Source organism: Barbus barbus (genome assembly GCF_936440315.1).
Source record: "Barbus barbus genome assembly, chromosome: 36".
Lineage (NCBI taxonomy): Eukaryota > Metazoa > Chordata > Actinopteri > Cypriniformes > Cyprinidae > Barbus > Barbus barbus.
The window spans coordinates 17,930,178-18,065,662 of record NC_136714.1 but is presented as its reverse complement, the minus strand read 5'-3'; the positions used below and the strand labels follow the sequence as shown (position 1 = coordinate 18,065,662).

The 135,485-nt window shown below is 38.9% G+C and overlaps 1 protein-coding gene across 1 annotated transcript; it reads right to left on the bottom strand.

Moving 5' to 3' along the window:
- Positions 1 to 34,932: 34,932 nt before the first annotated feature.
- Positions 34,933 to 76,899, bottom strand: LOC306856109 (transmembrane protein 132D-like). The gene is made up of 7 exons (XM_079395134.1): positions 76,855 to 76,899; positions 70,955 to 71,141; positions 56,110 to 56,253; positions 44,897 to 45,105; positions 40,610 to 40,877; positions 38,806 to 38,997; positions 34,933 to 37,820 (listed from the first exon to the last, which is right to left on the bottom strand). The coding sequence occupies exons 2-7, from the start codon at positions 70,955 to 70,957 to the stop codon at positions 36,702 to 36,704; spliced, it is 1,935 nt and encodes a 644-aa protein (XP_079251260.1). The 5' UTR covers positions 70,958 to 71,141; positions 76,855 to 76,899; the 3' UTR covers positions 34,933 to 36,701.
- Between the last annotated feature and the right edge of the window lie 58,586 nt (positions 76,900 to 135,485).

The following is a 135,485-nucleotide window of genomic DNA, read 5'->3' as shown; positions in this document are numbered from 1 at the left end:
GGAAAACCATATAGTTGTATTTCTAAGTTAGGATGCTTGTAGTTAATGACATCTTTAACTAAAACATTTTTTATTCAAACTCTCTCATGCGCGCACACACACACACACACACACACACACACACACACACACACACACACACAGTATAATAAAACATAAACACTCACATATGTTAAGTATGTGTAACACATATGTAAAGTTCAATATTACTGTTAAAAATAGTATAATAAAACACAAACACTCACATAAAAACAAACACACACAGACTAAAACAATCCCTATACAGTTAAACATTTAGACTATTATGATGTGTATTTATGTTTTCATCTCTACAAGATGATGAAAAGCAGCATGATTAAACAATGATATAACTTTTGTTTTAACAAATAAGTTTTTAGATCTTTCAAACCTAAAACCATGATGCTCTAGAGCAAGGATTAGAAGCAGTCAAACGATCCTCTGATTAATTGCACTTACAGAGATTTTTGTCCTCATCTGCAGTATACCGACGCGTTTTAACACGTCATAAATTCCAATAGTTAGTTAGCAAATGCGACTCTTTATTACTGAGATAAGTCACATCAGAGCTGCATTCTAGTTTATAGTTAACATTTTTCATCTACCTAAGTTCTTCATAGCGTTAAGCTTTGAAACCAGAACAATTTTTAAGTTTCCATGACTTTGTGCGCTCTTTCTGTTTGAATTTGTTTAGCGCAGTTTCACCATCCTTATCTTATTTTCCCCCGCCTAATTGTAATTGTTAGGCCTTACACTTGCTAGTTTTTTGCTGTTCATATAATTCGATATTTCTGTTCATATAATTCGATATTATATGTTTCTTATATCAGTTATTTGATAAAATCTTAGTCAGATAAACCTATATAGACCAGTTGTTTTTATTTTAATAAAACATTATACTCTGAAAAAATGCTACATTTATACTCTGCGGTTAATAATACCATTTTTAAAGTGAGAAAGAAAGTCTAAGTTGTAAAGATTCTGAGAAACATTTGTGGCACCTTATAGAATTACGTTTGTTGCAAAGAACCTTATGACAAGTAATTTTCAGTCTAATATATAGGTCAAATTCATAAAGAAAAACTGTTTACCACACGTTTTCAAAAAAAGAAGAACAAAATATTGAGACATCTGTTTTCTGGGGTCAGGCTTAAAAGACAGACGTCGAAAAGGTGAGTATCAAAGCATTAGAGTGGACGAAATAAAAAAGATTTACCGCCGTATGAATCATCCCACTTTTCACTTAAAATGACGTATCAACTGTAAGTCATTTACCTAACTATTGTTTAGAGACATAAGCAAAAGAAAGTTTGAAGTGAAATAGTCGTATGTAGGTAACAGAAAGACACAAACGCCCGTTTTTCATGCTCGGTTTGTCTTGTGAACGCACACATTGTAGACAGACCAGAAAGATGTCCTAAAAGAAATATCATTTGTTTAGTCTTAAGCAGTGTCATGTAGAAGGACTGTCATTTAATTGTTGTTGTATTTCTTTTGAGAATTTAACCCTGTTAACCCTAATTACAGAATAATGCAATATCGGAAAACGATCAGACAAATCTGAACGTAAAACACAGGATTTCATTTTTTCACTTAGAGAATTTGTTAAAATGTTATCACTTAAGGAATTTTCTTTAACTCTTGCAGGTTTATGATTGAATAAGAAGAAAATAACAACTAGAATAAAGAATATCGCAAAAATCTGAAGTAAGGGTATCAAATTTCTCAGACCCGGTATGTTATTGTGGCGAAGAATAATAATAATTTTGTCCTCCCTCCCGATCCATCTCAGCTATCGTTAAGGTTTTGTCTGTCTGTCGGTCGTGTTTTTGATTGAATGTACATAATGCGTTAGATCGACGCACAAATATATGCGTGATGGATATTTATGTGTTTTGAATATTTTCAAGCTCAGTATAAGTATGTTTCTCTTTGAGAACTTGGTAATTTACACGTTGGGAACTTGCAGACAACGTTCTGTTTGACAGTATTCGATTTTAACCGTTTTCATAAGAGGAATGTATTGAAGCTGTTGTTTAACAAGTTTGAAATGTTTTAATGTTTCTGTTTAACTGTATTACATACAGCATGCTGTAAATAAAGTGGTTAAATAAGCTCGTAGTAGGCTATTATTTCAATTAATTCCGTGTTAACAAAAGTAACAATTACTTTTAAAAAGTTTGTTCTTTGTGCGATTTCATAATAAAAGCGTCTAAATTGTTAGCAGACTATTACCTTTTAAATTAAAACTTAATAAAAATGTTAAGTAACGTGCAGTTGTGTAAGACACGTACCAAAACATCACGTTAATATGTTATCCGACCTTTCACACACATTTTGATCACAGCGAGATGACTTAATGAGACAATGAATCGGTTCTTTGAACCGAACTGTGGGAAAGAATCATTTCGCAGAAATGAATCGGGCTTTGCATCGCTAACAGAGATCACAAAAAGGGTTTGTATCATCACAACACGGAAGGTGCGTATACTTCACAAAAATTGTGGAAATGCATGTCTTTTTATATAGGACATCTGACCACCATATAATCAGAAGTCCAACGATTTAGAGCGCTGTCACGCACGAGCATTTTGGGATATGGATCCCCGACGGCCATGTTTGTAGTCTGAGGTGTATGCTGGGTATTGTAGTTCGCTGACCTGAAAGGCCGCAACGTTTGAATGAGGTATTAGTTACACGCGTTCAGTTTAACAGCTTTGTAAAAACAAAAACAAAAAGAATGGTTAAAATGTATTTAGCCTAAACACAAATATATATATATAAGATGAATACGATATACCTAGGGTAAAACAGACTTGACGTGCATATGTTGAAATGGAGCACTCGTTGTTGTGTTATTTCGTGAAATAGCATTAGGATTTGGTTGTGTTCTTATATTTTTCTAGTTTCATCATAAACTATAAGCAAGGCCTTGTAATAATATGTTGAACATCTGATAAGTCGGTCGTTATCACATCTGGAGTTTACTGCGGTGCTATAATACGTTTTCTGCAGCGGTTGTACTTGTTGTTAGAATGCTTCAAATCGGTTCCAGACTTGTTTTATGAGCGTACCCTTGTTTGTTAAACTATTCGTAATCGATATTGTTCACATTTTTAGAGTTAAACAGGTTAATGAGCTCTTTTAGCATAGTTGCACTAATGCGTAAAATAACACCGTTATAGGGTTTTAGCTACAGCTGAATGATAAACCAAAGTTAAGAATTTTGTTGGCAATTTGCGGCTGTCCGGGAAAGCTGTGAATTTATGAGGTTATGTATTAATACTAGTTCATGTACTCATCGGTTACTGTATACATATACAAGAGAAATGCATACACAATTGTTTTATAAAGCTTTTAGTCTGTCATTACAAATATCTTAAAGAGAAAATACTGTTACTTAATTTCTTTATTTTCATTTATTCCTATTATGATGACAGCTCACAAAGGTGGATGAAACAGATGGACACTTAGATGGGTGGGTGTGTACAAACAGGTGTCCAGCTATGGGAGGGGGGTGGTATTTTTATGATGGGGCAATAAATAAATTTTTAGAGACAAGGTGCCCTTCTACCTCTCTGACGTGTATCTATATCGTCCTAATGCACGGTGAGAAGGAGAGTTTTTCCCCCATTTTAAATTTTTATTATCCAATGAAAGGTTAGATTTTTGTGAATTTTTAAAATAAAAGATCAAAAGGATTAACAATGCAGCCTTCTATGATCATATTTACCAAGGGTGTTTTATTATATATATATATATATATATAATAAAAAATTAAAATAAAACAATTTGTGTAGTGAATCAGAAGGTTGCTGATTTGATTGTGACTTGAGCAACACACTTAAACCCAGGTTGATCCTCCTCACTTTTTAAAAATAAAACTTCAGGGCTTTACAACCTAATGGCATAACAGAACATTTAAAGTTCCTGTGATATCATAGTAAGACATTTTAAATTTTAAGAACTAGAGATGCACCAATGTATCGGCCAACAATCGGTATTGGCCGATAAAAGAAATTTATTTCGATCGGCATGATCAGAGCCGATTATATCCTGTCAATCAAAAGGCGGTGGAAAAATGTGTCAGACTACAACTCATACTGTGAGTGAAGAAAATCTCTGTTGAATTTAGGGCTGTCAAAATTAACTTGACAATAAGGCATTAACAGTTAAAAAAGCGACATAAAAGCAGGCTCTATTTGACCAGATGAATCACCCGTAGTTCAAGCCAGCATTGTCAGATCCGCAGTTTGTCTCTACACCAAGCATTTGTAGCACGCCTTGATCCATCCAATAATCACAAAGAGCTCTGTGCTTTCTTACTTCTGATAAGAAACAAACTCTCAGCTTTCAAATCTTGTACATTCTATCACGAAATACAAACAATGAATGCCGTTTTGACACTTTTAAATGTGGCCTGACAGATCGCTATTGCACCTCAGTTCAAGTTCAAGTCTCTTCCAGTTTAATAAGTTATAGTGCAAAATACACATGAATGTACAAAAGATGTTGCAGTATGGCTTACCAAAATGTATCATGTCTGTCTAAATGTAATCGCTCAATCAGTGTTTCAACCCCGGAAAGATGCCAATAAAACAGATTGTGAACAGTAGCCTGTCACTTAACGTGACATTTACCTCAGCAAAGTTATTCTGCTGTTCACAGTTCATTAGTTAGCTATAAAACAACACTGAAGAGGAGCTTTTTTACTTATAATTATATATGTATGTTTGAATAAATCTGGTATTATTAAGGTATTTATGAAGAAAAAAGGAAAGTTTATGTTTAAGTTTATGGTAACAAAAGTGGTTAACATTCAACCTGTTCTTTTTCATCAGTATTATTTGTGATTTGAATTTTGTGAACGGGAGTTCCTCTTTTGCTATGCTATAAGCCGGGCTTCTGACGCTTTCACTTTTGAATTCGAATTCATGACCGTCACTTTTTACAAGAAAAGATAGTTGTCTGTTTTGCTTACATCTATTCACTGTTTAAAACTAAAACAAATTGTTGAAATATGGATTCATTATTATTCTTATTACAAACTTACTTATATAATGTAATTAACATAAAGTAATTAGACGAGGCATGGAATAGGCTACACCAGCAAACACTGAGGAATCAAATAAATAAAGAACATTTAAAGAAAGCATCCATAGTGTAATGTGAGATAAAAAGCAAAGACAAAACCAACATGTTCACCTTCTCTGGTTTAAGAAGCAGTCTTTTATTTTACTTTTGCTGGAAAACCAAATAATCTGTCCCATCCGCCATCGTTTTCTCAGTATTCGGATCATTCGTGCTGACGCTGCGAGTATAAACCAGGCTCTGCTCCTAAAGAACTCACATTGAAAGCGCCTCTCTCACTCTCTTCACTTGATCAGAAATCTTAAGACCAAAGTATACCTTGGCCGTCCGTGTCCGCACACCGTCCGCTACATCATTTTCATCATCAGGAGGGCTCCTGTACAACAAAGTAGGTGGTACTGCGCTTGTCTGTCTGCACTAAGAATACTGTCTGAGTATACTTCAAAGGTGTGCGGACGCGGCTCTGCAGCGCACGCTTTATGCATGGAGCAGAGCAGACGTTTTGGAGCAGCTCATGCACTGGCACAAATGCAACCACGTCAAATTTTAACTCATAACGGTATCGGCACCGCTATCGGCCGATATGTAGAATACTTAATTCTGATTGGTTAATTGCAGCATCCAGCCATATAATATCAGATTGCAGACTTGCTCTCATTTCATACAAACACAGCTAGCACCATCTTGCGTCTCAATTTTCGGCCTTGGAAGACTTAAGCATTATTATTACTTTAACATTGTTTCAGAATTCAGGCTGATTGTTTTTGTACATTGTATTTATTTCAGTAAGTGGGATAGAATAATTGTATATAATAATCAATTTCTAGAGCCAGCTGACTTTGCTCAAAGAAGCCTGTTGATTTTTTAGAAGCTTTAGACTGAGAAAAAGATCTGGAAGTGGTCATATCAGTATTGGCTGTACGATTTATCAGATTTGTCTGAAGTATTAGACTATTTGAAGAGAAGTCTGCTCTCTGCCCCAGTTTAAGCTATTTAGAGGCTGTTGAACTGGTTTGGCATGTAAGATTTTTTATTTTTGTATGAAATGCATTCCCCAGAGCTACTGACAAACTCTGAGAAGAGCATTTAAAGTTCAACAAATCTCACTTGAAAGTACAGATGAAGCATTTCTGTGCTCTTTGAAAAGAATATGAAGTCAGCCTGTACTCACTTAGTCCCACACATATTTAATCTAATTCTGTTTGCCGAGTCATCGGGTTGTGGTTTTTGAGATTATACTTAGTGTTTTTAGGAGGCTTTTAGAAAGAGCTGCAAATTTAAGCAAAAGCAATTTCAACACACAATTTGCAAATCTTTAAAAGATTAAAAGCAAAGGGCTGGATATCTACAGTAAAGCTTTTACAGTAACACCACAGGAGGTCTGATGGTGCCCAATCCTCTGTAATTGCCAGAATGCGCTTTCAGCTCTTTGAGCAGCTCTGCAAAATTGTATCTAATTTGTCGAGGAACACATTACTGTTTTGCTCTAGTAGTCAAACATAATGCTGAGGTGGATCAATAAAAGGTAGAACTAGTAACATGTCAAACCAGCATGAAAAACTGCACTTTTAGATAGAACTGAAAAAATAAGGCTTGTCTGAAGTGTCAGTCATGGATTCATTAAAGCACTTCCTTAATATTCTGACTTGGTTGAACTCATTTCTGCAATTGTTTGATTTGAGGAAATCTCGGAAACGTGGAATTAGCTTGTGTCTTGGGCTGTTTTCATTTGATTTGACATAAGAGAGGCGGGTGGGGGTCTAAGGGAATAAGGCAGAGTGGCTCAGGGGTCTGTGAAAAGAAGTAGACCGTAAAAGAATGAATGAACAAGGTGAAAGACTATCAAAAGCCTGGAAATTGTTGCTTTTTGTTCAGGAAGGGAATATATTTGGACATATTTTCTGTAGCAGCTTGTGCAATTTGTTTGAAGCCCGTCTCTTGTTTTATGTCTGCCAAGTGCTGCTGCTTATCACTTTGATCTGTGACAGCCAGTTATTTCTCTTCTGTTTCTGAGCACTGTCACCCGGAGTCAGACTGTGGACCTACACATTGCTTTCTCAAACAAGCATTAGGCCAGTTGTAAACACACGGCTCCCTCTCCTTGCCGCTCTCTTTTAATCTCTGACAACTTCACACTTTTTGCATTACCCTTTTTTCCCCTCACTCTAACTTCCATGTGTCCCAAGTGAAAGCAGGGATAATTGAAACACTTCGGTTTTTGGTCATTTATAAAGAAATTGTTTAGACTAGCTTTGAAATTGTGCCTTAAACTCTCAGCAACCATTACCCATGTCAATTCAATTTTACTTAATCAAAAAAAGCATACATTAAGACCAGCTCTCTTAAATGCAATATAGAATAATGTTCTCAGCCCATTTTACTTCTGTAATGTGATGTGTTTTTAAGTTTGATCTTATGTTAATATATACAAAAAAAGCCTTTATGTAAAGAGGTTTTAATGCAATAATTATGCCTTGTAATGCACCTGCATTGTACAATCTCATGAATAATTGTAACCACAGTTAATGCATTATAACACTTATCAATTCATTGACACACTATGCATTTTAAATTTGGTTATGATTATTTACGACAAGATATAATGTATTACAATATACACTCACCTAAAGGATTATTAGGAACACCATACTAATACTGTGTTTGACCCCCTTTCGCCTTCAGAACTGCCTTAATTCTACGTGGCATTGATTCAACAAGGTGCTGAAAGCATTCTTTAGAAATGTTGGCCCATATCGATAGGATAGCATCTTGCAGTTGATGGAGATTTGTGGGATGCACATCCAGGGCACGAAGCTCCCGTTCCACCACATCCCAAAGATGCTCTATTGGGTTGAGATCTGGTGACTGTGGGGGCCATTTTAGTACAGTGCACTCATTGTCATGTTCAAGAAACCAATTTGAAATGATTCGAGCTTTGTGACATGGTGCATTATCCTGCTGGAAGTAGCCATCAGAGGATGGGTACATGGTGGTCATAAAGGGATGGACATGGTCAGAAACAATGCTCAGGTAGGCCGTGGCATTTAAACGATGCCCAATTGGCACTAAGGGGCCTAAAGTGTGCCAAGAAAACATCCCCCACACCATTACACCACCACCGCCAGCCTGCACAGTGGTAACAAGGCATGATGGATCCATGTTCTCATTCTGTTTACGCCAAATTCTGACTCTACCATCTGAATGTCTCAACAGAAATCGAGACTCATCAGACCAGGCAACATTTTTCCAGTCTTCAACCGTCCAATTTTGGTGAGCTCGTGCAAATTGTAGCCTCTTTTTCCTATTTGTAGTGGAGATGAGTGGTACCCGGTGGGGTCTTCTGCTGTTGTAGCCCATCCGCCTCAAGGTTGTGCGTGTTGTGGCTTCACAAATGCTTTGCTGCATACCTCGGTTGTAACGAGTGGTTATTTCAGTCAAAGTTGCTCTTCTATCAGCTTGAATCAGTCGGCCCATTCTCCTCTGACCTCTAGCATCAACAAGGCATTTTCGCCCACAGGACTGCCGCATACTGGATGTTTTTCCCTTTTCACACCATTCTTTGTAAACCCTAGAAATGGTTGTGCGTGAAAATCCCAGTAACTGAGCAGATTGTGAAATACTCAGACCGGCCCGTCTGGCACCAACAACCATGCCACGCTCAAAATTGCTTAAATCACCTTTCTTTCCCATTCTGACATTCAGTTTGGAGTTCAGGAGATTGTCTTGACCAGGACCACACCCCTAAATGCATTGAAGCAACTGCCATGTGATTGGTTGATTAGATAATTGCATTAATGAGAAATTGAACAGGTGTTCCTAATAATCCTTTAGGTGAGTGTATAGTATTACAACATTTGTTATTATTACCAATGTTGAAAACTGCTTAATACTTTTGTGGAACTGTGACACAATCCTGAATAGTCCTAAAAATGTATAATAGTTTCCACGAAAATTTTAAGCAGCAAAAACTATTTTCAACATTGATGACTGGAGTAATGCCTGCTGAAAATTTTGCTGTCACAGGAATAAATTACATTTTAAAATATATTATAATAGGCAAAAGTTATTTTAAACAGTAATATTTCTGAATACAGGTTTACTCTATTTTTTATCAAATAAAGTCACGGTGAGCATAGGAGATTTCTTTCAAAAACATAAAAAAAATCTTAACTTTTGACCAGTAGTGTATATTGATAATAAATCTATCGTGAATGGCACAAAAAGAATGCAAATTGGTTAAAACAACGTCTGAATAGATATTGGCTGCCATTATTCAGTAGCCTGCATGGCCTAACTGACAGAAAGGGGACATCAGTTGAGAAAAAGAGCAAAGTACATTTTGATTAAAGATTATGAAGTCAACAGTTTGTTTTTTCAAAATAACATGCCCAGATGAATTGTTTGCAAAAAGCCCAGGAACATGCATTAATAAAGTAAATAAGGTCATGTTGACTGAAAGGTGCTTAGCAACAATACATTCAGTATGAATTTGTTATTTCAAAAGGATTTTACATTCAAGATGTTAAAATGAAATGGTTTCAAATTATAAATCGCAGGAATATTCCCTCTCTTCATCAGTCTTCATATACCTCGCTTTTGTTAATGATTATTAAATATACTGCGTGTGTGTATAATTCATCTGGCTGCAGAAGTGAGTAGTTTGGAGCGTGCAGGGAGAAGAAATAATGATAGGACTACACAGATCAAACCAGGTATTAAAGAGCTGTCACATGAAACTGGAGCACCTACTGCGAGAGGATGTTTGTGACAACAGGAGGCCCACAGAAAAGGGACAGGGGGGGTTTAGGTGTTGACAGGATCCAGTGTTGACACAAACACTTATAAAGAACTCAACTCTTTCAACTCGTGTTGTGCTATCATTCTGTGCCGGTTGCAAAATATCTCCTGTCTCATGCTAAATGTGCAGTGGCGGCAAATCTATCACAAAAAAGGCAATGATTTCACTTTCTATGGTGAAAGGTACTGTACCTCAGAGTTAAAAATGAGGGGGATTCTTGTGGGAGCCCCTTCTGTCTCTTTCTTGCAAAGTTCTTAATCGTACAACAGCATTTAAAATAAAAAAGTTGAAGATTTCAAGAACAAACACAACATGCTATGAGAATAATCTTATAATATGCCTTCATTTTATGAAAATAAAATCAATTGTAACATATTGTAGCATCAGCTGTAACATAAATTTAATATATCTCTGTCATGACAACTCTCAGAGAGTTCAGCATGGTAATGTACATGACAATGTTAATGTGTTTGGTCTTGGCGGAATAGATACAGAGACTTGCTACTGCCAATACATCCACAACATGCTGCTGTGAGCATATAGTAATTATTGCTGCTGCACATATAGCATATATGACAAAATCCCCATATATAACATGCATGTATCACCCCGTAGCAGATCTATACAGGTGGAGCTAGGGAAGGAGAAGGGTTTTCTGAAGTGCGCTGCAACTGCTACAGCAAGCACTAGCCGAGTATTTGAATGTTGAGCAGCAAGCTAATTGGCTGCTGATACAAAAAGAACCAATCACCTGCACCATGTGAATAATGATGTCATTTTGTCAGATTATCGGACGGCGCCATCTAGAGTTTCATGACAGAACTATATATAATATATAAATGTTGCTATGTGTGCATTATTTCATTAAAATACAAGCATAACAAATTGGAGAGACACATCTAATTGCAATTTTATTATTATTATTTAATCAAATAAAAAAAATTAATACAAATTAATAAAGAAAAATCACTATAATCCTACTGAAATGTAAAGTATTTCATAATTTTAAGTTACAGTATATAATAATAATAATAATAAATAATCTATAAAATTATTATTATAACAACAGTACAATTACAATACTAATATTAATAGTTTTTTTTGTTTTGTTTCAACCATAAGGTTGTACTCTGGCAGAAAACCACAGGGAACGCTTTTTTGAAATGTTTCTGTTTTGTCGATAGTTACAAACTTGAGAAGATGTTTGGACCGTGTTGCATTTTCAAATGCATGTTACAAGTGACTCAGACTCACACTGCTTGCAGAGATGGAGTTAGTGTGGAGCAGCATTTACTGTGAATCACTTCAAGACACTAAAACACTGTTATCACAAGCGGCTCATCACAGCGCTTCACTGAAACTGTGTTTAATCAAATCAGTGAAATCACCAAAATGAGGCTCCTGTTCTAAATCCAATTTTATAAGAATTGTACCTTTGGGCCACCTAAAGCCCGGCTCACACTGGCCACGATTTGGTCGTCTGAGACAAATTTTGAAAATCCTAAAAGATTCCTATAATCCTAGGCTAAAATCTGTAGTCTTTGATCGCTGGTTTGACATGTTCACCGACAGCCGATTAATGGCTGTTGCGATCAAATTTCACCTCTGACGAAATTCTGGCAGTGTCAGAAGATTTTTTGCACAGTCCTGCTCCCATCCTCTGCTCACGGAATTCATCTGATATGTTGCCTTTTCTATATAAATACTGCTTGCGCCACTGTTTTCATGTGGGTGTGTCGAGCTGCAAACACTATTCTTCTTAAATACGCCGGTAATTTGCTGCCATTCATATACTTTTCATGATAGCCAACATTTCGGTCCCGCGTGCAATGCAGTTCGCAGTCACTGGATGTGTATGGGTTGATAATGTAAAACTCCAGACAAGTTTTCTTGCACACACCCGTTTTTAACTCGTCTTGACTGTCATACAATCTGACATTAATGACAACTGAGATCCCACAGTGTGACATGATCATCATGTTCGTACAGTCTGACAAGTACAATCCTAAAGGACTTTTAAAAATTGCACAGCGTGAGCCCGGCTTAAGCTGGTTATTCCTTACAGTGCACAACAAAATTTAGGAAGTGTGAGTTATTGTTTTAGGCTCAGTGTGGATGACCTCTTCTCTCCTGCCTTAAACTTCTAGACAGCATGACACAAGCGTTCTCTGTCAATGCTATTGCTGCCCCTTACGGCCGAGGCCACTATCTGTCTGTGAAGCTGAGCAGATGATTTATGCCCCATCTATTGCAATGCATCCGTTCACTGATTTTCCCATTAGACCTATTTCCAGCACCACATGAAAAACGCATCTCCTCTCAGGTCTGTTTTTAGTGCTTAATGCTTGAGATTCCCTCATTTTCACAACATTAGAAATGGCCCAATCCCATAATGGCTAAATCGATGGCTGTCACTTCCTTTGTCTTTGAAATCCTGTCGTCATCTCTCCCCATGTAAAAGGTTTGGTGGGTTTGGCCTCGAGCGCGGTGCTCGATCACTGACTGTCTTTCAGTTATCATTCCTCCCGGCTACTCCACTGAGAGCACATTGGTTCTGCTGCACTGCCGGTCTGGTGTCAGCTGCTGATCAATGAACTGCCAGTTAAATGCTGGTGACACAGTTGGCACGACCCTGGTCTTTCCAATGATATTCATCGTCTGTGTTTTACAGCATTGGAAGGGGATGATTACTTGCACATTCTGACTAGCATGTAATTCACTTGTGTCATTTTGTGCAGATGCAAGTCGTAATATGCGTACATGTCTATCATATGTTCAGTATATTATTGCATTTGAGTTAATTAACCTCCTAGTAAAGATCATTGACTGTTCAGCTTCAGCTCACTCGGTTCTATTGTGGGTTATTCCTAGAAATTATTCACTATGATTAGATTATTGGAAGCAATCATTTTCTTATTCAAAAAACATTGTTAGTGCATTGGTTATAGCTTGATGTGTTCTTTTTTTGTCATAATTACTCGCCTCCTCTTTGTGATGTCTGACCCAGAAACACATTTTGAGTATGCACTGAATGAAAAATGATATAATTATTGTTTCTACTCCAAACAGTTTTCAAGACAATGATTAAATGGCGGCAAAATGACCTCAAAAGATTCCAAACAATTATTATGAGAGAATTTGTAGATGTTTTCAAAGATTCAATAGAACATTTTACATTTTATGTAAGAGTATAATGCACTTGTAATATTTCATGTCTGGTAATGTTGTGCACAAGCTGTTTAATTGACATGTTTATTGAAACAGATTTAATGAGAGTGGTTTTGGTAAGGTCTACCATTTCTTTCAATATCTGTTCTATAATGTGTTTTTGTGCTATAAGAAGTAATAAAGAAGTTTCTGTTTGAACAGGACAGCATCAGACAACATAAGAGCATGAAAAGGGCATTTATTGTATGACATTTATTGTAAGAAAATTTACTTAATTTGAGGCTTTTTATCAAAAATAACAAAACATTCCATTTTTTTTTCTTCTTATAAACGTACTTCTCCACAAACGGCTCATTGTGACTTCTGACTCAAAATGAGAGTGTGCTTGGCTTATTTTCATCAATTAATCATTATCATAATGCACAACTGAAAACCCATTAGTATATAAATGCTTTTATCAGTAATTTTGTTGACGAGATTATCTATTGTTGGTACATCACTGTCCAATTTAGGACTCTCACACTTCCACAAGACACAATCGTTTGACCTTGATGCTCTTTTCACCTTTTTGAGGCAATTGTAGTGCTGATTGGGAGGGTGTTCAAAAAGTGTACTCAAGAAAACTGCCTGTTTTGCATATTTGATCAATGCATTAAGATATATTAGCATGCCATATGTGTGTATGTGTAATGGGTTGAGAAAATGCCATTTATGAGTTCAACAGTGACCCCCCCCCCCATATATGTGTATTATGTGCATACCTGTTTTTTTTTATTATTTTTGCAAGGTGACAGCTTTTCTAGTTGAGGTAGAGCAGTGTATCTTTGTGGCATTATACCGCCATGCCAATAGATGGCGCATCAGGCGCTCGTGGAAGACGTGAGAGGTTTATTTCCCCCCTGGTCGGCGGGCTCAGTAATAAACTGACTGCCGCTGTGGAAAGACGTAACTTCTGTCCTCTTGTGTTTTTCACAGGTATGAATATATTCCATTAAAATGTTCATTTCATTGTATTTGTGCAAATCGAAATGTGTAATACAAAGAGTTTGAGTGAGTTTTGAAGTGTATCTAATCTAAAAAAAGTGTTTTAATTCACTGAGGATTATAAAAAAAGGGCTGAAGAGTGAGTTAAATCGTGTTTCAGGCCTGATTTATGTTGACTGAGATTAGAAAAATGTTATCAGACTGAAATATTGAGTTTATGCCATGTTACATTGGTTCAGAGTGTTTTAAGAATTACGTTTCTTCGTGTATGTTGTATCCTCGGTTCAGTCGCCATTTTGACTGTTCAGCACGTGCGTTGTTTCAGTGTGCGCGTGTATGAGTAAAATGTAATCCAAGAAAAGAATTATACCGAATTAATATTTCAAGTGCAATGAAATCTAAAGTATTTTTCTTGTGAAATCTGGTCTTTAAGACTTTCTGGTATCTTGATAATTGGTGTTTGCATTTTGATACTCTTTTTGCACTGTCAGTGTAAACTATGATTATTATTAGAAATGTATCTCAAATTCTCAGTATATATCTATGTATCTTTATATCAACTTATATGTATATATATATTTTCTTACACAAGTGTATACTATATTATGATCAAATGTATATTTTGCAGACTTATCAAGTGTACTAATGGATTTGCTGTTTAAATTGTATTTCACAAAATGCACTTTGAGAGTGTTGAATTCTTTTTGGAATTTAAAGAGAAATTATTGCAGTAATAAACTGACTGCCGCTGTGGAAAGACGTAACTTCTGTCCTCTTGTGTTTTTCACAGTTTATTCACCGATCCACAGTGCATAACGCCTGTGTATCCTTTGCTACTGGCCCAGATATCCCCTAGGTCTGAGGCGGTAACAATTGGGGGCTCGTCCGGGATCCAGCACATCTCGCCTGGGGAGAGTGTCATTTCAACGGTGGGAGCCTGTGCCCAGTGTTTCAGGGAAGACTGCTGTGTCAAGTGTCATCCAGAGAACAACTGCCACAGGTGATGCATCAAGATGACTACCTTAAGCCAACGCCGGGTACTGGTCTTCAAGATCCAAAAGAAACTTTCAGATTTGAGTCTTGTTTAGCTGCAGACTGTCGCAAGTTCGATAGATGATGGCCGTGAAACTTACCATGCTGCAGATCTAAGTGAACCTGAACTGTATGACCTGATTGTCGACTACATCAGAAGTGAGAAACTAAAAGCTGCGGAAGATGAGGGCATGAGTCAACTTCTTCTCCTTTTTGATCTACTCAAGGATGTGCTATCAGCTTCAGGCACCAGAGCCGCTGAACCTGGTAATGTTGCACCGGTGTTGATGGGAGATTCACCAACACATGGTCACACTCCAACCGATGATGATGAAGTTCATACACAACCATTACATATGGACAGAGACACTCACACCCAACCATTACATATGGACAGAGACACTCACACCCAACCATTACATATGGACAGAGACACTCACACCCAACCATTACATATGCACAGAGACACTCGCATGCGGTCGTTTCAGGGACGAGACACCCCATCAATGGCTGGTATGCCCAGCCACATCGGTGCTGCTGCTTTGGGTAGGATGAACTCATCCTCTAACATTTCTGATCATGTTGTAAGATTGTCTGATGTTTCAGCTTTGTTACCACGCAGAGAATTTAAGTTACATGGTGGTCAAATCTCTGATGCAGGTTCTGATATCTCTTACAACAGTTTGAGTAAACAAATGGATGAGGGGTTGCAGGAAGGTTTTAGCGAGTCAGAAATAATCAGAACTGTCCTGAAGATAACCAAACCAGGTACTTTCAGGGAGATGCTGAGTAATAAGGAAGACCTTACTGTAGAAGGTTTAAAGAGATTTCTGCGGTCACATATCAGGGACAAAAACGTAACTGAGCTTTTCCAAGAACTGAGTAATGCTAGGCAGCAAGACAGAGAAAGTCCACAACAGTTTCTGTACAGGGTTATGGGGCTAAAGCAACGAGTTCTTTTTGAGTCCCAGCAACCAGGTGTTGATTTCAGCTATGACAAAAAATTGGTTCAGGGCACTTTCCTTCATACCATTTACCAGGGTTTGAATGAGAAAAACAGCTATGTACGACATGATCTTAAACCTTTCCTTTCAGACATACAAGTTAGTGACGACTTTCTATTGGAACAGGTGACTAAGTCTACATCAGAGGAAGAGGGACGTTTAAAACGACTGATCACAGTAGCTAAAACAAGATCAGTGACTCTGAATTCAGCTCAACATGACTCAGGTGAGCCAACTGACCAAAAGAGACAAACAAAAGTTGACTCCGAATTACAGGCTAATCGTGATGCTATCAAGGAACTGACAGCCCAAGTGTCCTCATTAACTAAGCATCTAGTCCATCTGACAACATCTGCTGAGGCTATGAAATCACTAGACAACAGTACATCTATTACTCGTTCTCAACCAGCAGCTGAGGCAAAAGGGAAGTGTCACGATTGTGTCCAGAAAGGCAATATGAACTGTTCACACTGTTTTATTTGTGGACAAGCTGGTCATAGGGCTATTGGCTGTCTTCAACGTAAGCTGTCGGGAAACGGGAAGAGGTCGCTGGAGAGGGGCAGCCTGTGACCTCAATCAGTTCTGGGCCCCAGATAAAAGCCAAAATCTCAAGACATCCACAATCAAAACTACGATGTCAGGTGGACCCAAATCAACGAGTAGCTCAGCTTATTGGCAGGCGGTGTATGATTTTGACTTCGATTAATGGTGTACCTCTTCAAATGTTGCTGGATTCCGGGGCTCAGGTGACAATGGTAGGGAAGTCGTGGATGGAGAGAGAATTGCCTACTGTCAAAATACAGCCTCTTGAATCTCTCTTCACTAGTCAGTCACTGGAGATAACTGCAGTTAATGGCACTGAGGTACCTCTTGAAGGTTGGGCTGAAGTTTACCTCCAGATCGGTAGCCAGAATCATGGACACATGTCTATCAGAGTCCCACTTTTAATCAGTCGAAACTGTAGCTGTCCTGTTTTAGGTAGCAATGTCATAGCAGAGATCATAAAAAAAAATACCTGTCAGGACGAACAAATTGATGTTTCTACTATTCTGGAAGAAGCTTTAGGCATCAGTGCATCTACTGTAGAAGCATTAGTGTTGGCTCTCCAGCAGATAACTCTGGCTGAGACGTCACAGCACAATGTCCGCACTGGTAAGAAAGGTGAAACAATACCCGCTGGACAGATTCGGGAAGTTAAGTGTCGGATTCGAGGGTGGTCAAGTGGTGGGACAATGCTGTTTCAGCCTATTGTGGAGAATGATTGCATTGATGGTTTAGAGCTGTTCCCAGCGTTAGTGGATGTTCCTGGGGGATTGTCAAAATGTGTCAAAGTTCCAGTCCAGAACTCCACTAAACATGCTGTCCACCTGCCACAGAGGACAGTTCTGGGCACACTCGAAGATGTCGTTGATCTTAAACCCATCCAACAATCCACTGACATTCCTGAGTTCAAAAGCCATGATACTCCCCAATCATGCTCAGTTCAGTTAAGGACTGATTATCTGCAAAACCTAAAAAAAAATAGGAATCCTTCTGTGCAGACAAATAAAGATAAATGGCACCCTCCAGTTGACTTGTCACATCTGGCTGAGGATGAACAGAAAATAGTCAAAGAGATGCTTTTTGAGCAGTCTGATGTATTTGCTAGGGATGACACGGATATTGGTTGCATCCCTGACCTGCAACTCAAAATTTGCTTAAGAGATGATACACCAGTCCAAAAGTCCTACAATGCGGTTCCAAAGCCCTTGTATCGAGAGGTAAAGGAATATGTACAAAAGCTGCTTGATCACGGGTGGATTCAGAAGTCCATGTCACCTTACTCCTCTCCCGTGGTTTGCGTAAGAAAAAAAGATATGAGCCTACGTCTTTGTGTGGACTTCCGTGGACTAAATAGTAAAACGATCCCAGATCGCCACCCCCTTCCACGTATTCAGGATCTATTGGATAATCTGGGAGGTTACCCCTGGTTTTCCATATTGGACCAAGGCAGTGCATATCACCAGGGTTTTGTTGAGGAGAACTCTAGGCAGTTGACGGCTTTTAGCACGCCTTGGGGATTGTATGAGTGGATCCGCCTTCCCTTTGGCCTAACCAATGCACCGGCAGCTTTCCAAAGGTGCATGGAAGGTGTGCTGAATGGCCTGAGGGATGAGTGCTGTTGCCCATATTTAGACGATGTTCTCTGTTTTTCCAAAACCTTTCCAGACCACGTCAAAGACTTAGAGAGAGTTTTCTGCCGCTTACGGGAACATGGTGTGAAATTACGCCCAAAGAAGTGTGAATTATTTAAGCATCAGGTGAGATACGTGGGGCGTTTAGTTACAAGTGAGGGCATTCAAGTTGATCCTAAGGACCTGGAAGCAGTGCTGCAATGGAAAGAGCGAGAACCAAAGAATGTCGGAGAAGTTAGAGCTCTATTGGGCTTTTTGGGCTACTATCGATCATTCATTCAGGATTTTTCCAGAATAGCCCGCCCACTGTTCAAGCTTCAAGAGAGTCCTGGCGAGAACGGGGAGAATTCTGTCAAAACTAGGCCAACTCAACTGGGGTTAAAAAAAGGTCAGTTACCATCCAAGACACCAGTTAAGTGGACCTCTGAACACAGCGCTGTGGTTGCCCGCCTTGTTGACATGTTGACTTCCTCTCCTATCTTGGCATACCCAGACTATAATTTACCTTTTGTCCTTCACACTGACGCATCTAATGAGGGTCTGGGGGCTGTACTCTATCAGGAACAGGGGGGTAAACTGCGCGCAATTGCCTATGGCTCAAGGTCGCTCTCGCCTGCAGAGAAGAATTATCACCTCCATTCCAACAAGCTTGAGTTCCTCGCCCTAAAATGGGCCGTCTGCGATAAATTTCGCGATTACCTCTACTATGCCCCCACGTTCACAGTATTCACGGATAATAATCCCCTTACCTATATCCTGAGCACCGCCAAGTTGAGTGCTGTTGGGCATCGGTGGGTGGGGGAATTGGCTGACTTCCACTTCACCATAAAATACAGACCAGGCAAGTCTAACACCGATGCCGACACCCTATCACGGTTCCCGTTGAAGCTTCAGGACCACATCCGAGAATACTCCGAGGCTTTACCTCCGGATGTTATTTCTGCCGTATGGCAGGGAGATAAGGCAAAGAAAGAGAAAGAAGTACCATGGGTTGCGGCCCTTCAGCTGGGTTACAGTGATGATGATCTTCTTACTGCCAGTACACCCATGTTTCCTTCTGAAGACATTCAATCGGCCCAAAAGGAAGATACTTCCATCGGTGAGGTAATTACTTGGAAAGAGAGAGGATGGAACCCCAGTGACAGAGACAAGAGACACATGGGATCAACCACACGACGACTGATACACGAATGGAACAAACTTAGACTTGATAAGGGAATCTTATACAGACAGACAGGACAATATAGACAACTGGTTCTCCCTAACTCTCTTAAATCTCTTGCACTTAAACACCTTCATGATGACATGGGGCATGTCGGGGCTGACAAAGTCATCCACCTGGCAAGGCAAAGATTTTATTGGCCTTTCATGCAGCGTGACATAGAAGATTATGTCATCCGCCAATGCCCATGCATCAAGAAAAAGCGACCCACTGTTCCTGAAAAGGCACCAATGGGCTCAATCACAACTAGTGTCCCATTTGAGCTACTGTCAGTTGACTATCTCCATCTTGAACCAAGTAAGGGAGGTTACGAATATATCTTAGTTCTCATAGATCACTTCACCCGCTTTGCCCAGGCCTACCCAACACGGAACAAATCGGGCAAAACAGCCGCAGAAAAGATTTTCTACGACTTTATACCACGCTTCGGGTATCCACAAAAGCTTCATCATGATCAGGGCCGGGAGTTCGAGAATAACTTGTTCCAACGACTTCAGCAACTGGCTGGTATTACTCATTCTCGAACGACCCCCTATCACCCGCAGGGGAACCCCGTTGAGCGTCTGAATAGAACACTGCTTCAAATGCTCCGAACGCTATCAGAGGAAAAGAAATCTGAATGGAAAGACCACTTACCACACATAGTCCATGCATATAATTGTTCGAGGCATGAAGCCACGGGCTACTCACCATTTTTTCTCCTCTTTGGAAGAGCCCCACGTTTACCCGTTGATTTGCTTTTTAACCTCGAACCTGAGTCACAGACTGAGACCCATCAGGAATATGTGCAGAAGTGGGCTTCCCGGATGCAGGAGGCATATAAGATCGCCTCTGAAAACAGTAAGAGTTGCTCTACAAAAGGAAAAAAATACTACGACCGTGGTGTCAGAGGAATTGTGCTTCAGCCAGGTGATCGCGTGCTTGTCCGCAACCTATCAGAGAGAGGCGGGCCCGGTAAACTCCGTCCTTACTGGGAGAACAAAGTTCACCGTGTGGTTGAGAGGATGGGAGACAGTCCTGTATATCAAATTCAAGCTGAAAATGGTGACCGCACCCTCCGTGTTCTGCACCGCAATCTCCTTTTGCCTGTGAACGATCTGCCACTTGAACATGATGGTCAAGACAATCAGACACGGAAACAGCAAAGACAGAAACGACACCATATGAACAGCAGGTCTCAAATGTCTGATACCTTGGAGAATGAAGCCAGTGATTCCGGGGATGAAGAAGGATATGCCTGTAACCCCAGACCAGTACCTGTATATGAAAGAAAAAAAGTCATTCTCAAACAGTCTCACGATGAACCACACCGTCACCTCCGAGTAGCGGCACCAGAGTTTCACCCAGTATGCCACAGGGTAGAGCCTGATAACCTTGAGATACATGCACAGCACCCCCAGTTGGTGATGCCAGAACCAGCACAAGCGCCGGCTAACCCGTTGCCATCTGTGGAACCTCAAGAACAATTGGATGACTGCATAGCTAGGAGAAGAGATGAGGAAGATGTCATCCTGCGCAGGTCTACACGTGCAGTAAAGCCAAAGGAGGTGTTTACATACAATCAGATGGGCCAACCTACATACCAAGCTTGGAGACCAGGAGCTAATGCGATGCATGCTTGTGTACTTTATCCAGTCCAGACTTACCCTGTATTACCTGACATACACCACTACCCACTGCCAGCAGTATGGGCATTCTAAGAAAGAAAGAAAAAAGTCACGAAAGAATAGAAGTCACTTGACATTCCAAAATATGCACCTTCATAGCAGGAACAGCAACCTAGTAGTTCACCTTTTGTGACAACTGTAATTATCTAACTAGTTAGTTTTAGATGTACGGAGACATCTCTTAAAGCAGGGGAGAGTGTAATGGGTTGAGAAAATGCCATTTATGAGTTCAACAGTGACCCCCCCCCCCCCCCCCCCCCCCATATATGTGTATTATGTGCATACCTGTTTTTTTTATTATTTTTGCAAGGTGACAGCTTTTCTAGTTGAGGTAGAGCAGTGTATCTTTGTGGCATTATACCGCCATGCCAATAGATGGCGCATCAGGCGCTCGTGGAAGACGTGAGAGGTTTATTTCCCCCCTGGTCGGCGGGCTCAGTAATAAACTGACTGCCGCTGTGGAAAGACGTAACTTCTGTCCTCTTGTGTTTTTCACAGGTATGAATATATTCCATTAAAATGTTCATTTCATTGTATTTGTGCAAATCGAAATGTGTAATACAAAGAGTTTGAGTGAGTTTTGAAGTGTATCTAATCTAAAAAAAGTGTTTTAATTCACTGAGGATTATAAAAAAAGGGCTGAAGAGTGAGTTAAATCGTGTTTCAGGCCTGATTTATGTTGACTGAGATTAGAAAAATGTTATCAGACTGAAATATTGAGTTTATGCCATGTTACATTGGTTCAGAGTGTTTTAAGAATTACGTTTCTTCGTGTATGTTGTATCCTCGGTTCAGTCGCCATTTTGACTGTTCAGCACGTGCGTTGTTTCAGTGTGCGCGTGTATGAGTAAAATGTAATCCAAGAAAAGAATTATACCGAATTAATATTTCAAGTGCAATGAAATCTAAAGTATTTTTCTTGTGAAATCTGGTCTTTAAGACTTTCTGGTATCTTGATAATTGGTGTTTGCATTTTGATACTCTTTTTGCACTGTCAGTGTAAACTATGATTATTATTAGAAATGTATCTCAAATTCTCAGTATATATCTATGTATCTTTATATCAACTTATATGTATATATATATTTTCTTACACAAGTGTATACTATATTATGATCAAATGTATATTTTGCAGACTTATCAAGTGTACTAATGGATTTGCTGTTTAAATTGTATTTCACAAAATGCACTTTGAGAGTGTTGAATTCTTTTTGGAATTTAAAGAGAAATTATTGCAGTAATAAACTGACTGCCGCTGTGGAAAGACGTAACTTCTGTCCTCTTGTGTTTTTCACAGTTTATTCACCGATCCACAGTGCATAACGCCTGTGTATCCTTTGCTACTGGCCCAGATATCCCCTAGGTCTGAGGCCGGTAACATATGCCATATGTTTGCTGCACATCCATTTTTGTACAGTGCCTTGAAAATCCTCCATTTCATTCCCAGCTATTCTCTTGGTAGCACTCCAAGCGAAGAAGTTTGGTGGTCTTCTTTGGCAGGCATATGGGAAATGTGAAAATGAGACAGCTTGATGGCAATCAGTCTGAAGTGTTTGGTAGAAAATAAGCCGGACAGCGGGGTTGACGAGATGGATGTGGCATGTATAGGCATCGGTAGAAAGGCAATGAGAATCAATGAGGCACCAAGGCTGGAGTCTCACACACTTGGCTCTCATTACAGACTGCAGTGCGGCAGAGCCAGGAGCCGTCAGGAATCATACAGGATTGTGCTGGCTGATCAAGGGGGCCGTGCACTGGGTTGGCCGCAGCGGGGGGTCTGCTGACTTGAGGCGTCTGAAGTTATAACACCCGGTGGGGACACACAGACAGGTATCTAACTGTCGCAGGAAGTTTGTGCGACTGCAGTGATAAATGGGGATGGCTTTGCGCTTGAGGAACCAGCGACCGAGTGTGAATAATGAAAGCGTTACATTGCCGTGGGTAAAATCTGTTTGTCTTAAAGACACTTTAGGCCTTTTGAAGAAGTTTGAATGACATTATGTAATAAGCATAATTTAAATGTAAAAATTTCAAGGTGACTGAATGCATCAAGCCGAATGGAGGCCTTTGCATCTTTATTAAGACTCATGCACGTCACTAACGTGATCCACTTAAGATTCCTAAAAGGTTATGCAGAAACCATTTAAATGCATTGAATACGATAGCTGCAAGATGAAATGACTCAGCTCTCAATGTGTCACATGATGGTCAATCAAATGTCACAGCAATCCTAATGGTGCTTCTTCTGAGAACCAGCATATGTTTTTACTAATGACACAAGATGTGCTTTTCACCTGCATTTGGGCCCATACATCACTGGATTCTTCATGCAAATGGGCTAATTTCTGAATTTCAAAAGCATTCTAGCTTTTGAAAAAGGGTCTCACGCTGTCTTTTTCCATTTATTTCTTCCTTTTTATCTTTTTGAATCCTTTTCACCATCTTGCATGTCTCTGTGCCTCCCTCTCTCTTTATGGGTGTCCAATCGTGATTTGTTCAGAAGTAGTTCAGACCATTATCTCATTTGAAATTCATCCTCTTTCCTTTTCACACTAACAAATTACCATGAATGCAAAATTATACACCCAAATGCAAAAGGCAAAATAGCATGGCTTCAACAATCAGCCTGCTGCTCAGTTATTTTGGTGGAGTCTGGAGAGTTTGTCTAGAGAGCGTCATGAAATATTGTGGAAAGGCATTTAAAAGAATGCAGCCACAAAGAGTATTTAAAATATCAGTGATGCTTTGTTTCAGTTTTATAGTGGTCATATTTACAAGACAAAGCCTGTTTTTGAAATGATTATAGTTTTATGCTAGTAATAACATGGAGAAGTTTAATTATTTTTAGCCTAAATAAACATGCACATCTGACAGCTTTAGCCATTCTGACACATCTTGGAGTTCTTATGCCTTAAGACACTATGTCAAGTAAACAAGACGAAACTTTTGACAGTACAGCAGATTAATTGGGTTTTAAAGCATTGGTCTAGTCAGCAGAATCTGGGGGCAGGATAAACACACACACATATATATATATATATAGACAACCGTAAATTGTAGTAGGAACTTTATATTATCAACAAGGGCCCCCAATGACATAATCGGTTCCTGCTTGGTGTAGATACAGTATATTTGAAAGGATTTTTCTGAATGTGCCCTGTAATGTGGTGAATACTTGAAATTTGTGTGTGTGAGTATATTTTTATTCAAATGGACACATTAAATTGATCAAAAACTTACATTTATAATGTTACAAAAATATAAAACTGATAATAATAAGAACCATTATTAATAATTAAGCACTAATAATAACTGATAATAAATGAGCACCTAATCAACATATAAGAATGATTCTGAAGGATTATATGATGCTAATGATGCTAAAAATTCAGCTTTTCCATCACAGGAATAAATTACATTTTAGAAGATATTTAACTAGATTCTAAATAATAAAATAATAATTTTGTTGGTGCAATGGTGGTAAATATCCTAAGGGTTTAACTACATGTTGCCAACCAATCTTATTGCTGCTTTTGAGCGCAGCATATAAAGGTCAGTTGCTTAAATTATTCCTGATGGTATTGCTGAACTGCTTTATGCTCCGGCATTCATAATGTTTATAGTCACACAGTTATTGTGATGTAATCTTTAATAAATTCAATACATGCTATCCTTCATTTGTAAGTTCCTTTGAATAAAACAGTCTGCTAAATGAATAAATGTATATCTGAATGCCACTGGTATTTCTTACACATTGCCAGGCAATAACAAAATAACACCTTCAGTTCTTTCATGAGCAATATGGCATTTGCTCTATTAAATGTTACAGCATATATGCCACAGTCAAAGTTTATGGGGCGTAAGCTAGCCTATCCTGAAGCAAGCACAGACAGAAACTGCTCTGTATGTCATTATTGTCGTCCCGCTCTGAGACCTTCCCTATTCAGTGTCTTAGACCAGTGTCTCCAAAGCCCTAAAGGTCTTACCTGCAGGCAGTGCTTGCTGATAATTAGCATAAGAACCCCACACCTCCTCCCTCTGCGTGCATCTGCCCTGGCTTCATTACCACCCACCTTTGTAGTATAGGAACTTCCACCAGCTCATGCATGCAGGCATCCCGCTGGGGAGCAGCAGCTTAAATGATCTGGATGCATGGTAATTAGGTTATTTTCTCCACTGTCAAACATGAGAGTGGCTGACAGGGAGCATAAAAGGCAAGAAAACAAACAAGCACACACACAAACACACACACACACACACACACACACACACACACACATAGGCTGTCAAACCTCAAAGGTATGCTTACAAATTAGTTGCATTTCAGAGGTAAATACTTTTGAGAACCTCACTGTGTGCACGAGAGAATTGAGTTGTGTCTGAGGAGTCTTTTTGCATAAGAGGAAGTTAGGCTTGCAAATTGAACCGGCTCCAAGACAAAGAAAAAAAATATATCTTTTTGAATATTTCCATAAATCTTAGGCCTAAATTGAGTAAATGAGTGAGAGTACTGTCCTACAGTATGTTTCTCTTTTCTGACATCAATGCGCTGCTCTGACAGAGCAATATGTTTCTGGATTTAAGTATGTATTTGGATAAAAGTCTCATATTGTAAACATTCTGATATATTTGACAGTATTTTCTGCTTATGTTTGATAGAATTTTGAGTAAATAGTGTGTTAATTTAAATTTAGCAATTATGTATTTTATTGTCATATTCAGTGGTCCTAATATTGAAAATGTAGGGTTTTTATTTTTATTTTAACTGGACAATATACTGTGCAAATACACTTCCACCTCACAGAGGTAAGTTAAACTTACAAATGAGTAATTACTATCCCATTGTGAGATATTAAAACACAAATTATGAGAAATATAAATTAGAACCATTAAAATTAAGTATTATATTAAATATAATATTAAATGATAATAACTGAACACTAAATGAGCAAATTTGAATGATTTCTAAAGACTCACACTAAAGAATGGCTGCTAAAAATTCAGCTTTACCATTAGGAATAAGTTTAAAATGAGCAATTAAAATCACATTGTGTAATATTAAAACACAATTATAAGAAATATAAAGTCACAATTAAATTTTTTTTCTCTTGAAGCAGAAATTGGCTTCCTTAATAAACATTGTGGTATAAAAAAATAGAAGTTAGATCATTGATCAAATGATTAAACTTGTGGAGTTAATGCTGTCATTAATGGAGTTCATACCAAATCCAGCAACTGGTAAATTTTTAAGTTAAATAAAAACTCAATTAAAAACAATTATATAAAAAAATTGAAAAACTTAAGGTTTTATTTAAAAAAATTGTATCATTTAAAATGAAAAAAATAAAAAATAAATTCTAAAAATGCAAAATAGAACCCTTTCAAATGTTGCCACCCCACTGTGTCTACTCAGCCACAGCACTCTCTTAATATTTTCATCTGCTTCAGTCATTACAATAACCCATATCAGTGGACCACTAATTCAGATGCATTCTGTGCAACTGGATACGACCAAACTCTTGTTTTGTATTTTTTTTTTGTTTGTTTCTCTTCTATTTATGCAGCGCCTGGAACAGCAGCATCCAGCTTTCCAAAGGGGTCATTCAGACTCCGAGGGTCTCCTACTGCAAAAGCTGGATTAGCTCTGACCTAATGAGTTGTGCAGGGCAGAGAGCTCCCGTCTGCTCCTCTAATCCACAGCCAAGGGAGCTGCACTGCAACCGGCTCGGTAAGCAGCACCCAACGGCAGCGTTAGGCTCTCAAACACAGCTTGAATACCTGTACACCTCATTATATGCCCAGCCTAACGTCTTTGTTTATTTCTGCAAGGCTATTATGGAAAATGCCACTGAAAATGTGTGACATTTACTAAATTTGTTTTCTTCCGCAGTGATACTGTTTGAGCACAAAAGGCTAAAGACAAAGTTTTAAAATAATCCCTCGGAGGAATGTAGCATTAGAGGAGTAATACTTCTGATATCAGCTTTTGCATCTCATATGATATGAATACCAAAGAACTTGTAACTGGGGTCGTGTTTGATGCACGATTTGAGCTCTTTTGGCTAACAAACGTTTGAAAATGCAAGCAGCATTTGATGCCACCGAGAGAAAATAGGGGCGTTTATTCCTCAGCAGAGCTGACCTTCTGTACCCTCCACACGCAACAATGCCCTGCCGGGGCACCAACCCCCCAAATACATTAATATTCTTTGTATGGAAACAGAGGCAACCTACAGGGAAGCCATCACACTGTTTTTAAAGAGCAGAGGTACTCTTTGTTTCCAATGCCTCGGTAGGATACGGGCTGAGGCCGGGTCACCCCCTGCCTCGCCCTCTGTCCGATACAGTCTGGAGCGCACTACCCATCAACTCTCTGCTTCACCGCACACACAAACATCCTCAAAAAATATCCATCTCCCCTCCTCCCTCATCCCACACATTTCAGTGCAGCATTTGCTTGGGACACGGAGCGGAGACGTGACTGGGTTGTGAATGACGGAGGCGTCCGATGTCCTGAAACTGCCTGTGAAACAAATGAGCGACTCGTTTGCCACTATATTGATCACGAGTGTCTGCTCGTCCCTCATTGTAATAAAGAGAAGGGTCAAATGGTTTATTTGTTAATTCGAGGTGACAAGACGAATCATCCTCTGTTGATTTATGAGATGATAATCATTTAAAAAATCACCCGGCGAGCTCATTGTTTCTGATCATTTTTCCTCATGCAGCAGGCTACGTTCGGCCCGCTCACTCATTCTATTCTGCTTGAAGCCTTCAAATTGCGTATCTAATTGAGTTCTACTCAGCTTTCCAGACAACAGAGGCTTTATGCAGACAGTCAAGGACCGAAGCTGCAATCGCAAAGGCTCAAAATGGTGTCAAAATAAGAATAACTAATTTCACTCATCCATCTTTAGTTAAAAATCCACTCACGCAACAGTGCTTGGTCTCAGTTAAGGGACCATCTGCCATTTTTTACCTTGTCTGAGTCGATTGGTAATTGCATGCTGCTTACGTCTGTCCCTGCACTGCTGGTGACCCCAGCCCCCACCCTAAGCACAGCCTGGATAGTCCCGCGCTGCAATGATGATGATGGCCCACTCCCCTGTGATTAAACTGCCTGAACATCTGCACATGCTCGCAATGTTAACAGCTGTGCCCTGCTCTCCCCTTGCACATGGTTCTCCTTCTCCACCCTACAAGGCTGATTGCACCCAACCAGTGTTGTTACTGTTAACAAAAAGAAAAACGTAAAATTAGTTTTCGATAGCTGAAATAAAGCTGAAACAAAATAAAATACATGATAGATAATAATAAAAAATAAAAAATAAAATAAAAACAAACCAACAGAAAAAAAATAAGTTTAAGTTAAAAAAAATTAATTAAAAGGCTAAAGAAATATTAAATTATATCAAGACTAAAAAAGTACATAATAACGATTAAAAGTTAAACCAAAATTAATACCGTATATAGATCTGAAAAGATAATTCAAAATATTAATAAAAACTATTTCAGATAAATAATGCTAAAATAAAAACAACTTCGCTGCAGACCAGTGTTATTTTAGTATCACTGATATATTATAGTTTTTATAAATATTTTTAGTCAGGTTTTATTTTTATAATTTTTGTAATTTAAGTAATTTTAATTTTGCACTAAACATTACATTATGCAAGGTTTCCCAAACTAGGGCTCGTGAGATTAATGAAAAACTATTAATTAAATCAATAAAAATTAAAATAATTAAATCATAGTTATTCCAATTAAAATAACTCATTTTAAAATAACAGCATTCAAAATAAAACACTTACTAAAAATGTTTTATAATTTGTTTACCTGCATGTCATGTGACCATTAACCAATGTCAGGGAACTGTGAACATGAAAATATTGTACTCAATTATTAACTTATTACCTTAAAATCTCAGGGGTACTTCAAATACATTAGGTGAAAGAGTTTGGGAATCCTCGCATTACATGTAAACAAGAAATAATGTGAATTTGTGCATTTTTAATGTGTTTCAAAGAACAAAGCCTTCCAAAGACATAATAATACATAATCTACTGAGTGATAATTCAACCAAATGTCAAACCTTGCTGAAAACTGAAATTTCTATTCCAGTTTTAGTTTGATATTTTAGTGCATTAAGTTAAACTAAATTAGAATAAGAAATGTTGCCTTGGCAACTAGTTGAAATATTTTTTAATAAAGTATTTTATTATATTTCAGTTAAAGTTGATCTCAAATAATGAAAATGCCGCATTTGTTTTTTTCAGTTAACTATAAAAACCATGCTGCAGGCAGAGGATAAAAGTCCATACATTCCTTCAGATGCACACAAAACTTTAGTTGTGTCAACCTGACTGATTTTCCTCCTGCACATCACTGTGTACATACAATATATATATAAAAGGAAAGAGTAGAAAAATCCCAGGATATAGGGATTGACACACAAATCCTCTGCGAGATTTAAAAAGATAAAACTTTGTCGGGGGTTAAGCCGGGACTTCCTCGCTCTCGTGCAGATGCTGGATTCCCACTGTAGAGGATTAGGGGCAGAATGCGCGAGAATACAGCGAGAGACCTGTGGAAATGATAGAGGGACTTGTAGCAAGGCTGCTGTAGCTCAGAGTTAATGGTGGAAAGAGAAGAGGAGGAGGAAGAATAAGGCACACACAGCTGTCACTGCGGCCTCTTTCGTCTCCGGGGCTGGATGGACTTTTCATCTGCTGCTGGCATCTTGATCTCTTTATGGATGTCATATTGCTCCTCGCTGAGTATATGTGTTTGTAAGAGGGGGAGAGGATGGAGAAAAATGTGAGGGTGATGAATGTCAGAGAGTTTGTTGTAGGAGTTAACATTGCTGGTATTAGCAGAAAAGTTTGTTTATGTGTGTGTGAGCGACATAACGACATAGGGACAGTGCAAGCTTGTGCATACGTGCATGACAATTGAAGTGTAGCATAGGGAGATATGGGTCTAAATGCATATAACAACACAAGAATATGAAAAGGGGGACAATAAATATTGAAACTCAGCAACAAAACAGTCTACATACCTAGGTACTATTAAAGGGACAGGAACAAGAAAAATCCAGCATCCTAAATTCTTTCTTGTTCACTGTTCTCTATAATGAATGCCAAAGGGTGAATTTAATGATTGAAAAATAGCTGCATCTAAATTCCTATACTACAAGTTCAGCTGCAGCATATGCATCTTATGCTAATCTAACAATATGCTGTAGCACGATCAAACTGAAATACAACACAGGAAGCATTTAGGAGACCTGAAGAGATGGTTTGCATGCAAGGTCTTACCCTCAGATTTGCCCTCAAGAGCACCTGAAGGTTCAGTGGTTTGGGTAGCATTAATACCGAATTAAGATTCTCTTTATACTCCAGTTCTGGAGGTTCAGACATTCTGAATAAGACTTGCTTGGCTTTACAACAAAAAAAGAACGAAAAAAATAAAAACATCTGTCTGATTTAGAGCAAGACTGAAGGGTTGTGGAAGAAAAAAATCTTTTGACTGAGGTATCTTGAAAACTGATTAATTCAGAGCTGCCGGTGCATATCTGAGTCATTGTCTCTCTCATTATCAGTATTCATAAAACAGTGTTACGCAGCATATTTTAAGGTGAGACACAGTGCACAGAATTATGCAGTTTTGATTGAGTGCATATGAAAAAAAAATCCATCTGTGTGAATTTGAGTCACGCTCATATGTGAAAACAATGCGACTGTCATTCTCAAAGGCCTTGACTAGTAATTTATATCTATATGGGAAACTACTGGGGCATCATCAAAGGTCAACATCTTTTCAATGGACTGTTTCCTTTTTTATCCTGAGCAATAACGGTGGAAACTTTCAACTGAGATTTGAAGGTATGTACATAAACTGACTTAAAAAATAAACCCACTGTGAGAACAATTCGTCGCAGTGAAAGTGAGGCTCCTTCATATTTATACACACTTTGAAGTACATATATCCAAGCATTATTCCTGGTTACAGCTGCTCGATTGTCATCTACACTTGTACAAAGCAGCAGGGAGAGACAGCGGGGAAGTTGACCCTCACTATTTACCGTGGTATCTGCTCCCAAGCTGACAAGCGGCGACACTTTGAGGAGCACTGACATGGAAACAAATAAATGTTTTTATTTGAGAGCGCCTATCATGAGTGCCGCTTCTAACAGCAGGACAGGTTGACTTTGGCAGAGTAATGGACCTGCCAGCCTTTCCCCCCGTGTTCCTGATGGCAACCTCTCAATCCTTACCTACAAACTCCATTTCCCAAAAAGCCGCTTTCATTTAGACCCCAGCACTGACATGAGAGGCAGACAGAGAGAAATAAGAGCACGTTTTGAGTCGAGTGCTAATGGCTTCCGTTTTTACGGCTCCTCAAAGTGAGCTTCTTTGTGTTGCCAGAAGACGGTGGTGTGATTTATTGGCCAGCCCTGAGGTACGGTTATGGAGCAGAGTAACAGCGACACAGATAATCGGATTTGTTAGTGTGGTCCATTAAATACCAAGCCACCTTCTCCTGCCACAGGCCTCTGCGTATAGGTGCGCTAACAATTTATGTTGCTTCAAAATAATTGCTCTGCAGACAGTGTGTACTGGAGACTTATTTCTTGCTCTGATAATTCGATTGCAGATGCACAGTGTGTTCAAACAATCCTCCCACACTCAATATAAATATGTATGGTCTCTAGGCATTGAATAGAGAAATCATTAATTTAATAGTTTGCCAGGGGCCATACCACCCTGGCAGGAGGGCTTTCCTTGTATTCCCTAAGTGATCTGCTGCGCATGTAAACTTTTCATTAATTTTGCCAGCATTTGCTATTTATCAATGCATGGGAGGATGTCTTATTTTCATGTCTATTGTGTTCTGTTGAATTTCAGAGTAGCAAATTCAGACCAACAGCATGAAGACGAGTGTGATATTCCTGTGAAATTAAAATAAGAGCAGAACCAAAACAGTGGAAACACAGAAGTGGTGTTACATTCCTAAATGAATCAGTGTTTTGAACAAATCAGTTCAACAAATGGTTCATTGACTCATAGAGCTTGTCAACATAGGGTGCTTCTCAAATGGAATGCTTGTATGGCAGCCACGTCATAATGCTCAGTTGAAGGATGTCTCAATTTGAAGAATCCTTAGTAGGTAGCCTTTGTTTTGTGTCCTTCATTCGACCTGTATTGAAGGATGCATCAGTTATCGTTTGCATCCTTCAATTGCACACAATCTTTTCAGATTCCAATTCCCAAAAATTGAACTGACACTGAGGTTGTTAAATTTTATCATGCAATTCAAGACAACACTAGAATGCAGCCATCTATTTCAGAACCACCCTTATTTCGTTCCTAAATGAAACAGTTTTTTGAATGAATCGGTTGAACAAATGATTCAAAAGACCACCTGCTGGTTTAATGATGTAACCTGAAAAAAAATAATAAAATACAGCTAACTAACAATAAAACACAATAAAAACATGATAACATAATAAAAAAACATGATTTTTGAGTTAGCCTATCTGTTTTTGCAAATAAACTCTTCATTTGTTGGTTGGGATTAAATTATAAAACAGTATACAGACCAAATGAAAAGAATATTTGGACTTGTCTTGCACACTTACACAATAAAATTCTCTTTAAGTGCAGCTTAAGTGTACAAACAATTATCTGGGCCACTCTGCTTGTAGGTGTCTAAGCAGATAATGCAACTTAATGACAGAAACCGTACTACAGCATGGCTCTGATTATCACATAATCCTTTTTCAGCATCCACACAATTTCAAGCAAATGTCTTTGCTTAAAGAACAAGAGACATCCATGTGAAGGAACTGTATTGTTAAATCTAACGCATTGGAACAACTATCCGGAAAAAAAGAACAATGATAAAAGCCATGTTCAATCTTCTCTGTGCTGCCAGAGATGGCTGCAGTATTGGTTCAGCATTAATAGTGAAATGGAGCAACATTAGTGTGTAGACTCTCTCGTCTCCCAGCCTATATATTTTGCTTCTATCAGCTGCTTTAGTATGGTCTGTCACGCTGTTACTAGAAGTCGAACAGTGAGAAACTCCTCTTTGAACAGCAGATAAAAGCAGGCCAGAGACGGTTTGTTGTTAGACATGGAAAAACATCCAAAATATATGGAGCATGTGCTGCTGTGCCAGTTCTCGTAAAAGCCGATGTTCATGTCATGGACTCTTATCTGTGCGAAAATGAAAGGCGCAACAACGTCCAGAGTTCCAAAATGATTGATAGTTCATAAACTGGCATTGACAGACATTTATGATGAGTCTCCAAAGGTTTATTGTAAAGTTACAGACCTGAGCCAACCGGTTAGTGGGAAATGAAGTCAATATTGTGTATTTTACATAACCGTGTTCATATTTAGACAGCCTATAAATTTGTTTGCATGTCGGAAGGTTTGGCCGTCCGTCTTCATCGGTTGTGAGAGCAGTGCTGGCATTATACTGACAACTCTGTTGACATTTACAGCAACACCAACGTTATTAACTAGCAGAAGGCAAGATTACAGCAAGATGCTCTTCGTGAAAACTCAGCCAATGGGAGGTTAAAAGGTTTTGTTTTTTTTCTCACCCTTTGTTTTATAAAATCTAGAGCTCGAGAAAGGAAAGAAAGAAACTTTTCATGCAGATAATAACCAGCCTATGACATTAGCCATATTAATATACCCTCCTGACAGACACCAGCTAATGTCATGATTTAATTTAGAGTGTTCTCGCGTAATTCCTCCGAGACGCGAGAAAAGAAACCCAAATACCAAAATATCAGCTGAGATAAAAGGAAAAAACAGACCCAATTCCAGAAGCATCCCTCTGAGGGTTAAGTGTGCAGCCTCTCAATTTGGATCTCAAAAAGATTTGTCCCGCTGGGAACAATATTACGCGCGCGCGTATGATTTCCACTAATGAACTTGTATTGTTTTGGTCGCCACCTTGGATAAAGTTGTGCGCCTTTGGAAAATCATTCACGGCTCTTTGTTGTGTTGACATTTTCGTCCTTTAATTTGTTTACGTTCTAGTTATCACAATGAAAGATAACTTAACAGGACTTGTCGGGAAATATCAATAAGCTATGAAACATTCTCTGGAAATACACGTCAAAAATATACCCAAGTGGCAGGTCAAACGTTTGTGGACATGGATGAGGCGGAGTCACGCTTCTGTCACATGTGATGAAGAAGGTGTTAATTGTCAGATCACTGTCAGTTAAATGAATACAATCATTTAGCGCCAAGGGTTGCATGGCAATGTCACATTAACATGGAGTAAAGCCTCACCGCGCTGATCATTAATTAGTCTGGCCTGTCTCAGCGGGGAGGGAGCAGCACCATCCAGCATTGGATCCTGCCTGTATAGTTTAGCACTAATGAGCCTTTAATGTGCAGGACTGAAGAAATGGACTATATCTCACATCCAGGGCTATTGTCTCTGCAATAACCTATGAATTACATGGTGCTCAGACGGCGCAACAACACACTTCTCGTTAAAGCCTGTTGTTTACTGCAATGGGGTAAAATTACAGTCTGCTCTGAGAACATTTATTATATGCATCAAGGTTGAGTCGCAACATTGTACTTGCGCATTTTCAGTATAGTTCAGCAGTTTTAAACACGTAACCTTTATTTGGAGACTTGGGTCATGCGCCTGCCAAGGAGAATGACCATCAAAATATTCATGTTCCCTTTGAGGCAACTGGGGTTAGAATTCAGTGCCATCAACTGGTAAAAAGTGGAAAAGCAGGATGTGATGCTTTATTTAATATGCAAATAGAAAACCCAGTGATGTAATGCATAAAATAAAAAAATTATTTTCACGTTGTTTATGGTAATAGGCAGTGCTTTTCAGCTCACAAAACATACTACAATTGAAAAAAAGAAAGAAACTGAATTCTTAGACGCATTGCATTGAAAAAATAACTTAAAATGCTACATAAACAGTGAATCATCACATATAAGGGAAATATTATTTTGAGAGTATTGACTTGATAGTACCACTGTGTATTCCAATTCAACACCAGACAGTCTTGAACACTTGATGAACCTCCTCATGTACAATTATTCCTCTATGGTCTTCAGAAATATGTTTCCGTTTCATAAAATACAAGACAAGCAGGGACGAGTGGAGATAATTAATGAATACAATTTATACTATTAATTCGATTTTATTCTAATTAATACAGTCTTAAATAAGACATTTGGATGATCCAGTTGGACTGATTTTTTTTTTTTATGGACATCGGTGCCAACAAACCTGGCTGACGAATTAGTCAGCACACATTATCTTAGTGAGAATGGTTAAGGAAATAAATTGTGTTAAGGGTAATTGAGTATTGATTAAATTCTATATGATAGTTAGAAATAGTAAACTAATATAGATAAGAGTGTTTGACTAATCAATTTATTCATATAAAAGCGGTCCTGTGGTGTTCTTACCAAAGTATGTACCGCATCGATCACATTACCTGAGGACTGCACCCTCAAACTCATCCAATCCAATTAACTTTAACCAAATTATTACACTAATCAGAAGGACAGTCATTTGAGTAGGTAAGATATATCTTGTTCTAGACTGCAGTCACTGTAAGGGGAAAAAGTAAGCATAGTGAACAAAAAAAGCAAAGCAAATCAAAGAAACGAAAAAAGAAAACAAAACCTTATAACACAAATTCATAAGCAACTGGAGTGCATCTATCATTCTAATACTGTAAACAACATATTATACAATACTGATAACACTACCTACAACAATACAATTTGCTCAACAGCTCTCAAAGAGACATGGAGGGTCATTTATCTGCCTGTTTTCGCAGAAATCTTCTGCAGTATATATACATGTTCATTCAAACTGTTGGTGGAAAAAGTTCCAAAATAGACTTTTTTTGTCCATACTTTCAATTCACATGCTTTTACATATGGGAGTCAGTCTTTGGAGAAATACAGTAGACGCACTAACACACACAGGAACAGAGATGTATAAAAATATGTAAAACCTTACAAAATGTATTCTCACTCATCATCAGAGCCAGTCAATGTTAAATTTGTGGAAATGCTTGGGTTTCCAGCACGTAACTGATATGTTTAAATGTCAGTTCTTTGAGATATTCACTCACAAAAGGTACCATCACCAACCAGGCTCTTATTTTATCACACTAAAGAAAACAAAACAAAACAAATATATATATTTGTAATATAGAAATGGAAAATCCTCTTCTTTGAAAAAAGAAAATATAGACATCCCAACTGAAACATTTCTCATAATCCAATGTTCTCAAATCCTCAGCGGTTTCACAACCATCTCTGTTTTCCTTCGTTCCTGATGATGAACCCTCATGACAGTTGCCATGGAAACAAGACCAGATGAATGGCTTGTCTTTTCATGGTGAGATGTGAGTTTGTCTGAGTGCAGAAGAGTCAGGCCAACCCATCCACCACCACTTCCTTACCTAGAAGGCATATGGGTGAGCTACGCTTTTGTCTGAAAAATACATAAATAACTACAAGCCCACTATGCGATGTTCTTAGTAGCATTTTCGTTTAACCTTTCCATATAATTTCGGAGCTCTTTGGAGTCCCCGAGCTCGATGTCTGGGCATACCCATTTGATGTCATTCTTACCAATGAGAAGCGGGCTTATGGTTGGGCAGCCATTGCAGGGCTTGCTATGGCTGAAAGTGGTGAACTTAACCCGTTTCCTTTTGGTAGTGGGCGAGTTTATGGACTCGCTCTTGTGATCTCTCCCAGCGCACCCTGTGTCAGAGGCCGACCTGTGGACCTGGCCTTGAACGCTCTTCTGAGAGGAAAGACCATTGAGGAGTTGGCTACCTTCCTCCAGGCCCAGCCCAGAGTCCATGGTGCCGCCCAGCTCCTCTTGATTCAGACACAAACCCGCCTGGCTTTCCAACAGCTCGGCGTCATGGCCTAACCAAACCCAGTCGTGGGCGTGAGCCATGGTCTCCTGGCCCTCCAATGGGAGCTGCTTGTTGCGATACTTGAGGGCGTAGGAGATGCAATTGATTAGGAATACCAGGATGGCCAGGCAGAAGACACCTAGCAGGGCATACATGCCTATTTCCAGGTCCGTAAGCCCGCGGCGAGACTGCAGCAGGTCGTCCTCCGCGTTACGTCCAGGTGGAAGGTCTGCTTGAGCTGGGAATTCAGAGAAATCCACCGGAATATTACCAGCTGAGAGCCTGTCGCCGCTTGCTTTTCCTGGAATGGAGGTTTTGATGGTGGTAGCGCCTCGGTTCATGATACCAGCCTCCATGTCTGAGATCGAACCACCATAGTATGGGGCATTGGGCCTGTATCTCCTGTCGCTAGCGCTGTTTCCGGTTTCTTCATCACGGCCAAACTTCACATGGACGTTTGTGTTGCCTGCGGCCAGAACTGTGCGCCGCTTGGTTTTTTGGCATGATTCAGGTCCGTACATCTCCAAACGGACCAACATGCCTTGACCTTCACCCTTAGCCACCACCACTGGCCACCTCCAGTTGGTGCTTTTCTTCACTGACACCACCTGGTCATCCAGCGAGGTGGCCGTAAGGACAAAATGAGCAGGGTTATAGAGGTCAAGAGGGGTCATGGAGCCATCACTGAACTGAAGCCACGCACTGACAAGGGACTCCTGAAAGAGAAACCCAACATGAACAGATGCTCTCAGGTAATGCTAATTTTCTTGCATGAACTATGCATGATTCTTAACCCCATTGTAGGACTGTTCAAAAGCTTTAAAAGTCCGCAAAACCACATTTCAAAGAGAACAGATGCACCGATCAGCGGGAGATTCAACCAATCTGCCCGATTTATGTCTATCAACGTGGAGAAGAGAGGAAACCCCTGCCGATTCAAAGGATTTGTGAAATCAGACTAATCAGAAAGGGTTTTAAATGTGAGATGACTCAGAATAAGTGGGCAGCCCTGAGCAGCAGGATCCACTAACAAACCGCAGCTCCTCATCAACATGCGGCCCATGTCAAATTACTTTGTCCATAATGACAGTGATTATAGTGATTGCACCTGCTCATGGATAAAACAACCCTACATTTCTGAGAAATGGACACGGATGTATGCAAAACTGTGACCTGAGAACCAGAACACAATTCGCAATTTAACGGCACGTGGCAGAAATTTTCAATGAGATTTCACAGTTGCTACCCTTTATACCATTCTACAGAAAAAAAAACTGAGATGAAAAAATATGATTAATAATATTAATTAAACAATAATAGAATACAAAAGAAACTGATAATAACGATAATAATAATAATAAACAAATGGGTAGTTGACGTATCAATGGTGTCTATGGTGTGACGAATTAAAAAAAAAAATAACATTGAAGATAAACCTCTCTTATGCTATTTGTAACTCTAAGAATGAAGATACATTTTTCTCATGCTATTTGTATGCTAGGTTTTTTTTTCTACATTTTTGCTATGTCATACCATAGGACACAGTCCAATTTTTATTTGTCAACTACCCAAATAACAATGCTTAAAAATATGTATAATAATAAAATAAAATAATAATAATAATTAAAAACAATAACAACAATAAACATTATTAATAGAACATATATATTTTATTGACTGTAAACTGTTTAATTAGACTACCTGATTTACACTGTGCATGGTCTCCTGTGTGGTAGCTGTGGCCACAATGGCCCTGTTGCTTCCTGGGCTGAGTTGAAGGTTCAAGGAAAGGCCAGAAACCAGCTGCACACCCAGCTCTGTAATACTGACTTTATCATCCAGAACCCGGATCATCCTCTCAGCCAGAACAGAGTCTGACAATGGGGACATCACCTGGATAAAAACACAGACAGATGTGCTTCTGTTACATAACACTGTAAAACAACTGAAAATTCTCTCCTAGTTTCTCATACAAACTTAGTGACAAGAAAAAATCAGTAGGCTACATGCAGGTTCAACAATCTAAATGACAGTTGTCCGCCTTCGGCCATTTGGCGATAGGAAATAACTTCGATACGAAACGTGATGAGAAGACTTCCTATCTGGATCAATTAATAGCAAAGCAACCACCTCCATATTTCCACATTCATTATGTTATAATGAAGTGTCAGAAGCCATTTACTTCCTATCTGTAAGTGCAACTTCTACTGTCACCCGCGTGCATGGCCCGCACTTGCTTCTAACCATCATTTGTACACTGTCTGGAAGTTCACAGGCAACAGTTTTTCACTCTAAAATGCAGCCATGTTAAGGTAAAGAAACAATTTGTGTTCTGTTTTTATATTCCGCTCTTATTCCGAGCACATCCTAATTTGCCATTTGAATATAGAGATTTATTAATTAGACATAAAATAAGAATAAGCAAGGGGAGCCTCTGGCATTACCCAATCTTGCGTGAGACGCTGCCCCAGTGCTCCACATTTTATAAATAGATCTATAAAATTGAAGTTAGTGCTTGCTACACTACTTCGATAAATCTTTTCTTCCAAATGGTCTACTTTGAAACCATTTCTTGCTCTGATATTGAAACAACACGTATTTTCCCTCTTCTAATTGCAAGTAATTAGTCATTCAGTTTAATAGGTGGGTCCTTTTTGAAATTTAATAGCGAGTTTCGTCTAATAGCAAGGTGGACGATTGGTAATTGGTGGGTTTTTTATTTCAGAGATCTTGATCTATAAAGCAGCACTGGTTTGCAGGCTCCATGTATTCCATCCCACCATTACTGGGCTCTTTATCTGATTTTAATTTTCAGCAAATGGATCAAATCAAAGCACTCTCCACCTGTGGCTCTGGCGTATACTTTTGCTGTCAGATAGCACTCTAATGGCACTTCAGCTTGTTGAGCAGGTGTATTACATGTGAATGTATAGGTGACATCTATAAGAAAAAATTTGTAATTTTCACAGACTGACCCTTAATTAGTAGGTCTTAATAAAAGAGATTATCGTTTGTCATAAGAGCTGTGAGATATGCAGACAGACAGCACACAAGCTGTGACAGAGCAGAGTGAGAGTGTGCTGTCTAGCTCTCGTCTGACAGCGTACACGTGTCACGTCACAACTCGGACTGATTCACCTCTCATCCGCACAGAGAAATAGACAAATGACAGCCAGGAATTTCCAAAGAAAACAAAGACGTCCTCACATTTTATTCATGCAGTACAAACAAAAGGGAACTGTGGCTTAGTCAGCTGTAACTGTCAGTTTTGTTCCCGACAAAATGGACAGCTCTGTTTGTGGTGTGTTGAGGAAATTGCATAATATGCTAGAACAAATGAATCATGGAAAAAGTTTTAATAATGCCGAAAATCCATAGATTTAGTAGATTATTGTAGTAATGCAGCTGTGGTCTTCATTTTCTGTGAAGATATAAATTTTTTTATAGGACATCATGTCACTTTTAAACATAATCACAAATACAGTATATTCTTCCTGTTTTTCACCTGAACTTTGGTGATGCCAGTGTTCAGACCAATGAGGACCTGTTCTTCTGACAGCTTGGCCACACATTCATCCACCACCCTTAAAGAGTCTCTAACCAACTCTGTCACGTCCACCTGCCAATCACTGCCCAAGAGGAAGTCTGGTTGGCCCTGCCATTCCTCTGGCTCTGCCTCAAAGTGTGTGAGCACACAGACGGTGGTGCTCTGGTACTGTGGACCACAGCTCCGATCCTTCTTGGCTCCATCATCCCCGTCATCCTCTCCAGACCTGCCGTAAAAAAAAAGAGCAACCAATACCACGTGTTACATTCCATCCTGCTGTGCGCTTAAATTTCAATAGCACTCCTTACCAATCAGGACTATTCTATTCTATTCTATTACAAAATCAAAACATTAAAAAGTAAAAAAAAAGGTTTATATATAAAACAATAAAAAATAAACAGAACAAAATTTGTGTGAAAAATAATATAATATAATTCACACTCAAATTAAGTAGAAAAGACAAAAGAACTGAGACAAATTAAATGGTTTAAAAACATTTTCTATTCAGTTCTATTCCATTCCATTAAATTCTAGTCTATTCTAGAACAATCAAACATTAAAAAGTGAAAACAATTATATATAAAACTAGAACAAAATCAGTGTGGAAAAATTTTGAATCTTTATTTTTTATTTAAGAAATCATATGTTTGTATACATACTCGACAAAATCAATGTGAAATTAGATGGTTGAGAACAAAGAAGAATTTCAAAGATAAAATTTTATTATATTATATAAAAAAATCAACCCAATAAATAAGTTAATTTTGGACTTTCAACCACATTGAAATTATAATCTAATGAATATTCTGGTTGACACGTAGGAAAGACAAAAGAACTGTGGAAAATTAAATTGTTGAAAACATTTTCTATTCTATTCTATTCTATTCTATTCTATTCTATTTAAAGTGCTTGCTGGACATCTTTGAATTGTTTATTTTTTTTGGATGAAGGAATTATTAATATTTAAAATACATTCAGCAACTCTGAAATGATTTGAGGAAGAATTTGGTTGACAAATTCAAGTAGAGATAAAATTCTATTCTAACCTACTGTATTCTAAAATTGCTGCCTTAAAGATTTACGTAACTTAAGTGTAAAAACAAAAACTTACATTTCCATTGAATTTACCCTCTAAGAAAAAAGCATTAATGAAAAACAGAAATGATAAATATACAGAGCAGTGGCAGTTTTCAGCCTCTTATAATGGGTAAGTCGCTTCAACAGGCTGTAACCGTGAACCCCAGTGATGCATTTCCTTTCCTCACAACAAACAGCCCAGCACCAGGTGAAAGGGGAAGGGGGACAGCTCTGACCGTTCCATTATTCTTAAAAATATGGATCCATAAATCAAAATCATCCAAAATAAAAAAACAACAGCAGTGGCAGGTTAACATGGTGGCTTTGACTAGTGGGGAGGCCATGCTCCTCTAGACTTGTACTCAACGACAAGGTAGAAACAGCATGACATTTACAGAACACAGGTGTATAAACAGGGCAGGCGGCACTCAGCTGAGGAATGTCAGGTCACAGGAGGTCTCAGGAATAATGAGACTCAGTCTTACAACACAACCGCATGTTTACCACTCTCAAAACGCTACCTGAGACAGATACAACCTCAGGACCAAGGGCACATATGATACAACAAGGGTGCAAATTTAAGACTCGTCAAGTGCCAAATGTGAGTAAACATGAGTTTTTGATGAACGCAACTCACCAGCTGCCACTATCTTAAAGGAACAGCTCACCCATAAATAACAATTAAGTCAAAATGTATTCCCTCATGCAGTTCCAAACCTGCACTTTCTCTTCTGAAGAAGTCCAAAAAAACACTGGACCACACGGACATTTTTCAAAATACCTTTGATGTGCAGAAGAAATTAAGTCATACAGGTTTGGAGTGACATGAGGGTGAGCACTTTTGGGTGAACTACCTCTTAAACCACTGAAACACACTATTTAAATTGACATACAGACCAGCTACTAACAAAAAACATTTGTGCATCTTTTAATATCTTCAGCTTCAGCTCCAGTAGAAAATATATTTAATCTAGGAAGTCCAGGTACCGGTAAGAACTTTCACATGACACCATAGAAGAACCATGGACCAAGAACCAAGAAAAAACTTTAATTGAAAGGTTCTTCAAAAAAACATGTCTTTCTTAAGGTCCTTGCACAATGAGTCCGAAATTTTCGTATGTGTTTTTTCGTATTCATCATCCTTTCTTATCAAACTGCTTGCTACGGATGCGAAAACGCAGAAAATCGAACCTGGTCCAAATTTTTTTATTTTGGACAAAAGTTTCAGAGGCAGTGATTAAACGTGATTGACACAACATGAGGTCGTATTTTTATTTTATTTTTAATTTCAGATGATAATTTCAGACTCAATGTGCTGAAAAGACCTTTAGTGTGAAGAACCGTTTAATAGTCAAAATAATTTTAATAAAAAAAAAAAAAAAAAAAAAACCTTTTCTGCAATAGAAAGTTGTACGTTTGTCTAGTTTATTTCCTGCAGAACTCTATGTGGCAACACATATTATGGAATATTCATCACCATAAGCCATCAAATGATTATATTAGGAACAAAATAATGACAATAATAAATAACAGAGACTCAAACAAGATGCTATGAGCCACAAAATGACTTTAGAATCACGACAGTATAAAGACACAGACCATATTGAGAATCAGCCTCATTCAAGTAGATAGGAGCTGTACTTGCATGTCTATTGCATGTAAACTTCCTACAAAGAGCTGCCTGGGGGTGTCATGAAGATGGCCACCACATGAACCAGCCTTAAAAGATTTTGCTAATACGCAAGAAAAAAGTTTAAATAATTCAATTGTCACAAGGACAAAATGTATATATTTTTAATACAAAATAATGCAAATTATAGTTCCTCTTCAGGAACTCGAGCTGCATCCGAGAATGCTAGGGGAACGCCTTCAGCGTGACCGCGCTCTGATACAAGTGTATTCTGTCCAATGGATGGGCGAGACATGCTTAAATTCCCAAGTGGACTGGTGCAAGAGAATGTCTGGTCAGAGAATCTTCATATTGAGATAGAGACAACCACACAAGTGAAGTGACATTCAGCCAAGTATGGTGACCCATACTCGGAATTCGTGCTCTGCATTTAACCCATCCATAGTGCACACACACAGCAGTGAACACACACACACTGTGAACACACACACCGTGAACACACCCCCGGAGCAGTGGGCAGCCATCTATGCTTATCCTTACTCAAGGGCACCTCAGTCGTGGTATTGAGGGTGGAGAGAGCGCTGGACATTCACTCACCCCACCTACAATCCCTGCCGGCCCGAGACTCGAACCTGTAACCTTTGGATTACGAGTCAGACTCTCTAACCATTAGGCCACGACTTCCCCACAACTTATAGTATAACCACAATTGTTCCTCAAACTCATCAGTGCCTCACAATTTCTCCACCACTCATTCCATCTGTCATCTGTCATCCTGTTCTCACTTATCATGCATGAGTCAATCCGGCAGGATTGTTTCTGGTGGAAGAGTAATTAAAAATTATCTTGTGGATATCCGCAGTGTATGGCAGCATTAACCTGTGTGTTGTCTGGTGCGTCAGAGGCATGTGTGCCTGAAGACAACCCAGCGGTAATTAAAAAGTCACCGTCCGCATCCTCCCCTCACCTCCATCATGCTTTCCGGAGGGAGCTCCGCAACACGTCTGTTGTTACCCAAGAACGACAGAGCATGAAAATGGCTGAGGAGAGGCTAGATAAAGACAGGGCAGACTGACACCGGTGAGCTGGAGCGTCATTGGTGCTGTGCAGTACTCAGAGACTTATTACAGTAATGTATGAAATCTTTGCGCTTTTTACAAATTACCAGCAGAACCATATTGCATAACATGTGTGGGCTGTGCAGGATATTTTCTGCTCAGCTATAGATTATAAAACTTGACAGAACATAGTTTTCAGGCTCTTTTTTATCTCAATTATAATTTATAGAAGTTATATAATTGTAACTCTCAAAAATAAAAATAGTTTGTTGGCCTGTATGTTTCCATGATTAACCTTTAGCATCCATAAAATCCTTTAAATGAGAAAAAGGTCCTTTGCAGTGGTAAAGGTTTTTTTTTTGATTTTCACTTTTCACTTAAAGGATCTTTTTTTTTAAAGTTTTGAAAGTTACAACATGCTTCAATAATACAATGAACACAAGGTCAAACGTGATTCCTTGAAACTAAAACATCGCTAACCTCTGGTTGGCAGCATCTACAGGAACTCTCCAGCTCCTGATCTGGCTGAGCTCTGGATCGGACATCTCGATCTGCAGAGGGAGTCGAGGCATCCATACGCTCACCTCCAGCTGAGCGCTGAGGTAACTGTAGGTGAAGTTCACCATCATCCTCACCCTCCCACGCGTCTCCTTGCCGTTGACGTACACATAATCGCACCTTTCGGACACCTGAGAGGCAGGAATCCAAATCAGACAGCAGACAAACAAAGCGTTCAAGCAACACTGTATTCAAAGCAGCACTAAATTAAAGAAAATTGCAGCCCTGGCCAAGGTATCAGCCGACTTTTCGCTCCAATTTCCTGGCGACAATTTCAAATTTGGAAAGCGCTAAAAAAACGAGGCCTCTTTTTGTGCTAATCAGTGCAATATGTGAAAAACAGTCTGGCCTTTGTGGGTTTTTTTTTTGTGCTGCTGTTGTTCGCTTTTATTCTGAGCTTTAATGAGGAAGATGAGAGATTGGATGGGCTTTGACTGGCCTGTCCAAGTATTTATTTCTGACTACAGTCGGTGGGGGAGTAGTTGCTGTTGATAATGAGTGTGTTTGGATGTCTATATTTCTCAGGCTTTGGGGTTGAAAGAAGCAAAGCAGATGGAGGGATAGAAGAAAACAGAAAAAAGCTAAGTTGTCAAGTTCTTCTATTGCAGCAAAGTAATTCATTTGCAGAGCATCTATACTGCTCTTAGCTAACTCTTATAATACCTGGCGGAGAAAACCACATCTCAACTTGAGGGCTTCTTTAAAAACAACAGATGTGGATATGGACCAATGGCATGGCTTGATTTTTGAGCAGCTGCCCTTAAAATCTAAGATGACAAGAGTGCCGGTTGTTTGTGAGATTTCCCTGATGCTGTGCCATTTTCCAGACCATCATACTTGTTATATCTCAATACCAGACTGCTATTTAGTAGCTGGAATCCGTAGCAAAGCTTTCATCAAGTTCTCATTTGCAGGCTGCTCAGAGTATAGAAGGAATCAATTCCAGCTTTTTTCACATTAACTGTTTTAAAAGACAAACAGAAAACACTGAATCCAAAGAAATGTAACTTCTTAATGAAGTTTTACACTGCTTTTCTATTTGTGATATTGGGGAAAGTCAACAGTGCATTTATATGAGCTGTGATTAACTTTAGTTTTTCGTATCTATACAGTGTACACTGAACCCTGTGAAATGAACAATAAGTTAGTTTTTGATAAATAATTATATGTGTAAACTCAAAATCACATTAACTTGACTTTCATGACAGAATTGTAGAAAGATGGATTTTAATAAGAAATGTAAAATACATAAATTGCTGACCTTCCTAAATAACCTAGTCATTTAAGTATAGTATAATGATTTCTGAAGGATCATGTCGGAAGACTGGAGTAATGGCTGCTGAAAACTGTTAAAGAAATAAATTACATTACAACATACATTAAACAGAAAACAGTTGTTTTAAATTGTAATAATATTTCACAAAGTTGCTATTTTTACTGAATGTTTATAAACAATTGCAGCCTTTGTGAGAGCATTTCAAAAACAACATTTTACTTGAAAACTTGGTAGTGTATATTACAGATTATTAGGTTGTGCACAACTTATTTAAAATGATCTTTTACTGTTTCAAGTCTGTGCAATACATTGAGTTTGTAGTAAAGAATCGTTTCAAGTAAAAAATAAATAAATAAATAATACAAATACATAGTTACTGTACATAGTGATTTGAAGGGGCAATTGTTCTTGCTAAACAACTTAAGTGCTCAAATGCACTTACATATTTAATTTGTAAACTTAATTCTTATATCTGCCACACATGGGTTTTGGAGGTCAGTGGATAAACACATGGATCAGCAATTAAAACTAGTGCTGTCAAATGATTAAATCACGATTAAACACATCCAAAATAAAAGTTCTTGTTTACATTTTATTTGTGTGTGTTCTGTGTATATTTATTATGTATATATATGTATATATATATATATATATATACACACACACAGTATATATTTAGAAAACATTTACGTTTATACATTTATATAATCATATTCTTATATTTTTTATATTATAATTGTTCTCATTTTATTTTATATTGTGGGAGATAATCAACGGCTAGTCATGCATTAAGGGATTTTAAATGCACGATATGTGGAGGCAAAGAACCACCTGACGCGAGACAGCCACGAAGTGTATTTAAAATCCTTTAATGCACGACTAGCAGTTTATTATCCCGCTTATTGCATGGTAATTTGCCAAGTTATAGACAAGTTAAAACTACTTTTGCTCTTTGCAGCGCAATATTTGACCGAATTGGTAAAAATAAGTTATTTTCATCAGTTACGGCACTTTAAGCTCTAGCATTCTGCCCGCTTCAAATCATACATAGATGAAATAGTGCAGTAAGACCACATTTATTTGAATGAATTATAGCATTTATTTCAATTAATTATCGATCGATCGAGAGAGAGAGAGAGTGATGACCGTTATGTGTACCTGCTTGCTGTGTCTGTGTTGACAACACGTTTGTGTGTGACTTGTTGGTCCAGTTAACAACACCTGTCATCTTTAAATATACAGGTGCTGGTCATAAAATTTGAATATCATGAAAAAGTTGATTTATTTCAGTAATACCATTCAAAAAGTGAAACTTGTATATTAGATTCATTACACACAGACTGATATATTTCAAATGTTTATTTCCTTTAATTTTGATGATTATAACTGACAACTAATGAAAGTCTCAAATTCAGTATCTCAGAAAATTAGAATATCAATTAAGACCAATGCAAAAAAAATGATTTTTAGAAATGTTGGCCAACTGAAAAGTATGAACATGAAAAGTATGAGCATGTACAGCACTCAATATTTAGTTGGGACTCCTTTGGCCTGGATTACTGCAGCAATGCGGCGTGGCATGGAGTCGATCAGTCTGTGGCACTGCTCAGGTGTTATGAGAGCCCATGTTGCTCTGATAGTGGCCTTCAGCTCTTCTGAATTGTTGGGTCTGGCGTATTGCATCTTCCTCTTCACAATACCCCATAGGTTTTCTATGGGGTTAAGGTCAGGCGAGTTTGCTGGCCAATCAAGAACAGGGATACCATGGTCCTTAAACCAGGTACAGGTAGCTTTGGCAGTGTGTGCAGGTGCCAAGTCCTGTTGGAAAATGAAATCTGCATCTCCATAAAGATGGTCAGCAGCAGGAAGCATGAAGTGCTCTAAAACTTCCTGGTAGACGGCTGCGTTGACCTTAGACCTCAGAAAACACAATGGACCAACACCAGCAGATGACATGGCACCCCAAACCATCAATGACTGTGGAAACTTTACACTGGACCTCAAGCAACGTAGATTATGTGCCTCTCCTCTCTTCCTCCAGACTCTGGGACCTTGATTTCCAAAGGAAATGCAAAATTTACTTTCATCAGAGAACATAACTTTGGACCACTCAGCAGCAGTCCAGTCAAGACGCTTCTGACACGGTCTCTTGTTCAAGAGTGGCTTGACACAAGGAATGCGACAGCTGAAACCCATGTCTTGCATACGTCTGTGTGTACGGTGGTTCTTGAAGCACTGACTCCAGCTGCAGTCCACTCTTTGTGAATCTCCCCCACATTTTTGAATGGGGTTTGTTTCACAATCCTCTCCAGGGTGCGGTTATCCCTATTGCTTGTACATTTTTTTATATTTGACCTAAGATGGCGGCGCGCGCAGTCGCAGCAGCTTCTCTCTCTCCCGACAAACCGGTGTTTTCGTGTTTTTTGTCTTGTAAGTCGCAATGTTTTTGCACATCTTCGTCTCGTCTACCTGTCTTTAAGCGCGCATACAGTCGTGAGTTTCTGCTCGAGGTCGGCAGAACCACATTTTTAGAGTTAAACTCCGCGCACACTGAAGAGTTGCGGGACCTCGGTCTGCTCCGAAGGCCTTCTCCATCACCGACCCCCACTACTGCATCTCGCCCACAGCGGAGGCGCTACAAGCGGCGTGAGAGGAAGCAGAAGAGGGGTAAGCGCGGAGGTATCCGAGCTAGGCTAGCGGCCAACCCACACAAGCCAGCTATCCCCACCATCGTACTGGCGAACGTACGCTCTTTGGACAATAAACTGGACTACATCCGACTACTCCGCTCGACTCAGAGGACTGTAAGAGACTGTTGTGTTTTTGTGTTTACGGAAACATGGCTTAACAACAGCGTACCGGACTGCGCCATACAGCTCGACCAGCTAACATGCTATCGAGCTGACAGAGCTCTCGTCGAGGGAGGTAAGATCCGCGGCGGCGGGCTTTGTGTTTACATCAATGATGCGTGGTGTCGCGACGCTGTTGTGGTCTGCAAACACTGCTCACCCCTGGTGGAGTTTATGATTATTAAGTGCCGGCCGTTCTATCTACCGAGGGAATATTCAGCCATACTGCTCGTTGCTGTATACATCCCTCCCAGCTCCAGCAACAACAACAGGAGTGAGGCACTAAATGATCTGTACCAGCACACCAGTGAGCAGCAGACAGCCCACCCAGATGCTTTTCTTATCTTGGCTGGGGATTTCAATCACGCAGACTTAAAGAGTGTGTTCCCAAAAATTCACCAACACATAGACTTTCCAACAAGGGGAAAAAACACTCTGGACTTTGTTTACACCACCCAGAGAGGAGCTTACAAGGCCCTCCCCCTCCCCCACCTCGGAGCCTCAGACCACATCACTGTCATGCTAATGCCTGCATACAGACCGCTCGTTAAAGTCACCAAACCAGTTCACAAACAGATTCAAGTGTGGCCGGAAGGGTCGTCAGAGGCACTTCAAGACTGTTTTGACACCACTGACTGGAATATGTTTAAACAGGCTGCCACATACAACAATACTACAGACCTCCAAGAGTACTCAGAGACTGTTACTGCCTACATCTCCAAGTGCATTGATGATGTAACAGTCACAAAGTCCATCACTGTCCGGGCCAACCAGAAGCCGTGGATGACAGGGGAGGTCTACAGACTTCTGAAGGCTCGGAACGCTGCCTTTAGAGCTGGAGATGAGGAGGGCCTGAAGACAGCTAGGGCCAACCTATCCCGCGGCATCAAAGAGGCCAAGAGACAGTACTCCAGGAGGATAGCCCATCGTTTCAGCGACAGCAGAGACACGCGGAGCCTGTGGCAGGGGATACAGACCATTACGGATTACAAGCCCCCACCACAGACCTGTGACAACACCATCCCCCTGCTGAACGAGCTGAATGCCTTCTTTGCTCGCTTTGAGGCACAAAACAGCACCACTGCACAGAAGACTCCACCTCCTCCCGGCGACCAGGTGATGACGCTGTCCCCGGACAGTGTGAGGAGATCCCTCAGCAGGATCAATGCACGCAAAGCTCCGGGTCCTGACAACATTCCTGGGCGTGTACTGAGAGACTGTGCAGTGGAACTCACTGAGGTCTTCACAGACATCTTCAACATCTCACTAAATCAGGCCGTTGTCCCCACATGCTTCAAAGCTACCACCATCATTCCAGTCCCTAAGAAGTCATCTCCATCCTGCTTCAATGACTACCGTCCAATAGCACTCACTCCCATCCTCATGAAGTGCTTTGAACGGCTAGTCATGCACCACATCAAGTCTGTCCTCCCCCCCTCCCTGGACCCCTTCCAGTTTGCATATAGGTCCAACCGCTCGACCGATGATGCCATCACCACTGCCCTCCACCCAGCCCTCACACATCTGGAGAAAAAAGACTCATATGTCAGGATGCTGTTCATAGACTTCAGTTCAGCATTCAACACAATCATCCCTCAACAGCTCACTCACAAACTGGCCCAGCTGGGGCTCAATACCTCACTGTGCAACTGGCTGTTGGACTTCCTGACCGGGAGACCTCAAGCAGTACGGGTCGGCAGTAACACATCCAGCACCATCACACTGAACACTGGGGCCCCCCAAGGATGTGTGCTGAGCCCCCTCCTCTTCACTCTGCTGACCCACGACTGCACACCATCACACAACTCCAACATTTTCATTAAGTTTGCGGATGACACGACTGTGGTGGGTCTCATCAGCAACAGAGATGAGACAAACTACAGGAGCGAGGTGAGCCGCCTGGCCGGGTGGTGCAGTGACAACAATCTCTCTCTGAACGTGAAGAAGACGAAGGAGATTGTTGTTGACTTCAGGAGAGTACACACTCAGCATGCCCCTCTGACCATCAACGGTGCGACTGTGGAGAGAGTGAGCAGCACCAAGTTCCTGGGTGTGCACATCACTGAGGACCTCTCCTGGACTAACAACACTGTAGCACTGGCCAAGAAAGCACAGCAGCGTCTCTACTTCCTCCGCAAACTCAGAAGAGCCAGAGCCCCGGCCCCCATCATGTGCACCTTCTACAGAGGCACCATCGAGAGCATCCTGACTAGCTGCATCACTGTGTGGTATGGCGCTTGCAACGCATCCTGCCGCAAGTCACTTCAGCGCATAGTGAGAGCAGCTGAGAAGATCGTTGGTGTCTCTCTCCCCTCCCTCCAGGACATCTACAGCACCCGTCTCACCCGCAAAGCCCTCCGCATTGCAGGCGATCCCACCCACCCGACACACAGCTTCTTCAGTCTGCTGCCATCAGGGAGGAGACTGCGGAGTCTCCAGGCGAGGACCAGCAGACTGAAGGACAGCTTCATACATCAGGCTGTCAGGAAGCTGAACTCCCTCCCGTCCTTGCCCCCCCTCCCCTCTTTCACCCCCATTTAACACAGCAACACACTAGGAACTCTGACTCTGTGACACCCCCCCCACCGACCAACAAACTGTGACCGGCACCTGTCACTTGTGCAGCATTGGCTGATCACTACCCATCCAACATTGACTGCAAATAGTCTGACAAAAACTATCCGAACAGTCACTTCGACTTGTCACTTTAACAGACTGATAAGCTCTTCTTGCACTACACTCATAACAAAACAAAACATCTGCATAGTTTTGTTTTTGTTTTTGTACATTCAACTGGTTTGCACTCCATCTATTCTGCCATGTGCCTTATGCACTTTATCTATCTCTCTTGTTTTTATTTTCTACAATGTCCTCAGACTGATAAGCTCTTTTGCACTACAAATATATCTAAACAGTGTTGTTTATTTAACTGGTTTTGCACTCTATCTGCCATGCGCCTTATGCCACTTTATCGATCTAATTCTTATTTTTTTCTACAATATCCTCATTTGTATAATTGTATAGTTGTATGTACATATGTTTAAACTGTATTTATCTGTATCTGAACGTGTTTAATGTTAACTGTATGCACCAAGGGTCTGAGAGTAATGCAATTTCAATTCTCTGTATGTATGTACTGTACATGTGGAAGAATTGACAATAAAGCTGACTTGAACTTGAACTTGAACTTTTTTCTACCACATCTTGTCCTTCCCTTCGCCTCTCTATTAATGTGCTTGGACACAGAGCGCTGTGAACAGCCAGCCTCTTTAGCAATGACCTTTTGTGTGTTGCCCTCCTTGTGCAAGGTGTCAATGGTCGTCTTTTGGACAACTGTCAAGTCAGCAGTCTTCCCCATGATTGTGTAGCCTACATAACTAGACTGGGAGACCATTTGAAGGCTTTTGCAGGTGTTTTGAGTTAATTAGCTGATTAGAGTGTGGCACCAGCGGTCTTCAATATTGAACATTTTCACAATATTCTAATTTTCTGAGATACTGAATTTGGGACTTTCATTAGTTGTCAGTTATAATCATCAAAATTAAAGGAAATAAACATTTGAAATATATCAGTCTGTGTGTAATGAATTAATCTAATATACAAGTTTCACTTTTTGAATTGTATTAGTGAAATAAATCAACTTTTTCATGATATTCTAATTTTATGACCAGCACCTGTATATCCCTGCCTGCTGTGAGCTACATAAAACTGTAGGGACAAAATCAGCACTGGAAAAAGTGACTAAAAGTAAATGACGCCTAGGCTTTTAATAATGAACAACTGCAGTGAACTTAAATAGTACTATAATTCCCCACAGTAATTATATCTGTTAAACACCTGTTAAATCTGTTAAACTGTCTGAATCTGCCCATATAAATGACATAATAGACCAATTTGCAGTTTCACATCGACTGTTGTATTCTTTACTTGCTCATTTACAGATTGTAAATCTCCCACAAGCGCTAGAGATCCTCAGAGGTGCTCTGACAAACCCATGAAGGGTATTGGTTTGGTTGTATAGGCTGACAGTGTGTGGAGAACAGCTAACAGTGTGTGGAGAACAGCTGACAGTGTGTGGAGAACAGCTGACAGCGTGTGGAGAACATTGGTCAATCTAACTTCACTGCAACATGCCCTTCCCATGAGCATCTATATACACCATAACCAGCCTGGCAGAGCATTAATCAGGAACATTAAGACTGCTGAAGAGAGGGACATTTGCAGAGGACGTCAAGACCCCCGCAGGGAACTGGGTTGGGTGCTTAATGACCCACTCAACAGGCACACGGAGAGACTGGACTGTGCTGACTGACGCAAACACTGTCCCTCTCTGCCTGTTCATCTCTGACTGAGGTAATTAGCAGAGTGCATTTTGAGCATCAGATGTTCACCACAAGGTGAACCCGATGTTTGTAACTAGCAAAAAGCAGAGATGCTACAAACTAAAAACAGCCGTTTAATGGCATGAAACAGAGTATCTTTTCCAGTGGCAAGAAAGTGCAACATGGCTGTACTCACAGTATTGCTTTTCACAGTAACTTTACAATGAAATGAAATAATGATTTTATATATAATGTTTCATAAACAAATTACAAAAATAGGGCTGTGTTTAAGAAAATTATATTAAAATGGTTTATGTTTATTTTCTTTACAATTATTTTTAAAACAGAGTTAAATAAAGTGTATTTTGCTCATTTTTTAAAAGGATTCCTGATTGTACTTTGCTAAAGTGGTAACATATTAACTTCAACATCTAATTGTTTTTAGGTTGCATTTTAACCAAACCATTTTCTACATACCATTTTCAGTGAATTTGAGCATAATTGAGCCAAACCCATCTCTCACAGGACAGAGATTCGATCTCAATTATGACTACATGTGCAGTTGCTGCATTTCTACGGAAGCGTATTGCATTCACTTGAGGAAAAAAAATCTACTCTGTTTTTCTGAATTAACGAGTTAATTATCTCAGAATTACGAGATAATTTTTCATTAAAAAAAGTTTTTGCTCTGTTTTTCTGAATTAACGAGTTAATTATCTCAGAATTACGAGATAATTTTTCATTAAAAAAAAGTTTTTGCTGTTTTTCTGAATTAATGACTTAATTATCTCGTAATTCTGAGATAATTAACTCGTTAATTCAGAAAAGCAGAGTAGTTTTTGTTTTCCTCAAGTGAATGCAATACGCTTCCGTACATTTCACCTTTGTAGTGTAGTTTAACTACATTTAATATGAATAGCTAGGTAAATTAACAAGCCTCAGTTTCAAAGTATGTTTTTAAAGACTGGGTGAAATACCTCCCTAGACACACACATTTGCGTGTGTGAACAAACACAAACAATCTTCCTGCAGTGTGGTGATACGGTGTCATCTAAAAGGATCTGCTCCAGCTCTACAACTTACTGTACAATATGTAACATTTTCATGCCTCTCCTGAATTCTGTCTCTACCCCACCCCCCTCCCCTCTCATTACTCTCTCAGTCAGTCCATCTCCTGTATCTGCCTGTGCAGAAGTTCTTCTCATTTGTCAGATTGTCTGGACAGCTAGAAATCAAAACATCACAAAGAAATACTACACAAATACAATAACAGCTACATGTCTTTTCTGGGTTTCATAATCTCATCTGACACACATAATATCAACAGCTGCTAATTGAAAAGCCCCTAAGTAAAAAATTAAACATTAAATTGGACTGGGAACTGTAGCAGGAAAATAGTCAAAGATAAAGTCTTTTCACACTTGAAATTGTTAACCTAGATCCTAAACATAACTCTGGGATATCTTGCTTTACATCTTACATTGTTCATATGTAATCAATTGTATAGAAAAGAGCACTAGGGACATTCAGCTAAACATTTCCATTTGTGTCCCACTTTAAAAAATAAAGTCATACAGGTTTAGAACAACAGGAAATCATGAAATTATGTTGATTGGTTAATCTATTCCTTTAACATACTTGTGCCTTTTTAGAAGCTCAACAACATTGACTGGATGAATACAATTTGCAATGGCAAATGAAACTTACAAAATTAGTACAAATACGTAGATGCCATTTGCCATATTTTACAATTTCATTTTCTAACACAGAAACAACTGTACAAAGCACAAGCATAATAAGGTAAGCACTGTTTAGTTTATGATTAGCTATCTGTTGCTAAACAACTCACTATAATACACTGGCACTGCATTGTTTCACACTGTATTTGGCACCACAATTTGTGGTGTTTGGATCAGTGCTAAAAGTAATGCTAACCTTCCTCTGGTGCAGGTTTTTTTGAAATCATCACTTTACCCAGGGTTAGACAATAACCCAGGTTGAACCGCAGTGCGTAGAGCATTATATTGAAATATATGATAGTGACATCAACTGGTACATATTCTGCCATGGATTAATAATATAGCCAATACAAAGGGGTGCTATGCAATGCATTGTATTTGTATAAAATATACAAAATCTGCCATGCTCAAAAAGTCAATGAAGACAAAAATAATGGCAAAGTGTATTCAGGGCACAGTGAATCCAGGGCACAGTGCCTGTGTGTGTGTTTGTGTCAGCTTTGGTGGGAAGGAGGGGGGCATTCCTCTCCAGAGGTCAGTGTTTCAGTGTGAGGTGTTCATCAGATAATTAAACCCGAAGGGAGTAAAACACACACATACACACATTGTCATTTTCTCCCTCATAAAATGCTCTCATATTTTGTTCCCAAACGGCAGATGGAAGTTGAAGGCACAAGCTTGATCTGAAAAGACTGCATTTAACACCCCTTGGATTTTTTGCCTCTGGCTTGACAACTGAAAATAGACATTACTTCAGAGCGGTTGAATGTATAGTGCTTTAAATCAAACCTAATATAGCTACCTTAATACACTATGTGTAATTAAACTACTGAGAGTGTGAGGAGTTCATTCTTTAAAAAAAAAAAGTCTGTAAGGTCAAAAGTACACAAATGCGCATCCACAAATGTGTGGTTTGTTCATGTTAGTGATCCGTGCATGTGTTGCCCACCTTAACCACGTCCTCGTCCATCGAGCGACATTCCACCGACTCAGTCACATCGGTCACAGTACCTTCGGTTCCAACGGTGACCACCTTCACTGGCATGGCAACAGTTTTCCCGGTGAGCACTGCGGTGTTAAGGATCTCTGTCTCCTGCACACCGAGGGCAGATCAATCAGACTACGTTAACCCAGGATAATTCACTCGCAATTATTCACAATAATTTGTCATTCTGTCAGCTCCAGCTCTTCAGTGCCGACACTGAGTTGTGCTATTAACCCAGTGAGTCATATCATTCAATTAGAGTCATCAGCTCCGGAGAGTCTCAGAGTGAGATGGAGAGGTCTGTTTAGAGCCAAACAACACATTCTGTTTTAATGAAACTGATCCACTCTCAGATAATCTATATTAACATGAAAACGCACACAGGAATAAGGTTCACTATCAAGTCACTACGAAAAGAAAAAGGAAGATTTTCACACATATTTGGAAGAAAATATGAATGCTTGCCCATGCACAACTCGTCAGCATGACATTAGGGTATTGTGTTTGCTAAGGTGTTCAGAGTAGTTTTAACATGTAGTTTGTGGTTGCTAGGATGTTTTGAGTGCTTGCTTACTGCCCCATATCAAAAGAGCTCCAAGACGAGTTATCAGATGTGGAGTCTTTAGAATTCGTTTTAGCTGTTTTATCATAAAACAGGCAAAAAAGCACTTCTGATATTTTTTTTTACATTTTAAATTCCATATTAGATTTATTAAAATAAATATACACACACAAACATAATACTAATCCAGATCCCTAACCCTAAATATGAGCAAAAGAAACAGTGATGCTTGACTGAGGAAGCACCAGTAATAATGATGCTTATAGCAAACATCCGTACCACTGTGGGAAGTTCCTGAAATATGCTTTACATAGAGAACAATGGGAAAAACACTGTAGGCACATCTTATTTTCACAGAAATATCCTGTAATTATGGCAAAATGACAGCTACGGTAACGTTTCTGTGAATCCATTCTCTCTTTGCGTATAATCTTATCTAAAACATGTTAGTCTTCAATTTACAGTTCAAACAAACCAAAGGCTGGATAATTAGATCATTTTATTTTGACTTGTGTTTTTCTTGCCAGCTGGGGCTATGGATGAAGAGATGGCACAAAACTGCCCTCATCATAAACCATGCAGCACTTTGAGACAGATAAACCTAAATAAAGAAGCCTTCTGCAAAGGTTTTGTTCTTCATCATAGGGTCTTTTCTTCTCTTTATGTCACAGCTCTCACCATTCTCCTTTAGAGAAAACAGATAACATTATTTAATCCCGAACTGTGGATAATAAAATTTCAAGCTTGTTAATAAGACTGAGGTCTTCTGTTCCTTTTTTTTTCTCCAGGCTGATCCCACTTCAGGCTTCACTTGGTAGCTGATTCTTATTTCAATCATTTTCACTTTAATGCACCACAATTGTAAGGATAAACGAGCCTCTTCCTTTCTTTCCCTTTATGCGTTTAAGCCGATCATTATTTTCTATCTAACACAGGCTGTGCTGTATACTTCTGAGGTAGAATTTGAATATGCCATTTCCCGAGATTTCAAAATTATGTAAATGTGCAATAGGAACGTAGTCTGAGCAGCGAGAGCTTGGTATTCAAACCTTATGCTCAGACATTTTGACAGGGAGTTATCGCCTGTGTTTGATTTGCTGTCAAAACATTAATTTATCAAGACTAGGAAAAAGACTCTGATAAATATTCCACAGGATGGGATGGGTGAAGTGTTTACAATTCGCTCTCCCCCTTTCACTCACTTCCCCCTCAGATGAATTCAAAGAACCCAGCGACACTGTTCAGCAGACAAGGTGCTTTCAAATGTCTTTCAATGTGTCCATTCACCGGCTGTTAAAACCGAACAATGTAATTTTCAGTCAAGCCTGAAGATTACGCAGTGAATTAAAAACAGAATTCAAGAGTAAAACAGGCACAGCGGTGGAAAGCCTCTCATTGTGATGCCACAGACTCTGATGGGTGGCTATACTTCACTGTAAAAAAACAAAAAAAAAAGCTGAGGTAAGTTCAGTTCAGAGAGCAAAATGTGACATTGACTGGAGTACTACATGCTGAAAATTCAGCTTGATAAATTACATTTTAAAATATATTACTGTATTTTGATCAAATAATTGCAATAAGAGATTTTATATATATAACATCATAATACAATTATAGTTAAAGTATTAATTTAATATACATAAATCAAATTCCATGGTGCAACTATGCATTAGTGAGTTTTGGGCTTGCAAGACTACATTAACATGCAGCAATGTACAGTCTCTTCACGCATCTGGCTTGGCTTGAAAATGAAGGAAGATTTACTCTGACAGCAGGACTGATGTGGGTGGTATGAGAAACAGCAGAACTAATATGCCACTAGTTTATGTCCACCTACACTTCCGGTCCTCCTACCCCCACCTCAATCATGATGCTGCGGTAGTTGAAACCCACCATACCAACCCCCAACCCCATCTCTGGAGCTCCTATGAGCCGTGGTTCCAGAGGGAGGGTGTTGAATCCGAGCACAATGTGTTATTCATGCAGCCTTGTCATCCACTTCTGCCCAGTGGTCGGTAAACATAGTTCCCTGGACTGCTGACTGATTAGTGTTAGCTATGCATGGATGCTGGGTTTGAAGAACAGGCTGTAAGGCCTCCCAGAGACTATCTCTGCGGGAGGGCAGTGCTTCTACAACACGCACTTACCTTAAAATGGTTCCACACTATCTTGGTAAATCGATAAAAGGCCATTACACTTTTGGCGGTGTTGGTCGGGACTAAAGAGTTATCAGAGGTCGGGGAATGTAGGGTTAATATCAGCACAGGTGATTGGTTCAGTTCGTGGTGAACCTACAGCGGCTCACATGGGGTCTAATGCTCAAGGACAGGCAGCGCTGAATGCATCGGCACCCCGTTTGGATCCTCGTGGCCAATGCCGCAGCCATGCTATTACAGAGCCATCGATCGGCGGCTGTATTTCTTTTCAAGACCGCAGGACCTACCAACTCTTCAGCAGCGATGGCTGAAGCCTTTTTGTCTCTCAGTCTTGCTGACAGAGCCTCTGATAAAATGGCACAACAGTGCAGACAAACAGGGAGCGAAAAGGAAGATCGCTATTGATTTCAGTAATAGCGCAGAGAGATGAAGCGAACGCTTAGCTGTCGTTGAACACATTACAGCCACTGGGTCAGCCAAGCACCTCTCAGTGGCCGCTAGAATGAGGATAATCACCGTTTTGTGTTAATGTTTCCGCATCAACCCATAATCCAAGGCCTCTCCACCTCACTGCTTGGCTAAATGAAATGGCTTTTTCCAGGAATTATGAGCCCGGTTATGAACAGTGGATGAACCAGACATTAGCATAAACCTGGTTTTCTCTGCTATGATTCCTTAAGTATTAAACTATGATGCATTATTCATGATATTGCATAGATATGCTCATTTAGACATTGTGATTTAGCAAAGTGGATATTGTACCTGGATCAAGATCTTTTGTTAGTCCTGGAACAACATTCTTATTCAGCCATCACAGTCCAAACACAAGCTTAGATACCACCGAAACCTAGTAGAAATGATTCATAAGAATGCTGTTCAAGTTCTAACCCCAGCCCTAAGATCAGGATGACAGGAAGGAACATGTCCTCCTTGAATCACAACAAGCACATAGGGAGCTGTGGTGAATGTACTGCACCTCAATTACACCACCTTTCCACTGCACCTACAAGACAATCTCTGCTGCTTGGTAGCTAGAGACCAACAGATGTTGTTTTTATGACCAGTAACAATTTATATATATATATATATATATATATATATATGTGTGTGTGTGTGTGTATGTGTGTGTGTGTGTGTGTGTGTTTAAACGTATGCAGAACTGAATCTTAATTATTGTTTAATTTTTGTTTCTACGATACATGGTATAATAAAAATGTGTCTAAAACAATAACCTGGAGGGCTACTTTATTTAAAAAAACATTAATAATAATAATAATAATAATATTTTTAATAAATCTGATTCTTAATTCTTTAATTTTTACTTTTAGTTTCATAATAAAAGTGAATAATGATAACAGTACTAATAGTTTAATAGTTGTATAATTCATCCTACTACTAATTTATTATTATTATTATAAAAGTAAATAATAACAATAATAATAATAAATCTAGCTGCAAGCAACAATTACCGGTGTTCATGCACTTAAGGAGGTCTTGGCCAACCTGGATGTATGGCTGACAGTTAAACCCATCCAAAATGGAGAATAGGCTCACAGATACACAACACACATACACACACACTGAAATTAAATGATTAAACTAGTATATTAATACTCTACATTTACATTTACTCATTTAGCTGACGCTTTTATCCAAAGCGACTTACAATTGCTATATGTCAGAGGTCGCACGCCTCTGGAGCAACTAGGGGTTAAGTGTCTTGCTCAGGGACACATTGGTGTCTCACAGTGGATTCGAACCCGGGTCTCTCACACCAAAGGCATGTGTCTTATCCACTGCGCCATCACCACCCCTCTATATGACTCTATATGCATATTTACACACACACACACACAAACACACACAGACACACACATACATAGACATAAATGCATACATATTTTGTTGCAGATATAGATATTTGAAACAAGTGATAGGTGACAAAACTTCTGATTTTAAGAGTTTATATGTCATTTTCAGGTTTCTCTGTGATCATAATATGGCAAAATTGTAAAAACTGACATATCTGTATGAACAAAATGTTAAACTTTAATTAAAATTTATTTTAAATGTTATAACAGTGATTTTATAATATCTGCATAAGAAAACCTATTAACAGTACTGTTTTAGTGTTTAATAAGCCTATTAGTGGTCTTCCGCTGCCATCTAGTGGTTATAAATTGGAATTTCTCATACAACACTGTGTATCATTCAACTATTAAAGTGTTATTTTTTTGCCCAATCTCTCTTAAATTTTGCATGCCTGTTTAGAATGAAATTATGCATCGAGAGAAGTTGAGGGATTTCTTTTAGGATTTTAGTTCTTTGGGTACACTATGTAAAGAACATATTATAAAATGGCCACGCCCCTTTTTTAAATGAGCCAATTATAGCTAACCAAAGGACAAAATTCAACATATTTTCGATAATTATTGATCTAGAGAGTCCAGAGATTATTACTGCAGTGGTTTGATCGAGATTGGGATTGGGACGAGCCTTTTTATCTGACAAGAAGGTCGGACTACTGCCATCTGACCAAGTTTCAGCTCTCTAGGCCTAACGGTTTGGGCTGCACGATCAGTTTTAGGGAATAATAATAATAATTTTAAAAAAATCCTAACAAATACAATAGGGTTTCAGCACTGCGTGCTTGAACCCCTAATAATAATAATAATAACAACAACAACATTACATATAAAAAAATTGTTTTGCAATCTAGTCATGTATAAGTGTAAAGGTTTAGTAATTTAGCCAAATAATACTAAATAGTTAGTGACTTAATCATTGAAGGGAGGCCATTCAATATCACCAGACTCGATACAAAAGAACCAAAAAACAATTCTTTTAATCCAATTATCTGAATATTGCAACCTGCAGCCCTCAAGGGTTTTGGGGTTAACGTTCAAACAGCACAGCCATAGGAACTTAGATGAACTCTTTCACCACTCTTTCAAATTAATACTTGCTAGAAAACTCCACCACCTTTTAATAACTGTAAAAAAACTTGCCACGGCTTAGATGCAATCGCCATCTAACATTACCTCCCTCATTTCCTCCATCTCTGGGGCAGTGAAATGTGGAAGTACAGATTTCATATGCCCTGTGTAGTGTGCAGGCCTCCAGGTGAGGGATAATGAATACATAGGCTGTTTCAGATGATTGTGATAAGGCGGCAGCGGTCATGCGCACAGCCGCGGTGGAGAGAAAGTGAGATGCTGGTAGTAATGAGGGAGCGTGCGGTGAGGACCATCGATCCCCGCGGCTCTGTGGCAGGGCGCAGGTTTACCGAGGCCAGCCGCCGCACAATAACACGCTTCTGTCTGCATCTTAATCTCTCAGCAGTCACAAATCAACTTGCATTTCTTTCAAACAACTGCACTCATGTTCTCTCTCTCTCTCTCTCTCTCCCTTTTTCTTTTTCTCTTTCGGTTCTTGCATGTGTGCCACACAGTCTTGTGCTACAGGGGGTTTAGAGAAACATTTGCATCAAGAGTAAATAAAGCAGTAATACAAAAAAAGCTCAAATACTGGAGTACAGTGAGCACGGTGTCAAACAGCGCAGCTTAAATGACTTCTCTCAAAGACATTCTCATAATAAATTGTCTCTGGATCACAATGTAAAAGGATCAATTCCTTGTTTTCTTTTTGCTCAGATAAAAGGTTTTTGGTCTCAGATAAAGATCAGAAATGTCAAAATGCATTCTAAAGATCAAACTAGCCTCAGTTGACTGGTATATATGATATCTAATTTGTAGATATCCAAAAGACTTTAGTTTACACAATAGTGTGGCACTTTACAGTTAGTATTATGGACAAAAATAAATTCCAGACAAAAAGTAAATACAACCCGAATTCCGGAAATGTTGGGAAGTTTTTTAAATGTGAATAAAATCAAAACTAAAAGACTTTCAAATCACGTGAGCCAATATTTTATTCACAATAGAACACAGATAACATAAATGTTTAAACTAAGGGTGTATTCACACCTGTCTTGTCTGGTTAGTTTCCCCCTTTGGTGCGGCTCTTTTGGGCAGGTGTGAATACAGCAATCGCACTCTGGTGCGCACCAAACAACTGAACCGAGACCCAGCTGAAGAGGTGGTCTCGGTTCGGTTCCAAACGAACTCTGGTACGGTTCGTTTAAGGTGTGAATATGAACCGGCCTCGATCCAACCCAATTGCAGAGAGCACCGCACCTTTTGGGTTAACAGGCTCCCATAGTTGGAGTTGCCTTATGGGATAGTGTTGTTTTCGCTACATTTGCTAGCCATTGAAAAATGAGTCGTGGTTCCACCTGGAGCTCCAAGGAGACACGCTGCCTCATTGACATTTGGGCAGATGCCTATATATCACAGTTACTGGAGAAGACGCATAAAAGTCGTGGCCTAATGGTTAGAGAGTTGGACTCGTGATCCAAAGGTTGCGGGTTCGAGTCTCGGGCCGGCAGGGATTGTAGGTGGGGGGAGTGAATGTACAGCGCTCTCTCCACCCTCGATACCACGACTGAGGTGCCCCTGAGCAAGGCACCGAACCCCCAACTGCTTCCCGGGCGCTGCAGCATAAAATGGCTGCCCACTGCTCCGGGTGTGTGTTCACGGTGTGTGTGTGTGTTCACTGCTGTGTGTGTGCACGTTGGATGGGTTAAATGCAGAGCACGAATTCCGAGTATGGGTCACCATACTTGGCTGAATGTCACTTCACATAAAAATGCGGATGTGTTCAGCAAGTTCAGCGAAAGGATGAAGGAGAGGGGATTTGAGCGGCCTCCTGCACAGTGTCACGTTAAAGTAAAAAAAAACTTGTGTTTTTTTTTAGGTTTCACTTTCGCTTTCTTTATACCTGATCCGTGTTCTGCGCAGTGCTACGGTCAGTATGCCATGGTAGGCGCACATAAAAGCATGCTCTCTCCGTCGGAACCGTCTTGCAGCACGTCTTCGCAAAATCCTTGTTACAACATGGTATAGATGACATTGTCTCATCTGATGTTCATAGGTGTCTGCATATTGCGTTTGTAGCTGATAAAAGAAAATCAGTAAAATAATAACAATTGCACTATGAAAAATCTCCATGATTAGCCTGTTTTCGAGCTTCCTGCTTTTCCCTGCTTGAGAATTTCTGTCCAATGAATTGATGACCTTAGCACACGTGTGGTTTTGTTTACAATTACTGGTTCACTTGAAAAAAGGGCAGTGTGAAAGCGAACCGCACCAAAAAAAAAAAAAAACATTCTATTTGGTCCAGACCAAAGCAAGTGAACTAACGGACTTTCCTGGTGTGAATACACCCTAAGAAATTGTATGCAAAAATTTAGCTCATTTCAAATTTGATGCCTGCTACAGGTCTCAAAATAGTTGGAGGGCATGTTTACCATGGTGTAGCATTTCCTCTGCTTTTCAAAACAGTTTGAAGACATCTGGGCATTGAGGCTATGCATTTCTGGAGTTTTGCTGTTGGAATTTGGTCCCATTCTTGCCTGATACAGGTTTCCAGCTGCTGAAGACTTCGTGGTTGTCTTTTACGCAATTTTCGTTTAATGATGCACCAAATGTTCTCTATAAGTGAAAGATCTGGACTGCAGGCAGGCCAATTCAGCACCCGGACTCTTGTACTATGAAGCCATGCTGTTGTAATAGCTGCAGTATGTGGTTTTGCATTATCCTGCTGAAATACACAAGGCCTTCCCTGAAATAAACGTCGTCTGGAGGGGAGCATATGTTGCTCTAAAACCTTTACATACCTTTCAGCATTCATAGTGCCTTACAAAACATGCAAGCTGCCCATACCGTATGCACTTATGCACCCCCATACCATCAGAGATGGTTGCTTTTGAACTGAATGCTGATGACATGCTGGCAGGTCTCCCTCCTCTTTAGCCCGGAGGACACGGCGTCCGTGATTTCCAACAAGAATGTCTAAATCATCCACTGTTTATAACAGGGCTCATAATTCCTGGAAAGAGTGCTCATTTAACCAAATTTGGACTTTTCTGACCATAGAACACTTTTCTACTTTGAAACAGTCCATTTTAAATGAGCCTTGGCCCACAGGACATGACGGCGCTTCTGGACCATGTTCACATAAAGCTTCCGCTTTGCATGATAGAGCTTTAGTTGGCATCTGCAGATGGCACGGTGGATTGTGTTTGCCGACAGTGGTTTCTGGAAGTATTCCTGGGCCCATTTAGTAATGTCAATGACAGAATCACACCGATGAGTGATGTAGTATCGTCTGAGGGCCAGAAGACCACGGGCATCCAACAAAGGTCTTCGGCCTTGTCCCTTACGCACAGAGATTTCTCCAGTTTCTCTGAATCTTTTGATGATGTTATGCACTGTAGATGATGAGATTTGCAAATCCTTTGCAATTTGACGTTAAGGAACATTGTTTTTAAAGTATTCCACAATCTTTTTACGCACTCTTTCACAGATTGGAGAGCCTCTGCCCATCTTTACTTCTGCGAGACTCTGCCTCTCTAAGACATCCCTTTTATGTTACAGGCCTGATGTCAATTAACTTAATTAGTTGCTAGATGTTCTCCCAGCTGAATGTTTTCTAAATTTCTTGCTATTTCAGCCCTTTGTTGCCCCCGTGCCAACTTTGAGACCTGTAGAAGGCATTAAATTTGAAATGAGTTCATTTAGTGGATAAAAGTGTCAAATTTCTCAGTTTAAACGTTTGTTATGTTCTCTATGTTCTACTGTGAATTTGTTTTTGGCTCATGTGATTTGAAAGTCTTTTACTTTTTATTTTATTAAAATTTAAAAAACGTCCCAACATTTCCGGAATTCGGGTTGTAAAGTACAAGCAATTGTGCAACCAATGATGTGAAGACAAATTGATGTACCATGATTTTCTACTTGCTGTTGCTACAAGGTGAGACATCTATATATGTTTTGTCAGTTTTTCTGGAAGAGAAAAACTGTACAATTTAAATGTCTGCTAAAAGTCAATCAGTCATCTTGTTACACTGGTATAAATAAATAAATAAATACAAACAATAAATAATGCATAATTACATGCAAGTAACCCTATCCAAATCCTAATCATATAGTAAGTACATGTAGTTAATTAATATTAAATGTAAAATTATACTGTAACAAGGACACCTTAAAATAAAGTGTAACCAAATCTATCAATCTATCAATCCATCCATCCATCTATCTATTTTTCTTCTTTTTGGAACTGATTGTACTGATTGATTGTAGGCCTCATTAATCTGAGCTTGTGCACATCAGTTTTAGGGTAAAATTTTTTCTAAATTATCCACAAGTAATTTTTTTTTTCTATTTACTCAAAAACAACAAGGTGCATGAGTTGTCAAAAAAAATCCAATCCAAGATTTGGTGATAGTACAGCATAATGAGGGATTTACAAGCAATTTTTGACAAGGAACTGCAAACATGTTAAATTATTGGTGTTTTAAAGATTAACTTCAAGTGAGCATTAGATGACAGCAAATGTAATGTAATAATAAAAATACTGTAGAGGAAATGAGCATGCACAATTAAATGTCCTAGCTATATGATGTAGGATCAGAACGAATCAAGACAATTTAAAACTTAATCAGAACATGGTTGAAACATGAGGAGCCGAATTCCACAAACAGGACCACAAGCCAATGTCATGAATCTGTCCAGATCCTGGTGCCACTAGTCTGAAGCAAGTCTACCAACTAGCAGCTTTGAGCAGCACACAGCATTAAAAAAAAAAGAACATTTATTGACAATTCCAACTCAGGAAGGAGATTGTCAAATTTGGGGCAAGTAATCAAAATTGATGGTCAAAAAAATGCACCTATATGGAATACCTAATATGGCATAACTCCACATTATGTATGTAACCCACACATTTGACTATCATGTCCTAATCACTCATTGTGTATGTCTTTTTAATAACTATTGAATAGCTTAAGGGTTCATATTCATGCTTAGTATGTGTGTTTGAATCTTCTTGCTTGAAACATTTCTTCCAATCAACACTTTGTCAAATGTATCATAGTCTTGTTATAGAAACCATGTCCAAAATTATACTCTACAAGAGCGGGAAAATTCGGACCATGTGACTGATAAGATAGCATGTGATTTATTTATTGGGAGGAGAAACAGAGTAATATCCCGAGCTAAAATGGTATCTAATTGGTCAAGACACCAGTTGGGATGTGTCCAAAAGCCGAGTTTAAAAACTCAGGACACCATCAAACTCCCTCTGCTTCTTTTTTTTGCTTTTGCTTTTTGAGCGTGCTCTGGCTTACATGCCAGCAGCTACTTCTCATCGTGGTGTTAAGAAATTTCCGTCACCAACTTTCCATTGAGTTTCGTGTTCAAAGGTTAATTTTGCCACAAAGTCCAGCTCTAACTGCACCCGCTTCAAACTTCAACCTGCAAATGACTCTGAAACCATCTTCAGCCAATGCCCAAGACTTCACTAAGAATGACCACTGAACTTTCAGCCAATCAGCAACCTCGGGAAACCCCCTTTCTGCAAAGACAACAACAAAAGGGAATCCCTTAACACAAAGACAACGCAAGCAAGTAACTTCCGTATTTTAGCTGAGCTGGTGTATTTAATATAAATTTTAGCCTCATTGAGAAACTCAATGCTACGGTTAATTAAGTGATTGATGGTTGTTCAGGTCTATGCAATAGCACATATTGCTATAAGCTTGGGATTTCACATTTTCATTCTCTTAAACTCATTCTTTCCTCACTTTCTCTCTCCTGCAACATGTATGAATCAGCTGTGAAAGTGATTCTGTTCAAATTCCCTTTAAAATCATAAATGATTCCCTTTGAGCTAAATTGACCTGTTTCCCTTACAATGGCATATAGTGCCTTATAATTATTAGCAAGAAAAGAACCAATAGCAGCTAGTTCTCCATGTAAATTTGATGAGTAGTTCAAAAATGTTGCCCGATTTTCTGTGAAAAATACAAAGGAAAAGGTATTACCTTGTCCTGTAGGTGGTTTACAGAGAACACTGTTCAAACAGACTGTTTGGAAGACAAACAGCAGGTCAGCGTCGCTCAGAGAACAGAGAAACCCATGAGCTCTGAAGAAATGCCTGACACACACCGAAACTCAAGACTAAGGCCAAGAGGCTACAGAGAACCAAACAAAACAAATCCTGGAAAAAAAAGAAAAATCAGAAGAGGGGTTTGAAGGAAGATGCCTCTGACTTGGCAAATTGATTGATTTTGCTTTTCTCTGAACAAACTCTCTGAGCGTCGCGAGAAGACAGGGTGGCAAACAAGAACGAGAGCGCTTTCAATAGTCAACAGAAAACAAGCTCAGCAGGGACTGAAATTTGCCTTCGAGAGGGCTGAACAGCCAATTACAAGGAGCTTAACTAAACTTGATTCAAAAGTTGTGAGGTATAGAAACAGAGCGAGGAAGAAAGACAAACACACACATTATAAAGAGAGAGAGAGAGAGAGAGAGAGAGAGAGAGAGAGAGAGCAAATGCGCACGCTGGTGCATCCTAATGAGCCAGAACAGATTTCCTGCATTTTGAGGGTATCATGCACTGCCAAATCCTATTAGGGCATCTCCTCATTCAAAAAGTTGAAAGTGATGTGATTACATTGATCCCCTCCTGCTGTGTAACACAACAATCTGCTCTCCCAGCATTCCGAGAGCTCAAGACAAATGCGCTCCGTCAGAGGCCCAGACAACACAAGTGATTGGTAGCTGTTGTCTCGCTGTCTGCAGCCGTGATTGTTGTGCGAAATGCACCAGTGGGCCGAACGGGCTTGAGCCGGGGGTGTCAAACTCAGGCTGTAAGGGCATCTGGGCTCATTTTGACAATGTTATTACATCATTCTCCGCCCTCTTCGCTACTGTAAGACTGGCTGTGTTTACCGTAAAGGGCCGAGACAGCACAGCTCTCAAACCCGACGGCTGATGGTGCTTGCTTGGCCACTGAGTGGGGAACTGGGCCGCGGCGGCTGTCCTCTCTAATGAGGCCGAAGAGACAGCTGGCAGGCTGGAATTAGCCGGTGTCCGCGAGAGGGGAAAAAGCTAATTCTAATGGCGCAGAAGCCTCCGATGGGACAGATTGGAGTCTCTTGCCTTTGTTATCGTATGCCATTGTTCCTGTCACACCAATCTGCGTAGTTCCTCTACATTAGACAGGTAGAGAGAAGGGGGAGCGGATGGCCACGCTCGGGGTGATTAAAGCTGCCCGCTGACTATGCTGCCGGCTTAACGAAGTCTTGATTAAGTTTAACAAGGTGTGGTGATGGCAATGTCATCGTTATGGGCAAGGGGAAAAGCCGCCATAGGGTGTGTGAGAGAATGCTGCACTGTAAAATGCAATTAAGACAGGCTGAAAAAGAGGCAAGGTGATCTAATTCAAGATGATATGCAAAAGAGAACCAAATCTACTGAATGTGTGTGTGTGTGTGTGTGTGTGTGTGTGTGAGTGTTTGCATGTGAAGGTTGTGAGAGCAAGGTGAAACGCTTTAGCTAACGAGAGGTAGCATTCAGATTTCAGTGGTTTGTGTGCTTACAGAAAATACACAAACCTTTTCACATCAAAATGAAATAATCATCATCCTACCGCCCTATTGAAAAGAAGCCAATGAAGAGCAGATGTGTAGCCCACCTCTAATCAAACAGCCTTTTTCTCCTAGCCTCAGCCTCTCCCTTTATTAAAAGATGAAACTTGCACTCAAAATAAATTTCTCATGTTGTTGTGCAGAGACTGCACTGGAATCACAGGCCCCCTAGTTTATTTTATTTTTTTAAATGCAGCAATGTGTAAATGATCTACACTGTTGGTGCATTTCAGTTGTTTAGTGAAGGAAAGTGTACATAATACCACACAGCAGTATTATGCTGTTTGTGATCTCTTTTAATCTACATAAATACGTGCATAGAATTTAAAGGATAGATGGGTTATAAAAGTTCCACTGAAGTACAGCTATGTCTATAGAAGATTCCTGGGGCACTGATTTTAATGGAATAAAAGCCAGTGTTCATTGGATAAGACACTCATTTCGTGACCTGATCAGGTGCCATGAGTTTCTAAACAGCATAGATATTTTCCAAATTTTGGGGGTTGTTTTTGAAAGATCAAAAGTACAAACAGTAATATTGTGTATAATTATTGATCAAAAACAGTAATATTGTGAAATATTATTATATTTTTTTACTTTTCTTTTTTTTATGTATTTAAACATAAGGGGCCAGAGTTACTAACAGCTTGCTTCAGCGCAAACCATCTTTTGGCATTAAAGTAGTACTGTTAGGATTGACTAAAGACACGCAATAAAGTATTAGTGCTGAAAAGGCATGGACACAGTTATTTTTGCACCTGACCTTATTAAATATGCAATTGTAGTAGTTTCCCTTTCAGACACAAAATTTATAGGAGGAGAGTATTAAAATGAATCATGCAACATGATTTACTGTACTAACGTTTGCGCTCGTCAAATTACTGGTATTTGAACCATTATTTAGCGCAAAAAAAAAAGCAGTCATAAAGCAGGCAGTAATTTACGCTGCTCTTGATAGATTGTGCTGGTCATTCTGGAAATGATCTTTATTCTTTAATGTGTGCATTGTTAGTAAATCACCCGCAGAATTTTCCTCTCCCAACAGTGTTTTTATGGAATTGCGTTCTAACGCTAATTTGCACTGTTTAGTAAATCTGGCCCAAGATCTTGTATATATATCTTGGTGCATACTTTGCCACTGTTAAATAGCATCGTGCTTTCCCACTCAGGAATACCACCAGCTATGCCCAGCCACCATATAGATGAAAACAACCTTTATTATCTTCTATTTAGCCTTATTTGTTTGAGGTTCCTCACAGTCTCCTCTCATTTTAAATTAATTACTTTTGGTCCTGACCCAGCTGCCGGTTTTAAAGGTAACTGCACGCTCAATTAACCAAATTACAGCTAATTAGTGTTAGTCATATTGTTGCTTCAGATGACACATCAACATTTCCTGTGCGATACATCTTATATTATGCCTGAAAGCAGCCATCATTTATATTATATACAAACAGTAACAATAAAAAGAGGACAAAAGTACAGCATCGCATGTTTGGACTTGTTGAGAACGAGTTGACGAGGAACTAAACTCACCATAGCCAATGGCACGATTCCCCCAAGGTCATGCGGTGCCAGACGGATGAGTGTCTGGATCTCATCCGAAAGGGTTCGGGAGATAGGGTACTCGATCTGCCATGTCACTGAGCGACTTCCCAGAGGATCCAACAACCCGTTGACCTCCAGATCTACCTGAAGAACTTTCTGGAAACCGGCCTCCACCCTAACATAGGAAGAAGTGAAAATAATAAGTAATATCAAAATGTTTGAATGCAAATTAAAAGCATATGCATGTAAAACTCATGGGTGTCTTGTGTTTATTTATGTGTCTACTGGCCAGTGCGTGCTGCCAACGGATGAAGGGGCAGTCAAGCGGCCATTTATCGACCCTTTTGTTTTTGCACACCTGGTGTGTGTAGGATGTAGGCTGCGACGTATGTGGGTGTGAGTGTGTGGTGGTTTACTCTCATTATTTCAGTTCAACAAAAACACATCCCAGCAGCAACTGAAAAAAAAAAGACAGCAAAAAAGCAATTTACTTTTGGTCCAGCGCCACAGCATTTTCAGAAAAGATTTCCACTGAAACATTGTCTCCACTGATTGCGATGCAAACAAAGCTGAAAAACAATGAATAAAACCAAAGCCATTTGATTTGCCCAGACCTGGGTTTGATCAGCCTGGCTGCTCTGGCCTCACAGCACTTAGTTAAAACAAAACGGCATATGAAAAATTCCTAATATCAAAGTACAAATCTGGAATATGGAACTGCAATTGAATTCGCACCTGGAACACAAAACAAAACTATATTCTTTTCCTCTAATTTTTTTCCCCTCAGTATCAGAACAGTATGGTACAAGGTCCCTCTTAAAATAACTCACACATCCAAGACAAAAGTAAGGTCACCGCATTATTCTCAATGCTGTCATTTCAACACTTTGGGGGATTTTTGTTTTTTAGAATTTGTTCTTTGGCTGACATCACACACAAGTTTCTAACAAACACTTTGCTCAGGGTTTACAAGGTTGCAGTTTTCCCCTTGTGGAACTGGTCTACTGTTTCCATGAGAGTTTTTTGTCCTGCAGTTTGAAGGTTAGAAATATCACACAAATTAGATTTGAATGCAAGGATTTCTGACCAAACAAACAAAATCCTCTGTAAATCAGAACAGGTAAGAGGGATACTACGTTTTATGGTTGATAGGCCAACTGCTATGATTACAATATTGTAAATTTACTGTACGTCAGGTAACTGCATATAATAGGCCTACATGAAGTAATAGCAGAATGTTACTATATTAGAAGGTTACTATACTTCAGAGGTTTGGGGTCTGTAAGACTTCTATTCAGCAAGGTAGTGTTAAATTCATCAAAAGTAACAGTAAAAAACATTTAGAATGTTGCAAAAACTATTTCAAAGGAATGCTGTTATTTTAAACATTCTATTTATTACAGAATCTTGAAAAAAAAATGTACGGTGTCCATGTAAGGATCATGTGACTGAAGACTGGAGTAATGGCTGCTGAAAAATTAGCTTTGACATCACAGGAATAAATTACATTTTGAAATACATCAAAATAGAAAACATTTTTATAATTTATTATAATAACAGTTCACAATATTACTGTTCTGCTGTATTTTGATGCAGAATCTGAGAATATCTCAGGAGTAAAGAGATGTCATCCTTTTTCCGTTAACAAAATAATTCCAGAAATACATTGTCCCTCAAATGAATTTAAGAAAAAAACAGAAAAAAACATCTTCCACCTGTCTGTATCCAGCAGCAGTTCTAATAACTTTCATTCCAAAAAGCCCTGGATTCTCTGATTTCAATGTCATGGAAACAGAGACGGCAGGATATCTTTAATAAGCAAATCTGGGATGATCATATCAGTTTTCACACATTCTAATCTGTGACTTTACATAATAAAAGCGACCACACACTGCCAGTCTCTGCCAGATTGCACATGCTGTAAATTAATTTGATTTGCAGATTCCTTAAAGAGACATTACCTGTAAGGAGCAGAAAAGTGAACTCAAGACAAGAAAAAGCTTGTTAAAAAAATCCTTAAAGGAATCAATTTGCTCCAACCCTGTATGACTTTCTTCTTTCCGAGGACCACAAAAGCAGAAGTTAGATTTTCATGTTCTTTTGCACAAGTGCAAATGACAGTGCAAATGACAAAAATGCATCACAAAAGTACTTAACAGTGGTCCACACAACTTGTGTACTATATTCAAAGTCACCTGAAGTAGATCAAAATTAAGTCCATATTCACAGAAAATACTACTGCTGTAGATCTCTAGCTCATTTGTAGTCAGACTGAAATGCACAAGTCATATAAACTACTTTTAAGAGGTTTTTTTGAGCATTAAAAAGTTCACCATTCACTTGCATTGTATGGAAAAGAGCAACGTGAACATCCTGCTAAACTTCTGCATTCATGTTCCACGATGTGAGGAAGAACAAATGATTCCCATTTTCATTTTCGGGTGAACTAATAACTATATATATCTTATGATGTATGGATCCATAGGTATGACTTACCCTAGGAAATGCCATTTCAGCAACTACTGCAAAAAAAAAAGGTCTTGTAATACTATGAATTCTCTTAGCAACAGACATTTTGTTAAGCACTTTTTACAATCGCACAAAAAAGGGCCAAAAAAGCCTATTTAAAGTAAGTGCCATTTGGTTGTGCTAATGTGGTGCTGGTGAATAGAGATGGGCAGCTAAAAGGCTCTGGTGTTAGAGAGGTATTCTGGGAGAAACACAGCTGACAGCTTTGCTACACTTAAAAATAAATGCATCCGCCTTGTAAACACTGGCTTTCCACGACCTCACTGAATACTCTGAAGAGCCCTGTTAGCTCGAACACTTTAATGGGTCATTGTCGGAATTCACATTCACAGCTAAGAAAACCAAACCAGCACAGAATTATCACAGCCATTATGGCTCAAATGTAGGGTTAAGATGTGTCCAGCAGAGGGCGAAGTGCAGTATCCTTTCTGACACGAGATCAAAAACTAATGCTGATTGATTAAAATCCTTTTGCTTGCAGATGGAATTTGGGAATCTCTCTGCATTTTTGCTGCTGATTTTGTGGGATTATCTGCGGAATGGATTTAAAAATGGTTAAATGTGTTAAACCAAGCATACAGGAAGCAGATGTAGCCAAAATGTTCAAGAAACAAACATAAGAGGAAGCGAATTTAATGAATGACGGGCGTTCCAGAGGAAACTGCAAAACTTTCTGTGGAATTGTGTGTGACTTAGTTTAGTGTGCATTCTACCTGTTTATAGCCTATATTAAATGAGTTTTCTGCTCTCCACAGCCACACTTGTGATATGCAGCAGAGGTTATAAGGGCAGCTAATATGAAAATCATCTCAGACACAGAGAGCGAAAAAGTGAAGTCTGAATACACATTTTCAAACCTCAAAAAGAGTACTTTGCGAAAACAGGAATGTAAAGTGGAACGTCTCAGCGAGAGTTTCTCTGTGAAGTCTTTGAGAGTCTCGACAGGTGCTCATCGCTAGAATGAATGGATTGTTGTGTCAAAACGTATAAAAATGCAGAGAAAGCCAGAGGAGAGCTATTCTATTGAGATTCACATATAACCGTCAGAGGGAGTGAAATCCTGCCAAAATGTATAGGTCTGACGACAAAGAGTTTGACTGCAGGAGGTGGAGAATTAATTATTTAAAGTGGAATAGGTGAAATTTCAATCTTTCAAAAAGGTTCTTCGACTGAATTTCCCGAAACAGAGACTCTTCAAAGAGACGGAGCGCCTCCCTCATTTTACACAACTGTGTAAAAATGGTGTGAGAGAAAAGGAAAAAAGGGTAGACAATGGAAATGGCTTTCATTGTGGAGACTCTAGGGTGGATATATTCATGCACAGTGGTGATCTGCTTAGCACTGACAACAATGATACATCAAACGAATGGAATCAATTTGACTACAAAGCCGCTGTGGTTGGCAACTCACGGCTCGGGGAAATAAAAGTCAAAGCCAGGGAAGTAATAGTAGTTGGCGCGTCAGCTTTGAGTAAAGCTGTGGTGGAATTTAATTTCACAGGTTGCGGAAGACGCAGAGTGAAAGAGCTGCACCCTCGCCCTCCTGCTGGAGGATTTGCCATCCGCCTCTTCCACTCGTTTCCCTCTCAAAGGCAACACTGGGCACTCAGGACCCCCAACAGGCTAAGCATGAAACTCAATCACAGTGCTGGCATGGGGGACCTGACCTGCATCATGCTCACTAAAGAAGTTTATGGTCTAAAGACGGAGTTCAGATGGTCAGAATAAAGGAGAGGAGGATGAGAGAGAAAGGAGAGGATCATCAATGACTACAGATAAAAGTTAATATGAAGCCTGCTTTGAGGGAAACAGTGGTGCTTTTATAAAAGTATCAGGCTGCTACAATAAATGATTATGATAAAGAACCAGTTGCCAAGGATTACAAGCTTGTTGGTATCAAGTCTTAACGATATTCAAGAGTTTTATGTATAATAGCAAGTGATCCAAGGAACCATTGACACCAATGGTCAATTTAGAATCGCTGTGCAACTGGGAAACACAGCCTAGATCTTTAAGAGAAATTAAATAACTAGGATATCCCTAAATGTATGACAAAATTATAGCTTTTGATAAACACTGATCTATTAGCCACCCCCAAAATGTAACAAAAATGAACTATAGTAAAAGTGTAAAGAAGCAGTTAAATTGATTAGAAGTTGATGTAAACTGCCGGTTTATGCAAAAATAATCTGTGGTAATTGTGTTATGGTTGTGAGCAAATAATTATTTTTAAACAAATCTCTTAGGTGAACAGATCTTCTAAATGAACAGGACTGTGTTTCCCAAAGGCATTGTAAGCCTAAGTAGATCTCAGAAACTACCAATGGTCTCTACAGTCAACTAAGGTTTGCAGTGCTTTTGGGAAGAACATCCCATTTTTTTATGTAAGTGAACAGATGTTTTAACTTGAACAGATCTTTTATGTGAACAAATCTCTTACGTGAACGGATCTTTCAAGTGGACAAACCTTTTACATAAACAAGGCTGCGTTTTTCAAAAGATCATAAGCCTAAGTAGATCAAAAACCATTCACACCAATGGACTGTAAGATCAACTTTTGGGAAATGCAGCCCAGATCTTAAAGAATGAAAAACTGCATTTATCTTGGCATAGTTAAATAATAACAGTTTTATACATGGAAATGACATACCGTGAGCCTCAAACACCATAGTTTCCTCCTCATGTAAATCTCATGAATAAAAAAAGACCATGAACATGACACCGACTGTGACGCAACAGTCGGGATCACTACACCCCCAACATTTACATAAACCCGCCCTAGTTTTAGGCCAGCCGCCAGCCGAACCATCAGAAGTTCTGCAGGTATTGTAAATAAACAAGCGCGGACAACAGCGAAAATGGCAGATCATGGAAATAAATGTTATGTTCCAGGCAGTGCAGGGGGTGTGAAGTGCAGGGATGGGTTGGTGTCTGTATTCAGAAAGGTACGGAAAGCAAATAACGCGTTCTACTAAAATAACGCGAGCCACTAAAGGGACATGGTTAGCCTCTTGCTAGCTGTAGCCTGTTACATTACAGAACATAAGATTTCACTTACCACATAAACAGAGTAAGGAGAGATGACTGAGGACAATGGTGAATGATTTACAGATCCTGAGCACCACTGACACGCATCTGATCTTGTAATGTGTGGTAAGTACTGCCGCTCCATAATATAAACATAGTTTGTGCGATCCCTTATCTTGAAAGTGAAACTATAACGTGATCGACCGATCATTCAAAAGCAGTTTCAATGCCTCGCATATTAATAACGGATCCCTGATGCCCACATTTTATATACAGTATAATTACCCGACGATATAACTGCGAGAGAAAGTATTTAAATATATATTTTCCTACCTGTGTTTCCTTCTTCCTGTGAGCTACTGAAATGAGCCGCACTGTGAAACAGCCAATCAGAGCAGAGCTCATTAGTATTCATGACCCTTCCAAATAAGCCAATAACAGACCGTTTCATTCTAGGGAGAAATCCTAGGGTTGTAAATGGACATGTAAAATCGTTTCTGGAGGTTTTTTGCCCTTACCTAAGCCCCATACCTTCTGTGTAGATATCAGAGAACAATTTAAAATACTGCATCAATGCATTCTATGGCACCTTGAGTGAGAGAAAATTACCCATAGCACAATGTTTTTGTACTTTTACTTACTTTTACTTTTGTCATTTAGCAGACGCTTTTGTCCAAAGCGACTTACAAATAAGAAAAAGTAACTAAAACTAAAAAGTTACAACTCTATAAATACTATCTACCCACATATTTAAGAAAATAAAGAAATTAAATAAAATTAACACATGCATATAACAACAACATTTCAATAATAAACATATCAATGAAAAAATTAAATAAAAAGCTACTACTATCCCTTGCCGGTGTCCCTGCCCGGTGGAGTCGCACGGTAGAGTCGATGGTCTTTACACTCTTTGGTCTTCACACTAAGAGGGCTTCACACGACGACTGCCGCGACCGCTGCCGCGGTATAATAACCTTTATTATACCAATCTAACAAATGATCATTTCAATTCAGCTGGACCCACTTTCCTGTTTATCAACTACAAATGGCCAAGCAAGTGCACACACTGACAAGATACACGATACAGTACGAGACCAAACGCGATTTCCGATTTTTTTTTTCTTTCGATTTATAGGTGTATTGATGTGAAGCAAGAGCATAAAGGAGTGTGTGCACATGGGATTGTAAATAATAGATGACAAGTAGTATAGCATTTTCTTTAAGGACCTTAAGATGTCATTCTACTTCTATACTTCTGCTGTAATCTATAAAAGCAATTCTCAACAAACATCAGAGCAACAGAAAACTCTGCCAAGCAGACAAGTGCATAGGGCAGATGGTTCACACACCTTTACTTTTTAGTGTTATTCTGTAGGAACGCTATAAGGAGGATTCACATAAAAATATACTTTCACCATAAAAAAGGCTAAAAAAGTAGATGTGATGGGAACTTAAATGTGTACGTTTCTAGAGACAAAAATTAAACAAGAATATTGTTTGGTAAGTTAAATGTGTAGTGTCAGCAAGATTTAGGAAAATCTCCAGTCAGCAACCACTGAGGAGGCTGAGAAAATGTCTAATTGTGATATGAACCTGAAAACTTACACAACAACATTCAAAGAGACTAATGGTGTGTGCACTCCAAAAGCGAAGAGAATATTTGCATCATGTTATCACTCTAGATTACTCGCAGGATGGTTTTTGTGTCACTCGTGCATATAAAACAATGCTTTCCACCATTTTCTGATACATCCGGACTTGTCAAACCGGCCATGTCAACAAGCTCTTCGCTGATTGGCTTGAATAATTAAATTTGCTTTTGGTGTGTGAATTTAGTCATTTGCGCGAATAGATTACATACAAAGTCAATGCAAAGACACAAACAGACACAAATTTATGCCGAGCGACATGAATAACATGAACTGGGCAACGTGTTGGATGTGAACGCACGATATTCCCCTCAAGTTGAACAATTTCAACTCAAGCGAAAATTTGTATGGCGTGTTGTCGCGCAATTTAGCGAATCTGCGAAGAGCTTACTAACATGTCCGGTAGTATCAGAATTAGCTTATCTTGTTTTTATGTTTTTATTCACGTGAGTAACGTGAAATACATCCCACGAGTAATTTAGAGTGAGTAACGCGATGCAAATATTTACGCCGTTTTTGGTGTAAACACACCATAGGAGATGAATTTCTGTTTGATTTTACTGTACAATACTTGGGTCCCTAAGATTAGGCCTCAGATGAAAGAACAAGATGCTAACTAATGATGATCCAAAATTTTAATTCTGTATCAAAAATGAATATTCATGATTACGTTTAAGTTTTTTTAAATTACTAATGTTTTAAAGATGAACTTTAAGTGAGCATTAGACAGTGAAGATAATCTAAATGTAAAAATCATGCACAATTAAATATATATCAACAAATTAACTCTCCATAAACCACCTGCATAAACCACCAATAACTTTTCATGTGTAAAATCCTTGAAATTATGGATGACCAGCATCTAATGCAAAACACTACTGACAAGTGACAGAAAAAAACAGCCCACCTTGACTGCGACCTGCAATTTCATGAACCTTGAGGCAGTGATGTAATATTCATCACACTCTGCAAGTTGATTTGCTTGCAGTTGCTTCCACAGGAATGCAAGAGGTTTAAGAAGAATGTGAAGCGGTTGGACTGGATGGAAGCTGAGGAAAATGGCTGCCCTTGGGTGAGACATCCAGCTGGGAACATCATTTAAATCCATTAGCTAGATATCATCAGACTTTCCCACTCACTTAGTAGCTATGTTATCACCACTGCAGACGTGAAGCGGAATGGGGAGCGCAGAGTGAAATGGATGCCCAAGATGCCGTTTATTCACACTGAATTACCTGAACCAAACCTGGGTAGATGGGCGGCTCACAAAGCCTTCTCACCAAGCGGTATCACATGTGTCCCAGGCTCAACTTTTAAGTACAAATAATCATATATGTGCAAGAGCTGGGTAAGCTTATAAATAAAAAAACCTCACAGTAAAAAGGCAAGCAAGTGGTGAGACACACAAAGAAACAATGTTGAATATAACAAAGATTAATGAATGGTGGCTGAACTACCTTAAAAAAAAAACTTCTGGGGAACGGCGTCTGCTAGTGTTTACGTGCAGGTACATTTCCTTCTCGAAAGCCTTATTGATGAATACAAAACCTGAAGCAATTCAGCACACATCTGCTGCCTCATGGGCATAGTAGCCTATACGACTGCGGAAAACACAATAACCAAAAACACGGCCATATGAGGAATCATTTTCATTATGCTACAGTAATGGATCAGAACAGTCATTATTGCCACTAATTCATGCTCTGCATAAACCAATATAATTAAGTATGCGAATATGCGATCACATGGGATCCATGTAAGTGGTAAGCACACATGCACTAGTCATGCTAATGTCGGCATACTCACGAGAGTCACACGCTAACACTTTCGTTCCTCCGAAGCACTTTGTTTGATTTAACTTGATTAACTTCCTTGCCATATGTTTCCTATTATTTTTTCGCCATTAAGCTCCATCGCTCTCCTTCCAGTCATGAAACATGATATAATTTGTTTCCTTCAGAATGTGGGATGAATCCAAATTATTTAAGTTCTGTTTTCTGACTGATGAACTTCCCATCCCTCATACGCAGCGAGAACAAGACGTCAATCCATAATTGGAAGCTCTCAAGCGTAACATACTCAGACTAATTAAAAGAACCAGAGCTAATGGCAAAACAAGCCATACTGTGCTCTCCCCAAACAGGTTGTCCCTGATACAAGTAATTACAAGGGCTACACACACATACAGACACCCAGACTCCAATGATCTTTTGCTTCATATGCAGACATTGATTTTATTACTTATGCTGGGTGTTTATGAACCTCTGGCCTGGTCACTGTTTGCAGTATAATATATTATATATATATATATATATATATATATATATATATATATATATATATATATATATATATATATATATATATATATATATATATATATATATATATATATATATATATCACACACACACACATACACACACAGTATATAATATATACACACACACACACACATTATCTACGATATACACACAGACCGGTTTTCAACAATGACAATAAGAAATTGCTATATGCGAGCAGGAAATTAGCATATTAGAATGGTTTCTGAAAGATCATATGACACTGAAGACTGGAATAATGGATGCTGAAAATTCAGCTTAAATTACACAGGAATGAATTACATTTTAAAATATATTCAAATTGTAATAAATGAGTGGGACTTACATGTAAGTGGGACTTACATACCATTTGTCTTTGTCTTTAGTATCCTTTTACTCACTTATACACTTTACTGCACTGCACAGCACAGCACACGGACACTTTATCACTGACATACACTTTACTTTTTATAGAATCTATATAGAATCATATTCTATTTTTTATTCTCATATCTATTTGTTATTTTATTTTATTGCTAGTTTATTCTGTATATATGTTTACTGTACTTTTTCTATTTGTATTTTTGTAAACTTGAGGTTTTTCTAATTTTGTTGGACAATTTGTTGGACAGTCGTACAATACATTTCACTACATGTCGTACTACGTATGTATATGTATGTGACAAATAAAATTTGAATTTGAATTTGAATTTTAATAATGTTACACTATTACTGTCTTAACTGTATTTTTGATCAAATTAGACTTTCAAAAACACTTTTCAAAATCAAACCCCAAACATTTGAACAGTAATGTAAAATTATATATATATAAAATATATAAATATAGCAGAGGAAAAAAACTAAATTTATTATATATATTGTTTATGCAATACACTGAATATATAGTTGTTTAAACAGGACACGTTCATTCTGCCTGTGTTATTTCAATGGTATGTCTATGCATCAGAAAAATGTCTTTGGCTGTTCTGTCACGTCTTGCTGCTTTGCAGTGTCTCACGGAATGAGCGACATATTTTGAAGAGTCTGTGTCAGGTTAAAACTTATTAAACACTAGTCTCTTGCATTCTGTTGCGTTCAATTGCACTACGTCCAGCTGTTTTTGAATGCAAGAACGTGTCCTGTGTGAATACCTTCCTTACTCATTCCACACTGCCTGCTCTCCGTAAATGTGGTTGGCATGTTGCCTGTCAGAATGTGGTACTTCATGCTTAAATTACTCAAATGGAAAATATCTCATTATAGATTTTACCTACAGGTCAAGATGCATGGCTAATTGCATTAATCACCAAAAAAGTCCAACAATATCTGCTGATTGGCTATGATTGTTATGTTACATAGAATTTGCTAATTAAATTGCTACATTTTTACATTTTAGAAAATTATTTTTTTATTATTTTTAATGTAATTTTTTTTTTTTCCTACATGCCAATTTGCCTTGCATTCTGAACACTTCCCAAGCAGTGGGAAGTTTCCAAATGCCATACGAGACACTTCCACCATCACTTTGTCTCGTGAGGTGTGACCTTCTTGGAATCATCAGATGTTGGGGAAGAAAATGGTGCATTCTGATGGTGCATCGAGCATACCCTCTCACATTCAAAGCAGAACTCTTTTCTATTCCCTGATTAATGTGCTCATGCAAAGTCAAATGTAATTTGAGGATGTGTCTTTTTACATATGCAGATTTCTGCAGAACAGCCACACTGCAACACTGTATTCATAAGCTCATTAGGAATGTGTACGTAGAAGCAGCACGGCTTGTACAATTTAACGCAAATTGATGGATTGTTCTCCGGGTATGCTAATAGTGGCCAGAGGCATTTTTATGGAAAGCAACACCCGTGCTTACGGGGCTGGAGGGTGTGTTCCTTTTTCCTCCCCTGAGAGGAAACAAACAGTCAATAGAGGATCCAAGGTGAGCAACAGCACCCCCAGCATTGAGAGAAAGACATTTTAATATATTACAGTGTGCATGTTTTATTACAGGAAATGAGCTCAGGCTGGCGATGAGGAGCACACAAGGCCATGTTTATTTTAAGAGTTGCGCAGAACAGAACATCAAAAAACTTTCCCATATTTCAGTGCAAACATCATTACTATAATAGCATACAACATCTTTTTCAAGCCACGCTTAAATCAGAATATTTCATGTGTGGAGATATTTGCATAAACGCACGCCCACGACTTTGCCTTTGAGGCTTCGTGTCCTCCCTGTTTTAAGGGAAGAGCCCCGCTCTCATTTACACAAATCCACCAGCACTGACATTCAATCAATGACGGGGTTTATGGTACAAGGCCACAGGACAGTAAATTAGGCTTAAACCTAACAGCCCAAAGTGCAATTCAGGCCAAGTCACAACTTCTTCATCCTGCAGATGAAGGAATTTTAATGACCAGTTGGAGAAAACGTCAGTAAAAAATTTAACTGTCAGAGCAATATACTGAGAAGACATGTTTAATTGGAACGCAGCCATAATCTGAGCAACCCAAAAAAGAAAAACACGCAATCTCCATATGTGTGTGAGGAGGATAGTGACAAAATACAGCAGAAAAGTCACATGAGAAGAGGCGTGGCTGTGATTGGCTGATGCCTGTAATGGAAATCAATGTATAAATCTGCATTAAACAAGGGGTCTATATATGGAATGAATAGTGAACTAATTCAGACTAATTACAGACTTAACAACTCTGTAAATTGAGAATTTCAATTCAATTTAAATCCAAGTCCTCAATTCCAAAATTTAAATTGAGAAAACTGAAGTTTAAAAACAGTTTAGCAAAGAATTAAAACATTATATATATACACACACACATACATACATACAAGTATAATAACTAGAAATGCAAAGTTTGTCAATACAAATTACAGTTTTTCTAGGTCGCTTTGGTGCATTTCTCGAATCATCCTTAATATTTGCAAATAAGTATGTGCATTTCTCAAAACAATTTGTACAAACAGAACCACACAATAGATTACCTGAAAAAACCTGTAACTTACTCAAAATCTTTAGTTCATCTCTCAAAAGTAAGTATTTATGTCAATGAGCATATCAGTGCCATCAGAATGAAAAGTCCTTGTGTCATTGTTCACAAACAAGATAGGAAAAATGCTTAGTCGTGTTGTCAATATAACACTGCACTCTGTTACCTGCTGTAAATTATGGCAACTGTTTGGATGACAGTTACTGTACTGAAATGCAGAAGGCTGCGCTTCTTATGTACGCCTTGTATCCTTTCAAAAGTACAAATTTACACATTACTGTAAGTGGGATATTGATTGAAAGAGACTGTTTCAGTATGTTTGAATTATTGAGGATATGGTCTCCCAATATTTAGCTGCACCCTTCATGGCTTACAGCCATTGTAAGCCATGATTGACAACATTCTCCACAATAGTGCCCCTTATTTCATCTGATATGCACATCTGTCCATGGCCTCTTCTGCCTCTTCCTCTGTTTTGCCTCTGTACCCTTCCACCATGCATCCTTATTCCTCTTGGCTGATCATTTTCTGGATGTTCATCCATAGACAGAGGACAACACAAGAGTTACAAATTCTGACAATGTTTTCCAATTGAAGGTTCATTAGATGCACCTTTGAGCTATTTCAGAGAACTGGTTTATAATTGGTTGATTTATATTCTCTTCATTAGTGAAAGGCAAGATTCACTTGCGCAATTCATGACAAATTTACAAAAACTCTAATAGAAATGTGTAGAAAATATGCTTGACAGTTTATGACAACTAGATCAACCATTTTGCATACAGTGTTGGGAGTAACGCGTTACAAAAGTAATGCATTACAGTAACGGATTACTTTTTGCTGTAATGCAGTAGTGTAAGGCATACTAATCAGTTTTAAGTAATATTTTACTCAGTACATGTTCAGTAACGCTTGCGTTACAACACACTTTTAGCCCCCAATTTATTCATTTTTATTTTTACTTTAATTTAAAGTCGGGCTCCCACTTTATGTCCCTAGGGCCGGGCTCCGGGCTCCGGGCCAATATTCACGTCATAGTTCAGCCGGCCGGTCCTCAGGCCTGTTTTAGGCTTCTCCTTATCTTTATATTTTAGACATCCATCAATTATTGATGAAAAAAAAATTGTTGCGCCGTCAGCACAGCTGAAGAGTTCTGCGTTCAACTACACGCAATAAAGCAAAAGCCCCAGCTAAAAGTAATTACCATGAATGTGTCCGGGGGAAATTGTAAGGATTCGCCATCTCCTTCTTAGAGAGAAGTGCATCTTCACGGATAACGATTATATTAAATAGTTTTTGTTTTTGTTTTTAATTATTTCATTAAGTAGTAATTTAAAGCTTTCTATAGATATTTTTATTATGTCTGTGAGGCATGTATTCGCTGACTTTCGGTTCATTTTTGTGAAGCGCTCCTGTTCAAGATAAAAGCACAATGTTTTGTTGACATTGTGAGTGCACACAAATAAATGTAGACCCTTGTACAGTTACGAATGATGTATTACTATTACCTTTATGAGCAAAAATTATGGCGTAAGTTGTTTCCATTGAAAAAAAAAATTGCAATTGATTGCGCTGGTGCCTCCATGTCCTGCGCTTTAGCTTCAACTCTCCTCACAAACTACTGATGCAGCGCACATTTATCTAGGTTTAACGTTTAAACATTGTTATATACTTCAACTGTTTTAGTATATCTATAGATTTTATTTTAGGCAAGTCATGATGATTTGAGAAGGCTAAGGTCTGCCGCTGGCCGCTTGGTCGTTACTTTAAGAAAGAAAAAACTTATTTAATGAACAAAAAATGCTCCAAACGTTTTTTCTAAATAAAAGGCCGGAACGAAATATAAACACTCTGCCATTAGGGCAGGGCTCTAGTACATTTTGTCATTTTAGAATGTTAAGTTCTACTTCTGTAGATATTTTGGTGAAAGTAACTCAAAAGTAATACAGGAGTCATGTAACGCATTACAATTCTGAGACAGTAATATTGTAAGGTAAGGGATTACTTTTAAATAACAGTAACAAGTAATCTGTAATTTATTACAGTTTGGAAGTAACTTGCACAACACTGTTTGCATATAATGACATGATGAACTAATGACTAGATGTTTTGAGGGGTAAGACACTAGCACAGAGAACTATATAATACATTTTGAGCAACATGAGATTAGCAACTGAAAATGTAGGAAACTGCAGACAAATGTACAATCAGTTGCATGAATATACCAATGCGATCGCAACTTGTTGAAAAGAATGAGAAACTGCTTTTATGATGTGCACAAGTGATGATGTGGAGGTTGAACAAGTAGTTTTGAAAATTTAGAAATTAAAACAGTAGATAGAACGATAGGTAGAATGACAGCTAGAATGTCAGACAGACAGACAACAATAGAACAATAGATAGAATGATAGGACGATAAAACAATAGACAGACAGACAGACAGACAGACAGACGTTTAAAAACATGTTGACGTAACCAAGTTTTAATAAATAGCATGTTAACATAACTTCTAATATAAATATTGTAGTATTTGCTGCTTGCTCATAGTCCCAAGTGTGAGGAAAATTAAATTTAATATGCCTTTAACGCTGAGAAACTCTGTGAAAGTATGTAAACACCAAATTGGAAGAACCTAAACCCAGAAAGGGAACATTGCCTGGACATTTCAGAAGTTCAACACACGTCACTGGCAAAGACGAGCTTTTCTAAACATTCTTACATGCACACAACAAACTAATTACTAATATGTATTTACATATTAATTCTCTGTAATCTGGCTTCTGCCCTTGCCCTCTGCAACCATCCTTGCGTTATTTATGCCCATACCTACACACACTAATTCTGAGATGACAAGAACTCATCCTCACTTAAAAGGGGGATTTGTAAAGCATGGCAACATACGCGCAATCATTGGATGGATTTAAAGCATCGATCACGCATTATTTAATTTATGTGAGTGGCATATGAATCTTAAATGCCTTGCGTGGCCTTAAGCAGTTATGCAATCATAAACGAGCTGTAACGGTTGCCGGGCACTCGGCTTTGGAATAAATAAAAAATGGGGGAAAATGTATTTACAGGCTCTGTCATCATTAATGAAAAACAGAAAATGGCCCTCCCACCCCTTAACATAAAGGAACAGTCTAAATAGCTTACTATGATTTATATTGGCTCCTTTACCCATCCCGCACAACCCTTAATCGATACAGGGGATAACGGCTGATTTCTCCGCTATCCTCTACCTCTCTCCACAGGGATGTTGGCCGCATCTGAAATCTCCTTCCTATCCTTGTTTCTAAACCAGCTCTCTCACTCCAGAGCATCTGCCCCTCTCTAGCTTTATCGGGCAAAGAAACACCGGGGTTGGTTGCTGCTCTGCCAGCCGAGAGCCTGGAGACAGTAAAGAGGGTTGTCAGTGAGGCCGGGCTGGCCTCATGTGATAAGACGTAGTGTACAAATCCAGGGTGGCAATTTAATCCGAACCATCCTGCAGCACTTCATATCACTAACACCAACTACTGTAGAAGTGCTGCGGTCTCTGTATTCTATCATAAACACAGATACACACAGAGGCCCCATTGGGAGAGAGAAATAAGTCCCGTCTGTTCTTAATGGGCATTCGACTTCAGACGTGCTCAGGGGACTTTGGGATGTAGCAATTCAATGTCAATAAATTACATTTTAAAATATATACAAATTTTATATTTAAAAATTTAAATTTTAAATTTTAATAAAGTTTCACAATATTATTGTTTTTACTGATTTTTTAATCAAATAAATGCACCATTGATAAACATAACAGACTCTTTTCAAAAAAGAAAAAAAAGAGAACTCCAAACTTACAAAAACATAATATAATATAATATATAATATAATATAATATGAAATGGTGTAGTTGGAAAATGGAGTTTTAAGTTCAGAAAATTTGCTTTTTTAATAGTAGCTCCATGACCTATATAACTCATACATCAATAAAAATGTGATTCAACATGATATGACCTCTTTAAAACGTCTCATATATTAGGTAACACGGATAAAATCTGTACTGAGAAATGTTCAGAGCTGTCTCCAAGCGCAAGAAGTTTCCCTGAAGACTAAAACTGTCAAGAATCCAGAAAAACACATGTCTGTGTCACCAGGGATGTCAAACTGCACAACAGAGACATGCTGTAAACTAACAAAAAATGCACTAAACATTTTTTATCCTGTATCAAAGACAAGCATGACATTGTATGGGTATCAGAACATAGTAGTGGAGATTTTGATTCATGTCTCAAATCATTTGATTCTGTCCAGTAACCGATTCATTACATCTAAACTAAACAGTCTTCTGACTAAATCCTTTAAATACTTTTGCTCGAATAGCTTTCTGCAGGTGTTATAAACCTACTTGACTTCAAAAGTATGTGCAAAAAATGATTCGCTGACCTAAAAGATTCATTCTAGTTTCCAAACAAAATGCAGCTATATCAGAAACAATTTATACTTGTCCTTGTTGCCCTTTATGTGCCTGGGGTTTCTGACAGCGCAATGAGAGAGTTTGTTACAAGCAGATACTAACAGAGCTCAATAGTGCACTGACCTGTGGGGTGATGCTTCTGACAAAGAGCCAGCAACATAAGAGACTGTGTGTGTGCACGCATGAGGATAGAGGAACTTCACTAGTGTCCTTGGCACGTTAATGAGGTAGAAAGACAGAGGGTGAGAGGCGAGGTCACATCAGGGTCAACTCTGGATCAGCGGCCCGATTAAGTGGTCCAGACACACCGCTTTAATGAAATCAACCAGAGAAGAGGCCAGCAGCAACCAGAGGAGCTGCTTTCGAAATCACAGCACAGCCTTATATTCATTCAGAAACTGTTTAGTGTGATTGGCTTTGTCTGAAGAAGCCTGATTCTTTCATTAAAATACCCTTGCCTTGTGAATGGCTCATGGGTGCATGTTTGTTCCTGCATACGTTTTTCTTTCACTGTCCCTCATCACGAATTCAGCGAGTTCGAGATTTCTTATCTAAACAGAGGCAGGCGTCTGACAGATGGATGCTGACAAGCATGTTTCGAATTTAAATCCAACACCTCGGGGGAAAGGGTGTAGTTTGCATTCAAGCCAAACCATTTCTGATGTCTTTAAGGATGTTGAGCATCTTCCCTGTGAGTGAAGTGCACGGGCAATCAATTGCATTTGGTTGCAGCATGGAGGGAAAGCAAGTTGTATAAACCCTAAAGAAGAAGAAAAAGGAGAAGGAGAAGAACAAAAACAAGGAGAAGAAGAAGGGAGAGCAACTTTACTCAAAGTGTCAAGGTTTGGGTAGTTAGCATAGTTTAACTATAACTTTTGCTTGCTGCAAAAAAGCATCTTTATCCACTGATGGCCATTAAAACGTTTCAGTGTATTCTGATGGAATAGATCAAATAATAATATCAATCATACATAATTATAGATGTCTTAATCACAGTTAATTTTTATTTTTTATTTGTTTTGATGATGATGAAAAAATTATTTAACATTAGTCAGTGTTAAATCGTGTCATGTTAATTAATCTTATTTTGATGATTTTAGACCGCAAAATTAAACCAAATATTCATCCGTTTTAAATATTAATTTAAAAGTATAAATATTTAACATGAAGTTCTTTATGCTTAAATTGTTCATTGTCTGTGTTTAAATGTGTTGTCACAGAAAGATGATGACTTACACATTAATATATGGATATATGCTTAATATATTGATCACACACACCTTCAAAAGTATTTTTTAAATGAATTATTGTATTCATCAAGGATGTCTTAAATTTATCAAAAGTGACAGTAAAGATATTTGTAATATTGCAAAATATTTCTATTTCAAATAAATGCTTTTCTCCTGAGCTTTCGATTCATTAAAGATTCCTGAAAAAACTTGCATGACAGTTTCCACAAAAATATTAAGCTGCACAGCTGATAAAACAGCTTTGCCATCACAGAAATAAATTATGGTTTAAAATATATTCAAATAGAGATGTTGTAAACTGTAATAATAATTCCAAATATTACTGTTTATTATCAAATAAATGTAGCTTTGGTGAGAATAAGAGAGAAACATTTCATGAACATAAAAAAATCTTACCGACCCCAAGATTATATATGAATAATCTCATATTTATCTCAGCGGCAGCCGAGCAGCTGTCGCTGAGATTAATGGGACTGCTAACGTATAGCTTTCTTCCACAGCCTTTATAAAAAACAAAGGAGAAATCATTAAAAGTTGTGCAGGAACAGACATTAAAACAGGCCTGACCTGTCAACCATGCTTTGATGAGAGCGTAGTGCATCCGACAAGGAAAGAAAGAGAGAGTGAGAGCGGGGAGCGTCAGTCTGTTCACCTGAGACTCCACCTCTTCATCGATCCAGCGGCAGGCTGAGAGAAGAAAGGACAAACTCAAAACAAAAGACAAGATGGCTCAATCTAATCCCCGCTGTGGCGCTCCAATGAAAAGAATAAATAAGTTGATGAAAGAGTATCGTGTTCGTTTTTATGCTGGGAATCATCCCTGGCTCTCTGCGCCACTGACGGTATGGGGGATTATAGCCTGCCCCATTGAGCAGAGTCCCAACCCCAGGATTAGACGGCTTGCTGTGCCGCTTCAAGCACCTCGATAAGTGGCGTTCCCACTGCTAAATCAATACCAGCACAAAACAGCGAGCAACACGGCCAGACACGGCACTCAAGGCCCAATTACAGCCTCTTTACCCATGGAAGCATGAGCCAGCAAACTGAACTTCTGCACCAAAAACAGAATACTTTGGTTTACAAAATTCCACACGTTCTTCACTGGCAAAGAGGGCCTTTTATAAAGACATTTGGTTGAGTTTTGCCATGTCGTTCTAGTAGGGCGAGTAGAGCTTGTTACTTTCTGGATAGGGCAGGGCTGCGGATTCTGCATGAGGAATTCATTGGAAACACATCTGCTCCTTCCAGGAGTAACTGATCCTCTCATTTCACACACCGTTTGAGAGGAATATGAAAAAGAAAAATTTCCTCCTCAGTCAAGCTGAGTGGAGAGACAGATGTGCAAGTAGAAAGAAAGAGAACAAAAAAATAAACTGGTTAAACAAGCTGGTTTCCTGGCGTTAAACTAGCCTAACCAAAATTTATCTAAAACCAGCAAATCAGATCATACTAATGAGGTCGAGAGACCAGCAAACCGATTCAGGCTAGCTTATGCTTTTTTTATTTGTTGTTTCAATCATTTCAATAGGGGTTTCAGATCTATCTTAATTATAGGTTGATTCCAAAATGAATGATACACACTGGGGTCTCTGGCACCCCAAACATAAAAAGCATGCAAATCATCAGCAGAGCATGAAGGTTAAAGAAAGCAAGAAGACGGCAAGTGCAGCTATAACAGCTCAGATCTGTAGCTTCTCTGCTTTGAGTTGACAGTGTACACATACAAACACTGCAGTGCTGCTTTGCCTGACAGAGACATCTTGAGGACTTGTAATATTCCCTGAAGAAACTGACATCATTTCTTTCTGCTTTCTTCTTAATCATTTTCAGCTTCAGACAACTATCAACTTCACATCTTTATCTGAGACACGCTCCAGTATAATTGCTCTCAACTGAGTCATCAGAGGCTTTGGTAGTTTGTCATGCCCGGCACTGCAAGCGTTTCTAATGCAAAATGGCTAATTCTACCATTTGTCCTGCAGTGCTTTAATTAAGCAGCCCAAAATACTGGTTTACCACTGCTTCAATTATCACCTACACAGTGACTGATTGCAAATTCTTACAAATGCACTAAATCATAACAAGAACTTTAAATTCTAATTAAATTGTAGAACAGTGGAGTTCTGAAAAAACTTATTTGGTGTCAAACCAAAACTAATATTGATGTTTCTCATTTGTAAGTCACTTTAAATAAAAGCGCCTGCTAAACGACTAAATGTAAAACACTTTTAATATGTTTAAAATTATAATATATTTACATACTCTGTTCCAAACCACAGAAGAGAGCTGCCAAGACAACATTTTGTAGTCCCTATAAAATAACAAATGTCCTGTCCTTTGTTGACATATTTCAAACATATTGAACAGCTCTTGAAATCATCCAAATTTGACTCAATATTACCCAAATGGATTATTGTACCCAATGAATAATAATAAGCAGGTTTCTGCTTTTAGCTGGTCTTTTAAAGGAGTTTAGACCACAAAATTAGCTGAACACCAAGTTGGCCTGGGAGATTGACTGGCCCAAACCAGCTATGTCCAGCTTAAACCAGCAAAAACCAGCCATCCAGCAAAGGCTGGAGTTAGTTTTCACATTATTAGCTTGGTAAAATGCTAACGTAAACATTGTAATCATTGTAATTTGAAAGTCATGTTTCTTGTGTGCTTCATGCAAACATTAACTGTGTTTTACTGCGTTCTTGGCTATAGAAAGCATTTTAAATTAGTCATTAGGTTAAATTTCATTATGAAAGCTGACTAAAGGTACCTTCCTATTTAGGCAGTAAACAACAAGGCAGCTCACTTGGTTTTGGAACAGAGCTACTTTCTTCACAACTTTGTAGAGGAAACATTATTTCAGGCACACATTATTATGCAGAAAGTAAAAAAAATAACTTTTGTCAGAGTGAAAAAGGTACAATGTGTAAGGACTCATTAGTGATGTAGTGGAGAGCACGAGAAATCAAAGAGGACCTATAATAAGTCATTACCAATCTGCCCCCTGTGGACTGGAGCTAGCACCTTTCTTACCATCATCTCCTGACCTCTAAAATAAAAGAACAGTTGAGAAACATATGGAAAACAACCTCACCTCCCATACTCTCAGTAAGCCAGTAACTTTTGTAAAGGTTTGAAACCCAGGGAGAATAACTTTACCCAGAAGCTCTTAAGTAAAGGTGCGGGTTTAAAGGAATATTCTGACTGCTTTTCTACCGAGAAGTAAGTTTTATTTAAATTTTGGTGGATAGTTTTTCAGATTTCCAGCGGTCAAAGGGATTTCGCTAAGTGCTTTTGAAGCAGTTGTAAACTACAGCTTCCTTGTGCACAAATCAAAACTTCAGTTGCCTGGAACAAAAATTACAATTAGGTAAAGCATGTCAGAGTAACAAGAATATCTTCTTGAAACACCCACACATTAGGTGGAATAGGAATTTCAATGAGCGAGCGTAATCAAATAACTGTACGTTATTGGAATATGATTTATATAAAACTCTACAGGCGAGGAAAGAAAATTCTGTTAATGTTTCTCTTTAGGCTGAAAATGAGTGCATGAAAGCTCAGGGCTCTGTCGATACTGCTTACCACCCCACACTGTGTGGCCATTATATGAACTGACACATTTGAAAGTAATGTATTTGCAGTCTGAAAGGAAAAAAGCAAAGCAAGATGATTCAGACTTTAATTCAGTTGTTTTATATCCCTGTCGCACTTGGGCACTGAAAACAGAGTTTCTTTTTTTAATCTGGGGTTGGAATGGGGCGTGTTTGTGAGATTCATTTGCATATTCAAATGGCACCAAAGAAAGGTGCTGAAAGAGGTGAGGGACCTATAAGGGCTGAGAGCACAGCTGTCAGTCAATGGCTTTCTAATCTCTGAGTGGAGAAATGCAGAGTGAGTATAATATAATCATTTTCAGTCAGAAATGTAATCTAACACCATTTTCGAAAGGAAAATAAAAAGGTTGAAAATCTGAACCAATAAAATTAATATAAACCATAGATTTTGCATAACAGAAACCGCTATTCCATTATATATTAATTTATTTTTGATTCTCTATTTTCTATCTCAGTTAAATAGACGGCAAGGGACTAAACCTAAAGGGTCAGTTCACCCAAAAATCATCATTTACTGTCATTCATATATTTAATGAAACCTGAGACATTTCTGTCCATGCATTGAAAGTCCATTACAACAAAACTTGCATAAAGTAAAACAAATCTATATGAATTGATGGGTTTAATTAAAATCTTCTGAAGAGATGTGATCACTTTATATGATGAACAGATTTAATTTAGGCTTTTATTCACAACATTAATAAACATTGATCAACACACATGAATAGAGTACATTAAATATGGTCAATGGAAGCAGAATTGTACTTGCTTGACACACAAAATACACCCCATTGGATTTTGTGTGTCAAAGATGCACTTTTGAGCTTCCGTTTACCATATTTGATGTGCTCTATGTATGTGTGTTAATCAATGCTAATCTGTTCATCACAATGCGTTGCTTACAAAGATGAACAAATATCCTGTGGGTTTGGGACAACAGAAGGGTGAGTAATTGATGACAGAATTTTCATTTGTGGGTGAGCTATCTCTTTAAGCAGATACATTTACACTAAATACTACTGATGAAACACCCTAATTTATATAACAAAGTCAAAGGCGTAATACCAACAGCAGCATTTCAGTACCAGTACAAGTAGTAACTACAAAGCTACAAGTAGCCTAAAGTAGCTATAAAGTTAAGGTGGCTTGTTACAGGAAAAGTTGCATGTTTGAAGTAATGCAGAACTTCTGAGAAATATAGTGAAGCAACTTCCTAGCACTTTATAATATGATGCAGTACTCTGAAAAAAGTACCAGAGGGTCTGTATATGAAACGAGGAGAAGAGTTTAGAAGAATAGTCATTAGGCAGAGATGCTTATATTTGAGGGCTAAAGGCCAAAGGGCTGTGTGGTGCAGGTCACTGTATATGTGCATGCGTTTGGATCTTTGCTGGCCGAAACATTACAAAGAGAACAGAATTGTGTGGAAAGTGAGGAAAAAACTTTTTGGTTTGCATTGTTTTTGCCTTAAGCTTCGATCTTAAACTTTGAACTTCTGGGTCATTCAAGTAACCAGCAGCCTTCTGATGATAATGCCTTTGATACCAGTAGTCTCTAGATTCAGAATTCCCCTTTGTTAACATAAGTGTTAATAGAACAGACAGATTGAACAGCTACTGACCTTTTTCCAAAGTTGGCTTCCTTCCTGCGACAATGTAGAGTGACCACTCTGTGTCCCTCGCTCCTGACGTCTTGACTAACTGTCCACTGAACTGGGTTGCTGGCCCTCGCTCCCAAAAACGCCACACCATCCTTCAACTTGACCCTGTTGGAAACAAATGACCATACAGTATGTTGTGTATTTTTATTTTCTTTTTTTTAATTAAAGAAATTAAAGATCATCATAATAATTTTATTTAAAAAAAATAAACAACCGATTTGCGTTTGCATTTTCCAAGACACTCTTCATGGACACTGAATTATTAACAAAAAGTGTTTCTTGTTCTTGAACAGATTGCAGTTGTTTGCCTCATGCTTTATACAGACAACGAGAGACTAACCAACAGCTCATGTAATACATTGTAGGGTATGAATGCTCTTGTATAACCTCTAAATCAGTTAAAAGAATTATTTTGAGGTCATTGTGTTCTGCTTTCTTCACATATAACCATAACTCTGCGTGTTACAAAAGATCTCCATTTGTAATATTTTTTTAAAGTCTATTAAATTGATTAACAGTGACAAAATAACTACTTTAAAGGAACATACCCCCCCCCAAAAAAAAAAAAACGTATTCACTCTCGTGGAACACAAAAGGTGAAATTTGGAGTAATTTACTTGTCGTCTGCAGTTACAATAACTGGGGACTGTAGATTTCAAAATTCTAAAAGGACGCAAAAGTATCATACATAAGTATTATAATGACAATCCATTCAAATTGGGAGCCATTTTCTGAAATAATTTTGAAGCTTTGTTTGACTACAGATTGAAATTTAATGTGATATTCACGCAATAATCTTAAATAAACTCTTTGTGACTAGGACCACAGAAAAAAATTATGAACGAATCACTGAACCAAATCAACTAAATTACTGAAAAGATCCAATGTGAACATTCTATTCATATATCAGACACTTCAAAATGTAAACTTTTGTAAACATTTTTTGTTTCAAATACAAATCTATTATATGAATTCAAAATACTTAAAAAAAAAAATTACACTACACAATATATAAAAATACACATATATATATATATATACACTCACTGTCCACTTTATTATGTACACCTTGCTAGTACCGGGTTGGACCCCCTTTTGCCTTCAGAACTGCCTTAATTCTTCGTGGCATAGATTCAACAAGGAGTTGGAAACATTCCTCAGAGATTTTGGTCCATATTGACATGATAGCATCACGCAGTTGCTGCAGATTTGTCGGCTGCACATCCATGATGCGTATCTCCCGTTCCACCACATCTCAAAGGTGCTCTATTGGATTGAGATCTGGTGACTGTGGAGGCCATTTGAGTAAAGTGAAGTCATTGTCATGTTCAAGAAACCAGTCTGAGATAATTTGAGCTTTGTGACATGGTGCATTATCCTGCTGGAAGTAGCCATTAGAAGATGGGTACACTGTAGTCATAAAGGGATGGACATGGTCAGCAACAACACTCAGGTAGGCTGTGGCGTTTAAACGATGCTCAATTGGTACTAAGGGGCCCAAAGTGTGCCAAGAAAATATCCCCCACACCATTACACCACCAGCCTGAACTGTTGAGACAAGGCAGGATGGATCCATGCTTTCATGTCCATCTTCTGCTGCTGCAGCTTATCTGCTTCAGGGTTCGACGTGTTGTGTGTTCAGAGATGGTATTCTGCATACCTTGGTTGTAACGAGTGGTTATTTGAGTTACTGTTGCCTTTCTAACATCTCTAACCAGTCTGCCCATTCTCCTCTGACCTCTGACATAAAAAAGGCATTTTCGTCCACACAACTGCCACTCACTGGATATTTTCTCTTTTTCGGACCATTCTCCGTAAACCTTAGAGATGGTTGTGCATGAAAATCCCAGTAGATCAGCATAAATACTCTGACCAGCCCATATGGCACCAACAACCATTCCACGTTCAAAGTCACTTAAATCCCCTTTCTTCCCCCTTCTGATGCTCGGTTTGAACTTCAGCAAGTCGTCTTCTAGATACCTAATTGCATTGAGTTGCTGCCATGTGATTGGCTGATTAGCCATTTGTGTTACCAAGCAATTGAACAGCTGTACCTAATAAAGTGGCCGGTGAGTGTATATACTGCATGTATGTATGTATATATATATATATATATATATACACAGTATAAACACACATACACACACTTACATGGCGCTGGTTTGTCATTTTGAAGCAACCCCAGTTATCATTTATTATGTTAAAGAGACTGGTCAAGATATTTTTAAAATATCTTCTTTTGAGTTCCATGAAAGGGTCATACAGGTTTGAAACGACATGAGAGTGAGTAAAAACATATTTAAGTGAAATACCCCTATTGTTTACATTGGTAATGAAATGGCACAATGTATTCTTCCTTGTGCAGGTTCCACATTGTTCTAAACATCCAGTACCTGCATTCAGCGAATCAAAGACAGGATGCTAAAGACAGGCTGCAGTGCAATTCAAATGCAGAAAATAATGGAATCGATGTTATCGCTAAGACCCAGACCAAATGCAATTAGAAACAGTCCTGACAATTGCTTTTTTTCTTTTCATATCTTGTTTTGCTTTGGGGGTTTTTCCTCCACATTCGCATCTAGAATAAACTAACTAATGGCACATAAATCCAAGTGTAGCAATAAAAACGAACCCAAACACAATTCAGGACCGCGTACCATGTGCTATAAAAGCTCCACTGGTGGCACCGAAATTGCCTGCATAGAAAAATGCTATGAATGCACTTGGAGGATAGTTTGAATAAACAACATGAGGGGAAAAAAAATCTAATTCCCACAGGGAAAAAAATTAATTTAAAAAATAAAAAACCACTGACTTTCTTGCTTTTCTCATTCCTTTTAAAGCACACTTTAAAGTAAGCTCGCAGTCATGTCGTTCTTTTTTTTATAAATGTGACTCGTGTTTTGGGGGTTTTTTTATCTACCAATCAAGGATATCACACATATTTTAAATTAAATAAAAATAAATAAATACATAAATAAAAATTGTGATGCCTTTAAAGGTGCCTCAACTGACAGTGACTACTTTTAGAAATACACCACTTCTGAAACATTTAGTTTGTAGTCTGCTTGTAGTGTTGAATACTGCACAGAACTGAATGCTACCTTGAACACATTATGTACTAGTGTGAGAGTCGGAAGCACATGTACCTTCAATATTCTCAGTAGTTTTTCATATATTGCAGGTACTAACATATTATTTGTAACAGAACATTTATAAATTCCCTGGTGACCCTGGATCATTCAGGTTGCTTATACTGTGATGGTTTTATCACTGTGGGTTTATTCTGAACATCATGTGGTGTTGGGGTCATATCTACTTGCTTACAGCTGCTACACACTCTTAAATACAGAAACACATTTATGCATTTATAAAAGTAATGTTATTAATGGATTTTTTTTTTTTTTTTATTCAAAAGAGATATGTCTTGGGTCAAAGGATAAAATGCTGCTTCTATGAAAAAACTTGCTTCACTTTGGTTGGAATACATTAAACATTCACTATGAATTGCACATTACTGTTAAAACAGCTAATCATATTTTTGATAGAAGAACTGATAATAATCCAGCCTTACAAATAAGAGAGCCAATGGCCATTTAAATAGATGCCTCAGCAGATTTTCTACTATTCAATGCACATTAACTAAACTAGCTTAAAAATACTTTCTTTGCATGATTTGAGCAAAAGCAGCATATTTTATGATGCCTCTGTTGTGAGATTTTTTTCGATTTCAAATATATGCTGTTCTTTTGACATTTCACATTCGGTCCCCCCAAAAAAAAAAAAAAATCAAGAGTTTCCACAAAAACAGTAAGCAGCACAACTGTTTTTAATATTCATAATAAGAAATGTTTCTTTAGCACCGATCAGCATTTTAAAACATTAAAACAGAAAACAGATATTTTAAAGTGTTATAATATTTCACAATATTACCTTTTTGTTTTTTTTACCATATTTTTAATCAAATAAATGCAGGGTTGGTGAGCCTTCCTCCATTCAGGTAGTTCTGTTCAAGTAGCTGTTCTATCATAACCAGAAATGGACAAATTTGGCCGGCGAACGCCCCTTTTCAAAATACCCTCTTCCCTTCAAGAGTGCAAAAATGGCTATTGGAATTCATCCAATGACTTAATTCATATAGGCTACTTAAGCAGCAGTAAACCAATGCAGACTGTGTCTGGTTAAACTGGATTGCGGGTGGTTAATGAATAAGATGCAGGTGTTTGCTCTGAAATTTTGTGCAGAAGAGGCTGTTTAGTCAATTTGCCCCTTTGTGTCCTATCTGATCTGTTCATGTAATACTTGGCATTTACATAATGAAGATGATTTTGTTCTCAGTTTAACTGTTTTCTGATTGTTCAAAATAAAAATCCAATATACTCTACACAGAGACACAAATCTCTAACAGTTAATCTAAAATTCTACAAAAAGTGCAGTTGCTAGCAGCATGAGAAGGCGTTGAGGGTTAATTAGGGAATGGAAGATTTAAATGAGATTGGTTTGGCTAATATGATTTCTGGCTGCAAAGCAATTTAAAGAGAGATGTTCTTTTCCCTCACATCAGCACATGGGTGCTAGCTCATTAATTCTAAAACAACCTGAGTATCAATTAAAGTAGTATTTACCAATGTGATAGGAGTGCCAGCGCTTGCGAGATGGCTGGAGAGGCAGGAAGCGGAGGGAGATGGATTGTAATATCAGATAGAGGAGATCTGTCGAAATCCTGACAGTCCGTCGACCCTGTGGCAGTTCTCCAAAATAACATGAGTAAATTCCCCCGATTCTCTGACATTATAAAAGTGAGGGATGCACACGCTCGGATGATTCCGGTATTCGTCACAAATCACATTCCGTGACAGTTGTCGGAGCGAGCGCTGTGTGTTTCTCCTGTGTACAGGCTGAAACAACTGGCCTGAACTCCCCCTGCAGATGTCCGTGATCTATATTGACCCGGCTGAATTAAATCAAAGAATGTTAAAGTGTAATTGTTTTATCCTCCATGTTGCCCACTGAGAATGGTGAAGGAATATCTGATAGCGGAGAGAGAGAGAGATAGGCCAGTACTATACAATCAGTGCATTAGTGCTTGCCATTTTTCAGTGACTCTGCACATTGCATTATTATGCCAGTAGGTGGCAACAAGTGACAATCATTATGAGTGAGTCATTGAACTTATTCAGCTGATTCGAAATACTGTAAGTGACCAACTTTTAGTGAGTCATTGAAATCATTTAACCAGCTTGTTCACAAATGCTGATGCATTCGGTAATGTATTACTGTAAGTGACCGACATTGAGTAAGTAATTGAATCGTTCATTCAACCAATATTTAAAAAACAAATGCAGATTCATTCAGGAACTACAAGTTCTTTCTTCATGAATAAGTCATTGAATAATTCACTCAAACAATCTGTTCAAAAACAATGAATCATTCAGCATATGAGTGCTTCTCAAAGATGCACAACAGCCCTGATGTAAGTATCTAAACATAACCATTTCCATTATAAGAGTAAAGCCAGACAAAGGAATAGGATTGTGTCTAAAATGCAAATTACTCAATATTAACTTTTTATTGAACTGTTGTGTAAACGCAATATAAACAATCCTACTGCCTCCTTACTAAAATAACTACAAAGTAGGGCTGCCCCCTAATAGTCGACTAACAATTGGTGGCGCCGGTGCGATCATTTGCATTTAACTTAAAATAATCTGTCATTGTTACTCATACAGATAAGAGTAATACATCATTCAAATCTGTTAAAGGTCTACATTTATTTGTGTGGACTCACAATAACTACAAAACGTTGTGCTTTTGTAAAATAATGAAAGCAAAGAGGCTGCGCTTTCTGCCATCTAGGTCTCTGTGAACTTGAGCATGTTAAAAACAAAAATTAACTGAAACACTGTGTTTGCCTCACAGACATGAAAAATATATCTATAGAAAATGTTTACTTTTAAATGAACCAATTGAAATGGAAAACAAATATTTTTAGATCATGTAATCTGTATGAAACGAGCACGTTCAGTGTGGAGATGATGAGTCAGTGTTGTCGAATTCATAATTGCAGCCAAAAATACAGAAAACACTAGTTTATCAATTAATTATTATAATGTTAAGGCAAACTTCTTGCTGTTTTGTTTTTTTCCTAAAGCATTCATAATCATTACTTCAGCCAGTGCGCTGTATAGGCAATTAAAGGGTCATTATTATGAATAATATGGTTTATTAAATATAAACATGCAATTAGTCGACTAATTACTTAAAATGAACGACTGCTAGTCGACCAGAAACATATTTAGTCAAGGGCAGCCCTACTACAAAGTCAACACCAAAGTCTTTTGGAACACCCTTTTTTTCTTTCTTACATATTTGTCAACTGAAGTGTTGCATATACTTGATTCTGATTGATCCATTATGGCATTATGTGGGCAGACATTAAAGAAATATCATATTATACAGAATACCATGAATGACCAATCAGAAGGCAACCAGAGATGTAATGTAATAATATCTCAGTATACATTCTCAGTATATCAGGATTTATTTAATCCTGTAGTAGGGGTCCTGTAGTCAATACTGAGCTTTTTGGCAAAACGCTGGTTCCTAAAGAATGAGTTCCTATGAAAACTACACATGCATTACAGCAGGAAGACGGATGAAGAGAGACGGCACTAAACATTGACTCAGATTCAACACCTGCATGAGTCTTTTCACCCCTGAGCTGCATATAAACCCCCAGTGTGTGAGAGGAATCATCTATGATAAATTATGCACACACAAACATACACACACACATTTGTTCCAGGCCAGCACAGATAGCCTGGGGTGACAATTACTCCAACACCACCAAATCGGCATTTAATTGCTATAAAAGGCCGTATTAGCAAACAGTGTGTTGAGTAGTTCACAAAAGACCTGGAGAGAGAGGGGAAAATAAATGGAGGTGAGGGGAGAGGAAGACGGGATAATTAATCAAATGAAATTCACAGAAATACTCCAGTGTTATTTGCCAGAAGATTGTATAGAATGGTGTACCGCTTTTTACTATTTAAAAGCAGGCAATTGACCCCTCGCAAAAACCCACTATCCTTAGTTACTGTTGCTATGTCCGACAAGCCATGATGCTCTCATACTACACATCGTGTTCTCATGCAGTGAAAAATACATCGCGGAGCAAAGAGGAAACTGACAATATGCCGACAGACAAGACAGAGCAGGTTACTTCTGGTATAAAACAAGATCTCAGTATTCAACTGTAATTTTTTTAAAGAAATTTAAACAATAAATACAATTATGTGGCTCTTTAATGTGTCGTGAAAGATTAATGTAGAGCCTCAGTTCAAGTGGAACATGAACCGATCGTCTTTTCATATTTACTTAAAGCACAAAATAAACATGAATGAACATCAGAACGTATTTTATTTCAACCACGGAAAGACGTCAATATACAACATTTTTCAAGTTTAAGTCCACCAAAATTAATCTACTCTCCTGTCTGATTTGTTTGTTGGGCAAAATGGTGGATTCAGCGTTATGATTCGTCAGATCACCTGTCAATCAAACTCTTTGCGAACGGTCAATTGTGCTTTCAAAACTGATTCAATGTGAGGATGTAGAATTCTAAAAGTAATTTTACTAATTGTACTAATTTAAGAGTTTTGTATTAAAAACATATGTAAAATTCTATTAAAAAGTTAGTTCACCCAAAAATGAAAATTCAGTCATTAATTACTCTTTCTCATATTGTTCCAAACCCGTAAGACCTTCGTTTGTCTTCAGAACACAGATTAAGATATTTTTGATTAAATCTGAGAGCTCTCTGACCCTGCATAGACACCAACGCAAATAGAAAGTTCCCAAGTACAGAAACGTAGTAAGGACATCGATGAAATTGTCCAAATTATTTAATAGAAATATAAAACATGCTTTTATGAATTAAAAATATTTAATATGTACGTTGTGTGTCAAAATTTGCTGTTAACTGTATTAACAAAATCTTAATTTAGAAAACTGAAAAAAAGTGTAAATAAGCAAATAGACATAGTGGAGTAACTTTGAATTGATTTGGATTGCAATTCACTAAGTTTAATGCTATTCCAATTCAAATTCTAACGTGTTAACTGCAAGCAAGCAAATTCTCAATTTCACCAAATCCTTGAGTAATAATCTGCTGCCAAATTGTTCTAAAAGTTCATCTTTAATGGGCGTGTTTTGCTACGATGTTAATGACAGGATGTTGAGGACTGACATGACGCATAAGAACATTAACGTAGCCTGCAACAGGGAAGGAAATTAAAAAGAAGCCTATATAAAGATCTCCAAATGGCAGACAGGAGGTGAATGGTTTGACTGAATGGAAAGGAGGGGAACGAGGGCTCATCTTGAGCTCCTGTCTAAGACTGACAAACAGGCTCTTGAACGCTTGCCAATACCAATGGGGACTGGCTGGTCTCCCAGTGTGCCAGACTGGGCACTATGTACCAGGCTCTCCCCTGCAGCTGCATATGTGACATCTGTTCGATTACAGAGATTCCTGCCATTCAAGCTTTGAGCCATTACCTGCCAGTGAGCCGGGCGTACTTGACAAGAAAGGCCAATACTCATTCCCCAACAGGTGCAGGAGCCTAAGATGAGACATCCGCGCACGTCAAAGGAAGAATGATATCAGAGGAGTAAAATGTCAAGCCTTGCATTTGAAAGAGATTCAGAGTGGGTTTTCCACTTAAACTGGCTTTTTCCCTACACTTTGTCTGCGGACATCGTTGATATCAGTGTTTGCAATCCAATAGGCAGACAACAAGCAAAAGACAGTAAGCTTGCCCTAAAACGAGGCATGAAATGTCAATATTTGGACAGGATGTTACTAGTCATTCGCTGAAAACACAAACGCAGATCAGTTTGTAACATTTTTCATATCTTTTGACAGAAACATTTGGCTCACATTAACAAAGGGGGGAAAGAAATGTGAAAGAAAATATTTTTGGTGTGATTCAGATTTTTTTATTTTACATAGAAAATAGGTGCTCGGGAGCATTACTAATTAATCAGACATCAAAATTTACATTCATCCATTTGAAGCGACTTCTTTTTGATCCGTTTCTTTCTAAACAAAGCCACAACCTTGGTGTTGTTAGCGCAACAGGAACACCTTCGATTCATCTGCTTTTCATAAGACACCTAGATAAAATAGTGGAACTAATTTACAATGACAAAACCATGATATATGCATAACAGTAACATACAGAAGCAGTGAATAACTGAAATAAAATTAATTGTGAGAGGGAAAATAGAGAGTGAAAGATGAAAAGTGAGAGACAGCAAAGGTAAAAAACTTAACTGAATAAGCCATTTTTTTAAAACCCTCACAGCTATCTGATTAAATGAGGGGTATCAAATCAGCTCCTGGACAAAGCTGACCTTTAAAAGAGGTATTTGAAAGAGACACCATCTCACCAGCCTCACTATGATGGAAGAAAGATGCTCAAAGAGCGCTGAACAATCCAGAAGACGAATCATATTAGTTTTGTGCATTACAGATCAACATAGATGAACTGGTTGTTCTGTGATGTTTAGCAAATATGGTGTACGGTAAAGCCTCGCGACTGCAGAATGTAAGCATGTATTCAGCAGCCAAAAAAAATTTAATTTACATCAGGCTGATCATCCAAACTCAAACACTTCATCAAACTTCTTACTGAAGAAACTGTTAGAAGCTCAAGCCGCAAGAAACTCTAAAGAACTTTCAGTGCATCAGCACCCTCAAGGAACTGCAACAGCCCATCACCAGAGGGCTTTCCCCTGTGACGTCATCCAATGCCAATCAGCCGCCGGGGTTCCCTCAACCACCCGAGGAAACAACAGAGCAACTGTCGACTCAACTTGAAAAGCAAGTAAACAAACAATCTCCACATCGTGCTGAGCTGGTCGAATTAATCTTTAAAAGTAAAGATAGCAAAGTTTTCTTCTTGTGATCTTCCTCAGGTGAATTTACGAAATAGCAAAAGAGTGCTATGTTTAAAACTTGCTTCAGACCGAATAACTCATTTCCTGAATGTATGTATGTGTGTGTGTGTGTGTGTGTGTTCTAGTTTAGTATTTTATCGTAGATTAGCAAATAAACTTTGTTTCATTTATAAAGAATCCTTGTCTTGTGTTGTGTCAAGTCTAAACATCTGCCAAAGATCTCGTTTACCTTGCTCATGGTAAAATTATCATTTTGTTTGAAAATATTCTTGGCCATGAATAAGTAAAACAAAATGATAAGACACTAAGTTCGACTACAATGCTGAATGTCCAAGTTGATAAGGTGTAAATTATTTGAATCAGATCGATTTAATCAAATCAATATTGAATCTTAATAATCAATTCCCCAAAAGGATAAATAAAATAAATAAAATTCATATATGAATATATTTTTACATGCTTCTCTTCCTTTTCTCTAAAGCTGCGCAGCATGGCCTCGCTCCCTTTGCTGCGTGTTCCAGGGGGCAGGGTTTATCTGGGTTCATGGTGTATCGGACCCGGGAAGTAGACCCTACAAGCTGTTTTTGTAGGCATTAAACTGCCAGAATTTTAAAAGACATTTAGATATCTCCATTTGCATTAACTTTCAGCGCTGCAATTTTGCAGTTATTGTTCATGCTCAAACAAGCTACATTACACACTAACTAACGTTAAAAAAGTGAAATCGCAATCAACCACCCCTTTAAACAGGTGAAAGGATTTGGGGGAATTATACAAAAAAAAACCTGCCAAAGGGTAAAAATTTCATTAATTTGTTTCTAATTTCCCTCCGGCGGTGAGGACCATGCAAACTAAATATTCTGTTCCTGACTTAGTCCCGCCTGCCTGCAGGTGAACATTTTACGGGCTGTTCCAAGCCTAAATGACCTCCCTGCGCCCTACAGCAAAATAGAATTACACAATAAAGAAATTGAGCAAGGCCAGGCAAATTGAAACAAAATGAACAATATCTGGCATTTGCTTGACTGAGATCCAGAAAGTTGGAGGCAATCAGAGCTGTGATAAGTGGACTTGGAGAGATGCATGGATAAGGAAGCTAATTTAATTAATGAGTCTAGTTCCCCTCTTTCATTACCACCCTCGTTAAACGTATTGGGGCATGACAACATGGCAAATGGGAAATGAGATTAACGCTGTCAAATTCCTCACCAGACTAAGCTAATCTCTATGCGGGCATTTAGCGTTTCCTTGTCTTACACTTGAACACAATCTTGAAGAAACACACACACATGTAGTCTCTCACCCTTTTTTCTTGCTCTGTGCTAAAATAATGAGGCGGTGATTAGCTGGAGTCTCTGCTGGGTGAGGCTAATATCTGGACCTAGAGCTCCAACACCTCTGTAAAGTTCTGAAAAAGACACATGCTGGGCTCAAGGCAAGCACATCCACGTTATCAGCACACAGGCCTTCCCTGAAATACAACTAGAAATACTAATTGTAGCAAACTGACATTCCACATAAATAAAATGGTCTAAAATTCACTAATAGCTGTATACAAAAGTGCCTACATACTTGAGTTACACTACATCAGAGAGCACGGAGAGTGTATTGATTTCAATAGAGATGGTGTGTCAGAAGAATTTAGACTTCACACTCACACTTTTATTCAAAAGGTTCTTATGCAAATTTCCGCAGAGATTCAAAACAGGTGTGTACACACATAAATTAGATCTAGCCGTCGTTCTAATGTTGAATTCAGATCATCTGAAATGACAGAGCCCATAGCTGCAGATAGTAATTAGCCCAAATCAAGGTGGGAAATTAATTTTGGCCAACCAGCCACAATCTGTTGTGCTTGGCTTCCTGTCCTACTTAATTTGAAAATACTAAAAAGAAAAGACTTGAGAATGGGAACATAACACATTAAATATTGTTTTATTAATATATATATATATATATACACACACACACACACACACACATACATGTATATATTTAATAAAAAATATGTTATGTTTATATATATATATATATATATATATATATATATATATATATATATATATATTAGTGCTGTCAATCGATTAATCGCGATTAATCACATCCAAAATAAAAGTTTGTTTACATAATATATGTATGTGTACTGTTTATTTGTTATGAATATATAAATACACACTCATACAGTATATATTTTTGAAACTATTTATATGTATATTTATATGTATATTTATAACTATTTTTATAATATATAAAAATATATTTCATATATAACCATAACATTTTTCTTATATACATGCATGTGCTTGTACTTATATAAACAAAATAAATATACACAGAACATACTCATATATTATGTAATATATTCACTCATATATTATGTATATTATGTCCCATATATTATGTTATATATATATATATATATATATATATATGAGAATCAGAATGAGCTTTGTTGGCCAGGTATTTTTACACATACGAGGAATTTGTTGTAGTGACAGAAGCTCCACAGTGCAACAGAAAGACAGCAACAGGACAGGACACAGATAATAAAAGAATAATATACAAATAGGCAATGTACAAAACAGCAAAAACACAATATATAATATAGACAATTATGTGTGTACTGGTCTGATATGTGCAAATTAGAAATGAAAAAATAAGTATGTGTGGTGAATAAATAATGTATAATAGAGTTGTGTGTTCCACGTTTAGTGTCGTGTTCATGAGATAGATTTCTTGAGGGAAGAAACTTTTTCTGTGTCTGGTCGTTCTGGTTCTCAGAGCTCTGTAGCGTCGACCAGACGGTAACAGTTCAAAGAGGGAGTGTGCTGGATGTGAGGAGTCCAGAGTGATTTTATATATATATATATAATATATATTTTGTGACGAGTCGGCTGCCTCCCCCCTAATATCATTACCCCCCGTCCCTTATTCGCTGCCCTTCACCAGGCTCCAGACAGGGGTGAGAGAGGAGGGGCGCTGAAACAGCCAGAGCTGGCGGTGTGTGATGAGATGCACCTGATGTGAATAGAGCCTCATCACCGCCACCGTTTAAATGCCGAGCGCGCCTCTCCTCGAGAGACCGGTCTCTTCCCCGTGCATGCACGCTGGTGTCCTCGTGGGTCCAGGAAGGGAGCGTTGAGGGAAGTACCCGCCGCCGCGAGAGACGCGAGCCGCCGGACCCGCAGTCCGGTTGATACCGCACCGGTGGTACGGCCGTCGGGCCAGGATGCCGGGCCGTGGAATCCCGTCGAGCTTCGGAGGATTAGGAGGTAGACGAAGCCGCTACAGAAGCTGCCGTCCCCGCGGCCACCGGACTCCGCCCCTTTCCTGGACCCTTCCTTCTCGAACACTGCTCTCCTTCACGATCCCCTGCAGCTAGACGAGGACACCAGATTCCCCGTTTATTTTGGACACTTTTTCCCCTTGGACACTTATTTTGATATTTTTGTTTAATAAAAACCTCTCCGAGGCCTGACGCCACGCCCACTGTGTCTGTCGTTTGCTCCTCCCGCCACAATATATATATATTCATATTTTTGTCGTGACGTATTGTCAAGTATGGTGACCCATACTCGAAATTGGTGCTCTGCCTTTAACCCATCCAAGTGCACACACACAGCAGTGAGTAGTGAACAAATCCACACACACACACACACACACACACACCGTGAACACACACCCGGAGCAGTGGGCAGCCATGCTGCGGCGCCCGGGGAGCAATTGGGGGTTCGGTGCCTTGCTCAAGGGCACCTCAGTCGTGGTATTGAGGGTGGAGAGAGCGCTGGACGTTCCCTCCCCCCACCTACAATTCCTGCCGGCCGGGGGCTCGAACTCGCAACCTTTCGATTACGAGTCCGACTCTCTAACCATTAGGCCACGACTTCCCCCGATAGAATATATATTGCTTCAGTTCCTTTTTTGTTTAATTTTCCAAAATATTAACAAAGATATATACATGTATATAAAATTATACATACAATTATTATACATTTATATGTATAAGTGATATATATGCAAGCGTTTTTGCATGTGTGTGTTTTTATATTAAATACACCAATTCAATTAGAACCTGGAGGTGTTACTTGCTTGCTATGCCTGTGTTAAGGGGTTTCCTTTGTGTCGTCATCATTGCAGAAAGGGGGTTCCCCGAAGTGTCTGATTGGTTGAGAGTTCTGTAGTCATGAAGTGATGTCTTGGGAAGCCAATGGAGTTGTGGCTGGTAGAAGTTTTGAGGTGGTCACAGACTCCAGTTGAACTCGGAGACGAGGCGTGGCGGCAAAACTTAACCGAGAACACAAAACTCATAACGGAAAAGAAAATAAAGTAAAAGAATAAAAGGATGTAAAGACTAGGCTGGTTTTCTTCTCATTATGGTTGCAGCTGGCACGTGGGCCAGAGCACGTTCAAAGAGCAGCGTCAAGACACGGTGGCAAAAGAGAAGAAGAGGAGAAGGGAGAGGACCAAGAGGTTGTAAGAGAGCATTTTTAAGAAGAAGAAGAGAGAGTTTTTGATGGTGTCCTGAGTTTTTAAACTTGGCTTCTGGACACATCCCCTCTGGTGTCTTGACCAATTAGATAGGCTATTATCTTAGCTAGGGGTGTTCCTTCCATCATAAATCAGCATGTTATCAGTCACATGGTCCAAATTTTACAGGCTCTTGCAAAGTATACTATTGGACATGATATCTATAACAAGACAATGATGCATTTGACAAAGAATTGATTGGAAGAAATATTTAAAGCATGATTTTGCACACTCATACATACCAAACACGCATCTGAATCCTTCAGTTATTCAATAGTGATTAAAAAAAACATACATAATATTTGATTAAAACATGATAATCTAATGTGTATGTTACAAACATAACATAGGTTATTTCTATGCAGAGAAATAACTCATAGGTCCTTTTAAGATGATTTTTAGTACATATGAACAGATTGCCTGTAGTGTGTAGTTCTATGGATAATAAGAGGCATGTTCTGTGACGACCAGAGAGAGGTTAAAAGGTCTCCTAAGGAATTCAAGTCTTTGTCTTGTATGGGGGAAGACATGCCCAAGAGAGTGTGTAGCTCGTGATTTTCTTTCACAGGTTTACATGTGACCATCAGTCTTGATTACTTGCAACAAATTTGACAGTCTCCTTCCTGAATTGGAATTATCAGTAAGTGTTCTTTTGTCTCAAAGTTGTAAGCTGTTTTGTGAAAGAGGCTTGCTGGTTAGTTTGCTTGCTTCAGACTAGTTGGAGCTAGGAATCTGATTTACGGCGTCTTGTTTCCTTGGGGCCTCTTTGAATTCCAGCTCCTCAGGTTTCAATGTTCGGATGCATCTTAAATTTGTCTGATTCAGTCTCTGATTCAGACCTCATATCAAATATATATATATATATATATATATATATATATATATATTAGACACAAACAGATTTTTAAAATAAGTAAAAAAAAATTAAGTTGAATTACTGTATGGTTTAGCAGCAAAAACATTTGCGCACAGGTTGTACACCTAAACACGCCTGTATGCATGGTTAGTGAATGAGATCCAACGTGAGCCTCAGCATTAATCCTTAAGAATGAGGAACACGGTCCTGTTGAGTATTCAAAGGAGGCTCTTAATTACCGGGCTTAACCGTTTCACTGGTATGGCGCCTTTGAAGCAGTAAGACGGATGAGCGTACACCTGATCGTACTCGTGAAATTCAGTCCTTATCAAGCATCATCCCCTGCTATTTGCCCTAATGCTGTAATGAATGCGGTGTGATACAGCACCCTAATCCACAGGAAATAAGATTTGACCTCATATCAAATCTGTCTCAGGTACCGGGCTACAAGAATAGCAGTCTGATAGCACACATTGCTGGGATTCCCATCCATTATTACCCCGTTCACGTCGATGCAGATCTCTGGAATTGTACCAGCAGTTCATTTTTGCTGCGTCCTCTGGTCATCATTTGCTGGAAAAGTGGAGATGTCTATAGAACAGAGTGATTGAGCGACTCCCTGGTGTGACTGCTATTAGCAACTTCCCTGAGAGAGAAGCGCTGTCACCCGCCTCACCAAGCGCATCTGTGTTTACCATCAGACTAACTCAACCCCTCCATGCCTGGGGAACCAAGCTAATGGAGCCCATTAATGAGTCTGATGCCGCAAAGCACAGCGCTTCTTCTAATCAATGAGAGGAAAGTGCACTAGTGTTTTTCAGATTTGTCACAGAGACAGGGAGGCTCTCTGAGTGCCGCTGAAGACAGATGGCAAAGCGGGAGTCTCACAAGTGGATGTACTAGGCCGGCATGAGTCAAGGATAAAGACGAAGGTGCGTAAAGTTCAAGACGGCACAAAAACAGCAGCCTTATCTGAACAGTCTTACACTGGCAACAAGATAATTGTAATGTTGAGTTTTGTAGATATCTCCGAGGGGCAACTAATCAATAACATTCAAATTGATGAACACACACACACACATTTCGCTAGTTGCCAAGACCATTTCATTTAGTTTAAATTGATGTACTAATATGACAAACTAAAACTGATAAAAGAAATAAAAACAATATAGACATTTAAATAAAAAACTAATTAAATAGCAAAATCAACAACAAATTACCAAAAATGTTAAGCTAAAATTAAAAAAAAAAAAAAAAAATATATATATATATATATATATATATATATATATATATATATATATATATATATATATATATATATATATATATTTGAAGGACAGCAAGCTGGAGCTCCTTTCCACACTAATTACGAATATCAAACGGACTAACTGAATTTTCACTTCAACCTCATATAAATTATTTCACAGCCACGTCTAATTTCCTCTTTAAACGCTTATGTACTATTCCTCAGAATCGCTGCTCGGTGACTGTCCGATTGCCTCACATGGCAAAACGAACGTGGCTGCAAGGACATGAGCGTAACTTTGAACTTTGTGCTGATTAAAATCTTCTCTGACAATGACAGTTCAAGTGTGTTCAGCTCGGGCAGCTTAATGATTATTCTCTGATCATAACCTTACCCGCACAGCCCTTATGGAGCAGAATCAGATTAACATAACTATATATAAAACTGCACTAGTCGCCACTACTGGCACTCCACAGCTGATAATGAGATACTATAAAATGCCCTGTAAATCCTGCGCCTTCCGTTAAAGCCAATTACTTAGGAGCATCCAAGATCCATCTTTGCACGGATTGTGTGCCCTCTTGCTTATCAGAGATGGAATGAGTCAGTTATATGAGCTGTCTTTACATGTCTGGTACAAACTGAATTTAATATGACCATCCTCATGCCAGTTTTTAATGGGATAGTTGATGCAAAAATTTATTCCAAACCTATATGCTGTACATGCTGTTTTTCCTGAATTTTACGGGGGGTTTTCCCCATACAACAGCTCATAGTGAACAAGCTTGACATTTTGGGTCAAGAAAAGTCATAGGACATATATATATATATAAGTTAACAAGCTTTTCATTTATGTGACAAGACAATCCTTTCTCTTTTTTTCCCTCCTCACTTTTGAAGGAAGGATATTAAGAAAGTCTTGCAAACTCTCTTGACAGTTTCAGCATTGACAAACAGAGCTCCGAGTTCAAAGGACAAGACAGAGACAGGAAAAAAAACAGTACAATGTCGAGTGAGCTAAAAACCCTGGAGATTTCAAATGAGATCCATCTACATACTGAGATCACGGTGTGCTTGAAACAGACTGCCACTGACTGCAAGACCAGAGAGAAGGAGAGGAAATGCAGGTGGCACGGCCTTCACAGCTGACTCATTTCCTTCATCCTCTCTTTACAGTTCATTCTAAACCCAGCCAACTATTTTACAGAGAGTGGCCTCGGAGATGAGTTTCGATTAACCTTTCAATACAAAAGTAATCTCAGCTACCTATTCAGCCTTTTCAATTGCAATTTTTCTGTCTGTAAAATAATCAACAGTTGAAAGGGGGGAGGGTGGCTGCAAGTACACAAAATCGTGCCTGGCAATGTGATGCTGTTGTAGAGACGCTTGGGCCGAATGTAGAGTGGATGGAGCAGGGAACAGACTGCGGTAAAGATGAGAACTACAATACGCTGTGTTGTCTGTCACTTATGGGTGCTTAGAGTTGTAAAACAAGACAGGGCTTTCTGCTGCTGGCATGAGGCATGATACACAACTAAATGTAAGAGTGTTTTCACTGTCTCTCAGAGGTACTAACAAAGCAACTTCAAAAAGGCACTATAGGTGTGTTTTCGACATTCAGGGTGCTCTGAAAGGGTGGCAACACAAAATTGGGCAAGGTTTAAAGCAGCATCAAATTCTTCACAGAAAAGGCAATTCCATAATGCATTGCAGGTAAGCTTGAAAAAAATGGTGGAAAATGTTAGTATCTAGATTTATACACACATACACATATACAGATTTATATTTCAAATGAATACTGTTCTTTTGAGCTTTCTATATCTCTCAAAGAGAAAATTATCACAGTCTCTACAAAATATAAAAAATTTATAAAAATAAATATTTCATGAGAACCAAGTAGGCTTGATGATTTTTCATTGAAGTATCAGCTTTGCTGTCCCATAAATAAATTACATTTGGAAGTATGTTAAAATAGAAATTCATTATTTTAAATTGAAATAAAATGTTACAATATTACTGTTTTGATGAAAGAAATACAACCTTGGTAAGCATGAGTTGTTGTTTTTCCAAAAACAGTAGCAATATTACCTAATGCTGTATATATGTATATACATTACACACACACACACACACACATATATATATATATATGGTAAGATTCATCGTTTCGCATCGATGCATCAGAAAAAAAGTTAATGATGTGACGCATCGATTTAAAAAAATTGTGCATCAGATACAAGTTGGCATTTGCATTGTGATGCATCATTTCTAACATATTTGCATCGGTAAAACTGATTTATTTATATATCATTATTAGCAAATGCGCCATACTTTTTAAATTTACAGTCGTGGTCAGAATTATTGGCACCCTTGGTAAATATGATCAAAGAAGGCTCTGAAAATAAACCTGCATTATTAATCCTTTTGATCTTTTATTAAATAAAATCACAAAAACCTAACCTTTCATTGAACTAAAACAATTGAAAATGGGGGAAAATCTCATTATGAAATATATGTTTTTCTCAAATACACGTTGGACACAATTATTGATACCTCTAGAAATTCTTATGAGTAAAATATCTCTGAAGTATATTCCCATTCATATTTACAATTTTGAGCACTCCAGGGTGATTATGAACATGAAATTATCCCGCCATGGCTTCCTGTTTCACAGAAATATAAATAGGAGGCAAAACAAAGTTCAAATTCCCTTAATCATCAATGAGAAAAAACAAAGAATATATTTCTGATGTGCAGCAAAAGATAATTGAGCTTCACAAATTAGTGAAGTGGCTTTAAGAAAAGAGCTAGAGCAGTGAAAATTCCAATTTCCACCATCAGGGCATAAAGTAAGAATTTCCAATCAACAGAAAATTTTATGAATTTGCCTGGAAGAGGACATGTGTCTATATCATCCTAATGCTGTTAGGGTTCTGTCACTTCGGTCTAGTTTATTCATGGTTATGTGACGGAGCCCTGACACTCCCTTCTTGTCTTGTTTTCTGGTGAGCGCGTGGCTCAAGCGTCTGCGTGCTCTGTTTCATGTTGGGGCGTGGTGTTCGGATCCCGGCACTCCTGTCTCGTTCAGGCTCAGTTCTGGTTTCGTGTCGGGGTTCGGATACTCGCGCTCCAGGTTTGTTCTTGCTGTGGGAGCGTGCGATTTCGAGTTCGCTCGGGCCGTGCGCACCTCTGTCCTCTGTGTGTGTGTGTTTTGTTTGCTGTGTGTGAGTTTGCTGTTGCACGCAGATTGTGTTTTTTCACTGGCTGCTGTGCTTTCATGTTTGTTTTTTTGTGAACACACGGCTTATGAGTCTCCTCATTAGCTGCGTGTTCGTGTCCTGTTTTGCACATGGCTAGTGATTTTTGTTTTGCTGGCCATGTTCTTGTGTTTTTGTTTTGTGTGAGCACATGACTGGTCTTGTTTAGTTCTATGTGCCATGTGCTCTCATGTCAATTGTCTTGACCCCACCCACCTTGTTTCCTGATTATTGGTTAATTTGCCCCACCTGTTATCTCGTTACTCTCCTCATTTGCTCCATTTATAATCTCCTTGTGTTGTACGGCTTCTATGGTCAAATGAAACTAAAAAATTAGCTTTTTAGCAGCAAACACTCAAGATGGGTTTGGTGCACACAGGGACAAAAAAGTACCCCATGTGTAAAATGAAATTTACTGCTGTATTTTTTTATGTTGTGGGCCTATATTTCTGCTGGAGGTCCTAGACATCTTGTTCAGACACGTGGCATCATGGATTCTATCAAATATCAACAGATAAATCAACAAGTGACTGACTCTGGTAGAAATCTTATAATAGGCCATGTTTGGATCTTCCCACCGGACAATAATCCAAACAAAAACCTCAAAAACAACACAAAAATTGATCACTGAGCACAAAACCAAGATTCTGTTATGGCCATTCCAGTCCTCTGACCTGAACCCTGTAGAAAATGAGTGAGGTGAACTGAAGAGAAGAAGCACCGTCATGGAGCTGATAATCTGAAGGATCTGGAGAGATTCTGGATGAAGGAATGGTCTCTGAATTCTTGCCAGGTGTTCTCTAACCTCATCAGGCATAATAGGAGAAAATTTAGAGCTGTTAAACTGACAAATGGAGGTTTCAAAAAGTATTGAATAAATGAGAGCCGTTAACTGTGGCCAATGTGTATTACAGTAAAACATTTATTTCATAATGATATTATCCCCCATTTTAAATTCTTATTCTCCATTGAAGGGTTAGAATTTTTTGAATTTTTTAAATAAAAGATCAAAAGGATTAACAATGCAGATTAATTTTCACAGCCTTCTTTGATCATATTTACCAAGGGTGCTATTAATTCTGACCACGATTGTAGAAAGAGTCTGATAATTTGTGACCAATATTTTATTTTTTAGACTGATTTCTCCTCTCTAAACTGTTTCTCTCTAAGCGCATTCTTTCATCACCACTGCTGCTACGTGAATATGACATATCATAACACTACCGAGACATATAATATAGACTAACATGGCTGTCTTTCTGAACAAAATAAATAAAAGTGAACTGTCTGTACCATATTTTTTCCATTATATCATAATGCAATGAATCAAATTGTGCTGAATCGAATCGAAATCGGACCATACTACCTCGTAATAGGGTGAATCGCATTGCAACTCATTGGTATATATATTGGTATATATACTTCAAATGTGGGTATATAAAATTTATAGATATATTTTAGACTATGTTGTTGCCTATGTCGAGTGTTTTACAGTCATTTAGTATGCTGTCTTTGTATGTTGCCTATGTATGCAGTAGACAGCACATAACTTCACTAGGTTTGAAACGGAGCATGTACTATCACAAGAACATAAACCCAACAGCAGATACACAATGTAGGCGTCTGACATTTCAAAACCGTCTCTAACTCTTGTATTGACCTGTCTTAAGCTTTGCTGAAAGATGCCAGCTGCTGTTCTGACAGTGTGTGGATGAAGGATTGAAAAATGCATTCCTACAGGCAAACACACGCGCTGATGTTTTTTATAGAGAAACTTTAGCTAAAATGATTACCGATTCCTTGTGATTGGAACAGTCTAGTGGTCTTATTAACAGTGCATTAGAGCAACCAGTGGAAAGGCAGAACTATCGTCGCACAGTCGTTGACTGAGCAATGCTTTCTAAAGAGGTCACAGATATTGTCATGACAACGTCTGTTCGGTCCAGGTCAAACAACCTCCATTATAGTAACAGATGTGGACGGGCATCACATGTTGGCGCATATTTCGGTGTGAAAGTTGCAATTAAGTATGACAAAACAAAGATTTGCGAGAGATATTACCCTGAAGTTATCGGCACAAAAGAAGCCAAAGGGAGCGCAAACAAAGGCCAGGGCAGCATCTGCTCGGGTAAGTATGAAATCATGCCATTACCAAAATTACCAAAATATAGTAATTTCAGTGCTTTATTTTTTTTAAATTAATAGATTTTTTCCATTACCGTGCTAAATGAATCACAGACTTTTGCTAAGAATTACATTTAGGACCTAGCAATGGCACTAAGCAAACCTGCCTCATCTTCATGTCATTTTTAACCTTTTTCCTCCTCTCTGAGGAATGAAATGACAGGAAATGTAAACAGTTTTAAAATAGAATTTTTTTTCATGGTCATCCTGTAATTAAACTAGACCAGTGCAAAGAGAGTGGGAAGAGAGAGGAACGGGGCCAAATCACGCAGTGATAGAAGAAATAAATGAAGAAGATGACAAAGAAAATTAAGAAATAAGAATTTAAAGCCTTTCATGACACAAACTACTGAACCAGAGCCTCAATGCCAAAATAGTGTTAAAAGCCTGTCTAACCTATCTGTGAGACCCCAGTGATGCAATAATTCAGATTCCCTGCAACTTACATACTGCTGAACATCAGATGGGAATAAAAATTCAAGGACGATATAAAACATAAGCCTGCAGTGAAGCAGAAAGTCCTCATTCAACCATGGTTTTGTAGAATATTAAGTATCACTGGATTCTAAAATGATGGAGAAAGCACATACTCAGCTCTAAAGTCTAAAGTCCTCACACCAAGAATGATGACTATAACAATAACTCCTGTTATAAGCGCACGGTTCTGTTATGTGGTCTGCCACTTTAAATGCTCAAGCTCTTTAAAGCGAGATGGATTCTAATTGGCTGTCAATATTCTTCATCATTCAACAGTTGGGAAAAATATTGTTGTGAAAGTAACCATGTTTCCATTACCCTTCAAATTGTGCAGACTGAAATAGCAAATTGAAAATTCTGTGGCTGCGATATATGTAAATCTACCAACATCCATCGCCATGACTTATCGCAAGAGGAAATAATTACGTTTTAGTCGCATAACATTGGTTAATGGAAACACCGCCATTTCGCAACTGTTTTTTATCGACATATATTGCAAAAGGTTTGTGCAAATCTGTAATGGAAACCCAGCTAGTGATTCCAATGATATTGTTTCTTTGTGCATTTAAGGTTGTGTAGGACTCTGCTATTCTTTTAAATTTAGAACTATTTTGAAAACTATATCTTTATTGTTATATTTATCATTCTTTGTATGTTGTTAAAGTTCTGATATATGCTGATGGTCAAGGAAAATTGTTTACAATGTGCTAAACAGCCAGACAAAATACAAATAAATGAAATGTGTATTCGTTGATCTTCTTTGTAGGACACGCAAACTACTATGTTTCCCTGCCAGGAGAAGAGCAAACATACAGCTTTGCCATGCTCTTACAGGAGTTGTGGGACGAATGCCCAGTAAATCATTTCAGAATTGACGTCACAAGCAGGCAGGAAATGGTGTGAGTTCTACTCTAATAAGTGCCACTTCAAGCCAATCCTTCATATATCGGCCACCTTTGCGAATCTAAGTCTTTCCTGACCTGGGTTTGATGCCAAGCCGATCAAAAATTACAATTCATGTACGAGATTCTGGGTTAAGGTGGATCATCCCATAAAGATCCAATATTTAGATGGGTTTTGGAGAATTGAAGGGGATAATCACCAACAGCTACAGGACAGATTACAGATTGACCAATGAGATGAACAAACCAGCTAAATAGCCTACATAGGCTCTGTTTGTGTGCCAACGGAGCACTCATTTTATGAAGAAAAGGTTATGACTGTTCCTAAGACGAAACTTTGTGACAGAGGATTAAACATGGTTTAGTTGTAGAGCGTTTCAGCTTTTCAGAGTGCAAACAGCAATGCATTGCAGGAGATTATGGCAAATCTGATTACCATTATTTTACTTGTTCCGCTCATGCAAAATTTAATTTGGAAAAAGACTTTAACCTTGACTTCTGTCAGTACTTCAGAGAGGAAAGAAACGTAAAAGAAAAAAGAGAGCATTTCAAAGTGGAGGCAAATTTACAGAGCATCAACGCTAAGAAGATGCAAATGACAAAACAACAGACAGAGATATGCAAATGACGTTGATCTAAAGTCATTACCACCACAATTAGTCTCCGCAATCATCAAAATATTTCAATAAGGATGGTTACAACTCATTGACTATTCATTATGTTCTCTAATTAGATCATAAATTGTAAAGATATACGAGCACAAGCATTTGACAGATAACCTCTGGTGATCTAGACAGTACGGCTACAGTACGGCAGAATTATTTGAGCATGTATTAATAAGTCAGAGCAAAACTTTGGAAATAAATGTTGTTTGCTTGCACATGCACTCAGAAACTTAATGCTCCTTATTCATTAATACATAGAAATCGCATACAACCAAAGTAAAATATGAACCCTATCCTGACAATGGAGCGATGCCAAAAACACTTTAGCATGCCCTCAAAATCAATGCCTTCTAAACTGAACTAAACTGCCTAGAGTGTGTTTATTTTTTCTTATCTTTTCCTTATGTGCTTAAATTACAAGTTTAATTTACTTCTGCTGACGGCTACAACTTTTTTCCTATCTTGGCATACCTGTGAAGCCCAAATAAAACCCAAAGCACACGCCATCTTTTAAGGCATAATTTTCTAATAATTTTCCTCCAGCGGTATAAAATAAACATAATTTGTACTTGAAGAACAACAGCGGAAAAACTGGGAAAATGTTCCTAAATGGTACGGGGCCAAAATGTCCCTTCCCCTCGATCTGATTAAATAAACAGCGGTTAGTTGTGCATTCTGCTTATGGCGATGGGGAATTATTTTTTGTAAATCCCCGGACACATATATTTGTTATTTTCCATTTTATTATTTGTTAATGGCTCAGTGGTGCTGGGACTAAATCAATTTGAGCTGATCTTTAAAAGCCAGCGCATCAGTGAGCACATTAGCCTGATTTGCACTTCATTATGTGCACTGATGGGCAGTGCTGAACAATCACATCAGCAGGTGCAGAGTAGAGTGGAGGCAACCCAGGCAGGTAGAGCAGCGAGAGTTTGTGCCTGTGCGTGCTGCACGAGTAATTGCCTTTCTAGAAGAAGATCCAAAAGGTCCGCAGAGAGCTATAGCGGATGTTCCACTGTTCTTTTCACCAGTAAAAGAGTAGACTGCTTGAAAACAGAAAAACGCATTTTAAAAAATGTTTACTTTTCTGAAATGTGTCGTCCTCTCTGCGTGCTTGCAATTCTTCGAGGATTGCTTTGGGATTTGCTATCTGGAGTTGTGCTGCTTTTAGGTTTCTTGATGATTTGCCAGGCAAACTTTTACATGAGATAAAATTGCATCAAGTATTAAATTTTTCACATCTCCATTGCTATAGAATTTCCTCATTCCCTTTCTGAATGTGTTGTTGCATGACTTTCTTATGTGCACGGCGTCTTACAGGAATGAGTCATTTTTGAAAAAAATAAAAATAAATTAACCCTTTGTGTGTGTGTGTGAGGGTGGGGTGCACATTTTGGTATTATAACATTAAAGCAAATCAAATTTGTTCCCTGAACCACAAATTATGACACAAGGCAGAGCAAAAAGATTAAATTGGGTTGGTCAAAGATTCATTAGCAGCAGATATTTAGCATTGATAACGGGAAAGCATATCTTTGAGCTAAAAATGCAATTAATACATAATGATATGAGTGTTTATGCAATTTATGTTTTGCATTTGGTTCAAGTTCAAGTCATCTGACAAATCTTATCATTTGAATCTTGTGGGAAAGAATACATTAATGTAAATTAATAATTCATGCAAATTAGGCAGGTTATGTAAAATTTCTTAAATAATCTCTTAAATGAGCTGTTCACTTTGTAAAACCCTGAAAAGCATTAGCATTTTCATGCCATGGCTTTCCTCTAAAATTTGTAATGGGTTTTAATACAGGTTCCCTTCCAGGAACTCGAGCTGCGTCGAAACGCTAGGGGAACGTCTTCAGTGTGACCGCGCTCTGAATCACATGTGTAATCACATGTGACATCACGGGCGGGTGACGTAATCAACCAGGAAGCATAAAAGCACGTGCGGTGGAACCGGCGTTTGCTTTTTCTTATTCAGCAACCGCTACTCTGTGTGTGTATCGGTCGATCTGTGTTGTGAGTCTTATTTAGTGTTGTTTTTCCCTAAGCACAATCACTTGAAATAAGCTCCACAATGTGTGCAAGCACTTGGGCGAGAGCAGATCACATTACAGGCTGTATGTTCTTCCCTGCAAACGTTATACGACGGGGCAGTCGTGGCCTAATGGATGGAGAGTTGGACTTGTAACCCGAAGGTCGTGGGTTCGAGTCTCAGGTCCGGCAGGGATTGAAACCAACACTTTCTCCACCCTCAATACCATGACTGAGGTGAGACCCTTGAGCAAGGCACCGAACCCCCAACTGCTCCCCGGGCGCCGCAGCATTGGCTGCCCACTGCTCCGGGTGTATGTTCACTACTGTGTGTGTGCACTTGGATGGGTTAAATGCAGAGCACAAATTCCGAGTATGGGTCACCATTCCCTTTCCCCTTTCCTTTCCCCTTATATCACTGCTGGGGATACACACAGTCTGTGGTCTGCTTGAGAGCAGAGACTGGTTCCCTTAGTAGGCACTTGGCGATGTAGGAGCCCATGCCAAGCGTGTCTCGTAAGTCTGAGGAGGACTTATGAGGGCAGGTCCCTCTGGGGATGAGCGGGTTACACCTCATTATACGGTGTCTGTCTCCTCCAGTGCCCTCGGGAGACCAGTCTGCCAACCCTGCCAGAGTTCCAGGGCGCAGCTGGCTCCTGTGAGCGCTTCTCTCAGTTATTTCCACCCCGAAGTGTAGCGGAGCTGAGACTGGTTCCCTTAGTAGACCATCTGGCATCATGGAAACTACTGCCAAATGTGTCTCAGTGGGTCCTGCGTACTGTAGAGAAAGGCTATCGTATTCAGTTTGACGCTCCACCACTGCCTTTCAACGGGGTGATTCCCACGTTGGTGGACCCCGAGCAGGCTCTGGTCATGGAACTAGAAGTAAACACTCTCTTGAGGAAGGAGGCCATTGAGGTGGTCCCTTCTCACGAAAGAGAGCCCGGGTTCTACAGCCGGTACTTCATTGTTCCAAAGAAGGATGGAGGGTTGCGTCCCTTTTTAGATCTGCGTCAGTTGAACCGCTCAGTCATGCGACTGAAGTTCAGGATGCTTACACTCAAACAGGTCGTGTCTCAGATCAAGTCCGAGGACTGGTTTGTCACGATAGATCTAAAAGACGCATACTTCCACGTCTCCATCCTTCCCACTCACAGGAAGTCCCTGAGGCAAAGCTTACCAATATCGGGTTCTTCCCTTTGGCCTTGCACTCTCACGCTGGAGAGTGCAAGGCCGTACTTTTACATCAACGATTGGTTGATTCTAGCTCAATCGGAGCAGCTGGCGATTTGACATCGAGGTGTCGTTCTCACGCACTTGAAAGAGCTGGGGTTGAGACTGAACGCCAAGAAAAGTGTGCTCTCTCCAATACAGAGAACCACTTATCTAGGCGTGGTGTGGGATCCGACCATGATGCAGGCACGCATGTCCCCTGCTCGGATTGAATCCTCGATCCTCACGTCAGTCAAGAGAGTGAAAGAAGGCTGGTCACTCACTGTCAAGCAGTTTCAAAAACTGCTGGGTCTGATGGCAGCTGCGTCCAACATTATATCTATTGGCCTGCTGTACATGAGACCCCTACAGTGGTGGCTCAGAACCAAGGGGTTCTCCCCGAGGGGAAACCCACTTCGCATTCAAGGTCACGCGGCGATGCCTACGTGCCTTAGACATGTGGAAACGTCCTTGGTTCTCGTCTCAGGGCCTGGTGCTGGTCGCTCCTGGTCGCCGCGTAATGCTAGTGACGGATGCATCCCTCACCGGTTGGGGAGCGGTCATGAGTGGCCACCCTGCCCGCGGTCTGTGGAGTGGTCGCCATCTCACATGGCACATCAACTGCCTGGAGATGCTGGCCGTGCTTCGAGCACTCAAACACTTTCTCCCAGACCTAAGAGACCCCCATGTGCTGGTGCGCAAGAGAGCAGACATCCTGTCGAGGCAGGGGCCGAGGCCCGGGGTCATCCAGCTCCACTGGGACTGAATGCTATGGTACAGACTTGGCCGAGGCTTCGTCTGTACGCCTTTCCCCCGATCGCTCTGCTCCAGGGAGTTCTGGCGAGAGTGCGCCGGGACGAGGTCAGTCTACTACTGGTAGCACCATTCTGGCCGGGCCGAGTATGGTTCTCGGACCTGATTTCTCTCCTCGACGGCTCTCCATGGGAGATTCCTGTCAGGAGAGATCTCCTCTCACAGGAGGGGGCACTATCGTCCAACCTTGCCCGGAGCTGTGGAAGCTGTGGGTGTGGCCTCTGAGGAGGCACAGCTCATAGCTTCCGGTCTCTCAACCGAGGTTGATGAGACCACCCTCCAATCCAGAGCTACCTCTACGAGGAAACTGTACGCCCTGAAGTGGAAGCTTGTCACTTCATGGTGCGGAGACCGCCACCTCAACCCAGTTAACTGCCCGATTGGTACAGTGCTGGAGTTCCTGCAGGCCCGTTTCTCCGCAGGGGTAGACACCCCCTAGTTACATGTTTCCTCCAGAGGCTGAGGCCTCCGGCCAGAGAGCTTATGCTATGTGGTGGATCAGGGTGCTTTTACATAGCCTCGAGTCCTCTGCTCTCCCCCTTCTCGGGGATCAAGACTCACTTCTCAGAAGTTGGCCTTTGGGACGCAGACCTGCCTACTTTTGCCACTCGTGGCCTTTTTTCTCTCGCCCTCGTTGTGCTCCTGAGGGGTACACACAGGGCAGGGACTTGGAAGTCTGGAGGCATGGGCATCTCGTTCCCCTAGCGTTTTGATGCAGCTCGAGCTCCTGGAAGGGAACGTCTCAGGTTACGTATGTAACCCTGGTTCCCTGAAGGGAATGAGATACTGCGTTTCGACATCCCTGAGAGCGATTGCTTCATTCCTAGAAGCAAACGCCGGTTCCACCGCATGCTTCCTGGTCGATTACGTTACCCGCCCGTGACGTCTCGCCCTTCCATCCCTGAGAGCGATTGCTTCATTCCTAGAAGCAAACGCCGGTTCCACCGCATGCTTCCTGGTCGATTACGTTACCCGCCCGTGACGTCTCGTCCTTCCATTGGACAGATTACACATGTGATTCAGAGCGCGGTCACGCTGAAGACGTTCCCCTAGCGTTTTGACGCAGCGTCTCATTCCCTTCAGGGAACCAGGGTCACATACGTAACCTGAGACGTTTTCCATTTGTGAGTAAAAATGAGGACTTGAAGAGCATTTCTATTTTCTTCTACAAACAAAAATAAATTACATTCAATAAAAATAAATTATATTTAAAAAATACTTATTAAAACTTAGTTTTTAAAGTACACAAGGATTTAAAAACTCACATTTGGGGTATAAACGCATGTCATTTTATATCGTAGAACAACATAAAAGTCTCTTTAAGTGATGTAACCTACAGACCTTATTTTAGTCATAAATCGAAAATGCCTATTCTAAAAACCCATTATAAATTCCCAATGGAGTCCATTGCAAGTGAGCCTTCCGGTTTGGCCTACAAACTGATGCCATGACTGAAGATCTCTATACCGTAAACTGCTCTATTGTACAGAAACTGCTCCATTTACATCAAAAACACTAGTTAAATTCAGGTGACGAATTCACATTTGGAGGCCACAATGGAAGCAAGCGTAAATATTAGAACTGCTGCTATCTAAACAACCTTCAGCTTCAACATTTCCAGACAGTGACCACCTATAAAGTCCTATTATCGCATTAGACAAGTGACAATGGGGTCAGTCTGGCAGCAACTTTGAGGGTGGTGTCTGTGTGAATCTACTTGTGAATACCGGAGGACAACACATCACCTCTCTGGTGGGTCACAGTTGGTTGATCTCTCTCCCCAGAGGCCGACCTCTCCGCTGAGAAAGGCATTAGACAAATGGCCGTGGGCAGCTGTGGGTTTTAACAAGGTAGCTGGCTTCATTTGACCATGTGTTGCTTATTCGCAGCTGAAATGTTCTCAGCACAGCTTATGTTTGAAATATTTCCCCCTCTGCTACTGAATATTTACAGAGGCCATTGAAAACTCCTCAAGGGCATGACAAGCAATGTGGGAGAGCATATTTGTAGCCTTCAGCTTTTCTGTAATCCTGAGGTCTCTGCCCAACTTCTCGCCCTTGGTATCCAAAAACACATGGTTAAAACAGCTCCTCCAATATATCAAAAGATACTTCGGTATCACTTATAACACTCACATGGCATTAAAATTGTCCATGGATGTACGGTGTCTTTTAATATTTCTTTGGACTCGCTCTGAAGTGCCTTAATATTAAAGTGCTTTTTCATGAAACATCAAACCGGAGCTCCTCTTAGTTTTTCATATACTACTGATCGCTGTTGTCTGTGAGAATATTTCAGGGAAACTGCATCTGATTGTCCAAATCAGTTATGAGTATGATGTATAGCTCATAGGTATGATACTGAAAATTTGTGTTATATTGATCTAATCTCACCAGAAACTACACAAAAAGCTACACAAATAAAGATGTTTGACAGGACCTGTGATTCAAACTTCAGAAGCAAATGTCATGAAAAGGCTGGAAAATATACACAGTATATATATATCAAGGTGATACCCAGTGATACTCAGACCACCTTGATAAAGTTCATATATTTTGGAGGTTACAAAGGAAGCAAGCTTCAGTATACCCGCATATGGGTAAAAAAGCTCTTCAAATAAATCATGAACACTTCTGTATCACTATTAAAATTGCCCATGGATGTATTACGGCTTCTTTTAATATTTTCGGGACTCACTCTGAAGTGCCTTAATATTAAAGTGCTTTTTCATGAAACATCAAACCAGAGCTCCTCTTATTTCTTCATACGCTACTGCTCGCTATTGTCTGTGGGACTATTTTAGTGGAGTCCAATTGGACCACATCTAATGGTCCAAAACAGTCGAGTCTGATGTGTAGCCCGTAGGTAAAAAGGCATGATGAATCGCAGCACACACGCAGGATTAATCTTTCTCATTAACGCCGAGCTGTGAACTGCAGCTCCGCATGACCGCACAGGAGGTGTAGAGGCTTTTTAAACATGGACGGAACTTGTTAAGGATTACATCGGCTGCATCTCATTTTATGGCCAGGAAACCACCTATATCTAACACTCTATATCTAACATATTTATGAGGAAAATGGTGTGAGTCAATTCAAGGCTATTGGGATATGAGTATTTTTTTGAGCTTATTAAGAGTCCTAATTGGAAAAAGTTTGGCAAGGAACCATTTTTTGCTCCACTGTTCTAGCTGATACAGTTTCTCTCATTAAAATATTTGAAAAATTATGATAAAGAAAACACTTACTGTACACAAAATCTACAATCAGAGCAATGCAAAAAAATAACAAAGGTGTGAAATCACTAAACGGCTGCACCACTTTACATGCAAAAAAAGATGTTTGGGTATATTTTCAATAGATTAATTTGTCAAATCATGGTGAAATGATGGAGAAGATGGGTCAGTATGTTTTTTTGGGAACACTTTGGGCACACAGGTCCAATTCTCGCTATTAACATACCATTAACTATGTCATAATAATAATAACTTGTGCAACAAATCAGCATATTACAATGATTTCTGAAGGATCATGTGACAGGTAAATAACAAAACAGAAAACTGTTACAACCCAAATTCCGGAAATGTTGGGACGTTTTTTAAATTTGAATAAAAAAAAAACTAAAAGAATTTAAAATCACATGAGCCAATATTTTATTCAAGGAAGAACATAGATAACATAACAAATGTTTAAATGAGAAATTTTACAATTCTATGCACAAAATGAGTTCATTTCAAATTTGATGCCTGCTACTGGTCTGAAAATAGTTGGGACGGGGGTATGTTTACCATGGTGTAGCATCTCCTCTTCTTTTCAAAACAGTTTGAAAACGTGTGGGCATTGAGGTTATGAGTTTCTGGAGTTTTGCTGTTGCAATTTGGTTCCATTCTTGCCTGATATAGGTTTCCAGCTGCTGAAGAGTTTGTGGTCGTCTTTGATGCATTTTCCGTTTAACAATGCGCCAAATGTTCTCTATAGGTGAAAGATCTGGACTGCAGGCAGGCCAATTCAGCACCCAGACTCTTCAACTACGAAGCCAAGCTGTTGTAATAGCTGCAGTATGTGGTTTTGCATTGTCCTGCTGAAATACACAAGGCCTTCCCTGAAATAGACGTCATCTGGAGAGGAGCATATGTTGCTCTAAAACCTTTATATACCTTTCAGCATTCATAGTGTCTTCCAAAACATGCAAGCTGCCCATACCGTATGCACTTATGCACCCCCATACCATCAGAGATGCTGGCTTTTGAACTGAACGCTGATAACACGCTGGAAGGTCTCCCTCCTCTTTAGATGTTTGTCCCGGGGGGAGGGGGGGGGTTGCAGATGAAAAGAACGATTGGATAGGGGATACGATTGGATCCCCTAAAGGACAACATTCGGTGTAAAGGTCTCTGCACACTGAGTCCGAAATTTTCGCATGCGTTTTTTCGCATTCGCAATCTTAAAAATTCGTCACGCACAGAGACCTTGCACACTGAGTCCGATGCGTTTTAATTAATCCGTTGAGAAAAAATTCGCAAAACTATACAAAATGTCTTTAAGTAGTGAGGATGATTTTGTCCTCTCTCTTTTTAAAAAAAGAAAAAGAAAAAGGAAATATTGGGTCCATCCAATCCTTAGATTGCGCAGAGAGGAAGGTTCCACCTCCTTATCAAAGAGCTGCGGGATTATCCCGAGAGATTCAAAGTTTATTTCAGGATGTCAATGCCTCAGTTTGATACTTTGCTAGCGATACTGAATCCACATAATAAAAAGACCACCAATTTCCGTGAACCAATTTATCCTGAACAGAGACTGTCTGAGGTATGGACACACACACACACACACACACCGAACTGCGGCATCGGAAATGTGCGCGCCAGGCATAAAAAATAGGCTACAGCAGTTCTTTATATTCTGTATTCCGCAATTTGTTTGTCATAAAGTGCTCTGTGCTGCAAGACGAAGTGTATTAATTTGTCTGACACTATTTTGGATTTTGGCTTTCGCTTGTACGGTGGCTCTGAATGGTCAAAACACCTTCTCAAAGCATCTCAAAATGCTTTATACGGATGCGAAAAACGCAAAAAATCGAACCCAATCCGATTTTTTTTTTGACGGACGAAAATTTCGGAGGCAGTGTGCAAACGTGATTGACAAAACGTGAGGTCGTATTTATTTTTGAACGTGCGAAAATTTCGGACGAAAAATTCGGACTCAGTGTGCAATGGCCTTAAGAGTAAAGAAACGACATGATTTATAATACGTTTATTTGATTCACAGCTGCTACATATAGTGTTTTGACCTCGACAACCCAACTAGGCTAGCCTACATTTTACCGCAAACTTGCGACTAGTTAACTTTCTAAAGAAGGCGCAATCGCGTTTGCTAAGGGTTGAGACTTACAGTAACATCAACACACTGAAACTATTGTATTCAGAATATAAAATATTTTATAGCACTTTTTAATCTGTGATTGTGTGTTAAAAGTGTTCACGAGATACCAACCTTTCGCCAGCCGTCTTCTCTCCACAGATGATCCAGACAGATGTGGTGTGCACGGAGGGGAGGGGCTGTGTGCGTGTGTGTGTGTGTGTGTGTGTGTGTGTGTGTGTGAGGGAGAGACGCGTGAGTGACAGAGAGATGAAGAGAGAGCAGGGAAAGGAAATGCAGTTGAGCGAATTCGCTGCGTGTTTTAAATAGCGTACAAAAGAATAACGAAACGCAATATGTGACGGTCGGTATCGATTTTTATTTTTTTGGTCGGTGTTGAATCTGTGGCGGTCGGAATTTAATCTGTGGCGCACCGCCACAGATTCGTCTATGTGTGGGAAACACTGACTTTGAATTACTTGAAATACTTTGAAACAGTCCATTTTAAATGAGCCTTGGCCCACAGGACACGACGGCGCTTCTGGACCATGTTCACATATGGCTTCATTTTTGCATGATAGAGATTTAGTTGCAGTTTCAGATGGCACAGTGGATTGTATTTACCGACAGTGGTTTCTGGAAGCATTCCTGAGCCCATTTAGTAATGTCAATGACAGAATCATGCCGATGAGTGATGCAGTGTCGTCTGAGGGTCCAAGATCACGGGCATCCAACAAAGGACTTCGGCCTTGTCCCTTACGCAAAGAGATTTCTCCAGTTTCTCTGAATCTTTTGATGATGTTATGCATCGTAGATGATGATATCTGCAAAGCCTTTGCAACTTGACGTTGAGGAGTGTTGCTTTTAAAGTATTCCACAATCTTTTTTATGCATTCTTTCACAGATTGGAGAGTCTCTGCCCATCTTTACTTCTGAGAGACTCTGCCTCTCTAAGACATCCCTTTTATAGCTAATCATGTTACAGACCTGATGTCAATTAACTTAATCAGTTGCTAGATGTTCTCCCAGCTGAATCTTTTCAAAATTTCTTGCTTTTTCAGCCTTTTGTTGCCCCCGTGCCAACTTTTTTAAGACCTGTAGCAGGCATCAGAGCTTATTTAGTGGATAAAAGTGTAACATTTCGCCGTTTAAACATTTGTTATGTTCTCTATGTTCTATTGTGAATAAAATATTGGCTTGTGTGATTTGAAAGTTTTTTAGTTTTCATTTTATTCAAATTAAAAAAATGTCCCAACATTTCTGGAATTCGGGTTGTATTTAAATGAGCAATCTCACACAAGTAATAACTGCTGTGCTAATGTACAGTCATATAGCATGGGTATGAGTGTGATATTGTATCCATACAACAGTTTGATGGCACCAGTGTGTAAATAGTTAAAGGGGTCATCGGATGCCCATTTTCCACAAGCTGATATGATTCTTTAGGGTCTTAATGAAAAGTCTGTAACATAGTTTGGTTATAATTTCTCAATGGTAGTGTAAAATAACCTTTTTTACCCTGTCAAATACAGCCATTTTGTAGCATGTTTCTTTAAATGCAAATGAGCTCTGCTGATTCCGCCTCTCTCTTCCAAGCCACTCTCTGAGGACTTTAGCTGCATTCATCATGAAACTTGTTAATTATTATAAGGAAAGTCGATTTGCAAAGATTCATTAAAAAACCTTATACTCACTTCTTCTGTTGGTGATGCTGGATCACGAATGATTTGCACGAAGATAGATGCATTTAGGTAGATCGGGGTGAATTCCCTTCACAAACAAACTTAATCCACTGTGTCTTCAGCGGATCAGATGTCGGGAGTAAATGATGACTGCTATGTTCATTATTACATCCAAAAACAAAACACCTCAATCGCTTAGGAGACATTCTTGTCTACATCTGCTCCAGTAGTGAAACAATGGTGGACTGATGACAGATCACTCAGGGCGGGTCTAAGGTAAGACACCAGTCCAGTCTGTGCTGAAACGCTGACGTCACACAGATAGGCATCTGAGATCGGCTCAATTTGAGAAAGGGGAAATGATTTAACGAGATAAAAAAAAAAACACTGGGTGGATTTTTATCATTATAGGGTGGTTGTGTACACACACTGCCAATACACATTTCAGTTCAAACTACTTGTAAAAGTGCATGTAGCATCCGATGAACCCTTTAAAAACAACAACAGAGTGTCTTTAAAAACCTTCTTTTGTGTGGAACTAATTATTTCTACCACGGAATTAAATCTCAAATTGACAGTTTAACAGCTAAGCCCAAACATCCGTTACTAATTCGATAACATCACTTTAGAACTAGTAACCAGTGTTGGGGAGTAGTTAACTACAAGTAGCGACGCTACTAACTTAACTACATTTTTCAGTAGCTTGGCAGTAGCTCAGTTGCTTTTTAAACAGTGTAGCTTTTCCAGTAGCTAACTACTTTTTGCAGCAAGTAGCGGTGTAGCGCGAGCAAAAGCTACATTGCGTTTTGTCGAGCCTGCGCGAATCAGCGCGATGCAAGGATATTCTTCTTGTTAGATTACAAACTCATTTTTTGCCATTACCGCCACCTGTTGTTTAATCACGCATCTTGCGGCTAACGGTTCACTGACGTACAGAAGTGGGTTGACACACCCATATTATCCATGATGGAGCAAGACGTGGCGGCAGATTTGGAGGATGGAGAAACAACTAACGTTAATTACCCATGGCCTTATTTGTCCAAGTTCATATCTCTCAAAGAAACGACAAGTAAAGGTTACACTTTTTGTAACAGTCTGAGATATTTGAGTGTTGTGTGTAATAAAACAATACTCTTTGAAATCATAATTGTATTGCATTGTTTTAAACACTACATATTTTACTTAAAACATTCCTCAGACACTTATTCAGTTATTTATAATATACGTTGTTCAAAAAAATCAAAAGTAGTTTCAATGTAGCTAGCTACTTTTTGATAGTAACTTGTAGTGTAGCTAACTACTTTTCCAAAAGGGTAGCTTGACTGTAGTTTAACTACTTTAACTTGCGAGTAGCTTGTAGCTTGTCAAACTACAGTTTCAGAGTAGCTTCCCTAACACTGCTAGTAACGAAGGAAAGTTTAGTTGCTTCATTAAAAGCTTAATGTATTACTGTATTAAAAATGCTCACTGCTTTATGTAGAGTCAAGTAGTATGAGAGAGAGATAGACTGAGCAAGTGTGATTACCTGCATCTGATACAGCATTCATTCTTCAGCTCAATCTCATATTCACAATAAAACATTAGTTTGAATATTCGCTGAGGAAAGCGATCCTTACTTTCCTTACTTTCCACATCTTCAAAAACACTGAAGCAATTTTCAAATAGACAAAATCTTTATTAACAAACGACATATTTAAAGTCCAAACAACTACATTCTCACCTAAAAAAACTATTAAAACTACATTCCATGACACAAAAAGTATTATTCATAAAATTATAGTGGATTTGGGTGTCCGACATGACACTCGCTGTGAGAAATACCGCAAATGGATTGATACAAACAGTGAAACAGTTGGAGTTCTGTTATCACTCGAATATCACACGCATTAAAGTTTTTATCAAATAAATATATATTAAATATCAAATACGCCTTGGTTAGAATAAGACCTCTATCAAAAAACTGAAAACATTTTATCTTCATTTTTTATCTTCATGCATTTTAAAGACTTAATTTATATGTCTGGATTGCAATGGTAGAGCAATGCTGTATAGTCTCAGTAAACCTTTGAAACCATGTCATGCAAATCACATTAAACACTAACTTCCTGGGTAATTTTGTGCCACTATCTGATTTGCATGATTCCTTGCAAACAACATTGTGCAAATAAACAATGCTATCAGTGAATTCCCTTAAGAGAGTCTGTCCCAGGTTTATCAATGATCATTTTTCACTCTTAATCTGAAAACCGTAAAACCCTGACAGGTTCCTGTTAGTAGATAGAGCTGACAGGGCAAGAATCCTAGGAGACATTCAGGAGTTAAAAAAAATAAAAAGATAAAACAGGGACACAGTGAGAAGCAAAAATATGTGTTTTTGTGCATGAAACACCAGCTTGTTTTGTTCTTGGCTGTTCTTCACAGAGAATTATTGGTGGAGGAGTTCTGGTGGAGGTTGCAGAGATCAGTGGTCACCGACAATGTTGGGTTTCTTATTCTTTTACAAAAGTCTACAGATATTTTTTTGTGTGTGTGAGCAGGGCTGACTGTAATCTGTTATGGCTGTGTATCTAGGCCTTATTAATAGCCCTTTTTAACACTTTTGCAACCACAGAGATTACACCATCATACGATCATCAATGCATGTCCCGTTATCTGATGATTCTGGGATTACTGGACCTGACAAGAGATCCCCCCCACGAGCTGATCAAGGCTTAGCCACCCACTACACACTCTTCCAGAAGCTTCTGAGGGCTTTGCTCCAAATCGCATGCTTAAAGCAAGAGATAAAGGCCAAACCTCCCAACCAGGCTCAGTGGTGCTGATGGCCAGAATGAGGTCATTCCCAAGCCTTGAAGCACACTTCACCAATCCCCATCTTGGGAAACATCTTTCACTATTAAAGACTTCCAATTGTTCTCCCCATCCAGCAGTGATCAAAAAGATAAGTACAGGAGGCAGACAGGTGTTGTAATTCACTTTGCTTCAATATCTGTAACTGAGTGGTTGCTTTTTTCACTTTGCACACACATCTGAAACTTTGACATAATATTCCCAGTTTAGAACTACACACAAAAAGCCCCCAACTGTAAATCAATGTGAAATGAGAATACAAAGAGTTTCAGAATACAAAGAAATGGTTGCAGCAATTTAACAGCTATGCCATTTTGTAAAATTAACAAAGATTATTGGAGTGTTTTACAAGAAAATACTACTTCAGGCTTCTACTTCAAAATTTTCCCATTTAATTCAATGTCTTATTTCACAATTATACTTAATTTCTACATAATTATTATGTGAAATCTACAAGCAATTTCTGAGTGAATCTTGTTTTATCAAATTATTTTTTAGTCTAGTAAAAATTTTAAAACTGCAATAGTAATTAATGGAACTGGCTGAAAGTTGTTTAATTTAACATCCAATATCAGCCAATAAATATTCAGTATCAAACCATTCTAACTAATAAATGGCCAATATTACAAATATATATAATACTGTTTAAGTTTAGGGTCAATCAGTTTTATATATACATAAAAGCTACATATATACACGCATATGCGCACACGCACACACACACACACACACACACACACACACACAAACACTATTCAGTAAAGACACATTCAATTAAAATAAAAAAAATACATTTAAAATAGAAGAGTCAGAAATTGTAAGAACATTTCACAATATTACTGCTTTCATTGTATTTATCAAATCAATGCAGTCTTGATGAGCACAAGAAACAATTTTCAAATACATTCAAAAATCTTACCAACCCCAAACAGTGGTGTTAAAATGCATTCAAAACTTGCATTCTTTTACAACAAAGTTGAAGTTTAAGCTAGCAAAATTCATATACCACTATCATGGACAACAGTTTCTCTCTGGGAATAAGTCTTCAAGTAAAAAAACAAACAGCTTTACTTGACAGTGGTGGCCTGCTGTGAACTGCGGGGAGGAAAACTGAGAAACGTCTGAGCACAGCACTGACCATCCACAAAACTCAATGTTACTCATTCTGATCATGGTTTAGCCTAACAAACTACCACACTTCAGAGAGAGGCAAAAGCACTCGTTCCTCCCAGGACCCCCCAGGTCTGTGCAAAACAGGCGAAGTGAATAATAATTAAGGAAAAATAATCATCCGGTGCCTTCAGTCAAATAATGACAGCTACCGTGCTGAAAGGTTGAGAAATTCATGGGTGGGGATGCATTAAAAATCATTACCAAGAAATGTGCACACTAAGATTACTTGCTGCGGGCAGCCGCTGATTGCTTTGTGGAGGGAGACTGTGCAGCAAGCAAATCAAACTACAGCTTTAGAGCGAATAAGTTTCCCCTGTGCACAAATCACTAATTACTTATTAATGGCCAGATGAAGAGAGTCTGTGCCTTCAAAATAAACACGTGCCAGCGACCCTGGAGGGGCCGAAGGAAATTGGGAAGAATCGCTCTGTAAACTGTGATGGCAACTAATCAAGTTCAGTGGCTCTTGCAGCCTCCAATACATCGGTGAAAAGGCCAATTCATAGCCCTAGCTCTAAGGGGACACTGAAAATAAATGCACAGAACCACCTGTGTGTGAGAGAGAGAGGCAAACAATGGATGAGACAAACACCATTTCTGAAACATCAGGAAGAAACATGTATTTCATCTGTACAGTGAAGGCGAATGGGGACCAAGGAAAGCTGCGGCCACCAATGATGTTCATTGTACATAAAAGAGCAGCTTGTAATAGGGATGCACAACAGATCGGGACCATATCAGGTCATTTATTGTTCAATACTGGACTTTTTTACAGTTAAATATCTAACACCTTTAGAGATAAAGGCCTTTAAAAACACTGTTAATATAATCTTTGAGAAGGATTTCTCAAAATAAAAATCAGTTTTATCCATTCATGTGCACTGCACAGCACATAATCTCACAGCATAGTTTTTAGCATCTAATTTTTAATTTACATAGACAAAATAGCACAGAATTCGGAATATCAGCCATAACAAAAATAATTATCTGTATCAACCAGAATATTAGTATGGGTGCAATCCTAGCATGGGCAATTTATGTGGAAGAGCTTTGGTGTTCCACATAAAAAAAAGAAAGTCATACACACAAATGATGACAGAATATTAATATTTGGATAACTGTCTCTTTAAGAACGAATGTATTATATCAGAACATGATTAATATATGCATAAATGTGTTCTACACCCACAGTAAGGCATATTAAGGTGACTGGATTATTAACCAGAGGACAATGGATCTACAACATTGCTGTACTTGAGTACAAGTGTAAAAAATGCATTATGGGTGGCCTTTAAATCAGCTATTTAAACATAAATCTTTTGCTTATTCAAAATGGAAGTCAATGAATAATGTGACCACAAGGCTATTAAAGTGAAATGCAATTATTATATTCACCATCATTCATTTATTTGACACACCTTCAAATTCAAGACAAGCAGATTCATGTTTATGGACCAGTCAAATAACATAGCCAATCAACTTTTGGCCATTTGTACTCATCAGAATGGTGTATATGCAACTGGACTAAAATTGGATAAGGAAAAATATCTCTGCTATAGCAAAATAAGAAATGGACCATAAGGAATGATTATTCATTTGCATGTATTAGCATATATTCCACTGGGACATGCAGAAACGTGTAAGATTGTTCAGTCAAAATTACAATACAGCAGGGGCTATTTATCTTTTGAGAGGTTGTTAATTTGTTTGTGAGGGAAGCGTGTTTCCATTTGCATTATGAATCAGGTGTAAATCCCATCTCAACATGTTACTGCTCTCCAAACCACTAATGAGGCAAAAAGCA

What these genes read in the sequence shown, in the direction of transcription:
- LOC306856109 (XM_079395134.1), bottom strand. An exon ending in GTAGATGCTGCCAACCAGAG is followed by an intron (nt 40,878 to 44,896) that starts GTTAGCGATGTT and finishes TTTTTACGGCAG; the next exon opens with GTCTGGAGAGGATGACGGGG. An exon ending in CCATGCACAGTGTAAATCAG is followed by an intron (nt 37,821 to 38,805) that starts GTAGTCTAATTA and finishes TTTCTCTTTCAG; the next exon opens with GAGTCCCTTGTCAGTGCGTG.